Source organism: Rhinoderma darwinii, chromosome 5 (genome assembly GCF_050947455.1).
Source record: "Rhinoderma darwinii isolate aRhiDar2 chromosome 5, aRhiDar2.hap1, whole genome shotgun sequence".
Classification (NCBI taxonomy): Eukaryota; Metazoa; Chordata; class Amphibia; order Anura; family Rhinodermatidae; genus Rhinoderma; species Rhinoderma darwinii.
Window position 1 is genome coordinate 292,968,711 of NC_134691.1, and position 144,179 is coordinate 293,112,889.

Genomic DNA, 144,179 nt, shown 5'->3' on the forward strand with positions numbered 1-144,179 from the left:
CTAGTCTGGGATCTGTATTAAGGGGACAGTCTGGTTAGGGGTCTGTAATAAGGGGACCGTCTAGTCAGCGGTCTCTTTTAAGGGGATAGTCTGGTCTGGGTTCTGTATTAAGGGATATAATGATCTACGGTCTTTATTTAGGGGGGAGTCTGGCCCAGGGAGCTTATTTAGGGGGAGTCTGGTCTGCGGTCTTTATTTAAGGGGTCTGTATTTATTTCTTAGATCTCTATTTGTTTAGGGGGTTTAATCTGGTGTCTGTAATAGTAAAAGTGCAGCAGTTACACTGCCATGGCATTTGATAGCGTCGAGTGCGATTATCTGTGGACTGTCCTGCGACGGATGGGTTTCGGTCCTTACTTTGTCTCATATGTCAGGTTGTTATATGATTGGCTGTCCGCTCGGTTGCGGGCAAATGGAGACCAGTAAGACTAGTTTGCGTTGGGGAGGGATACAAGGCAAGGTTGCCCCCTGTCACCCCTTCTCTTTGTAATATTGATTGAGCCGTTGGCATGTATGTTACGATCCCTTCCTGCCTTAATTGGCATGAAGTGTGGATCCCTAGAGGAACGGCTAACCTTATATGCCGATTATATGCTCCTCTTTTTGGGGGACATGGAATAGTCTATAGATTCTGTGATGCGTAACATGCTGGAATTTGGCACCTGTTCCGGATTAACCATCAATTGGGATAAATCAGTCCTTCTACCAGTTGATCCTCTGCCTTTGTCAATCTCCCTGGCACATACACAAATACAAGAGAGTTCAAGTACTTAGGAATAGTAGTTTAAGTGAGACCACATGATTATACTAAACTTAATCTCCTATCCTTGATGAGCAGATTTGAGTCTAAGGGGAGATTCACACGAACGTTGCGTTTTTGCGCGCGCAAACAACGCAGCGTTTTGCGAGCGCAAAAACCATTTGACAGCTGCGTGTGTCATGCGTGTCTGATGCGCGGCTGCGTGATTTTCGCGCAGCCGGCATCATAGAGATGAGGCTTGTCAACGCCCGTCACTGTCCAAGGTGCTGAAAGAGCTAACTCTTTCAGCACCCTCGACAGTGAATGCCGAACACAACAGCGAAAAACCTGTAAAAAAAAAAGATAAAGTTCCTACTTACCGAGAACTTCCCGGCCGTTGCCTTGGTGACGCGTCCTTGGTGACGCGTCCTTGGTGACGCGCCTCTCTTGACATCGGGCCCCACCTCCCTGGATGACGCAGCAGTCCAAGTGACCGCTGCAGCCTGTGATTGGCTGCAGCCTGTGCTTGGCCTGTGATTGGCTGGAGCTGTCACTTGAACTGAAGTGTCATCCCGGGAGGTCGGACTGCAGGAAGGAGACAGGAGTAATCGGTAAGTTAGAACTTCGTTTTTTTTTTACAGGTTAATGTATTTTGGGATCGCAAGTCACTGTCCATGGTGCTGAAACAGTTTAACTCTTTCAGCACCATGGACAGTGACTATCTCCTGACGTCGCGTACCGATAATTTTTTTGCCGGGATCGGCCAAAACGAGTTTGGCCGAACCCGGTGAAGTTCGGTACGCTTGTCCGGCTTCGCTCATCGCAAAGACACTCCGTTTGGATGTTCGGAAACAGAAAAGCACGTGGTGCTTTTCGGTTTTCATTCATCCTTTTCACTGCTGTTGCGCGAATCACGCTCGTCCCACGGAAGTGCTTCCGTGTGGTGCGCGTGATTTTCACGCACCCATTGACTTCAATGGGTGCGTGATGCGCGAAATACGCAGAGTTATTGAACCTGTCGCGCTTTTTGCGCAGCAGACAAACGCTGCGCAAAAAGCACGGACTGTCTGTACTGCCCCATAGACTTGTATTGGTCCATGCGTGCCGCGTGAAAACCACGCGGCCCGCACGGACCGAATACACGCTCGTGTGAATCCCCCCTAAGGTTAATAATTGGTGCATGGCTATGATCAGCCGTGGTAATCTGATCAAAATGGTCCTAATGGTCCTAATGCCTCAACTTTTGTACATTTTGCATAATGCCCCAATTTGGGTTCCCATGTACTACTTTTGTAAGCTTAACAGTGTATTCAGGGCGTTAGTGTGGAAGAACCAAGATAAAAATTTCAAGCAAAGGGGTTAAGAAGATGCGGGTTGGGCCATACCGAATCCTTGGCTTTACTTTACATGTAGCAGCTGAGAAACTATAAAGTGCTGTTGCCAGACGAAGCAGTTGGGGGTAACAGGTCTAATATGTCTGAAAGTTTTGCACTTCAATTCTCCGCTGTCTATTTTGAAAACAGGGAACAATCCCAATAAACCAATATTGTCCTTGATCTACAAGGTATGAAACAGAGCTAACCAGATTCAAGTGTTGACTGGATTCTCGAGATTCACTACTATTTGGGGTAACTCGAACCTTCCTGAGATTTATAAGTTGATTGAATTCTACTGTTCGGAGGAGAAAGGGTTATATACTATTCACCAGATCCTAGGAAAGTGATGCCCTTAAACCTTTGAGCAACTGTGCTCAGAATTTGATATATCCCACAGGCTTTTCTATAAATACTTGCAGCTCCGGCACGCGTTCACTGCTCAACTTAAAACAATCAGTCTTAGCAATGGAACTAACCAGGTGGCTGAGCTGTTGGCCCGGTCAGGTGTGTCACGTGGACTCCTCTCTTCATTATAGAACTCACCCCCAAGTTATCATTGTGTGAAATTCACAGTGTTTCTCAGTTATTTCTCATTCATAGTTTATAAAACACTGAGCTTGCTGCATTAGATAGGGATTAGGGAAGACCCCGCTTGTCCGAGATGTAGGATGCCCGATGCACATCTAATGCATATGTTGTGGGAATGCTCATCTATAGGGTCGTATTGGAGGGGTGTGCTAGCCACCATTGGCAAGGTTTATAGCATCACTCTTCCAGCTGAGCCGTAAATATGCATCCTGATGGACAACGTGGATGGGTGTCACCTACATGTGGGGACTTTCTTTATCAGGCCAGGAACTATTCGCCTTTCCCTTTATCAAGCCTTCTTCTCCTACAGTATCTGAATTTGTATCTGATTTTGTAACTAAACTGAATAACATGAGGAGGTTGGAAAAGGGTGTATACTAAGAGGAATATATTAAATAAATTTGAAGGTATATGGGGCCCTTGTTGAAACTCCCTGGGACTACCCCTGGGATGTTGTTGTGGGACAGAATGAGATTGGGTGTGTGAGCTGCATAGCCCTTCTTGCTTTACATATAGGTTTATTGCTTACCTTTTAACAATGGTGTAAGACTTCAAACTGTAAATCTATCATTCCGTAACTATAAAACTATTTGCCTGTTTATACTGTTAGGCCCCATGCACACGACTGAAAATCGCCCATAATTACGGTCCATAATTCGTTTCTATGGCCGACTGACACCTTTCCGTATATTTACGAGAAGGTGTCCGTGCTGTAGAAACTTGCCCAAAAAAATAGGACATGTCCTATTATTTTATTTTTACTTTTACAGTTTCAAAACATCACTTATATTTTACTGAACTGCCACCTGTCTGATGGCTTTGTGAAATTGGAGGATGAGGTACTGAAGAAGAAGATGGTCGCTGCATATTAATGTAATTAGTGTATTAGATTAACTGAACCAGTATATTACAGATCACATGTTGTGGTCAAAGCCTAACATGTTGAATGAAAATTCAAGGTGAAATCCACTCCCATAACCTTTCAATATTCACATGGTAGGTGGGGGGCCCTTGCGTTGGGGCCCAGGAGCTTCAAGTTACTCCTCCGGCAGAGAGATATCACATACGGTAAATCAGCATGCTGTTGTAACAGTTAGAGAGTATGTGTAAAAATGGCAATCATTTTTTTTTAAATTCTTTAATAGGCTTTTCTGTAATGTATGTAACCTATATTAATAAAACCATATGTGTGTGTGTGTGTATGTATATGTATGTATATATATATATATATATATATACATACATACGTGTGTGTGTGTGTATATATATATATATGTGTCTGTTTTCCCCTCAGTAAATTTTTATGTATCTGCCCCAATTTTCAACCTTCCATTCTACTTCTTAGTTTGTGTTTATAAGTACCGTAATCCCTATCATTGGTGGTTGGCTTTAAATCAACCCAAACACTAAATATAGCGCTGCTCTGGTCTGTGGGCTGTGTCTGGTATTGCAGCTCATGCCCTTTGAAGTGAATGGGGTTGAGCTGCAATGACTCGCACCAATCACACATTGACGGCATATCCTAAGAATATGCCATCAGTGTTTAGTCCCACACAACCCCTTTAAGTCCAATAACAAGTCCAAGTGATAAATGCTTAGTTATTATGCTTTCTCATTTTTTTTACGTGTGGCCTTGCACCAAGCCTGTCTTTTTGTATATCCTTATGATACAATATGCATTTATTATTACACACACAAGGCTAAATGGCACACATTGTCAAAGTTCACACACCAAGCTTTTTATGTGGGAACAGATCCCACAGAAGGTAGGCAGATAAAATAATAGTTTGTCCTTCCCATTCACTGGGATATGTTTCTACTTTCGTAAAAGAAGGAAATAAGAAATGTAATTTAGAATAACTTGGAAAAAATAAAAATACAAAAGCTCTTTGAATCCATGCTTAAAGGGGTCGTACAGGCACGGGGCTGTTTTTCATATTAACGACAAATCCACAGGATAGGTCATCAGTATATGATCGGTGGGGGTCCGAAAACCGGACCACGGACCAATCAGCTGTTCCAGCTGCCTAGGGGCGCCGGTAGCTACAATATACATTGGTCGGTGCCAGAAGCAGAAGGCTCCGATTACAGTATTGCGGCCATGCTGCAGTATTGCAGCTCTGCTACTATTCAAGTCAATAGGAGCAGAGCTGCAGTAACCCAGCACGGCCACTATGCAATGACTGGAGCCGTCTGCTTCGGGTACCGACCACTGCATAGCTTCCAGCTCCCTGAGGCAGCCAGAGCAGCAGTTGATCAGTGCGAAGTCCGGGTGTTGGACCCCCAGGATCATATACTGATGACCTATCCACAGGATGAAAACCAGCCACCAGCCTGGACAACCCCTTTAAAGGTTATATCCACCTCCGCCACAAATTAATTAATTTATTTTAATTATCGCAATGCATCTAAAAGGAAAATGAAGCAACTTTGCAATAGGGCTTAATTAAACATTTCGTATTGTTTTGTGTCTGCAGCTCTTATGAAGATCATCTCCATGGTAACAGAGCCACAAATAAACTGTGAAGTGTGATCCTCCAATCATACTTCTTTATATTTCTCCCCTACTTTATGCTCATGTACATTTGGTAGTTATCAAGAAGTAGAAGATAGATCGAAGGGAGTATGATATATACGAAAGATTTGGTTGCAAAGGTGGAGATGACCTTTTAAGTTTCATTGTACAAAGGAATTATTTTGTTACGAAATTCCATGTTCATCAGCTATCGTTAAAGCAGATTTGTCCTGTATAAAAGCAGTTCTATTTGAAGACAGCATGCAATAGTAGCAAGGACTCTGTGCTGGTAGATCAGTGGTGATTATTGATTATTTAAAGTGTTTTAGTAAAAGCATAGTTTTAGAAGTAGATGCATTGCTGATTTATAGCACTGGACAAATGTGGCAATTGCCATGAAGTCTCTACAATTTGGGGCTTTCAATAGTTAAAACATGTAATAACACCAACCAGGGGCGTAGCTAAAGGCTCATGGGCCCCTTGAAAAAGTTCGATTTAGGCCCCCCCAACTTCTTTTCATGGCCGACGGCCAGCCCGTAACTTTTAGCTAAATCACTGGGTCTCTTACAGGGGTTTTCCCATTAGGGACTTTTATGGCATATCCACAGGATGGGCCATGCCATAAATGTCAGATAGATGCAGGTCTGCCCTCTCTGACCCGCACCTATCTCTAGAACACGGCCCCCTAAACCCTGTTCTACCTTTCTGTGTTCCGTCTGGTGCGTGTGATTTTCGACCATGAGGAAAATAAACACTGTAGCTCGCTGAGCTACGCTGTTTCCGTAAGTTCCATAGTAGTAAATGGCAGTTACGGAAGCAGAGTAGCATGCGAGCTACGCTGTTTCTGTAACTGCCATTCACTACTATGGGACTTACGGAAACAGCGGGTCATCTAGAGAAAGGTGCAGGTCCCAGAGGTGGGGCCCGCATCTATCTGACATTTATGCCATATCCTGTGGATATGTCATAAACGTCCCTTATAGTAAAACCTCTTTAAGTGACCCAAGTCGTCCCCCCCAAAAAAAAAAATATATATATATTCTATATATAAACAATCCTCGAATGCAACATCAATAAGGAAGAGTTTTGGAATTGTGGAAATCAAAGGATCGATAGACATGTTAATGATATGCAAATGATAAAAAAAATGGAAACAAATTATTCCAAACATTTTGATTTATCAAGTTTTAGAATATAAGCGCCACGCGCAGAAATACACGTACTTACACACCTTGGCATGCTATCAATGAGGATATTAATGGTTGTCTGAGGAATGTTATGCTACGCTGAATGCACTTGGGCATGTAAATCATCAAGATTGGCTGCTGGCAGCTCCCTTTGCCATTGCCGACAATGACATCCCAGATGTGCTCGATGGCAGACAAGTCCGGAGACTCTGCAGGCCACGGTAGCACATTTAGGCTACGCAGGCTACTCACAGTAGCATGAGCAAAATGCGGCCTGGCGTTATCCTGTTCAAAAACGGCTTCTGGGACACTTTGGAGAAATGGCCGTACCACTGGTTCCACTACCAAATCAATGTAACTCCAAGCTGTAAGTGTACCTGAAATGAAGACTAGAGGGGTACGCCTAGCGAACAGTTTTCCCCCCCATACCATAATCCCAGGAGTAGGGCCGGTGTGACGTTCCCTTGTGAAGGCCTTTTCATGGTGTTGCCCACCGGATCTCCAGACCAATCTCCGGCTATCATTGCATCCAAGACAAAAGCGGGACTCATTGCTGAAGAGGATAGACCTCCATTCCAGCTATCATTGCCGTCTTGCTGTGCACCATGATAGCCTTTGAGAGCGGTGGCTTGTGGCCAATGGAACACCTGTAGCTGGATGTCTGGCTCCTAACCCAATGTTGTGCAAATGCCTTCTGATTGTTTGTGTCTATACTGGTTGCCCCCCTAGGCTTGGGATGTGACGGCCAATTTCACTTGCAGTACAGAATAGATCACTAAGCGCCATTCTTCCAATCAGAAGATCCGTCCGTGCAGAGGTTTGCTTTTACGCACCTTTTGCTGTCATTGCCGTTCGCAGTTGTTCTCCAAGCCTCCGGGGCACACAATTTGAATAGTGCTGACATCTTGGGCTAGGCGCGTAGCGATCTGCCGGAGTGATAAACCTAGGTCTCACAGTTCATAGATTCTGTCACTCTCAGTTTGCGACAAGTGGCGATAACTGGCACGTCAACGAACAGGAGGCATCGCATTTTTGAGGTTTCATGTGGCTGAAAAACTTTTCCTTCAATCTGAGTTTTATGCCACAGATTGGAGCTGGGTGCTTGAAAATTTGATAATTTGCAGATCTTGGCGACACCTGATACTTCATCGATTTGCATAACCTTACGGCTTGCCCTTCTTTTTTTTTTTTTATAAATTCTCTTATTTATCAATTTTTACAAACAAACATATCACGTTAATGCCAAAAGAATATGCAACCATATATTACTTCGGCACGCAGGCCGGCATATGTGGTCATCCTGTATGGTAGATGTACAAACAGAGTATAGTCAAACAATAATTGGGGCTAATCCCCTGCATCCTGACATGCATTAAGGCCCACAGCAAAACATATCTTAGAAGGAAGTCTGAAAAAGGAAAGGAGAAAAGAGGAACGACAGAGGAGGGAAAGGAAGGGACGAGTTCCGTTGTTATATGTCATGCAGAAAGTACAAATCAAGAGGCTGCGATGTTCCTGAATTCCAAAGATGATTGAAACCTGACCCAATGATACCAAGTCTTGATGAACTTGGCGTGAGTACCTCTCATGGATGCCGTGAGATCCTCCATCCTCATGATCTCCTGTATTTTATCGAACCACATGCTGAGCGACGGCGCACAAGATTATCTCCACAGCGCTGGTGTGCAGGCCCTGGCAGCATTCACCAGATGGCGGACCACAGAGCGACGATATAAGAACAACGGGACCTCGCACAGATGGAGCAAGAAGAAGGCCGGTGTACACGGGAGTGGGAAGTCCGTGAATTTGGAGGTGATACGCCACACTTCTGACCAAAAGGCAGTCCGCTTCGGGCACTCCCAAAAGACATGTAGTATCGTTCCCACCTGGTCACCACATCTCCAACACAGCGGTGAGACCGCCAGAATCATAGCATGTAATCTGGAAGGCACCCTACACCAGCGCGTTAAAATTTTAAAACCCGCTTCCTGATACCTGCTGGCCATGGACGATTTATGTGTCATTGTGTATACCCTATCTAGTTGTTCCGCCTAGAGTGTGATTCCCAAGTCCCTTTCCCACCGTAGCAAATATGTGGGTGTGGAGAGGGTAGATGGGGAGATCAGTAGGGAGTATAGTCTGGATAGTGTGTGACGCATCGAGGCAGTGCCGGCTTGCCCTTCTTGGTGTTGCAATTTCAATGTTGAGGAGTGTATATTTATCGGAGATAGCATATCTATAGAACTACGACCCCTAAAGCTACGGCACTGGATAGGATTAGATACATTGGCTCAGCAGTCAGTATCACACATCACAAGTTTAGTTACATTGGCTCAGCAAACCGTTTCACACATGAAAGGATTAGATACACAGCTCAGCAGACCGTATCACAAATGATAAGATTAGATACAACGTCTCAGCAGGCAGTATCACACAGTGTGCTTAGGTATAGTGGTTCAGCCGACAGTATCACACATGATAGGCCTAAATACATGGCCCCAGCAGACCGTATCACACATGATAGGCTTAGATACATGGCCCAGCAGACCGTTTCACACATGATAGGCTTATATACATGGCCCCAGCAGACCGTTTCACACATGATAGGCTTAGATGCAGGGCCCCAGCAGTCAGTATCACACGTGATAGGCTTAGATGCAGGGCCTCCAGAGACAATATCACACATGATAGGTTTAGATACATGGCCATTACAGACAGCATCAGACATGAAAGAATTAGATTCAGGGCCCCAGCAGACAGCATCACATTTGATAGGTTTAGATACAGGGCCCCAGCAGTCAGTCCTCGCTCCTGAGTCGGGTCCTCTTCGGCGCAGCTCTGGATCCTGACGCCGGTCAGCGTCACAACATTATGTGCACTGTACATACAACTTTCTGATGCAGAGTGCCCAAAGAGGACCAGACTCAGGAGCAAGGAGGGTAAATATACTGTTATCAGTATATCCTGAAGAAGTCACATGACACCTAAGTGAGCAAATGTATTCTCCCCTAGAACCAATGTTATACTATGAAAAATCTGCAACTTTCCACAACTGTCATGGGCACATTCAGTATCGCAAGCAGTCCACAGTCCGTTCCTATGGGTGCAACATCACAGGACATTGCATTCTACGCAGCACCCATAGCCTAGAAAACTGATGGTCATCCAATTAAAATAAATATCTATAAACATAATCCTGTTAACTGAATTACAAGTTATTTTCTTCAGTATTGAATGTTTCTATAGTAACTAGTAACTACTATTTTTATTTATTTCCATGACAGAATAAAGTTGGTAAGAAGACATATGTTAAATATAATTTACTGCTTCACTTATTCATTCACTCATTTCCTATTTTATAACAAGCAACAAAACATGCATATTATTTTATGTACTACATAACTATATTTGTTTTTATCAGGCCCAGCTGTCAGCTACCTCACGGGACCAAGATTCCTTGTCTATGTAAGCTGTGCACTTTCAATATGGGTAAGTTCAGAATGCAATTTGGTATACCATGGAGCAACATAGTCAAAAACAGCAAGTGATTGATTATTTGCATATCTAGACCAGATCCTTTAGCCCCGTCAGCCGGATCATCAGCTCTTGAGTCATGGCAGGACACCTGTGACATCCTGCTGTGGTTTGCACCTTTTATATGTGTCACCTTTTTTGAAACCCATTGTGCTACCTGGTGCTTTTTGGAAATTGAAGCAGACTGGACCAGTAATATTCATAAACTCCTTTAGGCCAGGGTCACACACAGTTTTGATGCAGTTTTTTTTTAAAATTTTTAGCCAAACACGAGTGGACACAAAATAATGGAGATGCATCACTCTTTTTATTTTATACCTTTTTTTTCTTTCTTTTCTTTCTTTTCTTCCTTTTCTTTCCTTCCTACCCTTTTTCTTTTCCTTTCTTTCTCTCCCTCTCTCTCTCTTTCTAGCAACAGTTAGAAGATCCGTAGGACCAGGCTGGCACCAGGAAGATGTCCAGAATAGCTAAGCTTTTTCTCCTTTCCCTACAGTTCCCGTTAAAAGTTCCAAAGTGGTTTCTACAGGAATCACATTCCCATTGTTTGTTTTTTTTTTTTTTTAAACTGCTGTATGGTCAGCACTTTTTATAAAGAACCCCTTGCTTTTAGTAGAGCTGTTAGAATAGCATAACACAAAGCTACTGTAATTTTTATAAACGTAATAAAGAAATTTTAATATTAAAACATGATGTCCTATTATATAAATAAAGATTAAGCAATATGTAGGTATTTAAAGAGGACCTGTCACTAGGTCATAAAAAGTTAAACTGGTTAACTGCCCCGAATAGCACTATCTCCCTGATTCCAGTTCTGTTTTCTTTTTTTCCTGGACACCCCTGCCCATCCCAGAGATAAGACCCACTGCTGCACGGGCTCCCTATATGCTAATTTGCTGTAGTCCGTCAACAGGGCGTGAACAACCCTAAAGCTGCCTTGCCCTGATTGGTCAGCATTAGAGTCATGGAAACTAGCTCCACCCCGTTGGCTAACTAATGAAATTAACTTCCAAGGAGCCAACGCAACAGTGGTACATACAGTGAAGGAAATAAGTATTTGATCCCTTGCTGATTTTGTAAGTTTGCCCACTGTCAAAGACATGAACAGTCTAGAATTTTTAGGCTAGGTTAATTTTACCAGTGAGAGATTATATTAAAAAAAAAAAAGAAAATCACATTGTCAAAATTATATATATTTATTTGCATTTTGCACAGAGAAATAAGTATTTGATCCCTTTGGCAAACAAGACTTAATACTTGGTGGCAAAACCCTTGTTGGCAAGCACAGCAGTCAGACGTTTTTTGTAGTTGATGATTAGGTTTGCACACATGTTAGATGGAATTTTGGCCCACTCCTCTTTGCAGATCATCTGTAAATCATTAAGATATTGAGGCTGTCGCTTGGCAACTCGGTTCTTCAGCTCCCTCCATAAGTTTTCGATGGGATTAAGGTCTGGAGACTGGCTAGGCCACTCCATGACCTTAATGTGCTTCTTTTTGAGCCACTCCTTTGTTGTCTGGCTGTATGTTTCGGGTCATTGTCGTGCTGGAAGACCCAGCCACGAGCCATTTTTAATGTCCTGGTGGAGGGAAGGAGGTTGTCACCCAGGATTTGACGGTACATGGCTCCATCCATTCTCCCATTGATGCGGTGAAGTAGTCCTGTGCCCTTAGCAGAGAAACACCCCCAAAACATAATGTTTCCACCTCCATGGTTGACAGTGGGGATGGTGTTTTTTGGGTCATAGGCAGAATTTCTCTTCCTCCAAACACAGCGAGTTGAGTTAATGCCAAAGAGCTAAATTTTAGTCTCATCTGACCACAGCACCTTCTCCCAATCACTCTCAGAATCATCCAGATGTTCATTTGTAAACTTCAGACGGGCCTGTACATGTGCCTTCTTGAGCAGGGGGACCTTGCGGGCACTGCAGGATTTTAATCCATTACGGCGTAATGTGTTACCAATGGTTTTCTTGGTGACTGTGGTCCCAGCTGCCTTGAGATCATTAACAAGTTTCCCCCGTGTAGTTTTCAGCTGAGCTCTCACCTTCCTCAGGATCAAGGATACCCCACGAGGTGAGATTTTGCATGGAGCCCCAGATCGATGTCGATTGACAGTCATTTTGTATGTCTTCCATTTTCTTACTATTGCACCAACAGTTGTCTCCTTCTCACCCAGCGTCTTACTTATGGTTTTGTAGCCCATTCCAGCCTTGTGCAGGTCTATGATCTTGTCCCTGACATCCTTAGAAAGCTCTTTGGTCTTGCCCGTGTTGTAGAGGTTAGAGTCAGACTGATTAATTGAGTCTGTGGACAGGAGTCTTTTATACAGGTGACCATTTAAGACAGCTGTCTTTAATGCAGGCACCAAGTTGATTTGGAGCGTGTAACTGGTCTGGAGGAGGCCGAACTCTTAATGGTTGGTAGGGGATCAAATACTTATTTCTCTGTGCACAATACATATAAATATATATAATTTTGACTATGTGATTTTCTGTTTTTTTTTTTTTATATATAATCTATCTCTCACTGTTAAAATTAACCTAGCCTAAAAATCCTAGACTGTTCATGTCTTTGACAGTGGGCAAACTTACAAAATCAGCAAGGGATCAAATACTTATTTCCTTCAATGTATCTCAGGAATGGGGTCCAGAAAAATAAAAAACAGTGCTGGAATCAGAGTCACAGCACTATTCAGGTCTGAAACCAGTTCAACTTCGTCAACCTAGTGACAGGTCCTCTTTAAGGACAGTGTCAATAAGTATTTTAGTTAACTGCACAGTATAAATGCTATGAAAAGTTATAAAAATTACTTTTCCTAGCATTTATAGATGTTCAAATAATTCATGGTTATGTATTATACTTTAAAACCTCTCAAAATCTGAAACCTGAAATGTGACAGCAGTTAACACCAATATCCCAACTCGCCCTCCCCATGTTATACTGACATGCAGTGGCGGATTAAGTATACCATGGGCCCTGGGCTGTTACCCAAACTTGGGCCCCCCTTCCTCACCGCCGCCCTGCCGCGCCGTAACTATTTTTAACACTACCTTTTTGGGCAAGCATTAACAGTGTTACGATTTCCCTTGTCACACTGTGCAGGGACACAACCTCCTGACAAGGGGAATTGTCTATCAGTCCTGGACTGCAGAAATACTTTTTGTGAAATACAAGGATTCCTATAATAAACATGTCAGGAGAGGTGACAGATTCTCTATAAATCTAGTGACTCACAGGTGACGACGTCTCAGATTCTAGTAGTTTTTTTTCCTCTTTTCTTCTCCATCCGGTCCAGCGCTCATGACGACTTCTCCCGGCCATGACTCATTTCTGCAGAATTTGCCACTCAGACGTCTCCTCACTTTTCCAATATTTCCACACCTATAAACGAAAATAAAGTTATCATGGTGCCACATACTGTGCCCCTAAATATAATAGCACAAAAGACTGCGCGCCTGAATATAATAATACCACACACTGTAAAACACCACATACACACAGCCCCCTGTACATAGTGCCACACACAGCCCCTGTAGATATTACACACCCCCATAGATATCGCCATACACAGCCCCCTCTATATATCACACATCCCCCCCGTAGAGAGAGTTACACACAGCCCCCTATAGATAGTGCCATACAGCCCCCCCTGTAGAGAGCGCCACACAGCCCTCCCCCTCTTGTAAATAGCACCAAAAAGCCCCCCCTATAAAGAGTGCCACACACATACCACTGTGGATAGCACTACACAGCCCCCCCTTGTATATAGTGCCACACAGCGCTCCCCCTTGTATATAGTGCCACACAGCGCTCCTCCTTGTATATAGTGCCACACAGCGCTCCCCCTTGTATATAGTGCCACACAGCGCTCCCCCTTGTATATAGTGCCACACAGCGCTCCCCCTTGTATATAGTGCCACACAGCGCTCCCCCTTGTATATAGTGCCACACAGCGCTCCCCCTTGTATATAGTGCCACAGGGTTATGTACACATTTAAAAACTTTATATTATAATTATATATATATATATATATATATATATATATATATATATATATATATATTAGTATGTGTGTGTATCAGTGTGATTGATTGATTTTATTAAAAAATATTTTTACTTTTTGAGATACAGGTGCGTTGTTTCTGACAGGATCAGTGACACGCAGGATCCACCTCAAATCTATCATATCTAAGATTATAATTTAGCGCAGGGCCCGTTTCACTGATCCCGTCAGTCCTGCTGACCTGACGGATACAGGATACAAAGCAGCTGTATCTCAAAAAGTGAAAATATTTTTTAATAAAACGTAATTACAAAGTTGCACCAAACACACATTTTTATTTTAAAAAAATAAAACCGATGTGATTTTTGCGACGTTTTTTTCCGTAGACAATGCAGGTTTAGTTTTTTATCGTTTTTATACACACCTTTTTTGCAATTTTAGAATTTTTATTCATAGTTTGAAAATAATAGTAAAAAAATAAGCTTTTTTACGTTTCAGCTATTTTTGTTTGGTAATAACATAGTTTTACCCTAAAATAGACCTTTTATTTGTAATCGTCATTGTTTACCGTAAATTTTTATATATTACATGTCTATATTAGGGTAATTGGGTCAGCGCTGGCGTTACAACAATGATTGGCGGGGGGGAACGTTTTTTTTGGGGTGTATTTATTTAGTTTTTTTTTGCACTTTACTTTACAATTTTTTTATTACTGTGGTCTGATCCTCAAAGGTCAAAAAAGACCTTTGGGGAACTTCATATATATTTTATCTTTTACACCATGTTTTTCCACTGTAACAGCAGCCCCAGTTACAGGGGAAATCAGCCCTCTCATAGTGACGATTGTCACTAATAGGGCTCTGCTGGGTCTAGTTAGACAGCAACAGTCTGCCACTAACGGCACCCGCCGATCATGTGACCAGTCACATGATCACCAGGAGGAATAGAGACAGCGCCGCTGCTGCTGTCTCTATTCCTGTACACAGCGCGCATTCAGCGCTGTGTACAAGTCATCAGAGAAGACAGAAGCAGTGAAAGCTGCTTCTATCTTCTCCTCAGGGTCCCCGGCAGTCACTGACAGCCGGAGACCCGACATTCAGCTGCCCGATCGCGCGGGCAGCAAGTTAAAACCCGAGCCGTAGAAAGTCTATGGCTCGGGTTTTAACGACCCGTTCCTGACCGCTGGCCGTAAAAATACAGCCAGCGGTCGGGAACCAGTTGGGCAGGAGGTTAAGCCAACTAACCTCAGCGCCGGTGACCGCCCACCCGGCTCTTCTCTTGCTGCTTTGGAGTAACAGAACAGCCGTCCGTCGCTGTTCTGTTACTCAATGGCGGCGGCCCGCACTTGTCAGGGAGGCGTGTCCTACCCCTTTCCCGGCCAATTCCCTGCTCCTCCTCCTCATCTTCGTCAGTTAGCAGCGCTAGCGCGCTGAATATATTTATAAGATGATGTGCGGTTCGGGCTGCCATGGGCCCCCTGGAAGCCCCGGGAGGCCGCCCGAATCGCCCATATGATAATCCGCCACTGCTGACATGGGTCAAAGAAGTCAGGATATGTGGAGTTTTTGACATGTTAAATTTTTGACTCGTTAAATTTTTGACTCCTTAAAGCAGTAATTACCAACCTCATCCTCAGAGTAAGGCCCCATGCACACGACCATGTTCGGTCCGTGATATGCGGTCCGCATGTCGGCCGCATGTCCTGGACAGAGCACAGTGCAGGGGGCCGGGCTCCTAGCATCATACTTATCTGTGACGCTGGGTGTCATTGCCTGTCCACAGAACTACTGTCCCGTACTGAAAACATGATTACAGTACGAGACAGTTGTCCCGCAGCGAGGCAGTGACACCTAGCGTCATAGATAAGTATGATGGTAGGAGCCCGGCTCCCTAAACTGTGTTCGGTCCGGGACGTGCAGACCGTATATCATGGACCGAACACGGTCGTGTGCAGGGGGCCTAAGGCGTTGGTGATGTACGCTTAGCATGTACACCAATAAAGTTTCCACCGACATTATAAGCATATCCACAGGGCTTCATTAGTCCGACTGAGGTCAAAAGAGTGTTCTTATAGTCTCTGTCGGTCTGCACTAAAAAAGGTATAAAATAAAGTAGTAGACTACGCTATTCCATACAACTGTATACAGTTATAAAACCTATAATGCACGGTATAAATTTTGTTACAATGGGAGCCTATGGACAACATATCCCACTGTATGCCTATATAGTAGAATACATTGCAGCCTTCTGTCAGCGGTATACATTGAAAGCTTTTCATGGCGTATGCGTTAAACGGTGGGCCATAGCGTAATCTAAAACGGTATAACAACCCTGGATGTCTACAAAAGGCAATATCATCAGTTATTTATTAGTGTCTAAAAGACGAAAAATTTTTGGGAATCTGACAAACACGAGTGTCGCTTGGGTAGGTGAGGGGGATATTAGGGTTAAGAGCAGTCCCGTGTACATTTTGAGTTTGTTTGAGATAGAAAATAGAGAACTTATGAGGATGTAGAAAAGTTTGTTCTATTACTGAATGTGTTCTTGTACTTGTCATCTTCAACAGGGGGACCGCATGTGGCATTTTGCCATTTCTGTATTCCTCATTGAACTTTATGGGCATAACCTGCTGCTAACAGCTGTATTTGGCTTAGTAGTAGCTGGCTCTGTGCTAGTGTTCGGGGCCATAATTGGTGACTGGATTGACAGAAAACCCAGAAATAAAGGTATGTTGTATGTTTATTTGTTCACGTTCCTGTAGTCTCTTTTTCTGGCAGACACTTTGCATTAAAGAACTGACTGTATTTGACTACTCTGAAGAATATGGACACTAATAACTGTAGAATTCCTTGTACATTTACATTAAAATAAAATAGAGACTATTTCAATTGCAAAATTATGCATACGAGGCAGGTAAAATAGGCAAAAACCTCTTCCTTGACCCTCACCAAAGCGGTGACAGTATTTCTTTCATTTATATGCAATGAACAGAAAATTGTTTTATAAGTAGTACGGCGCCATCTATAGGTACATCACTTATGTATCAGGAGGAAATAAGCGGAAAAATGAAATAATAATGTATTCACTATTCAGCAATGTTGTACATATGGATTAGGGTTTCAAACAGGCTACAAAAAAAGTCTCCAATAAAGAGATCTGCAAATGTAGGGATACTTTTTTAGTGTTTCTAAACTTGTGATATCACAAGCTGGCCCTGGGGATATGTTTTTGTTTGTTTAGAAAGAGCAGGAATGGTTCGATAGAGGATCATTCCTATATTTAAAAGCAAGTACAGTTACTGCTGAAATGTGACTACTCCGAGTCATGAAGACCATATGCATCAGGACAACTGCCTGTAGATAATACATTGGATTTTGCAATTTACAGTACTGTAGAAACATTGACAAAGGCATAATTTGTTCATTGATGGTTCATGGATAAATAATGTAAGTTAAAGGGGCCATGTAGTTTAAAAGCTATGTGCACCTTTCTTTATTTTTCAATTTGCTCAAATGTATCTAAAATAAAAAATAATAATTTTGGCAAATAGTCTTTATTAACAATATGCTACCGCCGTTCTGTGTATGCAGCTCTGCACCATGGTTATAGATTCTAAACAAACCCTGTGTTTAGTCTGATTCTGAAGTCATGTATTGCTCCCCCTCCCTCTTCCCCCAGCTTCTTGCTAAACTATTCCTGAGCACTGTAGAGAAATCTGAAGTCAGTATAGAGCAGAATTATTCAGAAATAGCTCTGAGGAGATCTCAGGCCTGCGTTTTCTCACACAAATCACATGCCATGCCAGTGTGAGAGAGGAAGGAGGAGGCACTGGGACCTACAAACTAGACTATTGAGAGAATGGGGGGCATGTTGCACAGGGAATACTCACTGAGCACTGAACTTGTAGCTTCACAAGCAGTCATGTCCGTCACAATAAGTCTTGAAAAAAAAAAATAATAGAGAAACAATAGCAAAAATGTGCAACTTGATCTTTTCTAGATACACAGATACATACCTAAAAAAATTATTTTTCATATCTCACATATTGCATCAAGGTTTAAAGGGAATCTGACAGCAGTTTTTATCCCACAAAATTGCTGACCGCACCATATATAGGATGGGAAGAGCAGTGTAATCATACATGTGGTGTCCTTCATGCAAGTTGCCTGACTGAGAAATTTATGTTTTAATATTCCCGACGTCGCTATCACATGTGCCCCCTATGCTCTGAGTAGTCGCACTCAGTGGCACTTGCGACCGCGGTGCTGGTGATCGTAAAACGTAGATAGCATCACTTGGAGTTCACTAAAATATGTAGTAACTCTAATAAAATGTCAGCAAGATGCCGTTTTTTGCTCTTCTAACAAGCTATGAAGGAGCACTAGTAAATGTTCTCTCTGCATGTTTTATGTTAATAATCCATTTTTGCTTCCTTAGTTGCTCATGCATCACTATTCATTCAGAATTCATCTGTCACCGCTTGCTGTATAGTCCTGATGCTGGTATTCTCCTATAAAAATGAAATAGAACAGATTTGGCATGGCTGGCTAACAGTAAGTTTGGGTGGTGTGTGATTTCTGAACTTTAATTTACAGCCTAAAGTGAATGTCTGCCTTTTAGCATCATTTTGTTTTTAGGACCAAAATAATTTTATAATTTATCTTTATTGAGGTTGAAGCTCTGTTTTTGCGATAGAGAGCTCCAAATTGTCTGAGTGATCCTAAAGAGTTAAATTCTAAAATTCTGGTTGCCTGCAGCCATCACTAGGGGGAGCTAAGTAGCTTACCGCATACTCTTAGGCCTCATTCACACGACAGGGTCCGAGTGTCGGCCGTTTTTGGGCGATTTTCCCGGCCGGTTTGCATCCGGTTTGCATCCGTTCCGATTCCGTTCCGGGCCAAGTTGCCGTTTTTACCGGCCGATTTGGACCCGATTTGCATCCGTTTTTTTCCCTGTCCGTTTTAAAATCGGATGAATTTCATTTAAATTTGTTGCCACACACAGCCCTTTGTAGATAATGCCACAGCCCCCCTGGTAGGTAATGCCACCCAGCCCCCTGTAGGTAATGCCACCCAGCCCCATGTTGGTGATGCCACACAGCCCCTGCAGGCGATGCCACACAGCCCCCTGCAGGCGATGCCACCCAGCCCCCTGCAGGCGATGCCACTCAGCCCCCTGTAGGCGATGCCACCCTGTCCCCTGTAGGAATGCCACCCTGTCCCCTGTAGGTAATGCCACCAAGTCCCCTGTAGGTGATGTCACCAAGCCCCCTGTAGGTAATGCCACCAAGCCCCCTGTAGGTGATGCCACACAGCCACCTGTAGGCGATGCCACCCTGCCCCCTGTAGGTAATGCCACCAAGCCCCCTGTAGGTGATGCCACACAGCCACCTGTAGGCGATGCCACCCTGCCCCCTGTAGGCGATGCCACCCAGCCCCCTGTAGGCGATGCCACCCAGCCCCCTGTAGGCGATGCCACACAGCCCCCTGCAGGCGATGCCACCCTGCCCCCTGTAGGCGATGCCACCCTGCCCCCTGTAGGCGATGCCACCCTGCCCCCTGTAGGCGATGCCACCCTGCCCCCTGTAGGTGATGCCACCCTGCCCCCTGTAGGTGATGCCACCCTGCCCCCTGTAGGTGATACCACCATGCCACCCACCCTGCCCCCTGTAGGTTATGCCACCCTGCCCCCTGTAGGTGATGCCACCCTGCCCCCTATAGGTGATGCCACCCAGCCCCCTGTAGGTGATGCGACACAGCCCCCTGTAGGTTGCACACATCCCCCCCCCCCTTCCAGGAGAAGTCACTGACTTCAATGTCCATATATGGACAGTGTAGTCACTGACTTCTCCTGGAGAGGAATCCCCAGCCACAGGGTCGGGGATTCCGCTTCAGAAGTGAGTGACGTCACTGTGTCCATATATGGACAGTGTGGTCACTCACTTCTTCTGTAGCGGAATCTCCGGCCATAGGATCGGGATTCCGCTTCACAAGTGAGTGACGTCACTGTGTCCATATATGGACAGTGTAGTCACTCACTTTTCCTGTAGCGGAATCCCTGGCCACAGGTCGGGAATTCCGCTGCAGAAGTGCGTGCCTTCGCTGCGTCCATATATGGACAGTGTAGTCACGCACTTCTCCTGTAGCGGCATCCCCGGCCATAGAGTCGGGGATTCCGCTGCAGAAGTGAGTGACTTCGCTGTGTCCATATATGGACAGTGTAGTCACTCGCTTCTCCTGTAGTGGCATCCCCGGCCATAGAGTCGGGGATTCCGCTGCAGAAGTGCGTGACTTCGCTGTGTCCATATATGGACAGTGTAGTCACGCACTTCTCCTGTAGCGGAATCCCCGGCCATAGAGTCGGGGATTCCGCTGCAGAAGTGAGTGACATCGCTGTGTCCATATATGGACAGTGTAGTCACTCACTTCTCCTGTAGCGGCATCCCCGGCCATAGAGTCGGGGATTCCGCTGCAGAAGTACGTGACTTCGCTGTGTCCATATATGGACAGTGTAGTCACTCACTTCTCCTGTAGCGGCATCCCCGGCCATAGAGTCGGGGATTCCGCTGCAGAAGTGCGTGACTTCGCTGTGTCCATATATGGACAGTGTAGTCACGCACTTCTCCTGTAGCGGCATCCCCGGCCATAGAGTCGGGGATTCCGCTGCAGAAGTGCGTGACTTCGCTGTGTCCATATATGGACAGTGTAGTCACGCACTTCTCCTGTAGCGGCATCCCCGGCCATAGAGTCGGGGATTCCGCTGCAGAAGTGAGTGACTTCGCTGTGTCCATATATGGACAGTGTAGTCACTCACTGCTCCTGTAGCGGAATCCGACTCCTACAGGGAGCAAAAAAAGAACCTCCTCCTCACATGCACTCTGCACTGTGAGGAGGAGGAGAGAGAGTGCGCGAGCGACGGTAGACCCGGCCATCACTCGGGACACATTCCGGTGATGGCCGTGTATTACCCGGCCCCATAGACTTCTATGGGGGCCGGGCATCCGGCCGAAAATAGGGCATGTCCCATTTTTTGACGGCCGGTTTTCCCGGCCGTCAAAAAATCGGTTGTGTGAATAGCCCCATTAGGGGGCTATTATTCCTAATGCAGCCGGTTGTCGGCCGACTTATGAACGGCCGGCACCCGGCCGGGAAACCCTGTCGTGTGAATCCCGCCTTAGGCTACATTCAGGCGAGCGTGTCCGACTTGCGTGTGTAAAAAACTGCGTTTTTCCTACATTTCATGTCCATGTGCGTTGCCTATTGGCATCAGTGTGCTTTGCGTGTGGCATGCGTTTTTCACGTCCGTGCAAGCACTTCTTTTTTTTAAATTAATTTCTCTTCTTTTCTATGTAACTGATGCGTGAAACACAGACAGCACTTGGATGTCGTCCTTGTGCTGTCCATGGTTTTCCCGCACCCATAGACTTAATGGGCGACTAGGTGAGCAAAAACGCACCAAAATAGGACATGTAGTGAGTTTCACGCAACGCACATTCGCTGCGTAAAAACTCATGCATTTCTGAATAGCCCCATTGAAAAGAATGTGTCCATGTGCTGTTAGTTATTTCAATGCACAGCACATGGACGAGTATTACGCTCGTCTGAATGAGCCCTTATTATTTAGTTCAATGTATAAATGTATTCAGTAAGCTCCTCAGCTCCCCAAGTGATGGCTGCAGGCAACCATAATTTTAGAATTTAACTCTTTGACTAGGGTTTCAAGGCGACATTTGGTCGCCCGCCAGTTTCGCTAAAATTACAGCATTATCCAGGGCTCAAGAGTAAAAAAATTACCTAGGTGCTTTTAGGTCCTAAACGAAAAAATTTGGGAGCCAAAACAATGTTTAAGTCGCCACATTTAAAAGCACATATAACTAATGTTATAATTAAAAATAATTACTGTGTTCAAATGGTCTCATTTATCAAAACTATCAGTGAAACTATTTTTGTTGCCCATAGCAATCAATTTGCTTTGGAAAAATGAAAGCTGCACTATAATTGGTTGCTATGGACAACAAGCACAGATTTTTTTTTAAAGATAGTTGAGGTTGAACGCAAGTCTTTTAAGCCGCCTCTTCTCTCTGATAGTCTGATTGGTCCATTCATGTGACCAGAATTCTGCAGACAGATGGACAGGCCAATCTGAGAGAAGGGGCAGCGACAGTGGTAGTGATATTATTATATACGGTGCATTTAGAAAGTCTTCAGAACCTTTCACATTTTTTTATGTTGAGGTCTTGTGCTAAAATAAAAATAAATTCAAGTTTTTCCCCATCATTCTGCACCAATACCCCATAATGACAAAGTAAAACCAGAATTTTAGACATTTTTGGAAATGTATTAAAAATGAAACACTCAAATTTTGCATGGACATAAGTATTCAGACCCTTTGCTATGACACTTGAAATTTAGATCTGGGGGCCTCACATCTCTCTAGATCATCTTTGAAATGTTTCTACACCTTGATTGAAGTCCACCTGTGGTAAGTTAATTTGATTGGACATGATTTGGTAAGACACATCCCTGGGTATATAGAGTCTCACAGCTGACAATACATATCAGAGCAAAAACCAAGCCATGAGGAGGCAAGAGCTCCCAGTAGATCTCAGAGACAGGATTGTGTGGAGGCGCAGATCTGGAGAGAGGTGCAAAAAAAATTCTGCTGCGCTGAAAGCTCCCAAGAGCATAGTGGCCTCCATAATTCTTAAATGGAAGAAGTTTGTAACAACCAGGACTCTTCCTAGAGCTGGCCGCCCCACCAGATGAAGAAATCGGGGGACAAGGACCTTGGTAAGGGAGGTGACCAAGGACCCAATGGTCACTCTGGTTGAGCTTCAAAGATCCTGTGTGCAGCTGGGAGAAACTTCAAGATGGGAAACCATCACTGCAGCACTCCACCTATCTGGGCATTATGGCAGAGTGGCCAGAAAGATGCCTCTCCACAGTAAAATACACATGAATGCCCACCTGGAGTTTAAAAAAAAAGTACCTAAAGGACTCTGAGACTAAGAAACCAGATTCTGTGGTCTGATGAAACCAAGAGTGAACTTTGGTGGTGGCAGCAGCATCATGCTGTGGGGGTGTTTTTCAGCGGCTCGGACAAGGAGACTGGTCAGGGTTGAAGGGAAAGATGAATGGAGCAAAGTACAGAGATATTCTTAAAGAAAACCTGATCCAAAGTGCTCTGGACCTCAGACTGGGCCGAAGGTTCACCTTCCAACAAGACAATGACCATAAGCACACAGCCAAGACAACACAGGAATGGCTATGGGACACCTCTGTGAATGTCCTTGAGTGACCCAGCCAGAGCCCTGACTTGAACCCAATCGAACATCTCTGGAGAAACCTGAAAATGGCTGTCCACCGATGGTCCCCATCTAACCTGACAGAGCGTGAGAGGATCTGCAGAGAAGAATGGCAGAAAATCCCCAAATCCAGGTATGCAAAACTTGTGGCATCATACACAAGAAGACTGGAGGCTGTTATCACGGCCTAATGTGCTTCAACTAAGTACAGAGTAAAGGGTCTGAATACTTATGTCAATGCAAGACTTTAGTTTTTCCTTTTCAATAAATAAGCAAAGATTACTAACATTCTGTTTTCACGTTGTCTTTATGGGGTATTGAGTGCAGAAAGACAGGGAAAAACATGAGTTTTTTTTATTTTAGCGCAAGGCCTCAACATAACAAAATGTGAAAAAATGGAAAGGATCTGAAGACTTTCCGAAAGCATTGTATGCATATAGATACATATTGACCTAAAATGATGTTACTTTGGGTCAATAGACACGCGGTTGGGCCAAGACTTGCAGCCGTAATACTGCATTACTGCTGTTTGAAGGAGGCCTTAGGATGTTTATTTCAAATCAAGAAAACCTGTTAAGGAATGTGGAACTCTATTTAAACAGGAACAGATCAGTGAACCTTCTGAAATGCCAAGAAAGCCTGTCACTGGATTTCTCCTTTAATTATCAATTTACCAAAACTTTCTTCAAGGTGTCTCCAAAGTGGAACCTTCTAGTTTTACTTCTAGGTATTCACCGAGGAGCTCTCCTGACTCACAGTATGGTCGCACGCAGGGGCGTAACTAGGAAAGACTGGGCCCCATAGCAAACTTTTGACTGGGGCCCCCCCCCTCTGTTGGGTATCACACAACCCCCCCCTAGATAGTGCCTCCCTATAGATTCCACCACACAGCGCCCCCCTATAGATAGCACCATACACAGCCCCCTGTAGATAACGCCATACAGCCCCCTCTGTAGATAACGCCATACAGACCCCCTCTGTAGATAACGCCATACAGACCCCCCCCCCAAAAAAAACGGCATATAGACATGCATCCCCTATCCACAGTATAGGGGATACATGTGTGATCGCTGGCAGCGATAAGGAGAACGGGGGACCGAAAGTCCCCCGAAGTTCTCCATGACTAACCTCGGACTTCCGGCGTCTGCGCAGTTCAATAAAAATGAAAGGAGCGCTGGTCACACATGCGCACAAGCACGACCGGTGCGCAAGTCATTTCCATGGAGCTGCAGACAGACTACGGAAGTCCGAGGTTTGTCATGGAGAACTTAGGGGGGACTTTCGGTCCCCCGTTCTCCTCATCGCTGGGCGTCCCAGCGATCCCACATGTATCCCCTGTCCTGTGGATAGGGGATGCATGTCTTTTGTAGGAACAACCCCTTCAGTGGCGTCGCGCTGTAGCAGCCATAGCGGCTGCTAGCGGAGCCTGCGGCCATGGGAGGGGCCGTGCCGGCGGGTGGCCTCATGCTGCAGGCCCCGTAGAAGTCGCTACGGCTGCTATAGCGGTAGTTACGCCACTGCGTATAGGTTTGTACGGCGTAAAACTACAGCTCCCAGCATGGCCGGAACAATGATAAGGATATGCTGGGAGATGCGGTTTCACAAAAAAAAATCATACCACCATCATCTCGCTGCAGATCATACAGTGACTACAATACTGATTAGAGGCAGAATAAACATTTACATTAAGTGACTCACCGGTGACGTCTCAGATTCTAGTTCTTTTCTTCTCCCTCCGGTTCAGACATCTATGATGGATTCCATTTCTGCAGTTTAACGTTTAGATGTCTTCAGCTTCTCACTTTTAAAACATTTCTGCACCTGTAAACAAAGTTAAAATTCTCAACACATCTAAATATAACTGTCACACACACACACACACACACACACACACACACACACACACACACACACACACCGTGCCCCCTGTAGATAGTGCCCCCTGTAGATAGTGACCTACATAGAAGCCCCTGTAGATAGTGCCCACATATGGACTCCAGAGCTGCAAGGCAATAGTGCTAACCACTGAGCCACCGTGCTGCCCTACATATAGCTTCCCCTATAGTTAGTGCTCCACGTATAGCCCACCTCTGTAGATATTGTCCCACATATAGCCCACACCTGTAGACTGTGCACTACATATAGCCACCCTGTTGCTAGTGCCCCACAGGTAACCCACCCCTGTATATAGTGTCCCACACATAGCCCACCCCTATAGAAAGTACCCTAAAAAATAGCTCCCCTATAGATAGTGCTCTACATATAGCCCACCCCTGTATAGTGTCTCACATATACTGCCCCACGTATAGACCCCCCCTGTAGATAGTGGCCCACATCCCCACATACAGACCTCCCCTGTAGCTAGTGCCCCACATATAGACCCCCCCTGTATATAGTGGCCCACATATAGACCCCCCTGTATATAGTGGCCCACACCCCCACATATAGACCCCCCTGTATATAGTGGCCCACACCCCCACATATAGACACCCCTGTATATAGTGGCCCACACCCCCACATATAGACCCCCCTGTATATAGTGGCCCACACCCCCACATATAGACCCCCCTGTATATAGTGGCCCACACCCCCACATATAGACCACCCTGTAGCTACTGCCCCACATATAGACCCCCCTGTAGCTACTGCCCCACATATAGACCCCCCTGTAGCTACTGCCCCACATATAGACCCCCCTATATATAATAGCCCACATAAAGACGACCCCCCCTGTAGATAGACCCCCCCACTATAGATAATGCCATTCACATTTTTATGAGGAAAAAAAAATATAAAGTTGACATACTCACATTCTCCGATTCCCACGCTGTTCACTGGCGATGCAGACATGCTCTCTTCTGAGCATGTCTGCAGTAGCTGAATGAGCGTCCTTCAATGACGCTGATTGGCGGGGCAGAATGACTTGCCCCGCCAATCAGCACCTTCCAAGCATGGAAGCGGCGCGATGATGTCATCGCGCCGCTAGCCAATCAGTGTCATTGTAAGGCACTGGATGGTCAGGCACGGAACATGCCCGGCCATTCAGTGCTAATACATGTATTTGGCTGCCGCTAGCACCGGGGCCCCCTCCGGTGCTAGCGACACCTACAGGCATGAGAGTGCCTGTGTAAGGCTCGGTGGCGCGGGCCCCACAGTAGCGGTGCTACCCCTGTAGCAGCCATAACGGCTGCTAGCGGCACCACCGGGCATTTGGGAGGGCGTGTCGGCTGGCGGCACGGGCCCCCTCAAGCCCCGGGCCCCGTAGCAGCCGCTACTGCTGCTACCGCGGTAGTTACGCCACTGGTCGCACGCATCCTCCTCACCTAATCATGTGTCCAGCTGTTTCAATGGCTCACACTTGAGAGCCTCCAGGCTGGGGATGATGCTGCTTTCACTGTTATTGCTCACCATTTAGGGGATGAGGAACAGCAGTGAGGAGTGAGAGCAGAGCCCCGTACAGCATAGGAACATACCTTATGTGACCATGTGAGGACCTTCCCATGCTTTACTACTACGCATGCTATCGCTATGTCTGGAGGCACACAAGTCCTATAGCAGCCACGCCTCACTGATCGAGAGGCAGATTGACTGTTTAAAGGCTATGTATACCTTATAATTTTTTTATTTTTTTTTATAAAAATGTTTATCAGTGTGATTGGTGCAACTTTCAAAATAGTTTTTATTAAAAATTATTTTTACTCTTTGAGATACGGCTGCTTTGTATGCTCTATACAGAGCAGCTGTATCTAGCACTGAAACCTGTATCAGTCAGGTCTGCGGGACTGACGGGTTCAGTGTCAGCGGGTCCTGCGTGTCTCTGAAAAAAATGATTTCAAAGGTGTATATAGCCTTTGCGGAACAAAGGAGTGGGCATTGCCCAGTTTACCTGAATACTACTACTTGCTGCCCCTCACTGGCAGGCAGCGGCCGGGTCTCCTCTACGCAGAAGCCAAGTCTGCGTCATATCTTCTATTTTCAAGGAATATTTTTCGTCACAGCTATGGAAAGGGGCTTATGGCAAATGGCGATATGACTATAAATTCATTCCGCCATTTACAAATTTGAGGGTACATTGGCGATCATTTTGGTTGCTATCTGGAGCACTGATTATCGCGACTCGCTGAATGGAAGTGGTTACATGAACGTCGGTATTGCTGCAATTTTATGGCAAATTGCAGGTGACTAGGTGTCCATGGAGTCTTAGTCGATGCAGGGGATGGGAACTCTTTATCAGAAAAAATGGAGCTTCAACCGCTATAGAAATATATTAACAAATGAAATAAAAGAAAGAATTCAAGGGTGGGCATTCACTTTAAGCATCATGTGGCTTTCTGGTTGTATTTGAACTGCAGTTTACATATTATTGCACACATTCATATTTAGCCAGTCCTTTTCATATGCACTTCAGGGTGAGTGTTGCTGTGGTTTAGAATAGCAGCATGAACAATAAAAAGAAAAAAATATTTGAATTTGTGTTTTCATTTTTCTATTCACAGGTATTCTGCTATGGAGTAGTTATTATTTTAGCAGATCTGGCGAACCTTGCAAGCACGGCACTAACCATAACCATTCAGAAAGACTGGATCGTAGTTATTACAGGCGATAACAGAAGTCAACTGGCCGGTGAGTTTCGTGAATTTAAAGGAGTTATCCGGGACTGAATGGCCTATTCACCAATCAGCACAATGAGGGGGCCGTACCCTTTATAGTTTACCCAGGCATAGCGGCTCATCTAAATGGATAAATGTGCCTGGTACTTCAGCTTGTCCAATTCAAGTTAAATTCATGGGACAAGCAGTTAACAATTGGTTCAGACACCCACCAATGGCCTATCCTAAAGATAGGTCATCAGTATTTTAGCCCGAGAGAACCTCTTTAACTGTGATGCGCAATAAATGCTAAACACTTCTGGCTGATCATAAGGTGGATTAAAAGGCTCCAAAGGATATGCCATAAATCACAGTCCCCTACTCTAAAGTATTCGTGATATAAGAACAACTAGACAAAACCTATGTGCGGAGCATTAATGTGATCTACATGTTTCTAGAGAAAAAATAATAATTTATTATAGAAACAGAATTATTCATTCCTTCTGACTTTTGTTACATTGGCTTTGAAGTATTGGTCATGCTGCAGGCTGTATGAATATGGATGATTTTGTTTCCTATGAGCTTTTAGATTTAATGTCACCCTTAGGTGTGATGTTTCTTGGGCTTTTAATAATTGCCAGCTAATTGTGCGTTGTACAGAATCCAAGTATACAAAGTAATAAAATATTTACTACGTGTTTTTAAAAAAAATATTAATTCCACTATATAAGTAAAGCATTTATAATGAGAATTGTTATGATATAATACATGTCAATGGAGAGTTCCCATTAACGTGCATCTAAATGTTGTCTGCGTAATAAACACATTCTAACATCCGAACAAACTTCACACATAAATGGGGGCCACATATTTGGCTGAAATGATTCACAGACAACTTCCATAGTGGATGCCCCTAGTATTTTTCACCTCCGCCTTGGTTCCACCATCCCAGCCCAGCCACTTCCTCTCTAAGGTCAGCTTCATGTCAATGAATTTGTTGTGAAGCTACTTTGTCCGCTTTTAAACAAAATTATGTGGCTGCTGTGGCAATCTATCTTCTAAGGGCTTGTCCAGACGTAACGGACTTGCTGCGTATTTTCTGTCCGGAATTGCGGACGGAAAATACGCAGCAGAGTACAGTAGCAGCAAAGTGGGTGACAAATCTCATCCACACGGCGCATATTTTTTGTTTGGCAGCATGTCAATTCCTGCTGCGGAAAGTGGACTGAATTGCTGCTTTTTTCAGAAGAGATATCACCATCTCCCAGCATTTAGAAAAAGCAGCAAAATCCAAACCATTTTCTGCAGTAAAAAAACGCAGGACATGGTGCAGCTAGTTTCTGCGGAATTGCTGCAGAAATTTTCTGCAGCAATTCCGTTATGTGTGGACAAGCCCTAATACTCACCCTCACTGTTTTCGATTGACAGAAATCCTTCTCCCCTCTCAAGCTGCAGTTCACAGGAGACCACGGAGTTGCATGCAGCTTGTATTTCGGGATTGCAGAACTCGGGACTGCAGAACTCAATAGTTAAAATTGGAAAGTCGTTCTACAAAAAGTCCCCATTTAGCTCCAGCCCTCGGCATCACACAGGATCCATTTTAATAATCGCAGTATTAACGCTACGCAAAGGTTTCCCCATTGATAAAAAGTCGCAAGCGACATTGCGAACATCGGTAAAGATTTTTGCAATGGTTGCATGATGGCTTGTGAATTTTCTTTTCCATGGGGAGACATTAAGGTTGCAATGTGGTCAGTGTGGATAGCGCAATGTGGAGCCCTAACCTTACAATGGTATACAATGTTTTAACCATCGATAGTGCACGTTAATATTTTGCTAACCATATGTTATCAATTACAAACATCTTCATTTCTAATCTCTCTTGAATTCTAGGGATGAATGCAACTGTTAGAAGGATGGATCAAGTTATAAATATCTTTGCCCCATTATCAGTGGGTCAAGTCATGACTTGGGCTTCCAATGTGGTTGGCTGCGGTTTCATTCTTGGTTGGAATCTGGTTTCACTGCTCGTAGAATTTATCTTCCTCTCCAGAGTTTATAAAATGGTACCTCAGCTGGCTGTAAAACCACAGCAATCCATCGGAGAGCATTACATAGAGAGACAACTGGAACTCCTAAATGTGCAAGGTACAATATGTGGCAGAAACAAGTTTTGTAATAACTGGTATAGCATATTAATAATATTAAAGGCTCATGCACGCAACTGTATTCGATGGTATATGGTGGTAATGCAATCCTATGGGGCAGACCTACTGCCGTATATGGTTTTTATCTTCTTCTAGGGGAGACTATATACACATTGTTGTGTTCGTGAGGCCTGAGGTAAGGATAAGGACTTCAAAATGCTCTTATTTATTCAGTCTGTAGCAGCTTCATCGCTTGGAAGAAAGTCTCTGATTCTAGTGAATTGAAGGGGTTTATGATTTTTATTTTTGGCAGTCCATATCTTCCATGGTTAGAATAGAAGTTTTAGATGTGCAGGGGTTTTACTGTCCCTTTTGTCTGCGTATAAGTTTGTCACATTCTTCTGATGCTTTTATTAACCCCTTAAGGACGCAGCCTAGTTTTGGCCTTAAGGCTCAGAGCCCATTTTTCAAATCTGACATATTTCACTTTATGTGGTAATAACGTGGGAATGCTTAAACCTACCCAAGCGATTCTGAGATTGTTTTCTCGTGACACATTGGGCTTCATGTTCGTGGTAAAATTTGGTCGATATATTCAGTGTTTATTGGTGAAAAATTGCAAAATTTAGAGAAAATTTTGAAAAAATTGAATTTTTCAGAATTTTAATGTATCTGCTTGTAAAATAGACGGTTATACCACCCACAATAGTCACTAGTTCACATTTCCCATATGTCTACTTTAGATTGGCATCGTTTTTTGAACATTCTTTTATTTTTCTTGGACGTTACAAGGCTTAGAACATAAACAGCAATTTCTCATATTTTTAAGAAAATGTCAAATGCCTTTTATTTAAGGTACCTGTTCAGTTCTGAAGTGGCTTTGAGGGGCCTATGTATTAGAAACCCTGATAAAACACCCCATTTTAAAAACTAGACCCCTCAAAGTATTCAAAACAGCATTTAGAAAGTTTTTTAACCCTTCAGGCATTTCACAGGAATTAAAGCAAAGTGGAGGTGAACTTTGCAAATTTCATTTTTCTTGCGGAATTTCCATTTTATTCATTTTTTTTTCTGTAACACAGAAGATTTTACCAGAGAAACACTACTAAATATGTATTGTCCAGATTCTGCAGTTTTTAGAAATGTCCCACATGTGGCCCTACTGCGCTCGTGGACTAAAACACAAGCCCTAGAAGCAAAGAAGCACCTAGTGCATTTTGAGTCCTCTTTTTTATTAGAATATATTTTAGGCAGCATGCCAGGTTTGAAGAGGTGTTGAGGTGCCAAAACAGTAGGAATCCCCCAATAGTGACCCCATTTTGGAAACTACACCCCTCAAGGAATCCAATTATGGTTGTTGTTACCATTTTGACCACACGGTTTTTTCACAGCACGTATTTGAATTGGGATGTGAAATGAAAAAAAAGTCATTTTTTCCAATAAAATGTCATTTGTGATCAAAATTTCTTATTTTCACAGGGAACAAAATACCCCATTTGGTTGCCCAATTTGTCCTTAGTGCAGCAATACCCCATTTGTGGTGATAAACTGCCGTTTGGGCCCATGGGAGGGCTCAGAAGGAAAGGAGCGCTATATGTTTGTTGGAGTCCAGATTTTGCTGGATTGGTTTTCGGGTGCCATGTCGCATTTGCAGAGCCTCAGGGGTATCAAAGCAATGGAAACCCACCAAAAGTGACCCCATTTTGGAAACTACACCCCTCAAGGAATTCATTTATGGGTAATGTGACCATTTAGACCCCATAGTTTCTTCACAGAACTTATTTGAATTGGGCTGGGAATTAAATAAATATATATTTTTTCCAATAATATGTCATTTTAGCTCAAAAATTCTTATTTTCACAAGAAATAAAATACTCCATTTTGTTGCCCAATTTGTCCTGAGTGCGGCAATACCCCATTTGTGGTGATAAACTGCCGTTTGGGCCCATGGGAGGGCTCAGAAGGAAAGGAGCGCTGTGTGTTCTTTGGAGTCCAGATTTTGCTGGATTGGTTTTCGGGTGCCATGTCGCATTTGCAAAGCCCCAGAGCTATCAAAGCAATAGAAACCAATCACAAATGACCCCATTTTGGAAACTACACCCCTCAAGGAATTCATTTATGGGTAATGTGACCATTTAGACCCCATAGTTTCTTCACAGAACTTATTTGAATTGGGCTGGGAATTAAATAAATATATATATTTTCCAATAATATGTCATTTTAGCTCAAAAATTCTTATTTTCACAAGAAACAAAATACCCCATTCTGTTGCGCAATTTGTTCTGAGGGCCGCAATACCCCATTTGTTGTGATAAGCTGCCGTTTGGGCCCATGGGAGAGCTCAGAAGGAAAGGACCACCATTTGGCCTACTGGGGATTTTCTAGTGCGAAGTCATGTATGCAGAAGCACCTGAGGTACGAGTACAGTTGAAACCCGCCTGAAGTGACCCCGTTTTAAAAACTACACCCTTAAGGCATTCATCTAGAGGTGTAGTGAGCATTTTGACCGGAGACCTACACCCCATAAACTGTAATGTGGGTTCTCCCGGGTATGGCAATACCCTACATGTGGCTGTTATCAGCTGCCTGGGCACACAGCAGGGCTCAGAGGGGAAAGACGAGGGTGGATAAGCTGTGCGGAGGGCATCAGGGTAAGTAAAATTGGGGTAAATTATAAACCAAGGGATGTATGATAAATTTTAAAACACTCTTTCATACAGAGCTCTGGTTATTCGGGACACGTGTCACATTGATATATTGTGTCATCCCTTATTGCCCTCTTATAGCAGACTTTGCACCTCTTTTGACTTTTTCCCTTCTTGCCAGTTTGGGGAACTTCCCCTGGAAAGTGTTGCCGCCCTGGTACGATGCGTGTGGCCCCGCTTCCAGAAGTACTGGGTGCCCCCCCTTCTTGGTCCCTAAAGATTAGGTTCTTGATAATCACCTCTTGAAATTCAAGGAAAGTTCCCGTCTGGCCTGCACATCGACGTAGCACGTACGCATTGTACAAAGCCATCTGTATGATGTGCACGGCCAGCTTCTTATACCACACCGCATAGCGCTGTAGGGCTTCAGGGCTTGATCTTACAAGTCCATCCCTCCCATGTACCTATTGTAGTCCAGGATGCAGTCTGGTTTGGGGGTGGCCTTTCCTTCATATATCCTAAACCTGTAGGTATACCCGGATGCACTCTCGCAGCTTATACATCTTCACGCCATACCTTGCCCTCTTACCCGGCAGGTACTCGCGGAATTGAACCCTCCCTTTAAAATGTACCAGGGACTCATCAATAGAAATATACTTCTCGGGGTGTATGCTTGGGAAAACCGGGCACTGAAACTGTCTAATAGGGGTCTCCATTTATATAAACGGTCAAAACTGGGGTCATCTCGGGGTGGGCACGGCTCATTATCAGTATAATGTAAGAAATGAAGTATTGCCTCATTTATTTATTTTTTTAGGTTCCAGTTCAGTTCTGAAGTTGCTTTGAGGGGCCCATATATTAGAAACCCGTATGAAACACCCCATTTTAGAAACTAGACCCCTCAAAGTATTCACAACAGCATTTAGAAAGTTTATGAACCCTTTAGGTGTTTCACAAAAATTTAGAGCAAAGTAGAGGTGAAATTGACATTTTTTTTTTTGTCAGAAAATCCTCTTTATACCATTTTTTTTATAACACAAAAGGATTTATCAGAGAAACGCAATTTAATACGTATTGCCCAGATTCTGAAGTTTTTAGAAATATCCCACATGTGGCCCGCAGGCGGTAATGGACTGAAGCACCGGCCTCCGAAGCAAAGGAGCACCTAGTGGATTTTGAGGCATCTTTTTTATTAGGCACCATGTCCGGTTTGAAGAGGTCTTGTGGTGCCAAAACATTGGGAACCCCCCAAAAGTGACCCCAATTTGGAAACTAGACTCCTTGAGGAATCCATTGTAGTTTTCTTGGGGTGCATGCAGCTTTTTGATCAGTTTTTATTCTATTTTTAGGTGGCGTAGTGACTAAAAAACAGCAATTCTACTATTGTTTTTTTATTCTTTTTTTTTTTACAGCGTTCACCGTGCGCTATAAATGACACATTCACTTTAATCTGCGGGGCAATACGATTACGGCGATACCAGATGTTTATAGTTTTTTTTTATGTCTTATGGCGTTTGCACAATAAAATACGTTTTGTAAACAATCATTCACTTTTTGTGTTACCTTATTCTAAGAGCCATAACGTTTTTATTTTTCAATCAATAAAGCCGTGCGAGGACTTATTTTTTGCGTAACGAACTGTAGTTTCGATCAGTACCATTTTTCGGTACATGCGACTTTTTGATCTCTTTTTATTCAATTTTTTGGGAGGTGAAGTGACCAAAGAATTGTGATTGTGGTACGGTTTATTATTATTTTATTTTACGGCGTTCATCGTGCGGGATAAATAATGAAATAATTTTGTAGTTCAGGCCGTTACGGACGCGGCGATACCAATTATGTATAGTTTATTTGTTTGTTTATATATTTTTATTAATAATAAAGGACTGATAAGGGAAAAGGGGGGATTTTTACTTTTATTACTTTTAAATCTTTTATTTTCTTATTTTTACACATCTTTTTTTTACTTTATTACTTTGTCCCACTAGGGGACTTGAGGGCAGGAGGCCCTGATCGCTATTCTAATACACTGCACTACATGCGTAGTGCAGTGTATTAGAACTGTCAGCTACTCACTGACAGCAAGCATAGTGGGTCCTGACGTTGTCAGGACCCACTAGGCTTCCGTCTATGGCATAGCCGGACGCCATTGTTTGGTGTCCGGTTGCCATAGTCACCATCGCCGGCCGCTATCGCGTAGCAGGCCGGCGATGGCAGCTTAACCCCTAAAAAGCCGTGATCTCTATAGAACGCGGCTTTTAAGGGGTTAATCAGCGGGGACACAACGATCGGTCCCCGCTGTAGGAGCTGTGACAGCTGCTGAACAAGACAGCAGCGTCACAGCTCCTGTATGTGTCGGGAGGACGGCCGAAACGGCCGTTACTCCCGTGACGTACTATTACGGCATGGAGCGCGAACGATACAGCTGCCATGACGTAATAGTATGTCAAGGAGCGGGAAGGGGTTAAAGAGGTTTTTGTTGTAACCAAAATTTAGATATTGAAAATTTGATTACGAATTGCAAGGTGAGGTGTAAGGGAATGTTCAAGGTAATGTAAACACTGCGTAATTTCCTACCAGATTTTCTGTGCGGAATATCCGCAGCGTATTACAGTAGCAGCAGAGTTGATTTACCATCTCATCCACACGCTGCATATAAAACTTGCAGAGAAAGCGGTCGGAAATTGAAATTCTAGATGGAATTTAATTCTGCAGTATGTCATAAATTTTTCTGCACAGATAAAACGGTTCGAAATTCTGCAGTGTTTATGCAACGTGTGAACATGGCCTAATATTGTCGTTTCATTGCTGCTTCCCACTTCTGATGTCAGCACGATGTTGACAGACTGGCTGCTATCAGGGCCAGATTATAGGGGGGCACCAGGAACAGGTTCCCCATGGCCTCCACTACCTGGGGGGACTTAAGGGACCTTCACTAGAGGCAGAAAACCTGCCCTGCTTTTTTTATATATCCTGTTTTTGCCGCTGAATTTGTTTAGGCGTTGGGTCTGAATTCATATTGGGATGTTGTCTGCTGTCTGAATTCATCTTGAGGTCTGATCTTGGGTCTGAATTATTTTTTGGGGATGAGGTCAGAAATAATTTTGGTATCTGGTCTGGGGTCTATATTTATTCTGCTGTCTGATCTGGGTTCTATAATAATTTGGGGGTCTGGTGTCTATATCAATTTTGGGGTCTGGTCTGGGGTCTATAATAATTTTGGGGTTTGGTCTAGAGTCTATATTAATTTTAAAGTCTGGTCTGGGGTCTGTGTTATTTTTTGGTCTGGTCTGCGGTCCATATTAATTTTGGAGTCTGGTCTGGATTATTCATGTTGGATTGCAACATGCCCATTTATTTATTTTTGTTCCAGTAGGAGATAAATCACTGCCATAGGTGTTTGGCAGCCCATTATTCCCCTCTCCCCATTGAAAATACATGCACGGTCGGCCGATATGTATATGGGCGTGTCGGGAGGAATAGCAGTCAGTCGAGGGTTCATCCCACAGTTATTGTAAGTGTATGGGCATCTTTACAGTTTACATGGGGTTGTCAGGCATTGTGCCCCTATCAGCCAGTAAGTCTCCGATCACTCGTTATTATCTTATAACAATGACTAAGCACTATACTAAACTTGGAATTACATAGATCACACATTTAACTTTTTCTTACTTTCATTGTGATCATTTTTCGTAAATACAGATATATCAGAGCTGCTTTTGTCAGATGTTTAAAGTTGGGCTTGTCATTTGGCATAGCGTGATACATCACAAATTCAGCTTAGAGTAACGTGGCGTTTTTATATATGTTCTGTCTTTGGTAATTGATGTGATTATCTATCCAAATATTTTTATTTTTGTAGGTGACCTGCCAATCTGCTCCGTTATTGGTGACTTCATTAGCGCACCAGCTATTCCGGGGATATCAAATGAAGAGAAGCCCCGGACACCAGATTCTCCAGCAGAATACACTTCAGAACGTCCAGGTTGCTTCCAAAAAGTACGCCGAATGTTGCACACCTGCACAGACGGCTGGAAATCCTACTACAGACAATCTGTCTTTTTAGCAGGTTTAGGATTGGCCTTCTTGTACACCACAGTCCTGGGCTTTGATTGTATTACTACAGGTTATGCCTACACTCAGGGGATAAGTGGCTCTCTGCTCAGCATACTCATGGCTGTGTCTGCCATCTCAGGATTATTGGGCACATTTCTGTTTACCAAACTAAGAAGACATTACGGCTTAGTGGTCACAGGAATTATATCCAGCTGCCTTCATGTTAGTTGTTTAATGCTTTGCGTATTTTCAGTCTTTGCTCCAGGAAGCCCATTTGACTTGGGCATTTTCTCTGTTATTTTGGGTATGAATTCTTCTTCAAACACTGAGAAACTGCATCAGAACCAACTCCATTTTTATCCATCTCAAGGGAATATCAACCAACCTATCCTCCCAGACCGCTCCTCAATCCACTGGACTAATAATACTGTGTTGTTTGAGAGTGTCCGTGCCGGCGACCATCCAGACTCCTATATCTCAATCATACTGCTGTTTTCAGGAGTAATATTAGCGAGAGTGGGTAAGTTAATGCTGACTGGAATCTACAATTGTTCATAAATATACAATGGGGCACATTTATGAAGCAAACAAATCTTTTAACGCAAAATTTTTGGGCACAACTCACGTGTACTTTTCATCCCATCCTCACAACAGTCAATCATTGTGAATTGTTTAGCCACTCCACTTTGATGCATCTTTTTTCAAATCTATCGTACATGGGGCAAAACAATATCTTCCAACTTTTAAGTATTGTGAAGTGTGACATTTTTTTAACGTTACTCCACTCCTCTAACCCTGCCTTATCCCTGCCCATACACACCCAGTTTCCTTTATCATCCACAGTATTATGCCCCAGTAGCATACTAACAGTAAGGCTGGGTTCCTACGGGACGGATACGCTGCGTAAAAACCAGGCAGCATATCCAACCTGGAACACTAAGGACTTTCCGTCCGAAGAATCTCTATTTTTCGGATGGAAATTCCACTGCGTAATTAGGCGCACATACTTACCCCCTCCCTCCTCTGACGTCCTCTCCGGCCTCCCTGGATGACGTTTCAGGCCATGTGATGCTGCAGCCTGTGATTGGCTGCAGCGGTCACATGGGATACAACGTCATCCCAGGAGGCCGGACTGCACAAAGGAGGGCGTTTCTCTGTATGTATGTTTGGTTTGTTTTTTTCCGGCGTTGTAATTTTTGAGGCGTCAGTGAGAAGTGGTGGGGGGTTCGGGATATCCGTTCTTTGAATTGGTAGGGGTCCCAGCCGTGAACCTCCAGTGATTAGACAACCCCTTTAATAATGTTGTAATTAAGAGCTTTTAAGTAATATTAAAAATTGATTTTGCCATTTGTGACAAATTTTATCAAATGAATCATGACACCTCTGACAAATATGGCATTGACATCTTTTGATGCTAAAAAACCCCGCAAAAGTATAGGAAAAAATTGGAGGACTCCTCCAGCTCACGGTTATGTGGGTCCAGGTATGGACTGCGCTCGGATCCTGCGTTGCGGCACACGATGTGGATAAACCAGCGCTGGTTGATTTACAAGGAAATGATGTTCCAACTTTATTCATACAAATGATAAATCCGATGGAAGTAAGAGATTTTATCATTTGTACGAATAAAGTTGGAATATCGTTTCCTTTTAAATCAACCAGTGCTGGATCAAATTTCTTCTGTTCTGTTTATCTTTTGATGCTGTTAAAGTACTCTGCCCAATACCAAAAAAATCAACATTTTTATTTAATATGGCACCATGCTTCTTTCTTGACAGTCAGAAACTTTTGAAGAAGGCACAATTTTGTAATATCAGTTCCAAAAGAAGAAAAGCTTGGCCCCATGTTGTGCACTGTTCCTGCACTGTAAAATTCACACTTAAAATCTGCAGACAAATTTGTTCACAATGTTACAATATACAGAATAAACCTTGGTTGTGAAGGGATACTTTTTTTGGGTAGTGGTGACAGCCCCTGCCTTTGTTCACGTTTTTTTTTTTCTCTGCGCTTCTCTGAATCTTTTTTTTTTTTTAAATGTATAGAAACTTATTCGTGAACCACTTAAGCTCCCCATACACCATAGATAATGTTGGTCAAACAACCCGCCTCCCCCCCCCCCCCCGACTGTCCTCTGATGCAAGGTTTGGGCATGTTGGATATCAACATTCCCAATGATGTTCCCCTTGGTAATTAGCTGCCGGATGAGGCGTAAGCATGTTCACTTGGATGATCTAAGCATGCACTTCTATGGAGACCTTAGTTGCCCTACAGCTATCTCATGTATATGGCTAGCTAATACTTCTTCTTGAACTCCTATATTAGAAAGTGATAGCTTGGAGTCTAATTAAAAAAATGTATTTGTATCCTGCAATGTTAAATACTTTTGTGTCAAAAAACACAAAAGTATTGTAGGTATGATACCTTTATTGGCTAACCATAAAAATGTTATATGCAAGCTTTCAGAGCACACAGGCTCCTTCTTCAGGCATGTGTGTGTAAACTTGCCTGAAGAAGGAGCCTGTGTGCTCTGAAAGCTTGCATATATAATTTTTATGGTTAGCCAATAAAGATCTCATACCTACAATACTTTTGTCTTTTTTTACACAAAAGTATTTAACATTGCATATTGTATCTGGCTAGCATGGTACTATTTTTTACTGTCATTTGTATCCTGAAAGACCACATACCAACTAGGTTTATGATACTATTTCAGTCAATGGAGCTACCACATTGCAACCCTTTGATTGCAGAGACCAACACAGTGTCATCCATATCCGTAGAGCTGCGTCTGGTACTGCAGAGTTGTCATGTGCCCTGCGTTATGTGAGAACAGCAAAGAATGGAGGAGTGGGGGCTTTTAGTATGTAGGTTTTCATACTTTGTATTTCAGAGAATGTAAATGCTATTCCTACCCAGTTACTCTCTGGATGGAGGAAGCCAGACTCACATGATCACTCTGTGAGGCCAGCATTTACAGGGCTTGTTCCTTTGTATTACTGTACAGTATGAAAACTGTTGCTGAGCCCTTAAAGGGGTGAACCGGGACATTTATAAAAACAGGCTGCTGGCAGGGTATGTGCTAAAATAACAAAATAAGTAATACTCACCTGTTTAATCCCCCGCCGGTCTGTTTACTTTTACAGGAAGTGATGACATCCATGTGGCCGCTGCAGCCAATCACTGACCTCCGATGTGAAGCTGGCAAGAATGGCGCGTTATCGCTGAGGCCAGTAATTAACTGCAGTGGTCACACTACCTGTAAAAATAAGCTGACTGGGAGTGGATCTACCAGGTATCCCCTGCCTGCATGGAGCCTGTTTGTTTTTTTAAAATGTCCTGGACAACCCCTTTGATTCGAACTATATCTACAATATATATTTTACAGTAGTCTTATTCTACTCTTTAATGTTGATTGTAATTTTTTTTGTATTTTTCCTAAAGGTCTGTGGTCCTTTGACTTAACAGTGACTCAACTTCTCCAGGAGAACATTCCAGAATCAGAGCGTGGAGTCGTCAATGGAGTGCAAAGCTCAATGAATTACCTGATGGATCTAGTACATTTCATCATGGTCATTCTTGCTCCTCAGCCTCAACAGTTTGGGCTCCTGGTTATCATCTCGATCCTGTTTGTGATAGCTGGACACACCATGTATTTTTTTTATACGAAAAAATATAAAACGGAAGAGAGGGAATCACTAAATACTCCTGCCTGATAGTCTTGTGATTAACAATTTTTACATAGCTAGTGCTCTTTGTAGTATAATCTTCGTAGTATGAGTTTTAGCATGAAGTGTTGGATAACCATAGCAGACCTGTCCAATGTTCACCTGATCTGTTCCATTTCTTTTTATATTTTTATTTTATACATGAACCACCCTATTCCATATACAGATTCTATTAACTTCACTGGAAATAAACAAGATCCATTATTTACAACAACACAATCTATGCTTATGTCTACATTATAATTGTTCTAATCTTACGTCTGAAACATGGCCGTATGTTGAGGTGACTCATGATATAGTTAAGTCCACCACAGTAAAAATGCTGTGGTTTCGGGAAAAAAACATCTTTGATGCAATTCTACCTAACTTGCGATAACCACGCAATAAACACACAACCTGTTTGTGGAAATACGCCCTTATTGGCTAAATCCTTGGGAAGTTCAGCAGAGACCAGCAAGAAATCAGAACATTGATACCTTATATGTAGAACTCAGCCCCGATCTACAGGACATTGAGGACATTTGCAAAAAAAATTATAGTCACCGAGAAGCTCAAGCCATAGGCCACTTTTGCACGGGCGTTTTTTGTTCTGTATTCGTAAGCCAAAACCTGGGGTGTATCCAAAACACAGAGGAGGTGCAAATCTTTCTTTTAGGCTGTGTTCCCACGTAGCGTAAATGCTGAAGAAGTTCTGCAATGGAATTCAGTGCGAAAATTCCGCAGCATTTACAGTAGCAGCAAAGTGAATGAGATTTAGAAAATCTCATGCCCACGCTGCAGAAAAAAAACGCAAAAAAGTTGTGCGGAAAGTGGTCAGCGGTGCAACTTTCAATTCCTCAGCATGTCAATTTATACTGCGGGTTCTGTGCAAAGATGCTGCGTGTTTGGCCCATAGACATCAATAGGGAGCATAAATTCCGCAACAGATTTGTTTTGTTGTGGTTTTTACAGCATTTATGCAGTGGAAAAGCTGTGAAAACCGCTGGAAATTCGCAGGAGCACATATACTTTGCTATAATCAACATTTAAGACTAAGGGTATGTTCACACGATTAACAAAATACGTCTGAAAATACGGAGCTGTTTTCAAGGGAAAACAGCTCCTGATTTTCAGACGTTTTTTGAGCAACTCGTGTTTTTCGTGGCCGTTTTTAGAGCGGTTTTCAATAGTCTATGAAAAAACGTCCCAAGAAGTGTCCTACACTTCTTTTGACGAGCCGTCATTTTACGCGCCGTATTTTGACAGCGACGCGTAAAATAAAGGCTTGTGGGAACAGAACATCGTAAAACCCATTGCAGGCAATGGGCAGATGTTTGCAGGTGTAATGGAGCCGTCTTTTCAGGTGTAATTCGAGGCGTAAAACGCCTGAATTACGTCTGAAAATAGGTCTTGTGAACATACCCTAAATCTGCTCAGCTTAAACGCACTATTTGCTGTGGATTTCTGTGACAGATTTATCTGCGTTTTGTTTGCGATTCTGCTGCAGATCTTCTGTTGCAGAAAATCTGCAATGTATCCTGTGTGTGGGAACATACCCGTATACTTTTTAAGTTCCACTCCTGGTTTTGCCTTACAAATACCTATGCAAAATACTGACCTAAATACTGTCATGTAAAAGTGGCCTTAATTGCAGAAAACGAGGATCCAGAATAAAGTGGTCATCAGATTGCACAAGTCTTCAAATTCCTAACAAAAACAAACATTTCAAGTATAGTCATGTGAAAAGCACCACATGTAAAAGTTTCGTATTTTTTTTATTTACATGTGGATATATCCAAATTTCAAACCGTATATAAAGCAGCTTTCACACGAGCATGAGGGTATGTTCACACGCATAATAAAAACAGCTGTAAATTATGGAGCTGTTTTCAAGGGAACACAGCCTGATTTTCAGCCGTTTTATGCATCAAGCGTTTTTACGGCCGTTTTTGGAGCTGTTTTTCTATTGACCCAATGACAAACTGCTCCAAAAATGGCTCAAGAGGTGACATGCACTTCTCTTTTATGGGGCGTTTTTATCGGCGCAGTTTTGAAAAATAATGGGTGCGTAAAAAACGCCCCGTGGGAACGAAACGCAGTTTTTAACATTAAAATCAATGGGCAGATGTTTGGAGGCATTAAAGAGGCTCTGTCACCACATTATAAGTGGCCTATCTCCTATATAAGGAGATCGGCGCTATAATGTAGGTGACAGCAGTGCTTTTTATTTAGATAAACGATCTATTTTTACCACTTTATGAGCGATTTTTAGCTTTATGCTAATTAGTTTCTTAATGCCCAAGTGGGCGTGTTTTTACTTTAGACCAAGTGGGCGTTGTACAGAGGAGTGTATTTTCAGCCGTTTTGCAGGGGTGTGTACGGCCCAAAAAACGGTTGCAGATAGGTCGTGTGAAATTACCCTTAAACTGGTTCTTTTTTTGCACCTGCATTACAGACGCAATGTCCATACATCCCATGGTCTCCGGAGAACTAGTTAGAGCACTATAGAAGCCTATAATGCAACGCCTGTTGTCAAACTGTGGGAAATCAGGGTGTTGTGTCCGTGACAAAAAAAAAGCATCCTTACTACATGTTGTCTACACCGCATTCCAAATTATTATGCAAATGTTATTATTCTCTGATTTTCCTAAATAGTCGATGCAAATGACAGTCAGTATAATCTTCAAGCCATCAACCGTTGGAGTATAATGCGAATTTTATTGAACAAATCTCCTAATAACAGATTTTTTTTTAGAAGTAAAAAAACGCAAAATGCACTGTTTTAAATTATTATACACAACAGAGATCAAAACATTTTAAAGGTTGTAAAGAGAACTAAAATGGTAATTTGTTGAATTTGCAGCATCAGGAGGTCATATTTACAGAAATCAAAAGCTCTTTCAATCAAAAAAAACTTAGCAGGCCAAGTTACATGTTAACATAGGACCCCTTCTTTGATATCACCTTCACAATTCTTGCATCCATTGAATTTGTGAGTATTTGGACAGTTTCTGCTTGAATATCTTTGCAGGATGTCAGAATAGCCTCCCAGAGCTTCTGTTTTGATGTGAACTGCCTCCCACCCTCATAGATATTTTGCTTGAGGATGCTTCAAAGGTTCTCGATAGGGTTGAGGTCAGGGGAACATGGAGGCCACACTATGAGTTTCTCTCCTTTTATGCCAATGACACAGAGGTATTCTTTGCAGCATGAGATGTTGCATTGTCATGCATGAAGATAATTTTGCTACGGAAGGCACGGTTCTTCTTTTTGTACCACGGAAGAAAGTGGTCCGTCATAAACTCTACGTACTTTGCAGAGGTCATTTTCACACCGTCAGGGACCCTAAAGGGGCCTACCAGCTCTCTCCCCATGATTCCAGCCCAAAACATGACTCCGCCACCTCCTATCTGAATGAACCCGTCTGCTCTGAATCAACCACAAATCTTTTCACAGTACGATGATCACGCTTAAGTTTTTCAATGTTTTCATACCTTGTCCAAGGTATTGCACTATTTCACGCTTTGCGGCAGCAGAGAGATCCTTTTTCTTTCCCATATTGCTTGAAACCTGTGGCCTGCTTAATAATGTGGAACGTCCTTCTTAAGTAGTTTTCCTTTGATTGGGCACACCTGGCAAACTAATTATCACAGGTGTCTGAGATTGATTACAATGATCCAAAGAGCCCTAAGGGTATGTTCACACGGCCTATTTACGGACGTAATTCGGGCGTTTTTGCCCCGAATTACGCCCGAAAATAGCGCCTCAATAGCGCTGACAAACATCTGCCCATTGAAAGCAATGGGCAGACGTTTGTCTGTTCACACGAGGCGTATATTTACGCGCCGCTGTCAAATGACGGCGCGTAAATAGACGCCCGCGTCAAAGAAGTGACCTGTCACTTCTTTGGCCGTAATTGGAGCCGCTATTCATTGACTCCAATGAATAGCAGCGCTAATTACGGCCGTAATTGACGCGGCGTTCAAGCGCCTGCACATGCCGGTACGGCTGAAATTACGGGGATGTTTTCAGGCTGAAACATCCCCGTAATTTCAGCCGTTACGGAGCCCCGCCGTGTGAACATACCCTAAGACACAATACCTTCCGTGAGTTTAATTGAAAAACTAATGATTAAATGTTTGACACTTAAATCCAATGTACATAATAATTTGGAACACTGTGTATATCTGCGGTGAAGGCTCCAATAATTCACTGTATTTTACGATATTTTTTACTTGTGCTCCCACAAGGTATAGGAGATTATGATTCACTGAAGTGATAAATGAGTAAAACGTATAAATTTTATTTGATAACTCTCTAAAAACAGGGGTACAATCACCACTGTGAAAAAGCCCCACCGTGCTCATTAAAAACATATTAAACAAATTCTGCAATTACTGGTTCATTTGTGAACCCACATCTAACTGAGTATGCTTGAAAGATATATATAGGATCAGCATTTAAACATTGGTGTATCGGTGGATTGGACCCTAAAACACACCAGAGCCTGCAGTTACCGCTCCTAAATCACCTGGTGTTAGGGTAAACAACGATGCCGCCGTCACCTACGCTATGATCCCTACCATCAGAAGCCTGCATCATAAATGTTGCGCAAAATGGAAGAAACCATACGGCACCCATTAAACTCTGTGGCTTTCGTTGGGCACCTTTAGTGTTCATCATGTGACAAAGCTGCCTCTTCTCTTTTGTGTTCTGCTCCTATGATGGAATAGAACAAAAACCCAAAACACACTTGTGAACCTAAAAAAAAGCTGTAAACATGTTTACGGCTTTTTTTTTAGGTTTTATCGCTTTTAAAAAAGGAAAAACTATTTTTTTTAAATAAAAAATAAATTTGTTTTGCGCTACCCTATTCTGAGAGCCCTGACTTTATTTTTTCATCGATTGAGCAGTCTGAGGGTTTATTTTTTGCAGGATAAGCTGTTTTAGTATCATTTGTTGTTTTAAAATTATTCTTTTTTCACCTTGAGAGTTATTGTTATATTGTAATAATCCAGACTCCTACAGAAGCAACGATACCAATCTTGTTTATTTATTTTTTTTAGCTTACATTTTTTTGCACACTAAACGTTATTTCACACTATTAATACCTCTAGGGGATCGAAACCAGCAATCGTCCGATCACTGGTATAATACACTGCAATACTAATGTATTAAGAGGCAGAAAGGAGGACCTAGGGGGGCCTTCTTTAGACAACCTTTGGCATCCATGTTTGTGGCCGCCAGGAAGAGGCAGCCTCCTTCGACAGCTTAGAAGCCGCTGTTAATATTAACCGCAGCATCTAAATGGCCAGGATTAACACGATAACTGTTCCTGGCCATTAGTGCAGGGTGTCAACCGTAATACACAGCGGACACCCACAGCGTAGGGGGCAGGCACAGCACATGAGCCCGCTTCATACTTCAACCCCCGCCCCAGGACATGATGTTACGTCCCGGTGCATGAATGGGTTAGTCTACAAAATGCACAACTGTGTTTTGGTTTGTGAGGCAAATATCTGGATGGCATTTCTTCCCATAGGCTTCTCTATAGGACTTCAAAACCATGTATGAAATGACACCAAATGAAAAACACAACCAAAACCACATGTAACAATTTAATAACGCTAGTGTTCTTAATAAGGTTTTTTTTAAATTGCCAGAAAAAGTGTGTGAAGGAGGTCTGAGGAGGCTAGATAGAGCTGTTTATTTGGGTTTACAAGTTTTAAAAAGAGAAACGACAAGGCCTCCTTCACACACAGAAAAGGTCTTGCGTTTTAAACTGCAACAAAAAAAGCCTATGGGATAAACACCTAAAAAAAACAACACCATACCTAGAGTATGCGGCCTTTAAAGAAAAAGGCCACGGACCATAAAACTGCCTCAAAAACAGTTGTGTGTAATGCATTTGATATTTTACTTTAAAATTTAATGTAACATCTGGCTGCACTAAGAAACACTTAAAAAACACCATGAAAAATGTGGTGTGAATCCAGCGCCAAGAAATGGCTAAAAATGACCCATTGATTTCAATGGGATGCGGAGGAGTTTTTTTCCCCCTCGTGCGGAAAAATAGTCTCGCGGGAAAAGGAGGGACCTGCTGTATCTTCAGGCATTTACGCCTCTGAAATCAATGGGAGGCAGAGAAAGCGGATGTTGCAGCGGTTTTTTGTCTGTGGCGTTCAATTGGCGTGCAGGCAGAGCAAAATCTGCCTCAAAATTTCAAACAGAATTTTGAGGCAGATTTTCAGCCTGCAAAAAACTCAGTGTGAACCCAGCCTTAGTGCTAACGCTGAATACTGGGTATAAGCTGCTAAAATCTTCACCGAGCTGCCCACTGTTTCCTATGTTCCTAAATGAAGAATAAAAGCCTTGCTTTATAGGTCCCATTACAATAGACTTTAATGTAACATCTGGCCGCACTTAAAATTGCATGAAAAAAATAAGACAGGAAAACACAGCAAAATACTGGCTCTTGAGCTACTTCTGATGCATTCAAACTAAAATATAAAAAGCACACCACCATGTATTTATTTAATGTGTAAATTGATCTTTTATCACTGTTCTAATAAACCGTGAGCCAAGCTTTTACTTGTGGATAAATACACAATGTGTTCCCTCATCCAAAAAAAAATAATTAAAAAATGTGCAAGTGATTTAACCCCTTCCCGCCGCAGCCCTTTTTCAGATTTTCATTTTTGTTTTTTCCTCCCCACATTCCAGAAGCCATAGCGTCTTTATTTTTCCGTCGATATAGTACTATGCGGGCTTGATTTTTGCGGGACGAGTTGTAGTTTTTTGTAGCTACATTTATTTTGCCGTATAATGTACTAGGAAACGAGAAAAAAAAAAAAAAAAAGTTATTTGTGGGGTAGAAAATGAAAAAAAAAACAGCGATTCCTCCATGGTTTTTCACCCACGGTTTTTACGCCAATGTTCAATTAAAACAACATGTTAACTTTATTCTGCGGGTCAATACGATTATGGCGATACCAAATACGTATAGTTTTTTCTATATTTTACAAGTAAAAACCTAAGTGTAAAAAAAGAACATTTTGTGTCGCCAAATTCCGAGAGCCATAACTTTTTTATTTTTCTGTCGATTAAGCGGTATGAGGGCTTATTTTTTGCAGGATAAGCTGTAGTTTTTAATACCATTTTTGTGTAAATGCGATGGTTTGATCGCTTTTTATTTCATTTTTTTGTGGAAGATTAGGTGACCAAAAAAATAGCGATTCTGGCGTTTACAATTTATTTTTATTTTTTACGGCGTTCACCGTGCGGGTTAAATAATGATATATTGTAATAGTTCAGACTTTTACGGACGCGGCGATACCAATTATGTTTATTTATTTTTTTTTTTAATATGCTCTAGGGGGAAAATGGCAAAAGGGTTTTTTTTAAACTTTTTTTTTTGTGTAAAAAAAAATTAAGTTATTTAACTAATTTTAACTTTTTTTTATTAGTCCCCCTAGGGGACTTCCACCAGCGATCGTTAGATCGCTTGCACAATTTACTGCAATACTAATGTTTTGCAGTATATCGTGATTCTGACAGTCATCTATTAAGCCCTGCCAGAGGCAGGGCTTAATAGGTGCACAAAGATGGCGAACCTGGGGGCGTTCATTAAGCCCCCAGGCAGCCATAGCAACCATCGCCCCCCACGATTGCGTTGCGAGGGGTGCAATGAGCTGTTAGAGGGGGTCGCCCCCCTCTTTGAGGATTTAAAGGAATTTAACTAGTTACTCTGAAGTGTCGGCTGTAATATACAGCCGACACCGGCATCGTATGGAGCGGGTTCACTGCGTGAGCCCGTTCCATAGTTCTCCTACCCGACTTTGGCGTATGGATACGTCAAATGTCGGGAAGGGGTTAAAACCCACAGCCCAAACTTACATGGTTTCTAATCTAAGGACGAGAATCACTAGACTAGATATCTCCCAGCAAGAGTCTAAAAGTTGACCAAACACATTAGCTGCATGTCAGCCGAACCCACCAATATCGGCGGGACCGGCCGACCAGCTAATGTGTATGGCGGTGTCGCCACTCTCCCCCAATGGCACTATATCAGGGGAGACAAGGATCGGGTAGTTGAATTTCAACATGCCCGATCCTTCAGTTTGTAAGGAGATAAGCCGCTGTCAGGAGTTTGGCAGCAGTTTTCTCTCTATTGAAAACACATGCACGCCCGGCCCAACGTGCATGTGTCTGGAAGAGTCATTAATAATGGCTGCCGACAGAACTAGTTTAAGGCAAGCCTAGGACTGCAAGGTTTATGGTCAGAGAAGCATGCGTCTCAGTACAACTGCTCAAAGTACTGTTACATCATCATCAACTGCTCAAAGCACTGTTACATCATCAACTGCTCAAAGTAAGTTATGTTGTTAAGTTTCAAAAAGTTAAGCATTTCTTCTTTAAACTGTTGCCAACACAGGACGAGGATGCTCGTCCTGAGCAGCGGGGACTTCGCACATTAGGACGAGCATTCTCGTCCTGTGTGACAGCCGTCTCTGCGTGCGAAGGAGAGCACCGCTCTGGCAGCGGAGAGAAGAGAAACATCCTCTCTCCGCCGTTAACCCTTTGAATGCTGCGATGAAAGCTGATCGCTGCATTCAAGGAGAGGGGACTGCACTTTGATCGCATCACAGAAAATAACTAAAATTGACGCGATTAAAGCCCAGAACTTGTATGGCCAGACAGCCCAGGGTCCATTGAAGGGACCCCAGTGCTGTCTGAACAAATTTCCTGTTAGGGCATACTGAGCCCTAACAACTGCCTGTGTACAATCAGTAACAGGCTAATGTACTGGCATATAGATCTATGCCAGTACATTACAGATAAAAAAAAAAAAATCAAAATGAAAAATCCCTTTATGGGATTAAAAAAAAAAAAAAATAGTTAAAATGAATGAAAAAAAAATTAATGATAAATAGTAAAAAAAATAGACAGAACACTTTTTTTATAATAAACTTTTTAAAATATAAGTCCCAAAACATGAAATAACACATTTGGTATCGCCACGTCCGTAACAACCTGTACAACAAATGTATAACATTATTTATGATGATCGGTATAGTGTAAAAAAATATTACAACTGCTTTTTTTCTGCATTTTCGCCAAAATAAAAATTTATATAAATTAAACGATTATGTAGGTACCATTTTTTTGGTACAAACATTAAGTACAACTCGTCCAGCAAAAAACAAAGTCTCATACAACCACGTCGTACAAAAATTAAAAAAAAAAAGTTGAGCATCAGGATGCAAAGAGGGAAATATAAAAAAAAAAATTGTTCTGTCCTCAAGCCCAAAATTGGCCGTGTCCTTAAGGGGTTAAAAAGAGTTAACCTCTTCTCATACTGTGGGTTACCCAGGTGATTGACTGGATCTCATTGCTAGTAATCCCTGAAGTCAGATGACAGCGGCAGGGGAAGCACAGTGTAAACTTGGATTTGCTGCAGTGGCTTGCAGAATATTCTACATGGTGACCTTTGAAGTTAATGGGCATTCACCATTTTCAATGAACACTTGTGGTCATCCAGAGCCAAAAGCTGCCCTCTGTTTTAGCTAAAGGACATGGTACTCCATTTGGAACCATTTTACTCAGATTTGGTATAAGAAATAGGGGTTGTAAAGTCTTTAATGATTTGGGCATTTCATAAATAATATAGAAAATGTACAATCCTAAAGACAGAAAAGATTAGAGCTTGGCTATTATTTCTGCTTCATCAACACAAGAACTTTGCTCCTAATTTTCAGTACATATAGTGAGCAGGCAGACAATTCTTGTACGGTCATCAAGTTTCTTGACATCTTGTGATCACCCTAAAAAAAACAAAACAAGCCAGTGAATAGTAAGATATATCTATAGCTCTCATTAAATAAGAACATAATTGAACAATTATTTTGTTAACCCACAGATTACTACTTCTGACAAAGCTGCCTTTATCAACAATTGGGGGGGCAGGCCTTAAGAAGCACTAGACAAGTGGGCTATGAACATGCAGTATACCAAGTACCGCCATTAAAGGGAATGTGTTGCCAGCAAAACATGTTTTTTTTTTAGTTAAACAATTAGTGTGTAGGTGATTAAACATTGTTCTAATTTTTTTATATTTTTTTCACGAGTCAGGAATTATTATAAATTGGATTCAATTTATAATATTTCCCAGCACTGGTCACTAGATGGAGCAATTCCTAAAATTGCAGCATTGCATGTGGTAAAGCAACCACATTGCTTTATGCTGCAAAATTGGGAAAAAATCCCTCGCTCTAGTGAGCTCTCAGAATCCCCCCCTACTTTATCCTGGCTAGTGCCGGGAGAAACTAGGGGTTTGAACGGTCTAACCTCCTACACTGTGTGTCGCCATTTTTTGAGCTAACACACAGTGAAGAAGGTTTACATACACTAGTAAAACACACTGAAACACGAACATACATAGAAATCACTTACCTGCTCCAGTCGCCGCAGCTCCCTCCGGTCCGTCCGCTGCTCCATGTGCACAAGTCCGGAAGCCGCGACCGGAAGTAGTAATCTTACTGGCCGGCCGCGACTTCCAGTCCACAGGAAAATGGCGCCGGACGGCGCGCATTTCAAATCGGACTGTGTGGGAGCGGCGCATGCGCCGTTCCCACACACACGGCGTACATCATAGTGGATGGAACGGGCCCCGTTCGCATTCCCTATGGGACTGGAGCTGCCGTATTCCATGTCTGTATGTGTCGTTAATCGACACATACAGAAATGGAAAAAAAAATGGCAGCCCCCATAGGGAAGAAAAAGTGTAAAAATAGAAAAAAGTAACACACAAACACACAAATAAATATAAACGTTTTTAATAAAACCCTAACATAAAACTGATATAAAAAAAAAAATGTTGGTGACACTGTTCCTTTAAAGAGGATCTGTCACTTTATCAATTCCCTATCTCCTAACTAATCTAATAGGAACTTTGCTGGTGATAACTAGTGTAGTTTTTTTCAAAAACTTATTATTTGCAAAGTTATGAGCATTTTTCTCAAATGCTTATTTGCCTATACTTTCCTAATAGGAGGGGACTAGTTCTTTTCACTCTGGGCGGTGTGTCAGAGCAGCAACACAGCGTGATCATATAGTATACAGCTTCCATTCCGGACTGCGCTTTCACCGCTAGAACTACAGCGCCATATGAAAGATTAGAATCTCATCTTTCATATACCACCAGATAGGTGGTCCACAGCCCAAGATATGGCTGTTTGAAGTGATCCCCCTTCCCCCCAGTCTCTCACACTGTGTGAAGCAGCTTCATGCAGATAGGACAGCGTCAGACGCTGTGAGGTAGCTGCACCTCAGGAGAATCGCTGCTGTTACCTCCCACTTGTCTAATAAAGGCTCATTTACATATTTAGAAAAAAAAGCTCAAACTTTTTGGGACACAATTTTCACTAGAATTATCAGTGTGACAGCGCCCATCAGATTAGCTAGGAGATACGGCATTACTAAAGTAGTGACAGGTCCTCTGTAATTTGTAAATCTGACTGAGCCAGGTCCTCCTTCCTATTGTATCTGGTAAGTTATTATTCTTCTGTTCTCTGCAGTATTTTGTACTGAATTAGTAGAAATACAGCTAGGGCTCCACAGACTTCTGGTTTCAGTAAAAACATGGGTTAATGTGCTTCACTATGGGGGAAAAAGTCGCAGGTAACTGCCAACAGTCACAAAAATTTTGTGAAGGAATCCTTGCAAATGGTTGCATGACTTTTCCCTACAAGACTACACTAAAGTGGCTTTACCGTTAGCAAAAGTCACCAGGGAGCCCTAGCCTAAAATTAAAAATAGCATAGATGTAGCCTCAGATAAATCCTTTAAAGCATCAACCGGAGATTATCTCCTGTCAGGAGGAGTACAATAATAATCATCAACGGCTACATATCTATTGTAATATCATCAAAAGAGCAGCATTCATCACACAGCTGACATAATGCAGTCTTACCATTATCCTTCATGAACGACCCTTGGGCATTTTCATCCATGCTGCCAATGTTCTGCTTTTACCAGGTACAGGTCATACTTTGGCAGTGAACACCATGTACTAGAACAAACAGAATGAAATAGTTGTAGTATTCTAAACTGGCCAAATAAATGTGTGCTCCCCTCACCCCTGAACACACAGCAACTTTAAAGAACATAAAAAACAATGATGGAATCAGTGTCTCACCAATTGCATCCTGTTCACTAGTGATCTTAAAAACGTCCATAGATCAGTTTAGAAGCTTTATGTAACCTCAGGTAAATCCTTTAAGGCTTCAGTTACAGAATAATATTTCCGTTCAGGAGTACAATGCTCATCATTGGCTACATGTGCTTTGATCCGCAAGATTACATGTATACCTGTGTAGTGATAACTCACCTTTCCATGTGTGATCATCGCTTTCCATAACACCTGTTGGGGAATTTGGAAGGATATAAAAAAAAATAAAAAAAAAAAAAAAATTACAATGTGTCTAATATATTGTCATTTACCATGTGCTGCAGAAGGTGCCCACGTGCAATAATATCACATAACAACCAGGTATTACAAATATTCCAACTGCACAGTAAAAAAACCAAAAGAAAAACCAAGCAATTCTTATGGTGGTGGTGGGTTTGGGGGTTTAGGAGTTCCAGTAATGTGCATAGTCTCAGGTAAATCCTTTTTAACATCAATTATAATATAAATCAGGAGTACAGATGTCATCACCGACTATGCACACAATATTTGGAAAATTATAAGTTACAAATAAGGTTCTTCCAAAAAGGGCAGCCTACAATTTGTCACCACAGAAACATCAGTTATAGCTGACTGCTTGTTATGCCTGTCTATCGGCTTTTTATTAACCCCTTCCCTCTTTAGCCACTTTTGACCTTCCTGACCAGGGCCGCATTTTTCAAATCTGACATGTGTCACTTTATGTGGTAATAACTCCGGAATGCTTTCACCTATCCAAGCGATTCTGAGATTGTTTTCTCGTGACACATTGGACTTTAAGTTACTGGCAAAATTTGCTCGATATGTTCAGTATTTAATTGTGAAAAACACCAAAATTTCGCGAAAAATTGCAAAAATTAGCATTTTTCCCAATTTAAATGTATCTGCTTGTAAGACAGGCAGTTATACCACACAAAATTGTTGCTAATTAACATCCCCCATATGTCTACTTTAGATTGGCATCGTTTTTTGAACATCCTTTTATTTTTCTATGACCTCACAAGGCTTAGAACTTTAGCAGCAATTTCTCACATTTTCAAGAAAATTTCAAAAGGCCATTTTTACAGGGGCCAGTTCAGTTGTGAAGTGGCGTTGAGGGCCTTATATATTAGAAACCCCCAAAAAGTCACCCCATTTTAAAAACTTCACCCCTCAAAGTATTCAAAACAGCATTTAGAAAATGTCTTAACCCTTTACACATGTCACAGGAATTAAAGCAAAGTAGAGGTGAAATTTACAAATTTCATATTTTTTTGCAGAAATAAATTTTTAGTACAATTTTTTTTATAACACAGAAGGTTTTACCAGAGAAATGCAACTCAATATTTGTTGCCCAGTTTCTGCAGTTTTAGGAAATATCCAACATGTGGCCCTAGTGTGCTACTGGACTGAAGCACCGGCCTCAGAAGCAAAGGAACACCTAGTGGATTTTGGGGCCTTATTTTTGTTAGAATAAATTTTAGGCACCATGTCAGGTTTGAAGGGCTCTTGCAGTGCCAAAACAGTCAAAATCCCCCAAAAGTGACCCCATCTGGGAAACTACACCCATTAAGGAAATTATCTAGGGGTACAGTGAGCATTTTGACCGCACAGGTTTTTTACAGAAATTATTGGAAGTAGGCCGTGAAAATTAAAATCAACATTTCTTCAAAGAATATGTAGGTTTAGCGATTTTTTTTTCTCATTTCCACAAGGACTAAAGGAGAAAAAGCACCGTAAAATTTGTAAAGCAATTTCTCCCGAGTAAAACAATACCCCACATGTGGTAATAAACGGTTGTTTGGAGACACGGCAGGGCTGAGAAGGGAAAGAGCGCTATTTGGCTTTTGGAGCTCAAGTTTAGCAGGAATGGTTTGCGGAGGCCATGTCACATTTACAAAGCCCCTGAGGGGACAAAACAGTGGAAACCCCCCACAAGTGACCCCATTTTGGAAACTACACCCATTGAGGAAATTATCTAGGGGTATAGTGAGCGTTTTGACCCAACAGGTTTTTTGCATAAATTATTGGAAATAGGCCCTGAAAATGACAATCTAAATTTTTTCAAAGAAAATGTAGGTTTAGCTAATTTTTTCTCATTTCCACAAGGACTGAAGGAGAAAAAGCACCGTAAAATTTGTAAACCAATCTCTCCCGAGTAAAACAATACCCCACATGTGGTAATAAACGGTTGTTTGGCGACACGGCAGGGCTGAGAAGGGAAAGTGCGCTATTTAGCTTTTGGAGCTCAAGTTTAGCAGGAATGGTTTGCGGAGGCCATGTCACATTTACGAAGCCCCTGAGGGGAAAAAACAATGAAAACGCCCAAAAAGTGACACCATTTAGGAAACTACACCTCTTGAGGAATTCATCTAGGGGCGTAGTGAGCATTTTGACCCCACAGATGTTTCATAGAATTTATTAGAATTGGGCAGTGAAAATAAAAACAATCCTTTTTCTTCAATAAGACGTAGCTTTAGCGCAAATTTTTTCATTTTCGCAACAAATAAAGGAAAAAAAAGAACCCAACATTTGTAAAACAAATTTCTACCGAGTACGGCAATACCCCATATGTGGTCATAAACTGCTGTTTGGGCACACGGCAGGGCTCAGAAGGGAAGGACCGCCATTTGGAGTGCAGATGTTGCTGGATTGGTTTCTGGCGCCTGTGGGCCCAAAACAGTGGAAACCCCCCAGAAGTGACCCAATTTTGGAAACTACACCCCTCAATGCATTTACCTAGGGATGTAGTGAGCATGTTAACCCTGCAGGTGTTTTGTAGAAATTAGTGTGAACTCGATGTTGCAGAGTGAAAATGGGATTTTTTCCACAGATATGTGGACAATATGTGGTACCCGGCTTGTGCCACCATAACAAGACAGCTCTCTAATTATTATGCTGGGTTTCCTGGTTTTAGAAACACCCTACATGTGGCCCTAATCTCTTGCCTGGACAGTCGACCAGGCTCAGGAGTGAAAGCGTACCATGTCAAATTGAGGCCTAATTTGGCGATTTACAAAATATTGGTTCACAACTGCAGAGGCTCAGATGTGAAATAATAAAAATAAACCCCTGAGAAGTGACCCTATTATGGAAACTGCACCCCTCAAGGCATTTATTAAGGGGTGTAGTGAGCATTTTCACCCCACAGGTCTTTTCCATAAATGAATGCGCTGTGGATGGTGCAAATTAAAAATTTATATTTTTCCCTAGATATGCCATTCAGCGGCAAATATGTCGTGCCCAGCTGATGCCACTGGAGACACACACCCCAAAAATTGCTAAAAGGGTTCTCCCGGGTATGACTGTGCCATATATGTGGAAGGAAACTGCTGTTTGGGCCGCTGTAGGGTTCAGATGGGAGGAAACGCCATTTGGCTTTTGGAGAACGGATTTTGCTTGGTAGTAGTTTTGTTTGGAGTCTTACTAGTGTTTCCGTTTATAATGTGGGGGTACATGTAAGCCGGGCGGAGTATATAAGGGGCATAGTCAGGTGGTATAATAATGGGGCAAAAAAAAACAATAAAATGATCCATAGATGTGTGTTACGCTGTGAAGCAATCCTTTCTGCACAGGCCGGTGTCGCACTGATATATGGCGTCCTTTATTATCCCCCTTTTGGTCCGCACTCCGGGCCTTTGTAGTTTGGGGAATTTTTCTAGGAAGTATTGTCCTGGTATAATACGGGCACCGTCGCTTCCAGCGGATATGTTTGGGCCCTCCCTTTCCTGGTTCCCTAATTTTAGGTCCTTGATAAATCGCCTCTTCAAACAGAAGAAATGTTCCCCTCGGGCACAACTGCATATTTTTTTATTTCCTGACTTATTGGAGCCTTAACTAATTTTATTTTTCATAGACGTAGTGGTATGAGGGCTGGTTTGTTGCGGGACGAGCTGTAGTTATTGGTACCATTTTGGGGTACATGCAACTTTTTGATCACCTTTTATCCTATTTTTTGGGAGGCCAGGTAAACAAAAAAACGCAATTCTGGCACAGCTTTTTTTTTTTTTTTTTTTATACAGCGTTCACCACGCATTATAAACTACATGTTAACTTTATTCTGCGGGTGAGTACGATTCCGGCGATACCTAATTTATAGCACTTTTTTATGTTTTACAACTTTTTGCACAATAAAATTACTTTTGTAAAAAGAATGTATTTTTTCTGTCGCCAAGTTGTGAGAACCATAACTTTTTAATTTTTTTGTCGACGGAGGTGTATGAGGGCTTGTTTTTTGCGGGACGAGCTATAGTTTTTATAGGTACCATTTTTGGATACATGCGACTTTTTGATCACTTTTTATTCTAACATTTGTAGGGCAAAGTGACTAAAAAAACAGAAACTCTGGTAACATTTTTTAAGGTTTTTTTTACGCTGTTCACCGCGTGCAATAAATATTATAATATTTTGATACCTCAGGTCGTTACGGTCGCGGCGATACCAAATACATATGGTTTATTATTATTTTTCAATAATAAAGGACTTGATAAGAGTAAAAGGGGGATTGTGTTTTATTTGATTACTTGAAACTTTTATTGTTTTCAAACTTTCATTATTTGCACTTTTTTATACTTTTTTTTTACACTTTTTCTCAAGTCCCACTAGGGGACTTGAAGGTCCAACGGTCAGATTTTTTTTTTTTTCTAATACATTGCACTACCTATGTAGTGCAATGTATTAGATCTGTCAGTCATTCACTGACAGCAAGCCGATTAGGCTTCGCCTCCCAGCGGGGCCTAAATCGGCTTCCGTAATGGCAGAGCAGGAGACCATTGTGTCTCCTGTTGCCATAACAGCAGTCGCCAGTCCTGATTGCCTGTCAGGGCTGGCGATCTGCTAGTAACCGCTACGATGCAGCAATCGCTTTCGATTGCTGCATCGAAGGGGTTAATGGCAGGGATCGGAGCTAGCTCCGGTTCCTGCCGTTACAGGTGGATGTCAGCTGTACAGTACAGCTGACTTCCACCGCTGATGACGCAGGATCAGCTCCTGACCCGGCGCCATCTTGCCGGCAGCTACGGAAGCCGATCAGGCTCCGCCGCCGGGCGGATCTTGACCGGCTTCGGTGCTAGGCAGACCGGGAGGCCAGTATTAGGCCTCCGGTTGCCATTGCAGCCACCGGAACCCCGGCAATTTAATTACTGGGGTTCCGATGAGCTGCAAACACCATAAGTGCAGCGATCGCGTTTGAGCGCTGCACTTAAGGGGTTAATGGCGGGGATCGAAGCTAATTTCGGTCCCCACCGTTACAGCCGGATGTCAGCTGTAAGATACAGCTGAGATCCGGTGATGATGGGACCGGCTCAGCTTCTGAGCCGGTCCCAAACATTCGGCGTACATGTACGGCAAGATGCGGGAAGTCAATGCTTTCCATGACGTACATGTACGGCAAATGTCGGGAAGGGGTTAAGGAGCCTCACACACAAGCGTGTACAGTCCGTTATATACGGTCCGTACGTCAGACGCATTTCCCAGACCAAACACACTTCAGAGAGCCGGGCTCCTAGCATGATCGTTATCTATGACGCTAGGTGTCCCTGCCCCCCCCCCCACGGATTGTTGTGGCAGTCATTTTTTGCAAAGCTGAAAAACGTCAATATCTCAGTAGGTTTATAAAACATAACTACCAAATTTAGCCTGCTGCGGTCATGCCAAACAGGATTCTAGATTTATCACTCTTTGGGTATGTTCTCACGGCTTATTTTCAGCCGTTTTGACTTTAGCGTGTGAACATACCCATAACGTAACTTATTTAGTAGGTTTGACCTTCGTTGATTTTTTTACCTCTGCATCAGGTGCTTGGAGTAGGCAGCCACAGTATCCGTGTACCAGTCTGTAGCACTGGTAACGTGTGAGAAACAGACATCTTTGTGAAGCTGCAAAAATAATTACAGTATTACAAAACCAGAAACAGATAGATTGTATGGACAGTAGGGTGGCCCTGAGCTATAGGTAATATTCCGAAAGTTCATATTTTGCTGCTCCCACCCCCTAATCCTGTTCCAATCAACAACAAAAAAAACAACCATGGAGCCCTGTCGTCCTTTTTGGCGCTGAAGCATTAAGAAATTCTTATCCTCTTCATCATATTTTGTTACAAAATAAGTAAACGATGCACATAACATTATAAATAGGGAGGTTATAAAATAAGTTTATCTAATAATATAAGTTTATCGAAGAATAATAATAATAATAGTAGAAGTCTAATAATAATAATAATGAAAAATCACAACATAATTCACACGGCAAACATTTGGTGATTTTTCATATTAAGGCCTCCTGCACACGACCGTAGCCATGTGCATGGCCGTGATTTTCGGGTCGGCCGGCAGTGGAGTGTCACCCTCGGGCCATGCACATTATTTTCTATGAGCCTGGATAATAAGACATGTCCATTCTTTCTGCGGTCCAGGCTCCTGGGATATGCACGGACTGTGGAAACCACAGTCGTGTGCATGGGCCCATAGGAATGAATGGGGCCGCAATTCTCCTGTGGATTTTCTGGGGAATTGCGGCCGCAAAAGCATGTTCAGGTGCATGGGGCCTTACTAAGCAATAGCAAATCAAATGCCATCGGGAAAATATATATATATATATATATATATATATATCACATGCTAATTAAATAAATGAAAACTTGCATTAATTTCCATTACTAGCGCTTAAAAAATAAAACGAAAAAAAAAAAAATGTTATCTGAAAAAAATAACTTTCCGGGCAAAAATTTCAAAACTTGATGGTCGATGAGGGTCGCCGCACAGTTGTTAGATTGAGCAAATATTTTGCTGATTGGAACAAGATAGGGGGGGTGGGAGCTAAACTTTTAGAAAGTTGAAAAATAAGGGCCACCCTAATGGACAGGGCTATGAAAAGCCGGTTACTAATACAAGTAATGTCTGCAACAGGTTTTTAAAATGATGAAGGGTGTTTGACTGTTTTCCTCTAAGGGCATGACCACACATGGCGGAATTCCTCCGCAACTGTCCGCATCAATGCCGCACCTAATCCGGGTTGCGGATTACGGCTGCGGATCTGCACAAAATGTGCAGAAAATTGATGCGGACTAGCTGCTGCGGACTGCGGGAAAAGTGCTTCCCTTCTCCCTATCAGTGCAGGATAGAGAGAAGGGACAGCACTTTCCCTAGTGAAAGTAAAAGAAATTCATACTTACCGCCCGTTGTCTTTATGACGCGTCCCTCCTTCGGCATCCAGCCCGACCTCCCTGGATGACGCGCCAGTCCATGTGACCGCTGCAGCCTGTGCTTGGCCTGTGATTGGCTGCAGCCGTCACTTACACTGAAACGTCATCCTGGGAGGCCGGACTGGAGACAGAAACAGGGAGTTCTCGGTAAGTACGAACTTCATTTTTTTTTACAGATACATGTATATTGGGATCGGTAGTCACTGTCCCGGGTGCAGAAACAGTTACTGCCGATCGCTTAACTCTTTCAGCACCCTGGACAGTGACTATTTACTGACGTCTCCTAGCAACGCTCCCGTCATTACGGGAGCCCCATTGACTTCCTCAGTCTGGCTGTAGACCTAGAAATACATAGGTCCAGCCAGAATGAAGAAATGTCAAGTAAAAAAAGCAAGACGCATCCGCAGCACACATGACATGTGCATGACAGCTGCGGACTTCATTGCGGAACTTTGAATCTCCATTGAAGTCAATGGAGAAATTCCGCCATGAGTCCGCCACTGCTCCGCAACAGACAGAGCATGCTGCGGACACCAAATTCCGCTCCGCAGCCTATGCTCCGCAGCGGAATTGTACGCATCGTGTAAACGAACACTGCTAAATTAAAGTGAAAGTCAATGTAGAAACGGCTCCGCTGCGGATTAACGCTGCGGAGTGTCCGCAGCGGAATTTAAGTGCAATTCCGCCATGTGTGAACCCGCCCTAAGGGTATGTGCACACACACTAAATACGTCCGTAATTGACGGACGTATTTCGGCCGCAAGTACCGGACCGAACTCAGTGCAGGGAGCCGGGCTCCTAGCATCATACTTCTGTACGATGCTAGGAGTCCCTGCCTCTCTGCAGGACAACTGTCCCGTACTGTAATCATGTTTTCAGTACGAGACAGTTGTCCGGCAGCGAGGCAGGGACTCCTAGCATCGTACATAAGTATGATGCTAGGAGGCCGGCTCCCTGCACTGTGTTCGGTCCGGTACTTGCGGCCGAAATACGTCCGTCAATTACGAACGTAATTAGTGTGTGTGCACATACCCTAACACGATGCGCTCCGGTTTTAGTAAGAATGAGTTTTACACAACGGACACTCGCTGCGTAAAAACTCCTGCATGTGTGAACGGCCCCATTGAAGTCAATGGGTCCGTGTGCTGCGCATGATTTCCCTGCGCAGCACACGGACGTTATTCACGTTCGCCTGAATGAGCCCTAAGGGGATTCTACCATGAGGAATATTGTTTATAGAGAAATTTAGCCCAATCTAAAAAAAAAAAAATAATGCTTATATCACCACATATTTCAGGAATAATATAGGGGTAGCACCACCTGCTGTTTCTTTTTAAGAGATGCGAACAAGGCCTAAAAGCTATTGAATAGAATCAGCATGTGGCGATATTCTAATATATTTCCTGAAATATCTGGTCACATCTTGTGCATTTTGCGCGCATGCGCCGCTCCCACACAGATCAAAACGAAGCTCGTTCGTAGAGCGAAATCCGGCGCCATTTTCATGTGGACTGGAAGCTGCTGCCGGATAGTAAGATGACTACTTCCGGCCGCGGCTTACGGCCATATGTTCAACCAAGCGAAGGCGCAAGGAAGAGGAGCGTAGACCAGCGGAGGCAGGAGCAAGTAATTTATGTTCATGTGTATTATGTTCGTGTGATACGGTCTGCTGAGCCCTATATCTAATCCTCCTACACTGTGCAGTCGCTCAGAAAATGGCGGCACACAGTGTAGGAGGTTTGAAGACATTCAAACCCCTCCTTCTCCTGGCACTAGCCAGGAGGGAGGAAGAAAAAGGGGGGGGGGGGAAGAGAGATTGTGTGAGGACAGTAGAGGAGAGTGTGTCCACCCCAAATTTGCAGCATAAATCAACGAGGTTGATTTACCACAGTGACCATGCTGCAATTTTGGGAACTGCTCCCTCTAGTGGCCGGCACATGGAAATGTTATAAATTAGAATCTAATTTATAATATTTCCTGATGTATGAAAAAGTTAAAACAGTGTGTCGTCACTCAAATTCTAATTGTTTAACTGGAAAAAAATATTTTCTAGCGACACATTCCCTTTAAGGGAGATATTTAAAGAGACTCTGTCACCACATTATAAGTGCCCTATCTCCTATATAAGGAGATGGGAGCTGTAATGTAGGTGACAGTAATGCTTTTTATTTAAAAAAAACTATCTTTTTTCACAAAGTTAGGAGCGATTTAAGTTTATGCTAATGAGCTTTCTTAATGCCCAAGTGGGCGTACTTTTACTTTCGACCAAGTGGGCGTTGTACAGAGGAGTGTATGACGCTGACCAATCGGCATCATGAACTCCTCTCCATTCATTTACACTGCACTAGCGATATAGATATATCGCTATGTGCAGCCTCATACACAAACCCTAACATTACTACAGTGTCCTGATAATGAATACACATGACCATCCAACCTGGACGTCATTGTGTACTCACAATCCTGACACTTCTCAATCTTTTTTTGTGAGATTCCGGTAAGTGAAACCAAATCCCGTTTAGCTCCGAGATCTCGCAAGATTTCGTATCCGTTGCTGGAATCTCACAGAAAAGATTCAGAAGTGTCAGGATTCTGAGTACACATGACGTCCAGGCTGGATTTCATGTGTATTCATTATCAGGACACTGTAGTAATGTTAGGGTTTGTGTATGAGGATGCACATAGCGATATATCTATATCGCTAGTGCAGTGTAAATGAATGGAGAGGAGTGCATGATGCTGATTGGTCAGCGTCATGCACTCCTCTGTACAACGCCCACTTGGTCGAAAATAAAAGTACGCCCTCTTGGGCATTAAGAAAGCTCATTAGCATAATCCAAAATCGCTCCTAACTTTGTGAAAAAAGATTGTTTTTTTAAATAAAAAGCATTACTGTCACCTACATTACAGCGCCAATCTCCTTATGTAGGAGACAGGGCACTTATAATGTGGTGACAGAGCCTCTTTAAAAGGGGTTTTCTGAGGATACCACATAGTTACCATTGCAATTCCCAAAAACGTTGCTGCATAGTTACCATTGTAATCCCCCCCCCTCTGACGTCAGAGAATGGCCTCCATAAAGGACGTCACTGCAGCAGATATCACATGCCACAGCACGGGAACAGCGAGGAACTTAGATACAGGGCAAAGCTTGTTAGCTTAGTCTTTTTTAGCACTATTGACAATTCTACCCCACATAGAACAAAACACAAGGAACTATACTTTTTTTTTTTTCTCCTTTCCTTTTATTGTTAAAATTCTTGTATGGATAAACTTTAAAAAAACACAGCATAATAACGTCAGTAACTATAGCTATGTAGTAAAGATACAAAGGACAGCCGGCCACGTGACTGAGCTTCCAACATGGAGTCAACACGTGGTCACTGAGGGTGAAGTCCAGTGCAATGCAAGCCAGAAATCAGTCCACAGTAAAATAAATATATATAACTCTGCATTACAATACAAACATATAATCCGATACGTCGATAACAACGTGCAATAAAAATACATTACCGACCTCTCCATAGTCATCCCGCCAACTGAGGAAGCGTGTAACTCGCCCAACTCCCCTAGAAGGCTCGTGTAAACTATAGACCAGCCCCTGTAGAGGGGCACCGCCCAGCGTGCAGGAGCATCAGATTAATATCCGGAAAAATTTACAAATACCGCATCAGCGTCTTATTCTCAGAATCAGATAAATAACATCTTATCATGTAGAGAAACTGATATTTACGACAACTTTATAAAGTTTTTTTGTCACGTGATTAAATCATTGCTGTTCTGCTTATGTCCAGCAGATGTCCCTATAGCGTTAGTACAATTGCTGTGCTGCTACTTGAGAGAACTGCCGCGCAGAACACATCTGGTCTATTTGTATAGAGATTTTTGTGGCTTGTACTCATCAATGTCTTAGGGTTTTACCCCTCATAATAAAAGCAGATTTAGTCCAACTTTATATAATGAATGCTTTATCATATTTCATGTATTTGTCAGGATAAATCTTTGTGCTCAATACAGCTCTGGAGCTTCTGTTCCTCAAGACACTATTACATGTAACATTTTTATATGAAAGCCTAAGCGTCAGTTCACACAGTTATTTGCCGCTGATTTTGATGTGGAAACCATGTTGGAATCAGCGCCAAAAAATATCAGAAATCGCCTCCATTGATTTCAATAGGAGGCAGAGTTGTTTTTTTTTCCTGAGTGGCTTTTGGCCGCTCGCGGAAAAAAAAAGCGTCATGTTCTTTCTTGCCACGGTTTCCGCCTCCGACCTCCCATTTAAATCAGAGTTTTTCGCTGTGTTTTTTTGCCCGCGGTCCTTGCATTAGTTTCAATGACCGTGGGCGAAAAACGCAGGGAAAAAAAGCGCAGGCAATTCAAAATCTGCCTGGAGGAATTCTGAGGCAGATTTTTTCTGCCTGCAAGAAACTGTGTGATCAGGGCCCAAGGGTATGTTCACACGGGCCAGGGCCGATTCTAGTTTTTCTGCTGTCTAAGGCGAAAATTTAAATGCCCCCCCCCCCAGCCTTTTCTACATCACTAACAGCCTCACAAAAAAAAAAATCATACCACCCATCATCTCGCTGCAGATCTTACAGTGACTACATTACTGATTAGAGGCAGAATAAACATTGACATTAGGTGACTCACCGGTGACGTCTCAGATTCTAGTTTTTCTTTTTCTCTTTTCTTCTCCATCCGGTCCAGACCTCTATCATGACTTCTCCCAGCCACAGCCCATTTCAGCAGTTTTCCGCTCATCTGTCTTCTGCTTCTCACTTTTCCAAAATTTCTGCACCTAGAAACGAAGATACAATTCTTATGGTGCCACACACTACGCCCCTAAATATAATAGCGCCATACACTGTGTCCCTGATTATAATAGCACCATATACTGTGTCCCATACACACACACACACACACACACACACACACACACACATACACACACGCACACACAGTGCCCCCTGTAGATAGTGCCCCCCATAGATCCCCTGTAGATAGCCCCCTATAGATATTGCTCTACATATAGCCACCACCCCCTGTAGATAGTGCTACACAATTAGCCCCCACCCCCTGTAGGTAGTGCTGCACATATAGCCCCCACTGTAGAAAGTGTTCCTCATATAGCCCCCACATACAGCCCTACCGCCTGTAGGTAGTGCTGCACATATAGCCCCCACATATAGCCCTACCTCCTATAGATAGTGCTGCACATATAGCCCCCACATATAGCCCTACACTCCTGTAGATAGTGCTGCACATTTAACCCCCACATACTGCCCTACCCCCCTGTAGATAGTGCTACACATATAGCCCCCTACATACAGCCCAACCCCCCTATAGATAGTGCTGCACATATAGCCCCTCACACTTTTAGCAAAGTCTTCTTGCAATGCAGGTCTGCTGGGGCTGAACAACACGGCGCTGAGTGGCAGGGCAAGTCATTCTGCCCTGCCAATCAGCGCCTTTCACTGTTGCGTCGTTGAAAGGTGCTGATTGGCAGGCTGCCTTGCCCTGACATTCAACAACGCATGTCATCGCGTCACTTGCGTCGTCAAAAGGCGCGGAGTGGCAGGGCAAGTTATTCTGCCTGGCCAATCAGCACCTTTCAACGTGCCGCTTACGTCAGTGAAAGGCGCTGAATAGCGGGGCACGGAACGTGTCCTGCCATTCAACGCTTATGTATGTAATTGTATCTGAGTCCTATAGACGCAGGTGCAATTATAGTGCAGGAAGTGGTGGCGGCGGCTGGTTTCAATGGCGCCGCCGCCCCCTCAGAGAGGCAGCAAGGTGCCGCCTGTGGCGAGATGCTCATCTAGCCTCATGAATGGTGTGGCCCTGACACGGGCATATTGCAGGTGTATTTCGCGCTTCGTAATATGCCCCAAAAAACACCTAAGAACATCTCCCATAAAGCAGGCGTTTGAGGCAGATTTGCCAACAGCTTTTAAAGTGTTTTTTCAAATAGTTTTTGCGAGAGTCCATAGGAAATGATCAAAATCTGCTTAGAAAACGCTCTAAAAAGTGACATGCACTTCTTTTTTACGCCACATTTTCTGAAACAACATGTATGCACTACCCAGCTTCTAACTATTGAAAACAATGGGAAGCTGTTTGCAAGCGTTTTCAAGGAGTATTTCGGGGCTTTTTTTGCGACCGTTATGAGCTTAGATGTGATCGATAACAGCCGGATCCTGCGTGTCCGAGACGTACATGCTAAATGTGTTTATATGGCTCCATTAATCCTATGGGTCTCCATTAGGCCTCTGTTGGATTGGCATAAGTCAGTATACCTTTTTTTCGGAGGATGAAATAGCATAGAAGACTACGCATTTCGCACATTTTTTTTAACATCGGAGTAAATGGGTGATATATTCCCCTTACTTTACAGGCATACATTTAACATATACGTCGTGGCCTTTAAATAGTCTTTCATGATGTATACGTTAAGCTGATACCATTACAGTCTGTGGGCAATCTATGCCATAGGCTGAGTTCACACGGGGCTGATGCTCTGTGTAAAAGCACGCAGTGTATACGCCCTGTGCGCCGCAGGGTATACGGGCGAAAAACCGCACCAAACTGTTCGACGTTTCATCCCAGGAGACCGCTGCAGCCTGTGAGTGGCTGCAGCGGCAGTCACATGGGATGAAGCGTCGTCCCAGGATGCCGGCCTGGAGGAAGAAACACAGACTCCTGGGTAAATATAAGATTTTTTTTTCATTCTGAGTTGCGTTATTTGCAGCAGAATCGCTGCGAACCTCCTGCAAAAAAACGCAACAAATTCAATGGGAAAAACTCGCAACAAATAAGCAGCGTCTACGCATATACAATTGACATGCTGCAAAATAAAATTTCGCACTGCATGTCAATTTCTGAGCATTTTTTCCACTCAGTATTTACGCAACATGTGGATGAGATTTGTTTTATCTCATCCACTTTGCTACTACTGTATTTGCTGCGGATTTTCCGCAACAAATTCTGTTGTGGAAAATCTACACTATTTATGCAACATGTGAACTGACCCATAGACTATAATAGTAAATATTTAACATATACTTTATGATACTTTATGAACACATACCTACCAACCAGCCCAGATTCAGCGAGACGGTCCCGGGTTCCAGGCTGTGTTCTGCTGTCCGTGGCGGCCAGTGGTATGTCCCGGTGTCAACTGTATCTGCGTCCTCAGGACACAGATGTAGTTGAACCCAATGCTGAAGCAGGGAACCATCAGCTCCCTGCTTCAGAATTAGTACAAAGCAGAGGAGCAGAGGGAGCTCCTCCACTTGTTGAGGAGTCCCCAGGCACTGCGCTACTTTAAGCGCTGAGCCCAGTAAATTCTTTGCTGTCACTGTCCATATAACAGTGACGTCAGTGGCTCCTCCAGGAGCGGAATCCCCTACCAGAGAGTTGCCGACGTTCTGGCCGGGGATTCCGCTCCTAGAGGGAACCCCTGACCTCACTGCTTATGTATGGACAGTGTCGTCGGGGGCTACTCCTGAAGTGAGCGTTGCAGACGCTCTTGCCGACGATTGGGCTTCTCCAGGAGCGGAATCGTCGGGTATTATACAGTATGGGGTCAGCTAAGGGTGCATTATACTGTAAGGGGGCAGCTTTGGGGCATTATACTGTATGGGGGCAGCTAAGGGGGCATTATACTGTATGGTGTCAGCTAAGAGAGCATTATACTGTATGGGGCAGCGATGGGGGCATTATACTGTATGGGGGAAGCTATAAGGGCATTATACCTTATGGGGCAGCTATGTGGGCATTATACTGTATGGGGGGAGCTATGGGGGCATTATACTATATGGGGAAGCTGTGTAGGCATTATACTGCACTGGGGCAGCTATAAGAGCATTATACTGTATGGGACAGCTATGGGGGCATTATGCTGTATGGGGGAATTTGTTTGGGCATTATACTGCATGGGGGCATCTGTGTAGGCATTATACGGCATGGGGGCATCATACTGCATGGGGATTATACTGTATAGGGGCCTCTGTATTGACTTTATACTGTATGGGTGCATCTATGGGGGCATTATATTGTATGGTGGTAGGTATTTGGCATTATACTGTGTGAGAGGCACTACGGGAGCATGATACCGTGTGGGCTGAACCGGGTGTGTATGGGCAGAGATTGGGTGGGATTAGAGGCGTGACTTAATAGGAAAAAATATTTGTTGCGGCGCGCTATGCAGTTGTCCCTCTTTGTGATACTTGAAAGTTGGGAGGTATGGCTTATACGGTGCATGGATGTTGCGACAGAAATAGTAAATCTTCCCTATAGTAACATTTATTGTAAATATATATATATATATATATATATATATATATATATTTTTTTTTTTTCAATACATTGTTAATTACAAAATAAATGTCAGAAACCGTATTACTGTGCACTGTGGCTAGACTGGCTTCCAGCATGAAGTTTCTATCCAAAGCGCAAGGTGGCGCTCTAAAACCAGAGCACTGTCGCAGTGTACTCTCTACTGCTTGTAGCCGCAGCGCACGTGATTGTGCAGCTTCCGCTCCGGCTGCTTCCTTCCTGTTGTCGCTCGTGTCCTCTGCAGCCATGCCTGAGTTCAGCAAAGAAGCCAAACAGCGCCTGCAAAAGGTGTTCAAATGCGGACAGTACACTATCCGCTGGGGCTTCATTCCCCTCGTCCTGTATTTAGGTTAGTAGTACTGTCCACCATCGCCAGTAATGCTGATAAGCTGCCTCTCAGCACGTCTGGCTGCTGTATGGTAACGCGGTGCACTCAGCAATGTCATAGTCAGAAAACAATGTTATTGATCTCACCCTTTCAGCGGTAAATCCGTCTTGTGCCGCTATGTTCACACGGGGTCTTTTGCCGAGTTTTTTGACGCGGAAACCGCGTCGCAAAACTCGGCAGAAACGGCCCGAGAACGCCTCCCATTGATTTCAATGGGAGGCGTCGGCGTCTTTTTCCCGCGAGCAGTAAAACTGCCTCGCGGGAAAAAGAAGCGACATGCCCTATCTTCGGGCGCTTCCGCCTCCGACCTCCCATTGACTTCAATGGGAGGCAGGAGAAAGCGTGTTTTCTGCCCGCGGCGCTCAATGGCCGCGGGCGAAAAACGGCGCGATCATTGCTATTCACACGGAGTATTTTGGGGGAGGAATATCTGCCTCAAAATTCCGTTTGGAGCTTTGAGGCAGATATTCCTCCCCCAAAATACTCCGTGTGAACATAGCCTTAAGTAGTGCAGTAAAGCGAGATATATGCAGTGCTATATATATATATATATATGTATATATTTTTTTTACAATTTTTTTTCCATAGGTTCCTTATTTGTGATTGTATTCATGTGGCCGGTAATACACTGCAGGCAATTCTATTTACTTGGTTTAACCTCATTTACCAATAAACACCTATCAGAAAGGAGCAAACAGCTGATTTTCTGACATTTCTACTGCAGTGGCTGCTGCAGCGGAAATGCAAAATTACATTCAAATCAATGGCCACCATGTAGTACATGGACAGCTCGTGTCCCTCAGAATGTTCTAATGTGTAGAGGGTAAGCTGGAGTGAGAACTCCTGTCTGTTATATCTTCATGAGACAGTCCCTTTTAAATAGGGTTTCCCATCTAAGAATGTTATATATAGTGTATCACTGGGATATGCCATGACTTAGTGATCGGTGGTGGTCCGACCTCTGGGACTACTGGCCGATCCCGAGAACTAAGGAACAGTGTGGTCTGTTTGGCATTTAAAGAGGCTCTGTTACCACATTATAAGTGCCCTATGTCCTACATGAGGAGATGGGCGCTGTAATGTAGGTGACAGCAGTGCTTTTTATTTAGAAAAACGATCTATTTTTACCACTTTATTAGCGATTTTAGCTTTATGCTAATTACTTTCTTAATGCCCAAGTGGGCGTGTTTTTACTTTAGACCAAGTGGGCGTTCAGAGGAGTGTATGACGCTGACCAATCAGCGTCATGCACTTCCCTCCATTCATTTAGAGCAAAGCGTAATCTCGCTGTAACCTGTCATTTACAGAGTGATCGCTCTTGCTCTGCTGTAAGTACCACAGAAACGCTCCCGAAGTGTCGGGATTGTGAATAGACATCCCGTCCTGGCTGGAGTTGATGTCTATTCACTGTCTAAACACTTCAGTAACGTTAATGTGGCAGTATAAGACAGGACATAATGATCTAGCAGGATCCCTATGCACGGACTAAATGAATGGAGAGAAGTGTATGACGCTGATTGGTCACTGATTGGTCAGCGTCATACACTCTGTACAACGCCCACTTGGTCAAAAGTAAAAACACGCCCACTTATGTGGGCATTAAGAAAGTAATTAGCATAAAGCTAAAATCGCTCCTAAAGTAAAAATAGATTGTTTTTCTAAATAAAAATGACTGCTGTCACCTACATTATAGTGCCCATCTCATTATGTTGGAGATAGCGCACTTATAATGTGGTGACAGAGCCTCTTTAGCCTATGTAGAGAATTGAAACTGAGTTGAAGTTCCCTGAATGGGAGAAAAGGCTGCAATACCTGTGAATCGCCACTAAATGCATGTCGATGATTCACAGCGAGCAAGAAGAAAGGAAGTGGAAGCATCGCTCGTACGAATGCTGGGGCCCCTTCAAAACAGCTGATCGGTGGGGATCCTGAGGATAGGCCATACGTTTTTAGTGGCTGGAAAATCCCTTTAAGCTCTGTAGTCCCTTCATTTTGAGGATTGTTGGAGGTCCCGGCAGTTTTCAGTCCCCAACGATCAGGAAAATGATGGCATATTTTGAAAATATGCTGTCACTTCCTATAGTGGGAAAATAAAACCTCTTTATTGAGGGTGTCTCGTGAAGACAACTCCATATGTCCTATTGGGGCAGATGCAGGCTCTGAGCCAGAGTGGAGAGCTATTAATTAGAGCAACACTCCGGTAATTTTTTGCACCCGTTTGAAAAGTACACCCGGTAAAAGATAGGGCAGGTAATCCCCTTACCTGGCACTTTGTTGCTGAATTATCACCTCTGATCCCAGCCGCTGTTATGTCACGTGACCACTCGACTCCTACGAGTGTTTGCTGTAGGCGTGGACTCTTAAAGTCGTCCACTATGCATTCCATGAGACACTAAATGTGAGTCTCATAGGAATGCATAGTGAAAGTGATTTTTGGTCCACACAGCAGACACTGTAGTAATCGAGCCAGGATCGGAGAAGATAGTTCAGTAACAGAGTGCTTGGTAAGAGGATTACCTACCCTAATGTTTACCGGGTGTACTTTCTGAACGGGGGCAGAGATCAAGAAAAACTTGTGAGATTTTTTATTTTATTTTTTAGTAGTGGCTACCGCTCTGGTGGAACCGGCCCACCCATGCATCATATGGTTGGCCTGTACAGGTGAAATGTATGGATGGACGAAACTTTCCATGGTGTTGACAGCTGATCACGAAGAAGCCTCAGAGCAGGACTTGGGGCAATTATCTTGACACATGGGTGGGTGGCTATTTTTAACAGATGGGGTTGTCTTGATTAGATAATACATGTCAGCAGATAACATTGGTAGTCATGAGCTGGATGTCCGCACTTTCCCAACACATGAGATAAAATTGTGAGAATAGTTCAACTCGCGAGCCACTGCAATATTTTCGTACAAGGAAAAAAGTTGCAGGAAACTTGCTCAAGAATTCTGACCGTTTTGGAAGTTTTCACATTGTCACACAACTTTTCTCCCCGTAGTGTTGGGGTTGCCGGTGTCTTGGTACTTCTGCAGTTTCGCCAGATAAACCATTAGCAGAATAGAAGCAGTTTGTGGCCACGTATGTTCTCTATGTGCTCTGCTGTTGTGATATGCAGGCAGGCCTTGTGACAGCTCCTCTCCATGCCACCTGAATTTCTCCTCAGCTTCTCTCTCGCATTGCCATAATCGATCACCCTAGTAAAGATAGTGCTAATCGATATATGGTAGGGAATAGAAATGCTAGTCAGGTACATGTACTATATGATGGGATGTAGTTCTGCTGCGTTTTGTTGTGCTTGCTATCCTATCTATCTATCTATCTATCTATCTATCTATCTATCTATCTATCTATCTATCTATCTATCTATCTATCTATCTATCTATCTATCTATCTATCTATCTATCTCTCCATCCATATCTCCATCCATATCTCCATCCATATCTCCATCCATCCATCTATCCATATCCTATCCTATCCTCATTTCTTGCTGTGTGTGGAGAGAGCCACTGATGTATTTTTTTTCACATTTTGTATTATGATGCTTTCTTGTAGGCGCTGATGCAACTTTTTCTGGACCGAGTTTAGATTCTGTGTTTTAGATGGAAATGTTTGTGGACAACCCCATTTACATGTTTTAATAGGAAGTAGTGACCTCACTGATTCCTCAACTTCCACCTAATGGCAGGGAAACCAGATTGGCCCGGAAGCATGAAGATTGTGCTCTTTCAGACGTTTGCAAAAGATCCTATAATATAGAAGTGGTGAATGAAAAGGAGAAATAGTGGGCGAAAAAAATAAAGTAAAAAATTACCTTTTCCACCCAACCAGTATAAATATGTAGATGTGAAGAACATCCACATATAAATGCAATGCAAATGGGTTATTCTGTATGGGATTTTAACACATGAACCATCAATTTCTTACTATATGGACGCTCGCTGCGCTGGATTTCTTTTCTAACTGTTGAACTCCTTGCCCCAGCATCTCCGAGCCACGTTCACTGTCCTGATTGCCATTCCCTTGAGGCTTTCTACCCTACACGTGCCATTTGTTATAAGTGGAGCTTTGCTGGGGAGACTTTCACCTTAGCTCTTTTAAGATTTAATTTGGTTTTAATTTTATTTAAAGGGAAACTGATAGCAATTTTATGCTGCCCTATCTGAGAATAACATAAAGAAGTGACACGTTTATTTCAGCGTGCCATCACTTCTTTTGTCATGTCGAGTAGTTTAGGAGTACTTCGATTTTATGTACAGCGCGTGGCCAGCTCTGGAGGCATGAGTCCTAGTATATTCATATATGATTGACACTTTTTTTCTCTTTTAGTGTTCATAGGAAAACAGGGCCAATCAGCGGCGGGGGAGAGCGGCGCTTTAACAAAAGTCACATAACTGTCAGACATAAGTGACAGACTGAAATAAGCGGGGCTGTCACTACTTCAGAGAGGGCAGCAATAAGTTACTGACAGGTTCCCTTTAAATATACATGTGAATATATTTATTAAATAAGGAAGTAACGTCACATCTTGGCAAGTTCCTTTCTTGGCATTGCTATTTTTATTTATTTTTGTCAAAAAACTTATTTTAGAGGTTTCGATTAAAAGGCGATTCTACCGCTCTTAATGTGCCTTCCTTTCCTGGCATATGATTGTTCAATATTGTTATGTACAAACTATAAATTCACAAGAAACCCATTCACAGCTGAGATGTAAAAAATAAAGTTATATCGAGTAACTGTTTTTCCGGAAGAGGTTATAAAGCCAATATTTGGACCCTGGGACTCCAACACTGAGAGTCATTAACTCAAAATAGGGTCCAGCCTTCTTCAATCACTCCAAGGCTGCAGTGACAGCAGAAGGGATGTCACGATACCAGAATTTAGACTTCGATACCGATACTTCATTTAGTATTGCGATTTCGATACCAATTCGATACTTTGCCAATAGTAATAAAAAAAAAAAAAGTTCTTCCATTTTGTGATGTGAGGCACGTGGTGTGATGGGGTTAATTACTATTAATGTGAGGCACATGGAGGTTAAATTCATCATCACACCTTGTGCTCCACAATAAGTGATAGAAAGCGGTTTTTTATTTTTTATTTTTTACAGCGTACACATCATAAATGATGCAAAAAAATTGTGCAGGTTATTACGGCCGCGCCAATACCGAATGTGCATATTTTATTTACTGAGACTTATTTTAATATTTATTGTAAAAAAGGTGTATGTGTATTTTCTTATTTAACATTACTTTATGTTTTTACTTTATTTTTTAAACTTTAATGTACTGGTATATATCTATATTACAGTACATTAGCCTGTGTACATATAGTACACAGGCAGTTTTTAGGACATACCTAAGTATGCCCTAACAACAGGAAATATGGTAAGACAGCCCTGGGGTCCTTCAATAGACCCTGGGCTGTCTGCCCATATATGGTATGTTCCTCAATCGTGTCACAGGAATTCCCTGTGACGCGATCCAAGGGGCATCCCCCTTCTCATTTTCCCCTGAATGCTGCAGTCCGCTGTGATAGCAGCATTCACGGGAATAACGGCGGAGATGAGAGGTTTCTCTGATCTCCGCCAGCGGGGCTGCGGCTGTGTAATACAGCCATTACCCCGCTCCTGACAGGAAGTGCACGCGCGGTCAGCCTGAGGAGATGCGGCCGGCGCTGCACTAATGAGCGGCGGTTCAGGCACTAAAGACAGAACATGGGGGAGTTTTGCAGAGCGCCTGCCATATTCTGTCTTCAGTGCCGCCGCTCATTAGTGCAGCGCCGGCCGCATCACCTCATGCTGACCCCACGCACTTGTTATCAGGACTCCGGAGCGGGGCAATGACTGTATTACACAGCCGCTGCCCCGCTCTCGTACATTCATGTGTTACAATACTGAGCTGTGCGGCCGCACAGCTAAGTATCGAAATACATGAAATAACGGTATCGAACCGTTTGGGAATGCAAAGTATCGAAACAGTATTGAAGTTTCGATTCATCGTGCATCCCTAGACAGCAGTCATGTAACATCCCAAGAACTAAAGAGCTGTAAGGGGTTATCCCATGAAAAACGTTTATCCTGTGGAAAGGTGATGAATGTCTGAATATTTCAGGTCCCAAATGTCACTACAATGGCGGTCCTGAGCCCTCCCGTTCCTCCTCACTGCAGTACAGAGCTCGGCTGTTTGTCAGCCCCATAGGCACTGAATAAGTGGCCGCTCGCAAGCATGTATAACAAGACAACACACAAGTGGGTATGTTAATGGCAAGAAGACTAAATGGTTACTCTAAATACACAAAAATAAGTTAATTACAAATGAGCACACTACATAAGCATATTTAAAACAGCAAATCAGGCTGAACCATATTCATAGGGGGTTGCCATCCTGATAAGCGGCCAAATAGAAGCCCCCAAAACCACCTAAATCCCTCAGCATATAAGGCTAGTACAAAGGCATAACACATGTTGCGTCAAACTGTAAGCATGGTTGCGACATGGGTACAAGATAGCCAAGGAATGGGATTAAGGTGTCTGAATTGGGCATATCCCTGTTTTAAATGTCTTTAAATATGCTTATGTACTGTGCTCATTTGTAATAAACTTATTTTTGTTGATTTAGAGTGACTATTTATTCTTCTTGCCTTTAACATACCCACTTGTGTGTTGTCTTGTTACACTGAAGTTTTTAGGGTATGTGGCTATATATATGTGCGGTGCCCGCGGGCGATTATTATTTGGTCACAGGCATGATCAATGCTCTATTCAAACTCCTGCTCACTGCAGTTGTGTGGTGAGGAGTAATGGGGGACTCAGGACCCCCTGTTCTAGTGATTGGTGGGACCCCTAGCGATCAGACGTAAATTGAGAGATACATGAGGTAAGGTCACTGAAGAGATTTGTAACGCAGTGGGAGATTTCCAGTGTTTTGTGCTTTCAAAATGGCATTACATATTGACGTATCTTGTCATCAATGCAAGCTGGACACTTCCACATGCCGTAGAGGAAGTGACAGATGCACGTGAAACGACATGCATGACTACTTTTCCTTTAATTGAGATATTAGTTCTTTACACTATACCAATAAATGTTGACACCATCACTGTGACTAACTGAATGGAGCATACGTTCAATAGAAAATACCCATGCGTTGTGCAATACATGTGGATGTGCTCATTGGAGATCTGCTCAGATCTGGGCAAATGCTTCCTTCATATGTCTCTGCCGTGCAACAGAGACTGAGAAATATGTGAGGGAGTAGGGTTGTCACGATACCAGAATTTGAACTTCAATACCGATACTTTGTGTAGTATTGCGATACTCGATACCAAAACGATACTTTTGCCAACAACAATAATAATATAAAAAATAAAAAAATAGTTTTTCCATTTTCTGATGTGAGGCACGTGGTATTATTAATTTTGAACCTCCATGTGCCTCACATTAATAGTAATTAATCCCATCATGTTCCTCAGTTATAATGGATAACATTGGCTTAATGTGTGAGGTACATGATGGGGTTAATTACTATTAATGTGAGGCGCATGGAGGTTCAAAATTAATAATACCTTGTGCTTCACATTAATAAGTGAAAGAAAGCAATTTTTATTTTATAACCTCATAGACATAAATGACGCTATACATTTATTACGGGCGCGACGATACCGAATAGTGTGTATTTTATGTATTGAGACTTATTTGAATGTTTATTGTAAAAAAAAATTGTTTTTTTGTTATTTAACATTACTTTTAATTTTTTTAATTTTTAAACTTTAATATGCCAGTACATTAGCCTGTGTACAGATAGTACACAGGCAGTTGTTGGGACATACCTCAGTATGCCCCAACAACAGGAAATATGGTCAGACAGCCCTGGGGTCCTTCAATAGACCATGGGCTGTCTGCCCATATATGGTATGTCTCTCCATCGCGTCGCCGGGATTCCCTGTGACGGGATTCCCTGTGACGCGATCCAAAGGGTATCCCTCTTCTCATTTACCCCCTGAATACTGCGGTCAGCTTTGATCGCAGCATTCAAGGGAATAGCGGCGGAGATTAGAGGTTTCTCTGATCTCCGACGTTACAGCGGGACTGTGGCTGTGTAATACAGCCATTGCCCCGCTCCTGACAGTACGCGCACGGTCAGCAGGTGATGCGGCCGGCGCTGGCACTGAAGACAGAGAACATAGGGGTGTTTTGCAGTGTGCCCACCATGTTCTGTATTCAATGGCGCCAATCATTAGTGCAGCGCTGGTCGCATCACATCCCACTGACAGCGCGCACACTTGTCGGGACTCAGCGGGCCAATTGCTGTATTACACAGCCCTGCTCGTACATTCATGTGTTACAATACTAAGCTGTGCGGCTGCACAGGGTAGTATCAAAATACATGAAACAACAGTATCGAACCGTTTCAGGGTGCACAGTATCAAAACAGTTTCGATGCATCGTGCATCCCTATTAGGGAGAAATCTGTCTCGAGGTGAAGATCAAGATGAATGGCGCTATCTCGGAATGCTCTTCTTTGTTTTCTATCCAGTTCATTCCGCAGTATATAGTTCCACAAAATAAAATCTAAGTATAGTCCTACGGCACATCACTTTTATTTCTTATTAGCAATTTGTAGACTTTTATGCTTCTGACTTTTCAGTTATCGTCAGAAAATATTTGCCGTAATTGAGCCCAGAAGACCATGCTCGGCGCATACACAGGGGTATTCGTGTACTTTAGGCGTGAATGGTTAAAAGTTGCACTTACTGACTCTTGTTCTACTTTAAATATGAATACTGTAACCCTATTACTTATACATCTATTTAAAGTTATGACTGGTTGTATTTTTTTCTTTTAGGATTTAAAAGGGGAGCTGATCCTGGAATGCCTGAACCCAATGTACTAAGGTAACTAGATTATAGATAAATAAATAGTCACATTGCAATATTTACAAACGCAATTTCAACCATTTCCACAATGTGCTATGACCATGTATAACTCAGTTTATTAGAGTAAATACATATTGGGCATATATAAGAAAACTAAAGTTAGTAGTGATTAACCCTTTTAAAAATGGCGCCCGCTCAGAAGCCAAGCGGGCTTCATAGCCGCCGGCTCTCTGCTGTGTTACACAGCAGGAACCCAGCGGCAATGCTTACAATCAGAAACCTCTCTGATCGCAAGCATTTAACCACTCAGATGCCAGTGTCATATGTGAGCACCGGCATCTGAGGGGTTTTTACTGCCCCTATCACTACAGCACTGCTATAGGAAGATTGCTATCGATATAGCAATGCGCTGATTTTGCCATAAACTGTGATATTGCAGTCTATGACATATGTGATCTAATGATTGTAGATTCAAGCCCCCTAGGGGGGCTAAAAAATAGTAATAAAAAAAGTTTTCAAAAATTTAAATCACCCCCCTTTCCCTGAATCACTTATAAAAATAAATAAATATAAACACATTAGGTATCTGCATGTCCCAAAATGCCCAACTATACAAATATTTTTTCAATCCGGTGAACGCTGCAACGGGAAAAAAGTTGAAAATGATCGAATCACAGGTTTTTGTTTTTTTTTTGCTACTTCAACCTCCAAATTTTTTTTTTAAAAGAAAGTGATTGAAATGCCGGACATTCCCCAAAATGGTAGAAATAAAAACGACATCCTTCCACGTACAATAAGACGTCCTACACAGCACTTTACACAGAAATATATAAAAGTTACGGGGGTCACAATATAAAGTTTTTGTTTCTTTCAAACGCAATAATTTTTTTTAAAGGTGCTAAAACATAACAAAAACCGTATAAATTTGGTATCACCGTGACCGTACTGACCCGCAGAATAAAGGTAACTTGTCTTTTTCACCGTACAGTGAACACCGTAAAAACAAAACCCATAAGAAAATGGCGGAACAGCTGTTTTTTCCCAATTCCTCCCCATTCAGATTTTTTTTCCAGTTTCCCAGTAGATCACACATATTAAATAGTACCATCAGAAAGTACAATTTGTCCCGTAAAAATTAAGCCCTCATATGGCTGTGTAAAAAAGTTATGACTTTTTGAAGGCGGGGAGGAAAACATAAGCACAAAAACGAAAATTAGCCTGGTCCTGAAAGGGTTAAAGGGATATTCCCATCTCAAGCAGTTTTTGTACCCCCAACTTATCGAGCGTAAGTTCTTCTGTCTTCTGTTTGCCAATGCAAACAACTGGGAGCTTTTTGCTCCTTGAATAGAGAGGTGGCTTACCATGTGTCCCCATTAAAGTCTATGGGAGCAAACAGTGCTCTCCATTATTCATAATGGTGACAGCAGCTGCTGATGTCATTTATGAATTGGTGATCCGGAGCTCCATCTATTAAACATTTATTGCATGTTCTATTGCTCTGTTCACATCTGTCTTGGTTCTTTCATTTTTAATGGATCCGTCAAATTTCATGGAAACCGATCCGAACATGAATGCCAAACTTGGGGGCTGTTCACATCTGCTTTAGAGGCTCTGTTAAAGGCCCCACCACAGATCCAGCAGAAATTACCGTAAACAATAACGCAGCATGCTGCACTCGTTTATTTTCCGGTAAAACCACAATCGCAGGGTGCCAATGGCTTCTATGGCAGCCGGGGGCCTAATAAAGACCCCCAGGTCTGCCTGTATTGGATGCCTGCTAAGCCATGTCTGAGGCATGACCTAGCAGGTGCCTGTCAGTTTTACACTGACAGGCCATAATACGCTGCAATGGGGTGAGAGAGGGAGCACCCTCCCTCCAAAACCACTTTGATGCGGCGCTCTCCATTGAGCGCTGCATTAAAGGGTTTAAACGGGTGAGATCGATGTTGAAATTGGTCCCACCCGTCAGTTCAGGTGTCCGGCTGTCTTTGGATTACCCAACACCTGCTTTAGACCGGCACGGGTGTCCTGTGCTGGCTAATGTCAGACCGCCGTGAAAACACGGCGCTCTGACATAAGTTCCCTTAACGCCCACCGTGATAAGGCGTATTGGCGGTCGTTAAGGGGTTAAACAGAATAACTAGTTCATACATGCGAAAGACATTCCATCCATTGACTTCAATGTAAAGAATACAAAAAATGGAAAGCTCTTTTCCGTCAAGTTTACAGCATTTGGACAAAAAAAAGATCGCACCAGTCTACGCTATTGTTTTTGGCAAAAAGATGGAAACCTGACAGTACGGAGTTGAACTGAGCACAAGGGAGGGAGGCTAAAAAAAAAAATCTGATTGAAATCAATGGGTACTTTGTCGGAAAAGGTTAAAAGGTTTTCAAAATTAAAAGTAAATTCCCCACATCCAGAAATTGTCACAACCAGATGGGATTCCTTTGAAACTTTCGTCTTTAAAGGAAATGCACAGCGTGTCACATGATCTCTTCCAGCCGGTAGGCGCTGGGATAAGAGAGCTGTGACATAAGTGTCCTCTTTATTTATTTTTAATTCTGCCCAACGTGGTTTTGATCTGAGTAGTTTTAAAGATGTTTCTGAATCTTGGACGAAACCATATGTAGGAGGTTCAGACATATCCCTTTTTTTATATGACTTGTGCATTTGTTTATTAATTTGCAGAAACTTTTATTTGCATTACAAACTTCCTTAATTCCTTATCCATAACTGTCCATTGGAGGTTTCCCTCACCGCTTTTTTTGTTTTTTTGCTATTTCAACTTGTGGCTTCTAACAATAACTAACCCTGTCATAGAGGATGTTACACAATACGCTTTTTATAGCACATCCTATTCTAGATATAATGTCCCTTTTAAGTGGAAACTCGTGCATTTCACAAGATGTCAGAAAATCAGACCCTTGGTATATGGTTTATTTTAGGCCCTGTTCACACGCGCCCAAAAATGGGCGAAAGCACCTCCCATTGATTTCAATGGGATGCGGAGGCGTTTTTTTTCCCGTGAGCGGTAAAACCGTCTCGCGGGAAAAAGAAGCGACATGCCCTATCTTCGGGCGTTCATGCGCTCTATGGCCACGGGCAAAAGACGCGGCAAACGTCTTTCCATTTTGTTTACTGTGAGGGTATGCTCACACTGAGTTTTTTTGACGCGGAAAACCGCGCCGCAAAACTCGTCAAAAACGCCCCAAAAATGCCTCCCATTGATTTCAATGGGAGGCGGAGGCGTCTTTTTCCCGCAAGCGCTAAAACCGTCTCACGGGAGAAAGAAGGGACATGCCCAATCTTCGGGCGTTTACGCCTCTGACATCCCATTGACATCAATGGGAGACAGAGAAAGCAAATTTCTCTGTGTTTTATGCCCGCGGCGCTCAATGGCCGCGGGTGAAAAACGCCGCGAAAATTGGCGTGCAGGGAGAGGAAAATCTGCCTCAAACTTCCAAACTGAATTTTGAATCAGAATTTCCGCCTGCAAAATACTCTGTGTCAGCCTTTAATGTTTTTTTATTGTAGACTTGGATGTTTATTAATACAGCGCTGTGACATTCTGAGCTCAGAGGTTCTGTTCACACTGCATTTGCAGAGTTCATTCTGCGAATATGTTGGGGAATATCTCCCAGCCTATACGCTGAATGTATCAATAAACTTCTATTGATCTGATGTATGTCGAAAGTGGCTGTGTGGTATATGTCAGAAATCTTTTCAGTATGCCTTTCAATAAAAAGTCATCCTGCAAAAATGCCCTTCTGCCATAGTTTTTTATTTTTTAAATATATGTATGTGTGTGTGTGTGTGTTGGTGTGTATATATATATATATGTGTATAGATATATACATACATATACACACATCTTTACTCTATTGGTATGTAAATCAGCTCTCCTACTGAAGGATGAACTGCCTCTCTAGTGCCACCTATAGGTAGCTACCCTGTAAGTCGGTGTCCGACCCATTATAGGCCCGTAAAACATGACTAGGCATATTGGCCAAACCAGACACACCCATCAGTAGACAGCATTGTTTTGGAATATTTGCAAGTTCTTGAGCAATTGGAAACTTTTTCTTACAATGAGCACTACAATTCAGATTCCTTTTTTTAAAAGGTGACAAGAACTTCAGCGAGGAGAGAGATTTATAAAAACGGAGAATATAAGGCCTCATGCACACGACCGTAGCCGTGTGCACGGCCGTGATTTTCGGGTCGGCCGGCTGCGGACTGTCAGCGGACTGTCAGCCGCAGGCCGCCCGCACATGCACATGGCCGCGGCCATTGTTTTCAATGAGCCCGGACCGCAGAACCGGGCTGTAATAAGACATGCCCGTTCTTTCTGCGGTCCGGGCTCCCGGGCCGTGCACGGACCGCAAAAACTACGGTCGTGTGCACGGCCCCATAGAAAAGAATGGGGCCGCAATTCTCCCGTGGATTTTCAGGGGAATTGCGGCCGCAAAAACACGGTCGTGTGCATGAGGCCTTAGTTTTAACCTGATGATAGTGGCTTCTCTGCTTTTTCACAAGACTATTTTTTTTTAAGGAAATGTCTCCTATTTTGATACGTCAAGACGTTAATAATATTTAAAAATGTGAAAATTACCATATTTCACATTGACCTACCATTGAAGGGATTTTCCCACGAGGGACGTTTATAACAAAAATGTCAGATAGATCCGGGTCCCACCTCTGGGCCCCGCACCTATCTCTAGAACGCGGCCCCCTAAACCCCGTTCTAGCTTTGTCTTCTATCACTGACTCCCGGCCACATCCTGACTTTATGGCCGGGAGTTACGGAAACAACGTAGCCCGCTGAGCTACGCTGTTTCCGTAACTCCTGTAGTACTGAATAGCAGTTACGGAAGCAGCGTAGCATGCGAGCTACGCTGTTTCCTAAACAACATTTCAGTTCTATGGGGCTTACGAAAACAGCGTAGCTCAGTGAGCTACGCTGTTTTCACCTGCATGGTCGGAAATCAGCCGGCGCACAAAGAGGTAGAAGGGTTCTAGAGATACTTGCGGGTCCCAGAGGTGGGACTCTCTTCTGTCTCACATTTATGACATATCCTGTGGATATGTCCTAAATGTCCCTCGTGGGAAAACCCCTTTAACTCTTATCCGTCATTTCAGGCTGGGGAGTGTGTATCAGATTAATGAACAGAAAGTGTCCCGTGCGTAGGAAAACAACTCCCTCAATAATCACAACTTTATCTCTAACATCTTGAAGTCTGAACTTTCGTATATATTTTAGTATATCTTTTATAGCTTTGTTAAAGGGAACCTGTCAGCAGATTTTAGGTCATTGGACGGACTCCATGCTGCTGTTGCAAATACCTTTTGTAGACATACCCCTGTTGAAATCGACCGTTGTACTATGTGAGAGAAAAATAAGTTATAACTCGTCATGCGCTGTATGTAAATTCATTTCCCGTAGTCATCTAAGCGGTCCTGGAGGGATGAGAGGCCACGGTAAGCCGGCTGTTGTTACGCCCATTCTGCCTTGATTGACGTCCCGCTTGACAGAGCTGGCGTTTGACGTCTGCACTAGCTCTGCCGAGCAGAAAAAACATTAAAGCAGAATTCGTATAACAACAGCCGGTTTACCGTGAATTCTCATCCCTCCAGCACCGTCTAGAGGTCTGCTGTAAATGGATTGCATGTGACCAGTTATACCTTCTTTTTCTCACACATAGTAGAACAGGGGCATGTCTACAAAGGTACTTGCAAACACAACAGCATCATGGTGTCCGTTTAATGGCCTAACATTTTCTGACAGGTTCCCTTTAATTGTCTCTATAGAATGCCCCAAGACTAAAAAACACTCTCAGGCCCTGTTCACGTGGAGTTCTTTGCAGGCAGATAAAAATCAGCCTCAGAATTCAATCAGGTTTTTTGCCTGCGGCTATTGAAACTAATGCAAGGTCTGCGGGCAAAATAACACTCAGACGGGTGCCGCAGGCTTTTTCTGCCTCTCATTGATTTCAATGGGAGGTCAGAGGCGGAATCCAGGGTAAGAGAGAGCATGCCGCTTCCTTTTCCCGCGAGCAGGAACAAAAAACCGCCTCTGCCTCCCATCAATATCAATGGAGGGCGATTTCGGATCGTTTTTGGCGCTGATTTCGATGCAGTTTCCGCATCAAAATCGGTGCCAAAAACTGTGTGAGCTGACCCAAACCTTGAGCACGTGTATCACAGGGTATTGATAAAAAGGTTTCTGAAAAAACAGAAATCCCTTGCTTTTAGCTATGTAAGGAAGGTAGTAATCCCTTAAACCGGGTTCCTACATAGCGTAAACGCTGCGGAATTTCCGCAACGTAATTGTGTGTGGAAAATCCCTATCATTTGTAGCAGCATCAAAGAGGGTGACAAAAACCGCAGCGTAAACGTTAACAAATTGACATGCGGTGTGGAATTTAATTCCGCAGCATGTCAACTTATGCTGCGTTTTTGTTGATTTTCTGTTGCGGGTTTTCCCCAATGAATTCAATGGGGATGTAAAACCTGCAACAGAAAGCCAAGTGTTGTAACTTTTGCGGCGTAATCACAGCGATTACGCCGCATTAATCGCAACTCCGGGGGAAAAAAATCATACTTACCCAGAACACAGTTCTTCTTCCTGCAGTCTGGCTTCCTGGGATGACGTTTTATCCCATTTGACCGCTCCAGTGTTACATGGCCTGAAACTTCATCGTAGAAGGCCGGACTATGTGCAGAGAAGACACGGGGTAAGTATGAGTTCTTTCTTCCGCATCGGAAATTCCGTTTGAAAAACCGCACGACAATGTGCTGCGATTTATATATTTTTGGTCGGAATGTACTGTGAGTTCCAGGTCGGACACAATGCATGAATTCTACGCAGGATATCTGACCTGTGGGAACCCAGCCCTAGAGTATGGCCTCATGCACATTGCCGTAGCAGTAGGCACGGCCTGTGATTACGGGCATGGAGGGCCGCGGAGTGTCATCTGCGGGCTATCCGCAATCACTGACCATGTACACAAAAGATGTGCATTTATTTCATTGCTGCCGGACCGCAAAATAACTTGTCCTGAGTTTTTGCGGTCCACGATTGTGGCCTCTACACAGTCTGTGTAAACCACGGTCGTGTGTGTGGGCCCATAGAAATGAATGGGTCCGCACCATTGCGGTTGAATTGCAGACACGTTCTTGTGAATGAGGCCTATGTTCACATGGAATAGGTTTGAGACAGAAATATTCTAGACTGATTTCAAGAGAAAACATCCTCTTAATTCAGGCATTTTTTTGGACCTCATTTGTAAAGCGTTTTTGATTTTTTTGCAAGCAGTTTTGAAGCATTTTTGAGGCGTATTTTCAAGCGTTGTTTTGTTAATGGATAATCGGCTTGTAAAAAGCTCCCTTTTTTTTTTTTTTTTTTTTTTAATTCAGCAGCATAAAAAGACACCTCATATGAACTGTACAGTGTATTTCACTTTGAAATCAATGGGAATCTGGTTGCAGGAGAATGTTAACCGCTTCATCATGTTAGGGTACAATCTGGGGAATTTTAAAAGCAAGCTAAGATTTCTGCATTGAGAAGGGAACCTCCACGCATTATTTACATTTAGTCATGAGCTCATTTATAGTGAGTGGTTTTACACCATTTTTTTGCTGAGGGAATCTCATTTTCTGAAAACCCCAAAATAAACCAGAAGTGAATGGAATAACGGAATCCCTCGGTTTGCAACGTCACTGCCCAAAGAGAAGTGAAGGCAAATTTATTGTAATGTTGCTGCTGATTCCTACAATATTTACTAGACACAACAGGAGAGATTTACTAAGCAAAAAGCGAAAGAATTATGGCCCTAATTGTGCCAAATCCGGCATACACGACGTGCGCCAAATTCGTTATGGTTTTTAGACGCTACCTAAACCGCTTTGAAATGGTCATTGTGCGCATGAATATTTTGTGCATTAAAAAATGGCAAAGTACGCCAACCAAGAGGTGACGTAAGGAAAAGTCTAGTAAGATGCATCAAATTTCTCATACAGTGTGCATGTGCACCATTGTAAAAATATGGCGCAGTTTCTGCCTGTCTGGTCTAGTTTTATCCTGACTAAATCTAGGAAAGAATTAATAATTCTGCCCCAATGCACTCAACGAAAGCTGACAAACCTAGTAACATCCTCCTGCTGTATGGTGTGAACTGGGTAATCGGTCAATGATCAGTGTACTCAGTATATGGGTTTATCAGATTTTATAGCGTCTCTAAATGTTTGAATTTAAAGGAAAGATTCACGTTCGCTTGTATAGGGACGTGCGTTTACAACACTCCCTTCAGCATATTAATCTCTTTTCGCCTGTGTCATGATTTACCTGTGGAGTCACATTGTGAGTCTGTATTCTGCAGATAGAGAGGGGCTGTTGTAATGACTGTGATAACATTGCAATAACTCCTCTCCTTATTATTTACAGAATACAGGTGCTGGAAATGGCAGCCTGTATTCTACTGCTGATGTAAGGAATTTGACTGTTGGAACCAGTGTCTTGCATCTCTCCTTTCCAAAGACTTTCCAGCACACGCGATATATATGCTTAAAAACGATTTACATTTCCCTTTCTTTTAGTTTGTTATGGGGATGATGACATCACAGAGGCTTGACTACCATGTATCGGAGAGAAAAAAAGAACAGTGACCAGTATAAAACTATCTTTGTATATACCACGAAATGTGGGTCATTCTGCTAACGGATAATGTGACCTGGATCTGTGACGTCTTTTCGGATGTATTCTTGTCATGCAGTACAGCATTTCCGAAGAAGAAGCAGAAGTGTGAAGGCCTTGTTCATGTTATTTAACCATTTGTTACGCTGCAATTTTTCTGTTTTGTATAATGATGATCTGCTGTACATTTCTTTCTAGGTTTATTACTCTGCATCGTATGGAAATTCTGTCATTCAATAAAGAATACCAATGTTGCAGGAATAATCCATGTCCAAACATAGACCTATAGTTGTTAATTTTTTGGATATACATACTGCTGTGATTTGGATTCACACAATGGTGATTTGAAAACCACTGCACCTGGCAGAAATCAAGAGGACGTGTTCTCAGCATAGATAAGATATTAATACTTATGTTTTTGTTTTGTTTTTTACATTTCTCTGACGTGTATATCTTTAAATGAGGACAAATGGGGTCCTGTCTTCATGTCAAATTCCCTCTTTTTATAGATCTCCAGCAGTAAACACAATTTTTCATCACTTCACCCCCCCCCCCACACATACTTGCATATCCAGCGCTAGACTTTTATGTGTGTTGTACTCCCTTCTCTACAGTCCAGCCTCCTGTCAACTTCTGATTAGACAACATCTTGAATTCTAGATTTTTCCTGCTTAGGAAAGGTAGAGCCAGCGCCAACTCTGCCTGATGGGAGGACAGTGGGATTATCCTTCCCTTAATATTCTCTTACATAAAATTATCAGCGAAGAGGTAGAAGGCTGAACTGTGATCTTCATTACAACGGTCTAATCATCAGCAGTTCTATTAGAGGATAGGAGTTTGTGTCCCCTTACCCACCTTGGAGAGCCTGTGTGGAAAAGTCCATGTAATGTCATCATGTAGAAAGTTCTGGTGCCTGTATGAGTGACACAGGCTTATCCCCATTAACTCAAGTCGTTTTCTTCCATCAAACCCTGATTTAGACTTCCAATGTTCCAGTTTGATATTTAGTGATAGAAGCAGAAAGAAAAAGAATTAAGACTGACGGTATTTTGTATTGGTCTTTGTAAGAAAAACTATAATGGAAAGAGTTGCACCTCTTCCGTGTTTGGATCCACTCTGTTTTGACTTCCAAATATTACAGCAACATACTGCCGTGTGAGAGTGGTCTATGAGACTGACGTGTGAATCTAGCGGCAGCTGCAGAACATGTACGACTCGCCCGCAAAAAAACCCCCAAAAAAAACAAGGCTTCACATCGCTCCATCGATGGAAGGATAAAAATAAATAAATGTATGGGTCTCAGAATATGGTGACACAAATTATTATATATATATATTTTTTTTAAAGTGTTTTTCCTTTGTGAAAATTTAACTCTAAATTTGGTATCCCTGTAATTATATTGACCTGCAGAATGAAGTTAACATGTCATTTGTACCACACAGTGAATGATGTAAAAACAAGAACTTTGGTGGTATTTCAAGAAACAAGCCTGCGTACAACTATGTTGATGGAAAAATAATGGCTCACGGAATGTGGTGATGGAAAATCCAAAAATTTAAAAAATAGAAATTGGCTGTATCTCTGAGCTCCCAGTATAGCCAGAACGAGGGTAAGGATATGCTGGGAGTTGCTGTTTCACAAAAAAAAGAATGATACACCCATCATCTTGCTGCAGATCATACAGTGACTACAGTACTGATCAGTCACAGAATTAACATTTGAATTTAGTGACTCACTGGTGACGACTTCTCAGATTGGAGTTCTTTTTCTCTTTTCCATCTGGTCCAGACCTCTATGATGAAGCCTCCTGGCCACGACCCATTTCTGTAGAGTTTGCCGCTCAGATGTCTTCGGCTCCTAACTTTTCTAACATTTCCAAACCTATAAACAAAGGGAAAATTCTCATGGTGCCACACTGTATTCTCCTAAATATAACAGTATCATACACTGTGCCCTCCTAAATATAATAGTACCATACACGTGGCCCCTGAATATAATCGTACCATACACTCTGCTCCTAAATATAATAGTACCATACACTGTGCCCCTGAAAATAATAGTACATACGCTGCGCCCATAAATAAAATTGTGTTGAACACTGTAAAGTAATGTACCACACATACAGTGCCCCCTGAATATAGAGCACTCTGTAGATAGTGCTCCCCTTAGAGCCCTCTGTAGATAGGGCCCCCCTGTAGCTTTCCCTGTTTATAGGGCCCCCAGTAGCATTCCATGTAGATAGGGCCCCCTGTAGCATTCCCTGTAGATTGAGGCCCCTGTATATTCTGTAGATAGGGGCCCCTATATACAGTGGAGGAAATAAGTATTTGATCCCTTGCTGATTTTGTAAGTTTGCCCACTGTCAAAGTCATGAACAGTATAGAATTTTTAGGCTAGGTTAATTTTACCAGTGAGCGATAGATTATATAAAAAGAAAATCACATTGTCAAAATTATATATATTTATTTGCATTGTGCACAGAGAAATAAGTATTTGATCCCCTACCAACCATTAAGGCTATGTTCACACGGGGTATTTGGCCGAGTTTTTTGACGCGGAAACCGCGTCGCAAAACTCAGCAGAAACGGCCCGAGAACGCCTCCCATTGATTTCAATGGGAGGCGTCCGCGTCTTTTTCCCGCGAGCAGTAAAACTGCCTCGCGGGAAAAAGAAGCGACATGCCCTATCTTCGGGCGCTTCTGCCTCCGACCTCCCATTGACTTCAATGGGAGGCAGGAGAAAGCGTATTTCTCGCTGTTTTATGCCCGCGGCGCTCAATGGCCGCGGACGAAAAATGGCGCGATAATTGCCGTGAAAATCGGCGTGCAGGGAGAGGAATATCTGCCTCAAAGTTCCAAACGGAATTTTGAGGCAGATATTCCTCCCCCAAAATACTCCGTCTGAACATAGCCTAAGAGTTCAGCCTCCTCCAGACCAGTTACACGCTCCAAATCAACTTGGTGCCTGCATTAAAGACAGCTGTCTTACATGGTCACCTGTATAAAAGACTCCTGTCCACAGACTCAATTAATCAGTCTGACTCTAACCTCTACAACATGGGCAAGACCAAAGAGCTTTCTAAGGATGTCAGGGACAAGATAATAGACCTGCACAAGGCTGGAATGGGCTACAAAAGCATAAGTAAGACGCTGGGTGAGAAGGAGACAACTGTTGGTGCAATAGTAAGAAAATGGAAGACATACAAAATGACTGTCAATCGACATCGATCTGGGGCTCCATGCAAAATCTCACCTCGTGGGGTATCCTTGATCCTGAGGAAGGTGAGAGCTCAGCCGAAAACTACATGGGGGGAACTTGTTAATGATCTCAAGGCAGCTGGGACCACAGTCACCAAGAAAACCATTGGTAACACATTACGCCGTAATGGATTAAAATCCTGCAGTGCCCGCAAGGTCCCCCTGCTCAAGAAGGCACATGTACAGGCCCGTCTGAAGTTTGCAAATGAACATCTGGATGATTCTGAGAGTGATTGGGAGTAGGTGCTGTGGTCAGATGAGACTAAAATTGAGCTCTTTGGCATTAACTCAACTCGGCGTTTTTGGAGGAAGAGAAATGCTGCCTATGACCCAAAGAACACCGTACCCACTGTCAAGCATGGAGGTGGAAACATTATGTTTTGGGGGTGTTTCTCTGCTAAGGGCACAGGACTACTTCACCGCATCAATGGGAGAATGGATGGAGCCATGTACCGTCAAATCCTGAATGACAACCTCCTTCCCTCCACCAGGACATTAAAAATGGCTCGTGGCTGGGTCTTCCAGCACGACAATTACCCGAAACATACAGCCAAGGCATCAAAGGAGTGGCTCAAAAAGAAGCACATTAAGGTCATGGAGTGGCCTAGCCAGTCTCCAGACCTTAATCCCATCGAAACCTTATGGAGGGAGCTGAAGATCCGAGTTGCAAAGAGGAGTGGGCCAAAATTCCATCTAACGTGTGCAAACCTCATCATCAACTACTAAAAATGTCTGACTGCTGTGCGTGCCAACAAGGGTTTTGCCACCAAGTATTAAGTCTTGTTTGCCAAAGGGATCAAATACTTATTTCTCTGTGCACAATGCAAATAAATATATATAATTTTGACAATGTGGTTTTTTTTTATATAATCTATCTCTCACTGGTAAAATTAACCTAGCCTAAAAATTCTAGACTGTTCATGTCTTTGACAGTGGGCAAACTTACAAAATCAGCAAGGGATCAAATACTTATTTCCTTCACTGTAGACCCCTGTAGTTAGTGCCCCCTATATAGTCTTTCCCTGTGGTTAGTGCCCCCTATATAGTCCTCCCCTGTAGTTAGTGCCCCCTATATAGTCCTCCCCTGTAGTTTAGTGTCCCAAATAAATAAGGCCCCCAACACTGCCCACAGTAAAAGGGAAAAAAAGAAACGTATGCTTACCTGTCCTGTTCCCGCGCTGTCCTCCAGCGGAACAACGCAGTGGCGCGATGACGGCGCGCCGACTGCATCATCGCTAAAGCACCGAATGGCGAGGATTCCCTCTTCACCCCGGTTCTGCGAACCAGCTGTAACTTTAACAACCGGTTCATTTGAACCGGTCGCGTCCCACCCCTGCCTTTGTAGATAGTGCCATATATATCCCCCTATAGATAGCGCCATTGGGGCTTTCTTGAGTGGAATCCCCAGCCAAAGAGTTGCCGGCGCTTTGGCCGTGGATTCCTCTCCTGGAGGAGCCCCTGACGTCACTGTCCATATATGCGTTGGCAATGCATTCTGGTCCAGGAGGAGCCACTGACGTTACTGTCCATATATGGACAGTCAGGGTATATTCACACGGGCTATTTTCAGCCGTTTTTCGGGTCATAAACGTCCCGAAAAACTGCTGAAAAATAGGAAGGAGAACGCCTACAAACATCTGCCCATTAAAGTTCTGTTCTGACGGGACGTCTCATTTTATTGGAGCCGTTTTTCATTGACTATAGAAAAACAGCTCCAAAAACGGCCGTAAAAAACGCTAGTTTGATTAAAAACGGCTGAAAATCAGGAGCTCTTTTCCCTTGAAAACCGCTCCGTATTTTCAGCCGTATTTTGTTAACCGTGTGATCAGAGGCGTGTGATTGTTACACTTACATCAGGCCTCGTCTATCAGCAGAATAACCGATCAGTCCGTCGGCAACGCGCTGGCTGGGCATTCGGCTCCAGGAGGAGTTACTGACGTCACTGTCCATATATGGAGAGTTACGTCGGAGGCCTTATCTATCAGCAGAATCCCCGACCAGTGTGTCGGCAACGCGCTGGTGGGCATTCCGGTCCAGATGGAGTCACCATCCATATATGGACAGTTATGTCAGAGGCCTCGTCTATTAGTGGAATCCCTGACCAGAGCGCTCTGGCTGGAGAATCCACTCCTAGAGTAGCCCCAATGAAGCTATGTATAGAGAGGGGGGTGTATTGCTGTTCACAGGGTGAGGTGTTTGCGGCACTCCTTTTACTTGCTCTCTGCTTGCCTGCTGTTAGCAGGCTGCAGATGACCGCTTCAGGGGCCACATACGGGCCGTGTCTTTGAGAACTCTGGTCTAGGATCTACATCATAATTCCTAAAGTTTTATTTTTCTTTATGTGTGGGACTGCCCATAATCGTCACACTCTGGTTTCTATGAAAGGAGCAGTTGTAATTGTCTGTATGCAGTAACTACATTACTCAGCAGGCTTAGCTCAGGGTAGTTTACTTTAGGAGTTACCAGTGATGATCACTTAATGCTGTTCATACATTTAATTCAGTATTGCCAATCTGTGGCTTTAAAGCTGTTGTGACGGTCCCAGCAATCCTGGGCAGTCGCTTGTTTCACAACAGTTGTGAAGTCACAGATTACAGGCCAAGGATGGATGTGTATAAGGCATATTCTCTTACATTGCCACACATTTTGGGCTTGTTCACAGCACTGAAAATGAGACGTCAGTCTTTCTTCTCTATTTATTGTAAGGGATTATATTATATGCAAACTGCAGACCGAACATTATTCTGGACTCTGCACAAGAGAAAGTTCACTGACGCAGAGGATTACAGTTCCAGGTACCAATCCTGGGTTGCAATGTCCTCTTCTCTACCCTTATCTTTAAATGGTAATGCATTGATTACAATTAATAAGTGGACCCCCTTCTGTGTCATTGGGAGCATACATCTATGCAATCTCCATTAACAAACATTAGTAATAGAATGGGTTGTACTGAAGAGCTCAGTGATTTTCAGCATGGCACTGTAATTGGATTCATCCTTTCCAAAAACTGTTTGCCAAATTCCAAACTTCCCATTGAAGCAATACCAGGACAGTAAATATTTTCCAGGAGTCTTTCACATTACATTTCTTTGGTTGAGCAACTGCCTAAAAAAAACCTTTGATGATCTTGTGTAATGCCAAGTATCTGGTCATCCAGTATGTAGTAGAAATATGTTCTCTGCCGTGATGAACTGCATATCACCATACAGCAGTCTGAATTTGTTCCTATTTGATGGAGGATAATAATGGTCTGATGGCCCCGTGAGGCGTACTGAAGAGACATCTCAATACCACAGCATACAATCTTATTATACAGACTTGTAAGCTAACCGCTTTGTCGCAATGGTTTGAAGCATGTCCATTTCCCGTTTCAGCATGATAATTTGCCTGATCAGAAAGTGCCTTTAAAAAAAATAAAACATTTGGGGAGGAAGAATGTCTGGCCTGCTCACAGTCCTGACCTCTACCATTGGGATGAATTGTGATGTTGGCTGCACTACAGGCCTTAACTAATATAAAGCCAACCTAAGTCCATCATCTCATGAGCATATGGCTCAGTGTAGAAGCTGTTTTTTAAGTGCCATGGACAGGATCGGATCTCATTCTGTGAGATCAGGAAAGTCTTTCCTAGGGAAGAGCTGACCCTGTCCTTGGCTCTAAATATATGGCTTCTGCACGCAGTTGTAGTACGCTTATGTGAAACTGGCCTTATGGTGTATTGGCTGATAGGGTGCCATTGCAAGTGATGGCATATCTCTAAAACTTGCCATCATAGGATCACTAGGATATCCTATAATTTACTGATCCGACCAATGAGACCCCCACTGATTACTAGAACCAAGGGGCTTCAGCACCAGTCCCAGACGGATGTGATGTACGGATGTTCACATACTATCATCTATCGATTAGCACCCATTAGATGTGCATAAGTAATACATTGTGCGTTGTTTCAGTTCATAGGGTAGCCTTATTACATTTACTGTACTTGAAAGCACGCATACTTTAAAGACGATGTACTAACTATGTGCTAAATTTAAGGGGAACCTGAAAGCTGTGTCTTTAATACTACTGAAAGGGAATGCATCATTGTAGAGGTGTTGCTACATTTACAACATGTTTAATTTTATAATAAAAAGTTATTTAAAGAATAGATCTGATAAAAGTTTTTTTAATTAAAAATAATTTATTTGACAAAAATTAAATAAAGACAAGAATAAATAACACAAAAATATAAACTTATTAAATTACTAGCCTGCAACCAATACAATTGCACAATACTGATGTTATTTTCATTGAAAATACTTTTTGTGTGATGTCACACTACAGTACTACATGGTACTAAGGCTCTTGTTCACACTGTGTTTCCAGTGTAAAATCGGTGTACATACCGGGAAACGTAGGCCTAACATATGACTTGGATGTATGCAACTGTATCCCATATGTCGCCCATTGACTCCTATTTTAAATAAAATATACCACAGTCTATATGTTTTGTTGTGGCTATGTTCGGCATCTATGGATACGTTCAGCGTTTACATTGAGCACATTTTCCAGATATATGCCGAACGTGCACTGCAAAAGCAATGTGGACATAGCCGTAGTAGTATATTGCACATACTAGAGACATAACCTGATCAGGTAAAACGTGTGGACACTCTAGGAAATGAATAAAAACTGGCGCTAAGGCAAAGCCCATGGCAACCAATCAGATTCCACCTCTAATTTTTTAAAGGCCCTTTTGAAAATGAAAACCGCAACCTGAATGATTGCCATGGGCAACTACTCCACTTCTCCTTTGCACCAGTTTTGATAACTCTCCCCTAATAACTTTACAGGTTGAAAAATATATTGTATAAGATAACAAACAACTTATAATGTAAAATAAATTAAATATTTCAACATAATTATTAACATTACATAAAAATAAATATTTAAATAAAAGAATTTATAAAAAAAATATTCAATAAAATAATTTACATTTAGTAACATAGATCACACTGGATGCCGTGATCATAGGACAGCAAATCTTCACTACACAGTAGTAATGCGGAATAAGTGTATTCAATTAGAGACCTTTACACTGTTACGTAATGCTCGAGCTGTCTTCTCTAAATACTCCTTGATGGATTGCAGAATAATATAGCTTGTAAGATTCTGGTTCCAGGGATCTTTAGACCTCATATCAGCCACTGTAATGCCAGTAGTGGTGTCTTCTTTGTCTTCACTAGGATTTTCTTGATGCTAGAATACATAATGAGGTGACAAATTCATAAGTTTGTTTTTAGTCATGGGGTTGAGATACAATACAAGACTTAACCCAAAGACGAAAGGCGATGTTTCTGGACAAAAAGCAGACCCTTTTGCTAATCTTAAAGTAACCCTTTCATGACAAGATCTTACTTTGGCTGAAACTAGAAATGCTCTATGTAACAGCAAAAGGAAAGTATTGGTGCTACTCTTAGCATCCAATAAGATCACTGCTCTCACTGACCTGTTCTAGAAAAATGAGGACCTAAATAGTTGCAATGGCCAATAGTTGCAATGGCCAATACCTCTACCGTTTAGGGTATGTTCACACGGCCGTAAACGCCCCAAAAAATGGCTGAAAATATGGGGGCTGAACGCCTCCAAACATCTACCCATTGATTTCAATGGGAAAAACTGCGTTTCGTTCCCACGGGGCGTTTTTTACACGCTGTTTGTAAAAGCGCTGCGTAAAAAAACTCTCCGTAAAAAAAAAAAGTGCATGTCACTTCTAGAGCCGTTTTTGGAGCAGTTTTTCATTGTCTCAATAGAAAAACAGCTTCAAAAACGCATCAAAAAACGCCTGATGTATAAAAAACGGCTGAAAATCAGAGGCTGTTTTCCCTTGAAAACAGCTCCGTATTTTACAGCCGTCTTTTGTTAAGCATGTGAACATACCCTTAAAGTGAAGCTCATTCTTTGTAGTCTGCTCATTCAAAGCAATTATTAGGAATTTAAAATAGTCTCCGACGGTGGCGGAACAAGGTGTAGGCAACTGCCTAGGGCACCATTGGAAGGAAGGGCCTGAAATGTATTAAATTAAAAATAATTGTGCTGACCAATTGAACATATTGTGAGAGCTGCAGATAATGCTGTAGGTGCTGAGGTCCGATGCACGCTTAATTTGAGTATATTGGTGAGGAATTGGCCCACTGGTATATGGTAGGGTGACCAGTTGGCTCGCATTGAGAAATGCATATTTGCAAAGGAGTAGAGTATGTTTTATAGAACACTAGGAATGGGTATTGAATGGTGAGTGGTGAGAGCAACTTAACTAAGGGTGTAGGGGGAGCCCATCCTGACTTGCCCGCCTTGGGCACAGAAAGAACTTGCTCCATTATTCGCAGTATATTAGTGAATAGCTAACAATTGCAGTGCCGTAGTAAAATCCCAAACATGGTACCTGTAAAGTATTGTACATTATTACTCGAACGAAACGTAACAATTTCCAATTTTACGCTCCGCTGCATATTACAGAGAAATAGAGTATCTTTTAGTCCTCTATCTTACTAAGTGAAACTATTACTTACATAAGGGATATCACATTTTACAGTAATTACAGTACAATATCTTTTATATAGCAGGAAAGTACAGTACTCACAAGATGAATGTAGAGTTAATTATACTGAATGGGCAGTAACTACAGATTGTCAAGAAAAGGAAAGGTGAATTCTGCTTACTGACGTAGTTTCGTTCCTTCACTAGACTTAGGTAACTAGGCTTTCCTTTACTCAGGGTAAAGGAGAATTTCACTACCCTAGCCCCGTATCTAAATCCCCTGGCCGAGGTAGAGTATATTGTTGGGCGTCCCCCCTGGCACCCAGCACCCGGAGCGCCTGCCCTGCCAGTCCTCCCAGCTATGCCTCTGCCTCCACTGTTTTACTTCATTATTTGACACTAGAAAACACTTTATAAGTCCTTACACATTATTTTCAGTATATATGTTCTATGGACGGGTATGTAAACAAATTCTGCACACTAGTGCTGAGGGAAATGCACACATTTGATAAAAATGTTGAACAATTTGAACATTTCAAAGAACAAATGAAACTTACATGTTTTACAGTGTTTGCCAAAGAGATTGTCTTGACCTGCATAAACTCAATGATGTTTTTATTTTTTGGCATAGATTCCTTTAAAAAGTCCAAATATGGCTGGAGCTTCAGAAGATCACGGCGTATTTTGGGCAGACATTTTTCCTAAAGAGAAATTAATATGTTACAGATTATAATTGGGCATATTTATAGCAATATTCAGTATTGTTCCCCTTAGGCATTAGATGGCAATCTGAGACCCACCCGCCCGGTATGTTGTCAGCTGAAGCATACATTAGACAACTTTTTTGCTATTTGATATTTTTGTAAAGATTAAATAACATCCATATTCGGAATTTTCCTTTCTAATTGTCGCTCTTATATGGGTTGACTGGGATTATTTTTTTTTTACTTTAGACATTTAAATTTAAAGTATTTAAAAAAAGTGCCTCTATAGTACTTCTCAATATAGGATGTCCTATTCCAATTGGCCACAACCTCTTTGATAATGGGGGGGTGAGAACCTGTCCAGGCATTATAAATGAGGGAGTAGAGAAGCACCCAAGTGTCATGGAAAGGGGGTTGGAGTCAAACAACCACCAAGTGTTCATGTCCCTTGTATGGCATGACCCAGTGCCAGAAAAGGGTCTCCATTTTGTTTTTTGCTATGGGGCCTTCCTCTTCTGACGCTCAGGAAACAATAAGATCCTTTTACAATAAGTGTTTTGGAATGACTGCTTTATTTGTTAGTCATTTTGAGAAAATTAGATCCCCAGGTGAGTTATTAAGACTTTACTTAAGCTTGTATTATATTATACTACACATTACATCATGATTTGTGTACCTTATTGAATTTTGTACTCAGACATCCAGACTCAATATCATTAATTTCTGGGAGTTTCAGGTCCATTCTCAACAAATGTTCAACACTGCTACTGCACAGGTTGGGAGTTTTGCAGATCTACAAGAAAAACACAAATTATATTTAATATTTAAATGTTTTAGGATCAAGTAATTTCACTATAATTATATATTTAGTTTCAATTATTAAAATACATCCACTCACATTAGTAAGCGAAACTGGGAAATCAGCTGCAGTTTCCTATTCAGGAATCTTATTATCCCCATATAAAAAATTGGGGTTGTATTATAAATCGTAATTATAACCTCTATAAGGCTGGGTTCACACGTGGCGGAATTTCACTTAAATTCCGCTGCGGACACTCCGCAGCGTTAATCCGCAGCGGAGCCGTTTCTGCATTGACTTCCACTTCTATTTAGAAGTGTTCGTTTAGACGATGCGTAACATTCCGCTGCGGAGCATAGGCTGCGGAGCGGAATTTGGTGTCCGCAGCATGCTCTGTCTGTTGCGGAGCAGTGGCGGACTCATGGCGGAATTTCTCCATTGACTTCAATGGAGATTCTAAGTTCCGCAATGAAGTCCGCAGCTGTCATGCACATGTTATGTGTGCTGCGGATGCGTCTTGCTTTTTTGCCATGACATTTCTTCATTCTGGCTGGACCTATGTATTTCGAGGTCTACAGCCAGACTGAGGAAGTCAATGGGGCTCCCGTAATGACGGGAGCGTTGCTAGGAGACGTCTGTAAATAGTCACTGTCCAGGGTGCTGAAAGAGTTAAGCGATCGGCAGTAACTGTTTCTGCACCCTGGACAGTGACTACCGATCACAATATACAGCAACCTGTAAAAAAATATAAGTTCATACTTACCGAGAACTCCCTGCTTCTGTCTCCAGTCCGGCCTCCCAGGATGACGTTTCAGTCTAAGTGACGGCTGCAGCCAATCACAGGCCAAGCACAGGCTGCAGCGGTCACATGGACTGGCGCGTCATCCAGGGAGGTCGGGCTGGATGCCGAAAGAGGGACGCGTCACCAAGACAACGGCCGGTAAGTATGAAATTCGTTTACTTTCACTAGGGAAAGTGCTGTCCCTTCTCTCTATCCTGCACTGATAGGGAGAAGGGAAGCACTTTTCCCGCAGTCCGCAGCAGCTAGTCCGCATCAATTTACTGCACATTTTGTGCAGATCCGCAGCAGAATCTGCAACGCAGATTCTGTGCGGCATTGATGCGGACAGTTGCGGACGAAATCCGCCACGTGTGGTCATGCCCTAAGAAGGAACCTGGAGTACCCAGAGTAAAACCCACAGAAGTAAGCGAAGTTCAAACTCCATGCAGATGTTGCCTTTGTTGGACTTAAACTCAAGACTAGTGATAAAGAGTGCTAACCACGAGACAACATTTTATATATTTAATTTACTCTACCTAGAAATGTGCCAGAAATTGGGATGGAGAAAACACAGGTCTATATTCCAGAATTTCAGCCTCAATTAATTTATATGAGGCAAATAGAGCTCCATAATAATAAATCACCTGTTGGTAAAATATTGGCATGGCAAATATTCCCTGATTCATTCACCTGTATTTAATTCTGTGTGTGTCTATATATTTCCATTAGCGAGCACATTTTAGGACGAACCCGTGAAAAAAAAGACTTGATGACATCACTGAAGATCAAAGGTAACAATACTAGGCCTCATTAATCAAAACTGTCTAAAAAAAACTGACTTTGTTGCCCAAAGCAACCAATCACAGCATAGCTTTTTATTTTTCTAGAGCAGTTTAGGACATGAAAGATGAACTCTAATTGGTTTATCTGTTAGTTTTGATAAATGGGGCCCACTATATCTATATAAATGGCCCAATTCAGTACTATAGAGTTCAATCTGAAGGCCATAAAAGACAATCTGTCATTTAACTTCATTTTCTAATAAGAAGTTCACTTGTCATTTTATAGAAAATTATATTCTCATAAACCTTAAATTTTATTTATACAGTATAAAAAAAAAACAACAATTTTCGAAGAGAAATGTACAACAGGGACATATAAAGCACATGAGTACAAGACAGAAAAATGTGCTGGAACGTGTGTTTCGGGGGAATGTGTCTGAATGCATCATAATGAGCAGAAATGACACAATTGTAGAGCATTCGGCATACAGTGATACAGGAGATGTGCTTAGCTGCCTGAATACCCCAGAGACCATGACAACTAAGGCCTAGACACATTTGAATACTCAGTTTACTGGCAAAGATGTTCTGGGAAAACCAGAGAAATTATACAGGGACGAGTATCATTAGTCAAAATAATCAGAATGAAGGAAAGTTTTTAACCGAGCAGTCAGTCTCACTCCCACTTTCACTACATTTCATCTGCAATGCAACCGGAATATATAAACCAGGAAAACAGAAACGCTGCGGATTTGTGGCATTTTTTTGGGCCAAAAACGCTAAGGCCAGATGTTAGCTGAAAGTCTCTAGTGAAATATAAAATGCACTACAAACAATGCTTTTTTGTTTGTGCGATTTATCTGGCCTTTTGGTGTGTTTTCTGGCTAAGGGTATGTGGCACGTACAAAAAGTGGATGAAAATTACGAGGCTGTTTTCAAGGGAAAATTACGCATGTTTTCATTTGTATCTAATTTTGAGGTTTTGGGTGTTTTTAGCCAGTTTTTAGGTGTTTTTTGTAGTGTCAATGGGAAATCAGCCACAAAAATGCCTCAAGAAGTGACATCCTACTTCTTTTTACGAGGATTTTTTTTACAAGGCGTTTTTGTTTATTCAGCAGTGTAAAAATATACCTCATGTGAACAGCATAATGTATTTCCCATTAAAATCAATTGGAAACTGTTTGCAGGACTTTTTTGTATTTTGGAGCATAAAATGAGGCTTTTAGGGTATGTTCACACACAGTAGCAAAATACGTCTGAAATTACGTTTTTCAGACGTTTTTTAACAACTCGCGTTTTTCGCGGCGTATTTTATGGACATTATTGGAGCTGTTTTTCAATAGTCAATGAAAAGCGGCTCCAAAAACGTCCCAAGTAGTGACATGCACTTTTTTTACGCGATCGCAATGCGTAAAATTACACTTTGTGGGAACAGAACATCGTAAAACACATTGAAAGCAATGGGCAGATGTTTGTAGGCGTAATGGAGCCTTTTTTCATGCGTAATTCGAGGTGTAAAACGCACAAATTATGTCTGAAAATAGGCCGTGTGAACATACCCTTACGCTCCAAAATCAGCCTGAAAATAAACCGTGTGAACATGTCCTAAGTGTCGTTTTTTTTTGTGTTTTTTAAATGAAGCATGCTCTAGGTAACACATTAAAAATTTAATGAATAGAAAAAACACCAACAACAATTAGTGTTTTTTTTTACAAGTGAAAAAAAAAAAGTGTGTGTGAAGGAGGCTTTAAAGGTAAACGTCCAGCAAACCCTAAAGTTTATTTTATATAGATTTGCTGAACAGCTGAATTCAATATTGTACCCTTTTTCCAGTAATTTCAGGCTGGGGGGGTTACTGACAGGAAATCCAGAAAAATATCTGCCTCATCATCAATACTTTATCTCACATATCTCCAGTGCTAAGAAACATTTAGATACATATCAGTGATTGATATGAGAAGCTCTTCATATTATAAGCTATACTTTCATAAACTTCTAAACAGTAGTGCTCTTTAAGGGCTTATACGCATGGCCAGGGGCTTAACTAGAATTCATAGGGCCCCATAGTAAATTGAGGTGGTCCCCCACCACCGAATGACAGGAAAATTAAACAGCAGCAAAAGTAGCAATAATTTATGGTGGGGATAATAGCGCCATATATCAGGGAATCCGCATAGTAGTGCTAGATAGTAGAAAGCCACCAACTCCACCATAAAAAGGAACAATGTTCTTGCACCTGAATAGGCCCCCTCAAGCTCTGGGCCCTATAGCTACGGCTATAGTTACACCACCGTGTTATGGCTCTGTTTTGTATATGTATCACCCTAGGCCTCCAGTTTTATACAGATAAATATAAATATAAAATAAAATGGATATCAAACTGTGATAACAGTATGTGTCGTTTTCTAGCAGCAGAGATATATACTTTGGGGATACTCACCTCAGTGCATAGCTTGCCTGCCTCCGTTACTAAGACATTTGCCACATTCTCGAGACCTCCTTTAGTTTGACTCAAGGGATAGTTAGGGGATGTCGGCGCTGACCACACAATTGGTAATATTGCAGTTATTGCCAAACAAAACAGGAGCCGTGCAGATGATGTAGAGCCTATAATAGGAAATGATGTCAAAGTAAGTAATGTAACACTGCTTAGTAGTAGATGCCTTGTCACTGACAAGGCCTTCATACACCTGATAGGTTTACACATCCTGAGCAGAATTCAATGTACACTATGGTTCCTGGTCTATGTGACATGAGGAAATATTACACGAATGAAAGCTAGAAGATGCATAAAACATTGCCTTTGTTTCCCAAACTGTAGAAGAAGTTAATATGAGTTTTAGCTGCTGGTTTAATAGAAACCATAACAATAACTTGGCGCTCCAGTTCACCAGAACAAGAAATCGAATTTACCAACACGCCATAGCCAAGATTAGTACCTAAGTACCTAACACTAAACAATTCAGGAATTTTTGTACAGTATATAGATATATATATATATAGATATATTTAACTTAATGTTATATGTGTGCCAAGTTGCTAAATTACCCATTTCACTTTAAAATGGTCGATGATGCTATCTTAGTTTATCTATCTATCTATCTATCTATCTATCTATCTATCTATCTATCTATCTATCTATCTATCTATCTATCTGTCTGTCTGTCTGTCTGTCTGTCTGTCTGTCTGTCTGTCTGTCTGTCTGTCTGTCTGTCTGTCTATCTATCTATCTATCTATCTATCTATCTATCTATATATCTATATATATATATATGTCTAGATATATCTATATATATCTATATATATATATATATATATATATATATATATAAAAATATATATGTATATATATATATATATATATATATATATACACATATGTAGCTGATAGCAGTTTATCTTTTGGGTACTCATCGTGAGCATAAGAAACAATTAGCAAATTCTGCACTGCTACATCTACTTTAGCAACATTTGTTCATAAAAAAGGGACTGAATGATAGTTTATAGATATATTACATTTAGTGCAATTTACAATTATGTCATGTTAAAGCAAGCAATTACTACGGAGAATATTGCATGGTCATGTTAAATAGTCTGAACATACAGGGTTAATTCTGAGCAGTGCCTATTATGTAATGGACTATGTAGAAGCAGCGGAGCTCCCTGCAATAGTTCTCATATAGTCTCAGGATGTCCAACAAGTTTCACTTACTTGTACAATCCATTTCTCGTGTTGATTTCTTTTCCTTCTAATCCACACTTCAGTGAATGAGCCCCAGAGAGAGTTGCTTCTGAATGAATGACCTCCATGGTCTCTCTTCTTGTATTTATTCATAATTGGGGAAAATCCATGTGAGGGGGTGTAGCCTCTTGTATTGTGTAATAAAGCTTAATAAGCATATATTAAAAAAAGGCATAGTTTCTTATAAGAATTTTCCCATCTAAAATAATTCCAATTACATGTAATATATATATATATATAGAGAGAGAGTAAAAAGAGAGAGAGAGAGAGAGAGAGAGAGAGAGAAAAAGAAAGAAAGAAAGAAAGAAAGAAAGAAAGAAAGAAAGAAAGAAAGAAAGAAAGAAAGAAAGAAAGAAAGAAAGAAAGAAAGAAAGAAAGAAAGAAAGAAAGAAAGAAAGAAAGAAAGAAAGAAAGAAAGAAAGAAAATGAATCTTAAATTTAGTGACCTGGGTATTTTGGTATTTTGTTCATTTATTTCTTTGTTCACTATAACAGTGATGTCTTAATGGAATTTCAGTGATCACTGTTTGTATCCCAAATAGATTAATAGGATCAATCAAAAGAAGGAAAATGCTAGTGTACACCACCGGCCTTACATTATTTTAGATAAGAGTGTAGAAAGAATTGTTTTTATTTTATTTATGCTGCTTAAGTAGCGGCAACATATTCTGCAGTACTGTACAGACATTGTCATCACTCATATCAGTCCCTGTCCCCAATTACCTGTATTTAAATTATCTGTATGCTAATTTTATAAGAAGTCAATTAACATACCAATATGATTTTTTGGGCTGTGGGAGGAAACCGGAATACCCAGAGGAATCCTAGCCAAACACAGGGAGAATATACAAACTCCATACAGATGATGCCCTTTGTACCATTTAAATCTGGGAGCCCCAACGCTGCAAGGCAACTGAGCCACCATGCTACTTAATGCTGTGTTATCTATCTATCTATCTATCTATCTATCTATCTATCTATCTATCTATCTATCTATCTATCTATCTATCTATCTATCTATCTATCTATCTATCTATCTATCTATCTATCTATCTATCTATCTATCTATCTTTGTATCTATCTATCTATCTATCTATCTATCTATCTATCTATCTATCTATCTATCTATCTATCTATCTATCTATCTATCTATCTATCTATCTATCTATCTATCTATCTATCTTTGTATCTATTATCTATCTACCCATCTTAAATCTATCTATCTATCTATCTATCTATCTATCTATCTATCTATCTATCTATCTATCTATCTATCTATCTATCTATCTATCTATCTATCTTTGTATCTATTATCTATCTACCCATCTTAAATCTATCTATCTATCTATCTATCTATCTATCTATCTATCTATCTATCTATCTATCTATCTATCTATCTATCTATCTATCTATCTATCTATCTATCTATCTATCTATCTACCCATCTTAAATCTATCTATCTATCTATCTATCTATCTATCTATCTATCTATCTATCTATCTATCTATCTATCTATCTATCTATCTATCTGTCTACCCATCTTAAATCTATCTGTCTATCTATCTATCTATCTATCTATCTATCTATCTATCTATCTATCTATCTATCTATCTATCTATCTATCTATCTATCTATCTATCTATCTATCTATCTATCATCTATCTACCCATCTTAAATCTATCTATCTATCTATCTATCTATCTATCTATCTATCTATCTATCTATCTATCTATCTATCTATCTATCTATCTATCTATCTATCTATCTATCTATCTATCTATCTATCTGTCTATCTATCTATCTATCTATCTATCTTTGTATCTATTATCTATCTACCCATCTTAAATCTATCTATCTATCTATCTATCTATCTATCTATCTATCTATCTATCTATCTATCTATCTATCTATCTATCTATCTATCTATCTATCTATCTATCTATCTATCTATCATCTGTCTACCCATCTTAAATCTATCTATCTATCTATCTATCTATCTATCTATCTATCTATCTATCTATCTATCTATCTATCTATCTATCTATCTATCTATCATCTATCTATCTATCTATCTATCTATCTATCTATCTATCTATCTATCTATCTATCTATCTATCTATCTATCTATCTATCTATTATCTATCTACCCATCTTAAATCTATCTATCTATCTATCTATCTATCTATCTATCTATCTATCTATCTATCTATCTATCTATCTATCTATCTATCTATCTATCTATCTATCTATCTATCTATCTATCTATCTATCTATCTATCTATCTATCTATCTATCTATCTCTATATATAAAATATATTTCTAGAGAGCTGGCAGATGACGATGTTGAACAATTCTGCCTCCACACGTCATCTGTTGTAATATCTAATCCGGTTTGATATATTACACTTATTCTACATAAATTGCTTAAACTTCGGTATGAACTATTTCAGTAAATGCTCTCCCACATAGGGTAACATAATAAAACAAGATAAGAATGTGAAAATTGTATCCAGCCTGTGAATGAGGATACAGTTAGTCAGCATTGAGCAAAAGGGAAACACATCCACTAAGCCCCCCAGCAGCATCATGGCTTAGGACAGAAACATTTAAAAACATAAAAAAAACACATTGTTTTCTTTTTCGTTTTTTTTTTTCTTAATGTTCTATTTTTTATGTGTTATTTTAGGGGAGGTTTAGATGATTTAAATTAGTAAAAAAAAAAAACAAAGATTGCCTTACCAGATGAGGAATCTGTTTACTACCTTAAATCGCATTGCGTATAATGGTGTTTCCTAACCAGTGACTCGGGTGGCATAAGTAGCTCTTGGGTCCCTTGCATGTAGCTCCCTAGCTGTTGTATACTAGTGGCACCACGGTCTATAAACATTTAGAGACCATTGAAGACAAACTGAAATACAACAAATGTACAATACATACATACTGTGCCTCTCATAAATAAAAAAAAGAACTACGATCAATCATGGCATTAACAAAATACGTTTTACAAATAGTACTTTGAGCTCATCCAAGAGTGCCTAGATTTTAAAACACGATTATGTGCTGTGATGTAATGGGAAAGTAGAGTTTCGTGATGACAATTATTATTATTATTCACCCTTCTAATAATATCTGACAGGGAGGGAGAGACGGGAGATTTCCAGGATTTGGCAATGGCCATTCTAGTATCTATAAGAATGTGATTGATCAATGCTATAAATAAAGAAGGAGCTCCTCCAAACCTATGTCTAAAATGGCCATTTCTGGTTTAGCTTGAATAGGAATACCAGTAAGATTCGAAATCATTTGGAAGACCTCCTTCCAAAGAATTGCTACAGTCGGGCAGGACCACCACATATGTAAGGCAGATCCAGTAAGTCCACAACCTCTCCAGCAGAAGTTAGAATTACCAGCATGAAAATGAGAAAATCTTGGCAGTGTCAAGTGCCATCTAAGGTGAATCTTACGCATAAGTTCTATGTGATTTACACATTTAGAGTGTTGTAGAATACAATTGGAAGCCTAAGGCCCTGTTCACATGGAGTTTTTTGCAGGTGGAAAATTGTACATCACACCAGCACAGCACCACCCATGCCCGGAGACGCCGTTAGCAGCTGATATGGCTGTTACAGTGGTGCCCACACTACATTGAATAGTATCTGCGTCCTTGGACGCAGATACTATTGAACAGTATGGCATTACAGGGAGGAATCTCCTTGCTCTGCCATAGGCTGGAGGCCATGTTTGTAATGCATTCTTTATCATGCGCAGAGACAGGATCCCTGCGCAGGCTGGCATGATGACGTCACTGCATCACGCCGGTCTATGCAAGGATCCCGTTGATTTTGTGGGTCAGCTCATTTCATCGCCTATGTGAGTATAACTTTTTTTTGTTTTATTTGGGGGTGTGGCTATATAGCGCTATCTACAGTGGTGCTGTATGGTGCTATCTACAAGGGAGAGGTGGGGGCGCTATCTACAAATGGGTTGTGACACTATCTACAGGGGGAGCTGTTATGGCTGTTTGATGGCGGCGAATGAAAAACAAAAATGTAACTAATAAACTCAAAAGGGCCTAATCCATTTTGATGTTTCTTTACAGTTATCCTGAGAAGTTTAGGGATTTCTGAAGAATGACTGTCAGCGCCTTTGATTGACTGGATGGGATCCTGGCAAGCCATCTGATGCATCAGGACACCACCATGGGGAGGGCGATCAGTCCTACGGAGAGGCTGCTAATCATGTTGCAGTGAGTTTTTTTTTACATGCCTTTTGGGTGTGTTTTGCCTTCTTGATCATCTGCTAAATTTCTATGATAAATATTAGTGGGTATGGTCAAGATAGTCATGTATATATGTGATTGCTCCTTGTACTAATTTTTAGTTTTTTCTCTATCTCTTTCAGATTTTTGGCAACTGGGGAGAGTTAAGCGTCTCTGCATCTCCAATTCCGGGTTGGTAAATCTACCATCTCCGGAATTGTGAGGAGTACATGCCACATTTCGATGCCCAGTCCGACCCAGGAGACTTAGTTGCAGACAGCAGCAGGCTTTCAGTCTGTGGCCAATTTCCCAAACTGCATAGGCGCCGTCGACGGGAAGCACATACGTGTGCAGCAGCTACCGCACTCAGGATCACATTACTTCAATTACAAGAAGTACTTTTCTGTGGTCCTGATGGCGGTGACTGATGCCTCGTATAAGTTTGTTGCTATCGAAGTCGGCACCTATGGCAATACTGGGGACTCCCGTGCGCTACTGACATCAACATTCGGCCAGCAAGTGCTGGTAGATCAGGTGACTCTGCCCCCTCCAAGACCTCTTCCGGGTAGCATGCATCCATTCCCTTTCGTCATGGTGGGGGATGAGGTTTTTCCGCTGATGATCCACCTGCTGCGCCCATACCCACGGAGGGGCACGACGCTTTGTGGAGTGCACCTTTGGGATCATGAGTAGTAAGTGGAGGGTCTTCACCTGTACAATGCAGTTGGATCCAGGCACAGTTGACATGGTCATTAAAGCTGCCTGTGTGCTCCACAACTATGTTCGCGACTATGACAGTTTGGACATGGGTGTGGAGCAACAGGCAGCTTTTAGTGACCTACCTGGCAATTGGTTTTTTGGCCGTGGATCCAACTGTGCTGTACAGGTGAGAGATGCCTTTGCGGACTACTTCATGATTCCCAAAGGTGCCGTGCTTCGGCAATTTGCATGCCTCAGTGAAGAGATGGTTAGACATTGTTCTAATTTTTTACATTTTTTCACAAGTCAGGAAATATTATAAATTAGATTCTAATTTATAATATTTCCATGTGCTGGTCACTAGAGGGAGCAATTCCCAAAATTGCAGCATTGGCATGTGGTAAAGCAACCTCATTGCTTTATGCTGCAAAATTGGAGAAGACACACTCGCTCTAGTGTGCTCAATTAATCCCCCTCCTTTCTCCTGGCTAGTGCCAGGAGAAAGGAGGGGGTTGAATCTTCAAACCTCCTACACTGTGTGCGCCGCCATTTTTTGAGCGAATGCACAGTGTAGTAGGCTTACATACAGTGGTAATCACACAGTAAAACACGAACATACACAAACATAACTTACCTGCTCCTGCCGCCGCCGCTCCCTCCGCTCCGTCCGCTCCCTCTGCTCCTAGTCCTTGCTTCTGAACACATGTCCAGAAGCCGCGACCGGAAGTAGTCATCTTACTGTCCGGCCGCGGCTTTCCGGTCCACAAGAAAATTGGCGCCGGATGTCGCTCGGCCGAAGACCTTCCTTTTGGACTGTGTGGGAGCGGCGCATGCGCCGTTCCCACACAGACGGTGTACACCATAGTGAATGGAACGGCTCCCGTTCGCATTCTCTATGGGGATGTATGTGCCGTATTCCGTCTCTGTATGTGTTGTTAATCGACACATACAGAGATGAAAAAAAAAATGGCAGCCCCCATAGTGAAGTAAAAGTTAGAAAAAATAAAAAAGTAAAACACAAACACACAAATAAATAAAATTTATTTTAATAACATACTAAAAGCAAATTGATATTAATTTTTTTTTTTTCGTGGCACCTGTCCTTTAAAGATGTAGTTTGTTTTTTGGGCTTTACTTTGGAAGACATTCTATGCTTTAAAATTATATTTCTGTTGCAATATATGTGTTGTGTTTTTTTCTAGTTTGAATGTGTAAGGGCTTGTCCACACGTAACAGAATTTGTTCAGCAATTCTGTTGAAAGTAGCAGACTTTCCGTGGCTGATCTCAGCAGTCCCCCACCAATCCAAACTTTAGAAATGAGACTATGACATGTCATAAGTTTATTAAATGTTTAGCTTCACTTTAATTTTTAATTTGTAATCTGAGATGTTATGAACAAATAGTCACTTAGCTGTTCACTACAGATTACAAATTAAACTAGGGATTAGTCCTTCTTTAAACGGGTCCATTACTGCAGCCATATAAAGTATAGTGTCATGGTCAAGCCAAGTCTTTTCCGTACAATTCTGACCACAGATATGTGGTTGCGGAAATGTACCTAAATAGAGTGGATTTACGCTAATGGGCTATGTATCCCTTTAAGGCTTTGTTCACATCTGCGCCAGGGCTCAGTTTTGATGCAGTCCGTCAAAACAGAGCCCTGACTGAAACAAACACAAACCAGAGGTTTCCGTTTCCATCACCATTGATTTCAGTGTTGACGGATCCGGTGCCCATGGTTTCCGTTTGTTTCTGTTGTGATCCTTCTGAGCCCTGATGTGGGTCCAAACAGTAGTTTATGACCACATATGGGGTATTTCCGTAATCGGGAGAAGATGCTTTACAAATATTGAGGTGCATTTTCTTCTTTATTCCTTTTAAATATTACAAATTGCAGTTTTTTCAGAAAAAAAGTAGATTTTCATTTTCACAGACTAAGGCCGGATTCACACGAGCGTGTGCGTTTTGCACGCGTAAAAAACGCTGCGTTTTGCGCACGCAAAAGCTCCATAAAAGCTTTGTGTGTCATCAGCATATGATGCATGGCTGCGTGACTTTCGCGCAGCCGCCATCATTATGACACTCTGTTTTTATGTTTGTAAACAGAAAAGCATGTGGTGCTTTTCTGTTTTCATTCATAGTTTTTACTGCTGTTGCGCGAATCACGTGCGTCACATGGAAGTGCTTCCGTGTGCTGCGTGTGATTTTCACGCACCCTTTGACTTCAATGGGTGCGTGATGCTCGAAAAACGCACAAATATAGGACATGTCGTGAGTTTTACGCAGCGGACACACGCTGCGTGAAAATCACAGACTGTCTGAACGGCCCCATTGACTAACATAGGTCCGTGCGAGGCGCGTGAAAATCACGCGCGTTGCACGGACGTATTATACATTCGTCTGAACATACTCTTACTCCAATAAATATAGCAAAATACCTGTGGTGTCAAAATGCTAACTATACCCCTAGATAAATTCCTTGAGGGGTGTAGTTTCAAAAATGCGGTCACTTTTGGGGAGTTTCCACTGTCTTGGCACCACAAGACCTCTTCAAACCTGACATGGTGCCTAAAATATAATCTAAAAAAAGCAGACCCCAAAATCCACTAGGTTCTCATTTGCTTCTGAGGCCGGTGTTTCGGTCCATTAGGGCACTAGGGCCACATGTGGGATATTTCTAAAAACTGCAGAACCTGGGCAATAAATATTCAGTTGTGTTTCTCTGGTAAAACCTTCTGTGTTACAGATTTTTTTTTATTACAAATGAATTTCGTGAAAAAAAAAAGAAATGTTTAAATTTCCCCTCTACTTTGCTTTATTTCCTGTGAAACGCCTAAAGGGTTAAGAAACTTTCTGAATGCTGTTTTGAATACTTTGAGGGGTGTAGTTTTTAAAATGGGGTGATTTATTGGGGGTATTCTAATATATAAGGCTCTCAAAACCACTTCAGAACTGAACTGGTCCCTGTAAAAATAGCCTTTTGAAATTTTCTTGAAAATGTGAGAAATTGCTGCTCAAGTTTAAGCCTTGTAAGGTCCTAGAAAAATAAAAGGACGTTCAAAAAAACGATGCAAACATAAAGTACATATATGGGAAATGGTAACTAGTGTCTATTTTGTGTGGTATTTCTATCTGTTTTATAAGCAGATACATTTAAACTTAGAAAAAGGCAAATTTTTGCAAATTTTCTCAAAATTTTGGTGTTTTTCACTAATAAATATTGAATTTATCGACCAAATTTTTCCACTATTATAAAGTACAATATGTCACGAGAAAACAATCCCGGAATCGCTTGGATAGGTAAAAGCATTCCCAAGTTATTACCACATAAAGTAACACGTCAGATTTGAAAAAATCGGCTGTGCCACAAGGCCAAAACAGGCTGCGTCCTGAAGGGGTTAACTACATAGTAAAACTCATTTTGAAAATTCAAACATAGGCATCAATACTAACGGCCGTTGTCCCCTGCTAGGTAAGATGAACAGCAGCTCGTCATGGTGAGGGACCTTGCCTCTTTTAGACGGAGAGCCCCCACTCCTCTCGGCCTTCCGCACTGCCTTCATGAAGCGCTCCCGCACGCTCTTCCACATTTTTTTCACATCTTCCTCTGAAAATACAAAACTTAAGTTAGTTTTTAAAATCTTTTAAAAACAAAAGAAACCTGTCGATAAAGAGTTAAAATTAAAATAAAAAAAAACATACTCACCATTACGCCTTTGTTCTGAGGCATAGAGCCGATTCCAGGCCGGGTACAGGGCCTTGCATATTTGCAACCAGCTGTTTTCACGACCACTAGGGTCACTGTACCCGGATGCGCCTTTGTCCCATAGATTGGGATTGTCTGGACCTGTAATAAATTGCATTTGAAAGGTCAGTTTATTACTCAACTAACATTGTCCTGCACACACAATTTATGATCCACCACTAGATATGTTCAGATGTAACGTATTTCATAGTGGAAAATCTGCAGCGTACAGTAGAAGCAGAGTGGATGAGATTTAAACAAATCTCATCCACACACTGCATAAAATCCACAAAAAACGTATGTTCACACAGGACACATACGCTGCGGATAAGGGCCGGATAAGGTGACGGTAACCTAGTTAAAAATGGTTTCCGTCTGTCACCGTTGTGATAGGGTTCCGCCGTCTTTGACGGAATTAATAGCGCAGTTGACTGTGCTATTGATTCCGTTAAAATGACGGAACCCTTCCACAACGTTGACAGATGGAAAGCTAGGTTTCCGTCATCATTGAGTTCAATGGTGAGGAAAACTGAAGCGGAGGTTGCCTTTCCGTTGAGTGGTTAACCCGACAGAAACCTACGTTGGAACCCCTTAACGGAAGGTCAACGGTAGTTTGGACACAGTGTATCCAGCCTGCATGCTACAGGGAATTCCGACAAAAACCACACCAAATAGTGGTGCAGTTTTTCAAACAGAATGCCTCCTGGTAAGATTTTTTTTAAATAAAAAAAACGAAAAGAAAAAAAACCATCTGACATCCTGCAGCCAGGCCTTCTTGTATGACATTACTGCTGAAATTCCCTGTGTATGCCTGGGCAGATACGCTGTGTACATTATACTAGGTGTATCCGCCCTGTGTGAACATGGTCTAACCAGAATCAAATTAAAAAAAGTAAAGCAATGCAAATAAAAAAGCATACATTAGGATTAGTTCACATCTCAGTGAGGGCTCCATTCATGAACAAAGCACCCATAAACAGAGTCCAAACGGAAACCATTGTTTTCTGTTTGCATCACCATTGATTTCAATGGTGATGGATCCGTTGCCAAGGGGATTCCGTCAACTACGGTATTGCTTCCGTCAAAATGACGGAACCCTTGCACCAGGGGCGTAGCTAAAGGCTCATGGGCCCCGATGCAAAAATTCTTACTGGGCCCCCCCCCCCCCCCCGCGCAAACTTCTCATGGCCGACGGTCCGCAGCTTTCAGCTGCATCGCTGGGTCTCCTAAGTGACCCAACAATGCAGCACTAGCAGCCGGGGGCGTCACTAAGGCTGGGTTCACACACCCTATTTACGGACGTAATTCGGGCGTTTTAGCATTGAATTACGTCCGAAAATGCGGCTCAAAAGCGTTGGCAAACATCTGCCCATTCATTTGAATGGGTCTTACGATGTTCTGTGCCGACGTTCATTTTTTTTACGCGCCGCTGTCAAAAGGCGGCGCGTAAAAAAGATGCCCGCGTCAAAGAAGTGCCTGACACTTCTTCAGACGTAAATGGAGCCATTTTCCATGGACTCCATAGAAAAACAGCTCCAATTACGTCCGTAATGGACGCAGCGAAAGACGCCTGCACATGCCATTACGGCTGAAATTACGGTGCTGTTTTCTCCTGTAAACAGCACCGTAATTTCAGCCGTAACAGACGCTGCCGTGTGAACATACCCTCAGGGCTTAAAATGTCAGGGAAATAGCCCCAATACATATGTGTCCGCCCAAAAAAAAGTGTGTATGTGAGACAGCATAGCATATCTATAGCACTACGACCCTATAAACTATGGATAGGATTAGATACAGTGGCTCAGCAGACAGTATCACACATGATAGGATTAGATACAGCGGATCAGCAGACAGTATCACACATGATAGGATTAGATACAGTTGCTGAGCAGACAGTATCACACATGATAGGATTAGATACAGTGGCTCAGCAGACAGTATCACACATGATAGGATTAGATACAGTGGCCCAGCAGACAGTATCACACATGATAGGATTAGATACAGTGGCTCAGCAGACAGTACCACACATGATAGGATTAGATACAATGACTCAGCAGACAGTATCACACATGATAGGATTAGATACAGCGGCTCAGCAGACAGTATCACACATGACAGGATTAGATACAGTGGCTCAGCAGACAGTACCACACATGATCGGATTAGATATAGGGCCCAGCAGACAGTATCACACAAGATACGATTAGATACAGTGGCCCAGCAGACAGTATCACACATGATTTGATTAGATACACAGCTCAGCAGACAGTATCACACATGATTGGATTAGATACAGGGCTCAGCAGACAGTATCACACATGATAGGATTAAATACAGTGGCCCAGCAGACAGTATCACACATGATTGGATTAGATACATGGCCCAGCTCGCTGACATTGCGTCTCCAGCGCTGGACCCAGGATAGGTAAGAATAATAATTTTGCTTCTTTATGTGTTACTGATTATTTTTGTGTGTTTGTGTTTTTTTACAGGTTCGGTTGTTGGACTTCGGATACGAGGACTTCAATGACGGCGTTTTTTTTATTCTCAATAAAATGGTTAATGAGGGTTGTGTTTTTTTATTTCAATAAAACATTTTTTCTATGTGCTTGTATCTTTTTAAACTTTATTATCACCGCCTTAGTAATGGCCGCCGGCTGATTGACAACCTCCATTACGAAGGCGGGGCTTAATGTTAGCCGGTGCAAAGGCCAACACTAACCCCCATTATTACCCAGGTACCCACCGCCACCAGGAGTACTGGGAAGAGCCGGGTACGATCCAGTACCTGACCATCTGTAGTGACGGTCGGCCACTGGGGTGGTGGCAGGCTGGTATTATCAGGAGGGGAAAGGCCAAAAACAGTGGCCCTTCCTACACTGGTGATGCTAGGCTGCTCCTGCTTTATTGTATCTGGCTGGTTATGAAAAATGGGGGGGACCCCACATCGTTCTTTCCAATTTTTTTTTTTTTTAAATGACGTGGGGTCCCCCCCATTTTTCATAACCAGCCAGATACAATAAAGCAACAGCAGCCTAGCGTCACCAGGGTAGGAAGGGCCACTGTTTTTGGCCTTTCCCTTCCTGATAATACCAGCCTGCGGCCGCCCTAGTGCCCAACCATCACTACAGATGGTCAGGTACTGGATCGTACCCGGCTCTTCACAGCACCCCTGGTGGCGGTGGGTACCGGGGTAATAAAGGGGGTTAGTGTTCGCCTCTGCACCGGCTAACACTATGCCCCGCCTTAGCAATGGACGCTGTCAATCAGCCGGCGGCCATTACTAAGGCGGTAGTAATATAGTTTAAAAAAAAAACACAAAGACATAGAATAAATATTTTATTGAAATAAAAAAAAACCCACACAGCCCTCATTAACCATTTTATTAATAAAAAAAAAGCCGTCGTCCGAAGTAGTCCTGGAATCCGACGTAGTCCAACGACCGAACCTGTAAGAAAACACACAAAAAATGATTAGTAACACATGTATTAGGCTTAGATACAGGGCCCATGTGTGATACTGTCTGTGGGACCCTGTATCTAAGCCTACCACAACGTAGGCTTAGATACAGGGTCCAGCAGACAGTAATCTTATACAGTATAAGATTACTGTGTGCTGGGGCCCTGTATCTAAACCTACAGTGTGGTAGGCTTAGATACAGGGCCCAGCAGACAGGATCACACATGGGCCATGTATCTAAGCCTACCATGTGATTGGCTTATATACAGGGCCCATCAGACAGGATCACACATGGGCCATGTATCTAAGCCTACCATGTGATTGGCTTAGATACAGGGCCCAGCAGACAGGATCACGCATGGGCCATGTATCTAAACCTACCATGTGATTGGCTTAGATACAGGGCCCAGCAGACAGGATCACGCATGGGCCATGTATCTAAGCCTACCATGTGATTGGCTTAGATACAGGACCCAGCAGACAGGATCACGCATGGGCCATGTATCTAAGCCTACCATGTGATTGGCTTAGATACAGGACCCAGCAGACAGGATCACGCATGGGCCATGTATCTAAGCCTACCATGTGATTGGCTTAGATTCAGGGCCCAGCAGACAGGATCACACAATCTGTGATCCTGTCTCATGGGCCCCCTAAGCCTGCTACATCGTAGGCTTAGGGGTTGTGCAGTCCCTAAACATTGATGGCCTATCCTCAGGATAGGCCATCAATAGCTGATGTGTCTCCCGGGACCCGCAAATCAGCTGTTTTGAAGGGGCCGCAGCACTCGTACGAGAGCTGCTTCCCCTTCATTTCACTACTCGCTCACACTGTGAATCGCCGACACGGATTCACAGTGTGACCGGAATGAAGTGACAGGAATGAAGGGGAGCAGCTCTCGTACGAGTGCTGCGGCCCTTTCAAAACAGCTGATTGGCGGGTCCCGGGAGTCGGACCCCGCCAGTCAGGGCTAACCTTACCTTCCTCTTCGGCCGCGGCGGGAGTTCTGTCGTCTCGATGCTGTGCGCGGCGCATAGCGTGGTGACGTCATGCGCTGCGCACAGCGCTTGACGTCAGGACCTCCGCTGCGATCCGGAACCAGGAAGGTAAGTAAAGTATGTTACTATAGTAACAGGGGCCCGCGGCCCGAGTTACTATAGTAACTTTTTATTGATGTTGTGTGGGGGGCCGTGGGCCCCCTGGCTTCGGGGCCCGGTCGCAATTGCGACCGCTGCGACCCCTATAGCTACGCCAGTGCCTTGCACAACGGAGACAAACGGAAACCATTAGCAAAGGATCTGTCAACATTGAAATCAATGGTGATGCAAACGGAATTTACTTTACATTTTTCTTTCCGTTGAGGGGTTCCCCTGACTGAACCCCTCAGCGGAAACCACGCTGATGTGAACAGGCCCACATAAAAAAATCATTGTATACTCACTTTTTGAATTAATTTTCCAACATCTATGTCCATTCGGTGGTACGCCTCTTCTGATGGCATTTCTGTAGCTGAAATGTAAAAAAAAAAAAATTACATACATGAACTACAGAAAAAACGAAAAAAAAAAAACATTTGCACATCTACCTACATGTATGGCAGATATGAGCAATTGCAGTTACTTTTTTTTTAATTTGGATGGAGTACTTCTGTTTTCTCACTATCCCTCATGGGAGTTGTTTCAGGTCCACGTTCTTCTCTGCTAATGACAGCCTCCAGCTAAGCACAGGGAATGCCAGACCCTTTTTGGGCTGTGCTTAGAAAGAGGGAAAAAAACAAAAACGCGTCAAAACACGCGTCAAAAAACACCGCACTAGTTTTTTTCCGTCTCCCATTGATTTCAATGGGGTTTTGAAGGGGGAAACCGCCTCAAGATAGGTCATGTCGCTTCTTTCTGCCGCGAAGCGGTTTTTCCGCTCGCAGGATAAAAACGCCTCCGCCTCCCGTTGAAATCAATGGAAGGCATTTTCGGACCTTTTTTGGACCGTTTTCCAACGCAATTTCCCTGTCAAAAAACGTGTAAAAAAACTCAGTGTGAACAGGGCCTTAGACCATTGAACTATGGAAAATGTTTCCCCCATCTCCCACTCCCACTTCAGCATGTGAGTTGGCTTTCCAGAAGTGCTTTTATTCAAAATAAGATCATAACTGCATGGAAGTCCCTTTGGAAAATCTTGACAGTTCAAAAAATATTTGTGAAAGGGCGATAGAATACTCGGCTTTGAGGGAAAGTCATAAACTGTAATAGATGCCTAAGTTGGAGATATTGGAAGAAAGAAGCACGAGGAAGATCACATGTGCTAGCTAAACCTTCAAAGGACTGTACTGTGTCATTTGTGTAAAAATCAGAGAGGACCTTTAGACCCGCAGCTTTCCAAGAAACCACAGGGATATGTGGTACGAAAGACTGAAAAGCCCCTATCGGGATCTGGTCTAGGGACATATAAACCCACTTATATTTACAAGCATATAACTTCCAAATTTTCAGGGAGTCAGCCATGGAATGCATGGGTACATTTGGTAATCTTGCTCCCAGGTATGAAGAGGCTAAGAGGAGCTTTAAAGAAAAATTAGGAATCATCTCATTCTCCAACTGAGACCATAAATTAGAAGACGGAGAATTCGAGAAAAAATAAAGTTGATCTATGATAGCTGCTATATTATATGCCGCCACATCTGGAACTCCCAGTAAGTTAAGGGTGTATTTGTATTTCAATGGGAGAGGGGAATGAGCCGATGGTAGAGGCTTATCTTCCACTGGGAACAAAGGATCGGGCAAAATTAAAATCTATCTCTTTTGAGATCCCTCTTTCCCTTGATATCTATTGTCGGCAACACTCTGGAGGCCCCAATGCAGATGAGATCTTCGGCCAATCCAAAAGTTTCTATATGTTCTGTTTATTTTTCCTAAAACAATAAGGAAAGAAACCCAATTATGACCACCCATAGTGTTTGTATATCATAGGGGTAGAGGAGTTGTATAGTGCGGGCTCACGGGCTGAACCTGATCCATATGCTGCAGGTGTCAGCTATATATTACAGCTGACACCCTGCTCTAACTACTAGGATTGGAGACAACTCAGATTACAGCTGTTTAACCACTTAGTGACCAATTAGGTCAATAGTGACAGCGGCATCCCCATTAAAACCCCCCAACGACGCAAACGGGGGGTGCCAATGGTTTGTTATCGCAGCTTGGGTGCTTAAAGGGGTTGTCCATTTACAGTAAATTAAAGTGGTTGCCTGGGCATGGGGCGGTTTGTCATACTGATGACCCATCCACAGGATAGGTCATCAGCATATGATCAGTAGGAGTCCGACACCCGGACTCCGCACCGATCAGCTGTACTGGCTGCCTCCGGCACCAGTATTTATTCAGTGATCGTTGACTGAGGCAGATGGCTCCGGCGGCCGTGCTATATAGTTTAAAATTAAAAAATAAATTTTTCCTGTTTTTTCCCAATAGGAATGTAAAAAAAACAAACAAAAACATAATTGGTATTGCTGCATCTGAACTATTACAATATAACATTATTTACCCACACAATAAACGGCAATAAAATAAAAATACCAGAATCGCTGTTTTTGGTCACCTTTTTCCACCAAACAAATTGAATAAAAAGTGATAAGATGGTCATATGTACCTAAAAATGTTATCAATAAAAACTACAGCTTGCCCTTCAAAAAACAAGCCCTCATTGTAATGATGGGGGTAGGGAAACAGACAAGTGAGCCCTAATCTACCCGCCACTCAGTCCCTGCCTACTTGCAACGACCCGCCCTAGGCGACGGGGTACAACTGGGCGACGGTCCCTACGCTCAGTAAGTGCACGACAGACAAACAGACAAGGGTACACAAAGCTAAGGGAAATGGGGCAGTTTCCCAGGTCAACACCGTGAGCAACAAGGGTGGTGAACGAGCAGAGTCAAACCAGGAGTGTACGAGGTACCAAACGCTGAGCAGGAGAGTAGTGAACAAGCCGAGTCAAACCAGGAGTGTACGAGGTACCAAACGCAGAGCAGGAGAGTAGTCAGTAAGCCAGGGTCAGTATGAAGCAGGGTCAAATAGTTCAGAAGCTGCAGCAGTGCCAGGAAACCACACGAGAAGAATCACAAGCAAAGAGGAACAGGAAAGGCAGGTATAAATAGACAGAGGGCGGGAGCTAGCTCCTTCTGGCCAGGCTGTGATAGGCTCTCCCACTCCTAAGCCTGCCATCCTGAGTGGTGGAAGATGGAGTCAGTCTCACAGACATATAAGCAGGTGCAGACTGATTACCTATGGGCGTATACACAGAAGCTGTGCCTGGGAGATCCTTTACAGTGTCCTTGGGTTAAAATAAATAGATTTGTCTGCAGATTGATCAATAACTTTATTTCTCAAAGATACAATTGTTTTTGGGTGAACAATGAAAAATACCACAAATATTTCACAATAAGCAACTATGGCACTGCCTGCCGAGGAGAGGAACATCCCCCCAATGATTGTTAATGACCATCAGATACTTGAAAAGATAGCTTCAAAATTTTCAGTTTGAATGGCCCTAAACAGTGCAAAACATTGAACCACTGTGCCACATTCTGACACGTGAGTTTCAGAACTGGACCATGGAGCAATGGAGGAAGGTGGCCTGGTCTAAAGAATCACGTTTTCTTTGACATCATGTGGACGTCTGGGTGCGTGTTACCTGGGGAAAAGATGGCACCAGGATGCACTATGAGAAGAATACAAGCCACTGGAGGCAGTGTGATGCTCTGAGCAATGTTCTGCTGGGAAACCTTGAGTCCTGGCATTCATGTGAATGTTACTTTGACACGTATCGCCTATCTAAACATTGTTGCAGACCAAGTGGGCCCCAACAGTATTACCTAATGGCAGTGTCCTCTTTCAGCAGGATAATGCAACCAGCCACCAGAAATGGTCTGAGGAACATGACAAAGACTAAGATGTTGACTTGACCTCCAAAGTTCCCAGATCTCAATCCGATCGAGCATCTATGGGATGTGCTAGAAGAACAAGTACAATCCAAAGAGGTCTAGTAAAGTACATACCTCAATGGGTCAGAAATGTTTTAGCGGTACAAGGGAGACCTACAGAATATTAGGCAGGTGGTCTTAATGTTATGGCTGGTCGGTGTATATGACGTCTTATATGAATAAAATAAAAATATAAACTGTACATAATTGGTATGCCCGCGTCCGTAACGGCCTGAACTACAAAAGTATTTAATTATTTAATCCACGCAGTGAACGCCGTAAAAGAAAATAATAATAAACCATACCTCCCAATAAATGGAATAATGAAGATCAAAAAGTCGCATGTACCCAAAAATGGCACTGATAGAAACTACAGTTCGTTGCACAGACCCTCACACAGCTTTCTTGATCGAAAAATAAAAAAGTTATGGCCCTTAGAATATGGCAAAATTTATTTTATTGTGCAAACATCATAAGACATAAAAAAACTATAAACATATGGTATCGCCGATATACTATCGCCCCGCAGAATATGTCATTTATAGCGCACGGTGAAGACTGTAAAAAAAAACGGAAAAAAAAACAATAGTAGAAATGCTGTTTTAGTTACCACGCCTCTTAAAAAAATAGAATAGAAACTGATCAAAAAGTCACATGCACCCCATAAAAACTACAATGAATTCCTCAAGGGGTCTAGTTTCCAAAATGGGGTCACTTTTAAGGGTTCTCCCCTGTAGTGGTACCTCAGAAGCTCTGCAAATGCTACATGGTGCCCAGAAACCAATCCAGCTAAATCTACTTGCCAAATAGCGCTCCTGCCTTTCTGAGTCCTGCAGTTTGTCCAACCAGCAGTTTATGCCACATATGGGGTATTCAGTGGCGTAACTACCGCCGTAGCAGCAGTAGCGGCTGCTACGGGGCCCGCGGCATGAGGGGGCCCGTGTCGCCCGCCGGCACGGGCCCCCACCATGGCCGCAGGCTCCGCTAGCAGCCGCTATGGCCGCTACAGCGGGACGCTACTGAACAGTACGGCAGAGCAGGGAGGAATCTCCCCGCTCTGCCATTAAACAAAAGACATGTATCCCCTATCCACAGGACAGGGGATACATGAGTGATCGCTGCCAGCGATAGGGAGAACGGGGGACTGAAAGTCCCCTGAAGTTCTCCATCACAAACCTCGGACTTCCGGGGTCTGTGTCGGCAGCTCCGGAGAAATGAATGGAGCGCCGGTCCCGCTTGTGCGCATGCGTGACCAGCGCTCCTTTCATTTTCCGACACAGACGCCGGAAGTCAGAGGTTAGTCATGGAGAACTTCAGGGGACTTTCAGTCCCCCATTCTCCCTATCGCTGCAAGCGATCACACATGTATCCCCTATCCTGTGGATAGGGGATACATGTCTTTTATTAGGACACACTGTAGGTCGCATTTTTTTGGGAGGGGGGACGCTGTATGGCGTTCCCTACAAGGGGGGCTGTATGGCGTTCCCTACAGGGGGGGGGCTGTATGGCGTTCCCTACAGACCCCCCTGTAGATAACGCCAGACAGCCCCCTCTGTAGGGAACGCTATACAGCCCCCCCCATAGATAACGCCATACAGTACCCCCTCTAGATAATGCCATACTGTCCCCTCTGTAGATAACGCCATACAGCCCCCCCTGTAGATAGCGCCATACAGTCCCCTGTAGATAACGCCATACAGCCCCCTGTAGATAGCACCATACAGCCCCCCTGTAGATAGCACCATACAGCCCCCCTGTAGATAGCGCCATACAGCCCCCCTGTAGATAGTGCCATACAGCCCCCCCTGTAGGGAACCCCATACAGTCCCCCCCTGTAGGGAACGCTATACAGTCCCCCCCTGTAGGGAACCCCATACAGTTCCCCCTGTAGGGAACGCTATACAGTCCCCCCCGTAGATAACGCCATGCAGCCCCCTGTGTAGATAACGCCATACAGCCCCCCGTAGATAACGCCATACAGCCCTTCCGTAGATAACGCCATACAGCCCCCTCTGTAGATAACGCCATACAGCCCCCTCTGTAGATAATGCCATACAGCCCCCTCTGTAGATAGCGCCATACAGCCCCCTCTGTAGATATCTACAAAGGGGGCTGTATGGCGTTATCTACAGGGGGGCTGTATGGCGTTATCAAAAGGGGGGTTTGTAAAAAAGGCACTATCTACAAGGGGGGGGGGGGGGTTGTGTGACACCCAGGGGAGGGGGGGCCCCAGTCAAAAGTTTGCTATGGGGCCCAGTCTTTCCTAGTTACGCCCCTGGGGGTATTGCCATAATTCAAATATAGTGGTGATTTTTCTCTTTTATTCATGGTAAAAATTTCAAATTTGTACCTTTTATCTGAAAAATATGTGATTTTCAATTTCACAGCCTAATTCCACAAAATGCAGCAAAAAACCTGTGTGGTCTAAATGCTCACTATACCACTCAATAAATTCCTTGAGGATTGTAGTTTGCCAAATGGGGTCACTTTTGGGTGGTTTCCACTATTTTGGCACCACAAGAGCACTTCAAACATGACATGGTGCCTAAAATATAATCTAATAAAAGGAGACCCCAAAATCCACTAGGTGCTCCTTTGCTTCCATATCCTGTGTTTCAGTTCATTACCACACTAGGGCTACATGTAGGATATTTCTAAAAACTGCAGAATCTGAGCAATGCATATTGAGTTGCGTTTCTCTGGTAAAACCTTCTGTTTTACATAAAAAAAATTGAATGAAAAGGATTTTCTGCAAAACAAATAAAAATTGTCAATTTCACCTCGACTTTGCTTCAAATTCCTGTGAAACGCCTAAAGGGTTAAGAAACTTTCTAAATGCTGTTTTGAATACTTTGAGGGGTCTAGTTTTTAAAATGGGGTGTTTTATGGGGGTTTCTAATATATGGGGCCCTCAAAGTAACTTCAGATTTGAACTGGTACCTAAAAAAAAAGGTTTTTTACATTTTCTTCAAAATACGAAAAATTTATGCTTATGTTCTAAGCCTTTTAACGTTCTAGAAAAATAAAAGAATGTTCAAAAAATGATGCCAACATATAGTACACATATGGGAAATGTGAACTAGTCATTATTTTGTGTGGTATTACTATCTGTATTACAAGAAGATACATTTAAATTTAGAAATTTTTTACCACTAACATAAAGTCCAATGTGTCACGAGAAAACAATCCCAGAATCGCTTGGAAAGGTGTAAGCATTCCAGCGATATTACCACATAAAGTGACACAGTGATTTTAAAAATGGGCTCTGAGCCTTAAAGTGTAACTAAACGTTTAACAAACTTCTGATATGCCATAGTGACTTGTCAGAAGTTTTGATTGGGTCTGAGCACTGAGACCCTCACCAATCGCTAAAACGAAGCAGCTGAAGCTCTCGTGTGAGCGCTCAACCGCTTCGTGTCTGATCGTCTTTTTCCGGAAATCATTGTATCGGAGGACGGACTCAATAGAAAGTCTATGAGTCCGTACTCCGATACACCGGCTTTCCGGAAAAAGCCCAACAGAAATTAAGCAGCTGAGCGCTCACATGAGCGCTTCAGCTGCTTCGTTTTAGCGATTGGTGGAGGTCTCAGTGCTTGGACCCCCATCAATCAAAACTTCTGACAAGTCACTATGACATGTCAGAAGTTTGCTAAACGTTTAGCTACACTTTAAGGCCCAAACTGGGCTGCATCATTAAGGGGTTAAAACATAAAGAATACTAGCATGAGAAAAAATATCCAGCATGACATTACATTTGTTTCAGATAGTCTTTTTTTTAATAGTTATAAGGCAAAGATAATTGAACATGCCATTGAAGAGCTCTCTAGTTTCAAGTGGTAACTTATTTACTTTCACACAATTTGATAAAGTGTGTCCATTACAAAAAAAATAATTATGCAACACATTTGCATTACAGAGAATCCCTTCTGTCATGTGTCATTTTGCTTACTCAGACTGGTTGCTGTTGAACTGATGTAGAAGTTGCTAATAGTAGACTGGAAAACATCTGAAAGAAAGTGGGGTTTTACAAACAATTGGGAAATTGCATAATCTCTATACATTTTTCTAAATAAAAAAAAAGAAAGTACTTTTTTTGTTGAACGTTCTTAGGCCTCATTAACACGAGCGTAATATACGCGCGTGCGACGCGCGTGCTTTTCACGCGTGTCGTACGCACCTATATTACTCTATGTGGGCATGCAGACAGTCCGTGAGTTTTGCTCAGCGTGAGTGCGCTGAAAAAAACTCACGACATGTTCTATAAATCTGCGTTTTTCGCGCATCACGCACCCATTGAAGTCAATGGGTGCGTGAAAACCACGAAGGTCGCACGGAAGCACTTCCGTGCGAACTGCGTGATTCGCGCAAGAGCTGTCGAACTGAATGTAAACAGAAAAGCACCACGTGCTTTTCTGTTTACAAACATCCGAACGGAGTGTCTTACAGATGACCGAACCGAAGTTTACCGGGTTCGGCCGAACTTGTTTTGACCAAACCCGGCAGGAGACAGTCACTGTGCAGGGTGCTGAAAGAGTTAAACTGGTTCAGCACCCTGGACAGTGACTTCCGATTCCAATATACGTGAACGTGTAAAAAAAAACAAAGTTCTGACTTACCGATAACTCCCGGCTTCTTCCTCCAGTCTGACCTCCCGGGATGACAATTCAGTCCAAGTGACAGCTGCAGCCAATCACAAGCCAAGCACAGGCTGCAGCGGTCACATGGACTGCCGCGTCATCAGGGGAGGTGGGGCCAGATGTCAAGAGAGGCGCGTCACCAAGGACGCGTCACCAAGGACGCGTCACCAAGGCAACGACCGGGAAGTTCTCGGTAAGTACGAACCTCTTTTTTTTTAAACAGGTTACTCGATATGGTGATCGGAATGCACTGTCGAGGGTGCTGAAAGAGTTACTGCCGATCAGTTAACTCTTTCAGCACCATGGACAGTGACTGACGTCGGCTAGCCTCATCTCTATGATGGCGGCTGCGCGAAAATCACGCAGCCGCGCATCATACACGGATGACACACGGAGCTGTCAAGTGCCTTTTGCGCACGCAAAATGCTGCGTTTTTTACGCGCGCAAAACGCACACGCTCGTGTAAATCAGGCCTTAAAGAAACACTCAATACAGTCAAAAATGAAAAAAATAGCCATTACATTGTGTTTATATGTGTTCCTTGCCTAAACATTGCAAAGTCTTTTTGTAACTGGCGTTGCCTGCTTCTATTCGTCAACACTTCTACCCATTATAATAAAATGTAGTTGAGTTGTAAATTATTATAATAATAAGCCAATCGCCAATGACTGAAGGGACTAAATATTATATGAATTCCAAAATAGTTTATTTATCCCATGTATGCTGCTGCCTCTATTAGACCCAGCAATCACGTGATCACCGGGTGACCCCTGGGATGGCAGAGCTGCTGGGTCTTAGCAGATCCAGATCAGCTCTGCCAGTAACTGATGTCTCAACTGGGGGCTGTTTTGCCCTTTAACTGGGGCTACTATGAATACCCCAGTTACAGTGGAAAGCTGCAAAATAAAAATTGTGAATATCCCCCAGAGGTATTTTATGTCCTATGGTGGGTAATATTATGTAACCAAAATATATACATACATAAGTAAAAAAAAGTACAAAATAAAATACAAATAAAGGGAAAAAATGTCATAACCTAAACCATTGCCATAGCAAAGTGAAATAGGGATCCTATTTTATACTTTATTTTAGTGTCAATTTGCAAATTTACAGACTAAAGAACTGTAAACTATATATTTCTCTAAAACAGGTATTTAATAACATCCCTATGAGTCACAAAAAAATGGGACAATAACTATTTTGGTAGCCCAGCAAATAAAAAAATCAGGGCTGTTAAACAATCGCATCTGCAAAATTATTTAAAAATGTCTGGTCATTTAAGACTGAAACACTCTGATCATTAAGGGTTAAAGCAAAATTTTGGTTTACTTGGAATTCAGTTTTGCATAATAAAGTTTGAAGGGGCAACTTTCAGGTTTTTTTCCCCCATGTCTGTATGTAATTGCTGGTCTAGCAGGAAGTCCTCGTCATTCAGAGTCTTGAGATAATTCCCTTTATATCATGATTATGATTGTCAAAAGTCCCAATGCATCTGATGGGTTTATTCATTTTTTCCTTTAAAAGCTTTTTCACTTAAAAGTGAACTCTGTCCTGCCTTTATGGCTCTTTATCAAGCGTTTTTTTTAACGTTTATGATCTTGAAGGTTTACACCTGATGTGCCTGATATTATAGAAAGCTGTGACGTCTAGGCTGAGTATACAGGTGTCGGGTGAAACAGAAATCCCTTCTAGCTTTAATTTGGACTAGGGACACAACTTTGTAACTGGGACTGTAAAAACAATCTCACTTTCTTTTAAAAGGGTTGTCCAGTTTATAAAACATATATCCCATTAGGGAATTCTGAGTTAAGATAGGGGAGGCCGTTGTTCAGGATCCTCATCTCTTGGCTAAAGTGGGGAGTAGTTACAAAGATCGTCTCTCGCTCTGTAGGACTTGTTTCATCATTGGCGTAGCTACAGGGGTCGCAGTTGACGGTGACAGGGCCACTAGTTGCATTAAGATGACAAACTTCATTACTTTCCCGCTCTGCTGCCTGACAAAGCGCGTAGGTAGCCTGGCTCCTCCTCTGTCTCCTCCTCTCAGATTATGTGCTCTGAGGCATCGGTGAGCGGGAGACAGGGGAGGAGGAGTCTGGCTACCTAATTTGCCACACGCTGCACTGTGTCAAGAAGCAGAGCGGTAAAGTAATGAAGTTTGTCCTCTTGTTTAACTGGTAAAATCAGTGTACAGCACTGCTGCAAATTTTTGTACAATGGATGGGTACTATGACTTTGTGCACAAAAGGGGCACTAGTACTGTATGGGACACAAAGTGAGAACTATGACTGTGTAGGGGGCACTGACAAGGGCATTAAGGCTAGCAGCAGGATGGGGAGTTTGTGTCATGGCTTATCTATATAGGTAGAGATAAGCAGCACTATGCGACAGATTCCAACACGGTAATGGGTGTAAGCAGGTAATCCAGATCAGTGGATTATAAGACATAAACGAAAGAAATCTCACAGCACTCCGATGGTTCCAAAAAGTATGTGATTTATTCAGTCAACAGCTGCAACGTTTCGGTCCTGCTATAGGACCTTTTTCAAGCATATATATATGTAGCGCCATTATATTCCGCAGCACTTTACAATTCAGAGGGAACATACACAGACAATATCAGACAGTACATAGTGACATAACTAATGAACAATCCAAACACGCGGAGCCAGGGCCCTGCTTGCAAGAGATTACAATCTATGATTAAAAAGGGGTGACATAAAATGTAAAAAGTGCTTGTTTAGTACAATGGTCCAGACATTTTTTAAATAAATATAGGGTAGTACACATAAAGCTGTATAAGCCATTCACCAGCCAGTATCTATGTATGACAGACAAGAAGTGCATTAGGGTGCAAGGGGTGCGGGGAATACTGCATATAAGGTGTGCGATAAGCAGGGCCGTATTTAGAGTTAATGCTGCCCTAGGCACTTTAATGCTCACGCCCCCTTTTATTGAGTGATACAGAGGGCATGGTCCCACACACGGCTACCACATGCGGCTGAAACTCTGCCCACAGGCAGCGGCCACACAATTTTGCCGATATACCGGTAAAATCGTGCAGCCATTGTTCCCTTCTTGTGGTTGGTGTTTTGGCTGCGTGCGGATGTCGTATTGTGAGACGGCACCCTAAAGCTGCCTATACACTTATGATAGTTGTCTACCAAACGCTCATTACGCTGACGGCGGTCTTTCCCGGCCGAGCATGAATACAACCTGAAGCAATTGACCTACACTATTTAAGGGAAGGACCTCCAAAGTAGTATTCTCAGGAATACTGCCTGTGCCATGCGCATCACAGGAAAGACAGCGGGAGCTCAGGGAGTTAAATGCATGGCTGAAGTCTTGGTGTAGAGGTGAAAGATTTGGGTTCCTAGAGCACTGGGCTGACTTTTCATTGGGGTACAAACTGTATTCTGCAGATGATTTGCACCTAAATGGAAGGGGGTCCGCTGTGCTGGGGGAGAGAATTCTAGCTGGGGTGGCGGAGTATTTAAACTAGGGCTGAGGAGGGAGGTCAATGTAGAAAAAAAAGGGGTAGCCAGGTTAGAGAGGGGTCAGACTATATTGGTGGGGGGAGAAACAGAATGTGGGGAGAGGACTAGACAACAAGATAAGGAGATCCTTTTGTTACAAAACATCAGTGTAAATAAAAAGGCCCGATTAATGTCAAATCACATTTCTGATAATAAAAGTGAAAAACTGACAGGCAAGTTAAAGTGTATGTTCACAAATGCCAGAAGTCTAGCAAGCAAAATGGGGGAGCTGGAGGTCTTGATACTGGAAGAAAATATAGATATAGTTGGTGTTGCTGAAACATGGCTGGACTCTTCACATGACTGGGCTGTAAATCTACAGGGTTTTACACTTTTTCGGAAAGACAGGACAAATAGGAAAGGTGGTGGTGTATGTCTGTATGTGAGAAATGATATGAAGGCGAGTGTGAAAGAGACAATAGTGGGTGAAGACTGTGAGGAGGTTGAAACCTTGTGGGTGGAACTAGAAAGGGAGGTAAACACTGAAAAAATTACTTTTGGTGTAATCTATAGACCCCCCAATATAACTGAGGAGATAGAAGGTCAAATATATAAACAGATGGAGCGGGCTGCACAGGCGGGTACTGTAGTGATAATGGGAGATTTTAATTTCCGGGATATTAATTGGTGTCATGGTTCAGCTTCAACTGCAAAGGGGAGACATTTCCTCAACCTGTTGCAGGAAAATTTTATGGGCCAGTTTGTGGAAGACCCGACTAGAGGTGAAGCTCTGTTGGATCTGGTCATTTCTAATAATGCAGATCTTGTTGGGAATGTCAATGTTCGTGAAAACCTAACAGTGATCATAATATAGTTACATTTTACCTATACTGTAAAAAACAAACGCAGGCTGGGAGGGCAAAAACATTTAATTTTAAGAAAGCCAATTTCCCCAGGATGAGGGCTGCAATTCAGGATATGGACTGGGAAGAACTAATGTCAAATAATGGAACAAATGATAAATGGGAGATTTTCAAATCTACTTTGAGTTATTATAGTGCAAAATTTATTCCTATAGGTAACAAGTATAAACGACTCAAATTAAACCCCACATGGCTTACACCTTCTGTGAAAGGGGCAATACAAAAAAAGGGCATTTAAAAAATACAAATCTGAGGGTACAGCTGTAGCCTTTGTAAAATATAAAGAGCTTAATAAAATCTGTAAAAATGTAATAAAATTAGCAAAAATACAAAATGAAAGGCAGGTGGCCAAGGATAGTAAAACAAATCCCCAAAAATTCTTCAAGTATATAAATGCTAAAAAGCCAAGGTCTGAACATGTAGGACCCCTAGATAATGGTAATGGGGAGTTGGTCACAGGGGATCAAGAGAAGGCAGAGTTACTAAATGGGTTCTTTAGCTCTGTATATACAACTGAAGAAAGAGCAGCTGATGTAGCCGCTGCCAGTGCTGTTAATATATCAGTTGATATACTGAATTGGATGAATGTAGAGATGGTCCAAGCTAAATAAAATAAAATAAATGTGCACAAGGCCCCGGGACCAGATGGGTTACACCCTAGAATTCTTAAAGAGCTTAGTTCAGTTATTTCTGTCCCCCTTTTCATAATATTCAGAGAATCTCTAGTGACTGGTATAGTGCCAAGGGACTGGCGCAGCGCAAATGTGGTGCCTATTTTCAAAAAGGGCTCTAGGTTTTCCCCGGGTAATTATAGACCAGTAAGCTTAACATCCATCGTGGGGAAAATGTTTGAGGGGCTATTGAGGGACTATATACAGGATTATGTGACAATAAATAGCATTATAAGTGACAGCCAGCACGGTTTTACTAAGGACAGAAGTTGTCAAACTAACCTAATCTGTTTTTATGAAGAGGTGAGCAGAAGTCTAGACAGAGGGGCCGCTGTGGATTTAGTGTTTTTGGACTTTGCAAAGGCATTTGACACTGTCCCCCATAGACGCCTAATGGGTAAATTAAGGACTATAGGTTTAGAAAATATAGTTTGTAATTGGATTGAGAATTGGCTCAAGGACCGTATCCAGAGAGTTGTGGTCAATGATTCCTTCTCTGAATGGTCACCGGTTATAAGTGGTGTACCCCAGGGTTCAGTGCTGGGACCACTATTATTCAACTTATTTATTAATGATATAGAGGATGGGATTAATAGCACTATTTCTATTTTTGCAGATGACACCAAGCTATGTAATATAGTTCAGTCTATGGAAGATGTTCATGAATTGCAGGCAGATTTAAACAAACTAAGTGTTTGGGCGTCCACTTGGCAGATGAAGTTTAATGTAGATAAATGTAAAGTTATGCATCTGGGTACCAACAACCTGCATGCATCATATGTCCTAGGGGGAGCTACACTGGCGGATTCACTTGTTGAGAAGGATCTGGGTGTACTTGTAAATCATAAACTCAATAACAGCATGCAGTGTCAATCAGCTGCTTCAAAGGCCAGCAGAATATTGTCGTGTATTAAAAGAGGCATGGACTCGCGGGACAGGGATGTAATATTACCACTTTACAAAGCATTAGTGAGGCCTCATCTAGAATATGCAGTTCAGTTCTGGGCTCCAGTTCATAGAAAGGATGCCCTGGAGTTGGAAAAAATACAAAGAAGAGCAACAAAGCTAATTAGGGGATGGAGAATTTAAGTTATGAGGAAAGATTGAAAGAATTAAACCTATTTAGCCTTGAAAAAACACGACTAAGGGGGGACATGATTAACTTATATAAATATATTAATGGCACATACAAAAAATATGGTGAAATCCTGTTCCTTGTAAAACCCCCTCAAAAAACAAGGGGGCACTCCCTCCGTCTGGAGAAAAAAAGGTTCAAGCTGCAGAGGCGACAAGGCTTCTTTACCGTGAGAACTGTGAATCTATGGAATAGCCTACCGCAGGAGCTGGTCACAGCAGGGACAGTAGATGGCTTTAAAAAAGGGTTAGATAATTTCCTAGAACAAAAAAATATTAGCTCCTATGTGTAGAAATTTTTCCTTCCCTTTTCCCTTCCCTTGGTTGAACTTGATGGACATGTGTCTTTTTTCAGCCGTACTAACTATGTATTTATGATCACACCTATATCACAGTTAATGAATCTTAAATAAAATCTCATCCAGCCCCTCATTGAGGTCTCGGTCATAAACGGAAAGCACGACGCAGATATGAACAGAGCTTACTATATATATAATGTAACTATACACATTTACAATGTGAGCCACATGATGGACTGGCACTATCTGGATCATAGGTCGTCATCACTTATTTATCATGGGATTTAGACAGTTTTTACGCATCATCAGATAGTTTTGAAAAGGGGGCAGGGCTAAGCAAAGTCGCAAAAATGCACCTGCTTTGTGAAATTATTGGTGTAAAATAAGCCAGTCAAGAGGTGGCTAAAGGAAAAGTCCCTAACATGTCTACCAATATATCACACAATGCTCTACTGTGATAAATTGGTCTCGTTGTACGCAAGTTTCAGTTCCATTCACAGAAAAAGAAAAAAATTCTGGCTTTCCGAATATGGCAACACAAAACAAATGTTTTTTTAACAAATAATTTTTTAGTTGTTAAAGTAGGATGACATAAAAAATACAATATAAATTTGGTATCGCTGTCATCGTACTGACCCCCAGAATAAAGTTAATATGGTGTTTTTACCGCACAGGGAATCCTGTAAAAACTAAACCCAAAAAACGAAGGAGGAATCTCGATTTTTTTTTAACATTCTACCCGCAAAGATGTTTTTTTTTGCTTTCCAGTACAATATAAAGGCATAGTATCCTAAGTCCTGAATGGTTAAAATGGTTGTATGTACACAGAAACTTTCTTCCAGAAACAGCATTACTCTTGTCCATAGGCAGTCTCTGGTATTTCAGCTCAGCCCCAAGTGAATGCAATACCAAAGACTGCCCATAGACTGGAGTGGTGCTGTTTTATAATCTCATACAACTACATTAATGGTATTTTATTACATTTATTACCAAACTCCAAATCAATATGTGAGGAAAAGTGTTATTAACCCCTTAACGACCCAGACAATTTTCATTTTTACGTTTTAGTTTTTCACTACCCACCTTCCAGTAGCCATACTTTTTTTTATTTTTCCATCAATAGAGTGGTTTGAGGGCTTTTTTTTTTTTGCGAGAGAAGTTGTAGATTCTATTGGCACCATTTAAAGTACTATATAATGTACTGGGAAACGGAAAAAATATTCTTTGTGGGGTGGAATTGGAAAAAAAACTAAATTCCCCCATTGTTTTTGGGGTTTTATTAGACGGCTTTCCTCATGTGGTAAAAATGACAAATTAACTTTATTCTGCGGCTCAGTACGATGACAGGGATACCAAATTTTTATCGTTTTTTTTTTATATTTTGCTACTTTCACAAAAAAACTTTTTGTTAAAAAAACCAATACTTGCAGCGTATATAGAGAGGGCTCAGCGTGTAAGCTCGCTCCAAACATCACCACTACCGTATCATACCGGGATGTCATGGGTCGGTAAGGGGTAAACGAAAGAAAAGTGGGAGGAGGGTGTGGCACGGATATGGATGACAATCATTAGAGCTGGAAGAATCACATAAATATATTGTAAGTAATGTGGAAATAAAAAGCTGAACCATAAATAGCGCTGCTAAAGATGCCAGGATGATAATAAATATGACAGCTTTATTGTAATATAATATTGGCTGGGCGTTTCTTCACTGAACCAGTGTCTTCCTCAGGCAATAAGATATACAGGAAAAAAACACACCTTAAATACCCAACAGCATTATGTGGACAGGTTCAAAAAGAACCGCCAGGATGGTAACTGTTGTATGACGTCACAGAACAATTGCTAAGAAAGAGAATTAAATCCAGTGTAATATATCTATAGTGCGCAATATACATATGAGAAGAACATAAACCATATATTGATCACATTGACACGATAATAGAAATTTAAGATGTGCTCTTTTTTCCTGTATATCTTATTGCCTGAGGAAGACACTGGTTCAGTGTTGAAATACGTAGCCAATATAATATTATAATAAAGCTCCCAGGTAGTGCCACACAGACCCTCCCAGGTAGAGACAAAAAGCCCCCCTCCCAGGTAGTACCACACAGCCCCCCTCCCAGGTAGTGCCACACAGCCCCCTCCCTGCCACACAAAGAGCTTCCCTCAAAGGCGATACCTACAGGGAGGGGGGCTCACAGTGTGGCGCTACCTATGGAGAGGGGGGCTTAATGTTAGCAGGTGCAGAGGCTAACACAAACCCCCATTATTACCCTAGTACCCACCGCCACCAGGGGTACTGGGAAGAGCCGGGTATGAACCAGTACCCGTCCATCTGTAGTGACGGGTAGGCACCAGGGTGGCCGCAGGCTGGTAGTATTAGGCTGGGGAAGGCCAAAAACAGTGGCACCTACCACCCTGGTAATGCTGCCTGCTGCTGCTGTGTTGTATCTGGCTGGTTATGAAAATTGGGGGGGGACCCGACATCGTTCTGTCCAATAATTTTTAATTACATTTTTTTTAAATGACGTGTGGTCCCCCCCATTTTTCATAACCAGCCAGATACAATAAAGCAGCAGCAGCCTAGCATTACCAGGGTGGGAAGGACCACTGTTTTTGGCCTTTCCCCTCCTGATAATACCAGCCTGCGGCCGACCATCACTACAGATGGTCAAGTACTGGATGGTACCCAGCTCTTCCCAGCACCCCTGGTGGCGTTGGGTACCGGGGTAATAAAGGGGGTTAGTGTTAGCCTCTGCACCGGCTAGCACTAAGCCCCGCCTTAGCAATGGATGCTGTCAATCAGCCGGCGGCCATTACTAAGGCGGTAGTAATATAGTTTAAAAAAAACCACAAAGACATAGAAAAAATATTTTATTGAAATAAAAAAAAACCCACACAAACCTTATTAACCATTTTATTGATAATAAAAAAAAAGCCATCATCGAAGTAGTCCTGGAATCCGACGTAGTCCAACGACCGAACCTGTAAGAAAACACACAAAAAAAACCTGATTAGTAACACATGTGTTAGGCTTAGATACAGGGCCCATGTGTGATACTGTCTGTGGGACCCTGTATCTAAGCCTACCACAAGGTAGGCTTAGATACAGGGTCCAGCAGACAGTAATCTTATACAGTATAAGATTACTCTGTGCTGGGGCCCTGTATCTAAGCCTACAGTGTGGTAGACTTATATACAGGGCCCATCAGACAGGATCACACATGGGCCATGTATCTAAGCCTACCATGTGATTGGCTTAGATACAGGGCCCAGCAGACAGGATCACACAATCTGTGATCCTGTCTAATGGGCCCTCTAAGCCTGCTACATCGTAGGCTTAAAGGGGTTGTGCAGTCCCTAAACATTGATGGCCTATCCTCAGGATAGGCCATCAATAGCTGATGTGTCGGGGTCCGTCTCCCGTCCGTCTCCCGTCTCCCGCCAATCAGTTGTTTTGAAGGGGCCGCAGCACTCGTATGAGAGCTGCTTCCCCTTCATTTCACTACTCGCTCACACTTTGAATCGCCGACACCGATTCACAGTGTGACCGGAATGAAGGAGAAGCAGCTCTCGTACGAGTGCTGCGGCCCCTTCAAAACAGCTGATTGGCGGGTCCAGGGAGTCGGACCCCGCCAGTCAGCTTTAGCAGTCAGGGCAACTAATCTTACCTTCCACTTCAGCCGCGGAGGAAGTTCTGTCCTCTCGATGTTGTGCGCGGCGCATAGCGCTGTGACGTCATGCGCTTCGCACAGCGCTTGATGTCAGGACCTCCGCTGCGATCCGGAACCAGGAAGGTAAGTACAGTCTGTTACTATAGTAACAGAGGCCCGCGGCCCGAGTTACCATAGTAACTTTTTATTGATGTGGTGCGGGGGGCTGTGGGCCCCCTGGCTTTGGGGCCCAGTCGCAATTGCGACCGCTGCGACCCCTATAGCTACGCCAGTGGCTGCAGTAGTCGAGACAAGAGTGATTGAGAATGACAATGATAGTTTTGGATGTTTCCACAGTAAGAAAAGGGTGGATTCTGGAGATGTTTTTGAGACAAGGGTGACAGGAGCATGCAAGTGATTGAATATAAGGAGTTGGCCCCATGCACACGAACGTAAAAACGCCCATAATTACGGGCCGTAATTACGGCACGTTTTTACGGGCCAATGGACTTCTATTGGCCACGGGTACCTCCCCGTATGCTTATGGGAAAGTGCCCGTGCCGTTGAAAAATATAGAACATGTCCTATTTTAGGCCGTAATTACGTCACGGGCAGGCCCATAGAAGTCTATGGGGCTTCCGTAATTACGGGTGACTACGTGTGTGCACCCGTAATTACGGGAGCGTTACTAGGCGACGTCAGTAAATAGTCACTGTCCAGGGTGCTGAAAGAGTTAAACTATCGGCAGTAACTGTTTCAGCACCCTGGACAGTAACTTCCGGTCACAATATAGATCAACCTGTAAAAAAAAAAGACGTTCATACTTACCCAGAACTCCCTGCTTCTTCCTCCAGTCCGGCTTCCTGGGATGACGTTTCAGCCCATGTGACCGCTGCAGCCAATCACAGGCCAATCACAGGCTGCAGCGGTCACATGGACTGCCGCATCATCCAGGGAGGTCGGACTGGATGTCAAGAGAGGGATGCGTCACCAAGACAACGGCCGGGTAAGTATGAATTTCTTTTACTTTTTCTGCGGAAAGGGCTATCCCTTCTCTCTATCCTGCACTGATAGAGAGAAGGGCTGCCGATTACTGCAGTATAATTTTGCAGCGAAAACGTCCGTAAATACTGGTGCAATACGGGTCGAATACGTGTGACCAAGGACCCGTATTTACGCCAGTATTTACGGGAGGGCAAAAATACGTTCGTGTGCATGAGGCCTAAGGCTTAAGGAAAGATCTGAGTCAAAAATAACAAAATAATAAAACAAATTAACAAACTAAATAAATACAGCAGACTTGCTGCCTAGGAGTTATAATAGTACCACAGACTAAGGCCCTGTTCAAACTGAGTTTTTTGCAGGCAGAAAATTCTGGCTCAAAATTCCGTCTTGAATTTTGAGGCGGATTTTGTTCTGCCTGCACGCCGTTTGCCGCGTTTTTCGCGTTTTTCGGGCTGTGTAGAGAGAAAAGAGGAGCAGACCTAGGAATGTACCTTGAGGGACCCCCACAGCAAGGGGAAGAGGAAAAGAAGTAAAGCTATCAAATGATACACTGAACGAGCGGTCAGAGAAATAGGAAGAAAACCAAGAGAGAACAGTATTCCTAAGAACAGTAGAGCAGAGCATACTGAGTAGGAGTTGGTGGTCTACAGTGTCATAGGCTACATAGAGATACAGAAGAATCAGTAGAGAGTAATTACCATTAGACTTAGCCATCATGAGATCATTTGAGACTTTAGTAAGGGCAGTTTCTGTACAGTGCAGAAACCAGATTGTAAGGAGTCAAGAAGAGAGAAAGTAGAGAGTAGACCAAGCGTTCTAGGAGTTTAGAGAGAAAGGGTAGATTAGAGATAAGTTGGTAGTTAGCAGTGCAGGGCGGGTCAAGTGATGTTTTTTCAGTAATGGCGTTATAATGGCATGTTTAAAAGAGGAGGGAAAGATCCCAAAAGAAAGGTTAAATATTTTAGTTAGGTGTCTAGTGACAGCTGGGGAGAGGGACTGGACAAGGTGTGAGGGGATAGGGTCACTAATGCAGGTAGTAGGACAAGAAGAAATTCTTCTGTTATTGGGTAAGAAGAGGATCATTACTACTTTGGTATTGGAGGAAATCTGCTGACATATGCAATTTTCTCCATAGATGTTCGGGGAACCCCACATCATTCTTTCCAATTATTTATTTATTCTTTTAAATAATTTCATGGGATCCCCCCCCCCCCATTTTTCATAAACAGCCAGATACAACATAGCAGCAGCAGGCTAGCATTACCAGGGTGGGAAGGCCCACTGTGTTTGGCTTTTCCCAGCCTGATAATACCAGCCTGCGGCCGCCCCAGTGCCTGGCCATCAATACAGATGGTCGGGTAATGGATCGTACCGGTAACCCTGGTGGCGGTGGGTACCGGGGTAATAATGGGGGTTAGTACTTGCCTCTGCACCGGCTAACACTAAGCCCCGCCTTAGTAATGGACGCTGTCAATCAGCCAGCAGCAATTACTAAGATGGTAGTAATAAAGTTTAAAAAATATACAGACATAGAAAAAATATTTTATTGAAATAAAAAACCCCCACACAACCCTGGCTAACCATTTTATTGATAATAAAAAAAAGCCATCATCGAAGTAGTCCTCGAGTCCAATGACCGAACCTGTAAAAAAACAAAACAAAAAAAAACCCATTAGTAACACATGTGGTAGGCTTAAATACAGGGCCCATGTGCATGTGTGATACTGTCTGTTAGATACAGCGTCCAGCAGACAGTAATCTTATACAGTATAAGATTACTGTCTACTGGTGCCCTGTATCTAAGCCTACCATGTGGTAGGCTTAGATACAGGGCCCATCAGACAGGATTACACATGGGCTGTGTATCTAAGCCTACCATGTGGTCATGGTAAGATGCTTAGATACAGGGCCTCAGCAGAAAGTAATTTTATACAGTATAAGCCGTGTGGTAGGCTTAGATACAGGGCCCATCAGACAAGATCATACATGGGCCATGTATCTAAGCCTACCATGTGGTTGGCTTAGATACAGGGCCAAGCAGACAGGATCACACATGGGCCATGTATCTAAGCCTACCATATGGTTGGTTTACATACAGGGCCCAGCAGACAGGATCACACAATGTGTGATCCAGTCCCATGGGCCCTGTATCTAAGCCTACTAAATGGTAGGCTTAAAGGGGTTGTCCAGTTTCTAAACATTGATCGCCTATCCTCAAATAGAATATACAGACAGCAACTGTCTCAATAAAAACAATTAAAATACATAAAAACTGAGATGTGGTCAAGGATCAAAATATAAATGGTCATAGGTTACATGGGTCCAAAAATACATATGCTGAGTAAAAATTACCAGGACAATACAGCCAAAAAACCTTTGGTGAGTGAATATATAAATACAGGCTCAGCCCAAAGTGAGGCACAAGAAACCCTAGTTCATGTATAAATGACAATATAAACAATACATAGGTTAACAGTACTATTAATTAAGCATATATATCCTAAAGATACTTAAGTAGGCACATAGTGTTGGCCAATACAACTACTGGCCCATAATAGGACACGTTCCAAAAAACACCTCTAGAGACCACCACCTCAGGACCCCAAGTTTTTCCCTTATTCAACCTGCCTACATGTTTCAACGCAGAATGGTGGAGCTGAACGGAAGGAGTTTATAATGTTATTTATCGGAAAATCAATTCAACAGTTTAGACAAAGGTATTACAACATGCAAATGCCATTGCTACAAAAAAAAAAAAAAAAAAGACAGCATTGACTAAACGTATGAAATTTGTACAAAACATCGACCAGAAAGAACTTACATTTTGGGGGATTCGACATTGAAAACTAGATCCCCAAAGAAGTGATGTGGATAACCATAAGCATTAAAAATGCAGGCCGCATGGAAATAGAAACTTTATTCTTTAAACCCTAAGTATTCAATTAACAATTTACATTGGCAGATTTCATTTAGAATTTGGCATTTAAGAGTTTATGTACTCAAAAATGATGATTATTGTGTGAGATTATACTAATTTTAAGAACTATGACCCGGCAATTTAAAGAATGGCGTCATCTAATCTCCATAAAAAAAACTAGTGTAAATGAATGATATAAAAATTATCAACTATCTTAGGTCCTAACTTTTAATGGCTGGAATTGAAATCTTAATAATACCATAATTTACAGTGTTAACCCCTTAGTGACCAGCCCATTTTAGGCCTTAATGACCAAGCTATTTTATTTGTTTTTCTATAGTCGCATTCAAAGATCTATAACGTTTTTATTTTTTCGTCTACATAGCTGTATGAGGACTTGTTTTTTGCGGGATTAGTTGTGCTTTTTAATGGCACCATTTTTGGGTACATATAATTTTTATATTAACTTTTATTAACCTTTTTGGGGGGGATTATAAAAAAAACTGAAATTCCGCCATTGTTCTATGCATTTTTAAATTGACGCCGTTCACTGTGCGACGTAATTAACATGTTACCTTTATTCTATGGGTCGGTACGATCACGGCGATACCACATATGTGGAGGTTTTTTTATGTTTTACGACTTTTGCACAATAAAAACACTTTTGAACTAAAATTATTTGTTTTTGCATCGTCGCTTTCCAAGAGCCGTAATTTTTTTATTTTTCCATCAATGTAGTGATTTTTTGGGCTTGTTTTCTGTGGGACGAGACGTAGTTTTGAATGGTACTGTTTTGGGGTACATGGGACTTATTGATTCATTTTTATTATGACTTTTTTGGGGGGCAATGGAAAAAAATTGCAATTTCGCCATAGTTTTTGGCGTTTTTTTTTTACGGTGTTCACTTTGCGGTTTAAATTACATATTAACTTTATTAATGGAGTCATTACGGTCACGGCGATACCACATATGTGTACTTTTTTTTTTTTTTACACTTTTACTAAATAAAACCACTTTTTATGGAAAAAAATGGTTTTATTTATTTTTTTACTGTACTTTTTATTAATAATCTTTATTTCACTTTGATGACTGATTTTATTAGTCCCACTAGGGGACTTTACTGTGCGATGTTCCGATCGCTGCTATAATGCTCTGGTATACTTCGTATACCAGAGCATTATTGCCTGTCAGTGTAAATCTGACAGGCAATCTGTTAGGACGTGCCTCCGGCGCGTCCTAACAGGCATATGTCCAGGGCAGACCTGGGGGCTTTTATCAGTCCCCCGGCTGCCATGACACCCCATCGGAGACCCGCGATTGCATTCGCGGGCCGCCGATGGGTGACAGAGGGAGCTCACTCCCTCTGTAAACAAAGTTAAATGCCGCGGTCGCTATTGACGGCGGCATTTAACGGGTTAAACGGCCGCGATCGAAGTAAACTTCGATCGCGGGCGTTGGAGCAGGAGCTCAGCTGTCATCAGACAGCAGAGCCCCGGCTCCTGCCTGCACGGGAGACCCGTGCAGTACTTAGACTAGGCTGACGTGAAAAGGCGTCAGCCTAGCCTAAAGCCCAGTAGTGAATCACGTTAAAAGGCGTATTAGTGGTCACTAAGGGGTTAAATAACCTATTTTGGGATTTATATAATACTAGCATAATCAGGCCCCATGCACACGTCCATAAAACCACAGACCGTACTACGGTCTGCAGTTTTACGGACCCATTCAGTTCTATTGGCCATGGACACCTTTCCGGATCGCTACGGATGGGTGTCCGTGCCTTAGAACTGTGCCGGGAATTTTGGAGCATGTCCTATTTTTTGTACTTTACGGGCCGTGTGCATGGGGCCTTTCTATTTGTTTGTTGTTTGTGTGTGTGGTTAAAAACGTAGTGTTCTATTGATATAAAGTCCAAGTGCAGGGTTCCTTTTTGGAGGCATGTCTGTTCTGAAAGGGGTTCAGTATAGGTACAGTGTAGTCTAGGTACAGTCCGTTCACAGCGAGTGAAGAAAGATGGCTGGATAGATATGGATATACATATGGACATGGATATGGACAATTTGATTTTCTTTTTTTTAAAATATATAATCTATCTCTCACTGGTAAAATTAACCTAGTCTAAAAATTCTAGACTGTTCATGTCTTTGACAGTGGGCAAACTTACAAAATCAGCAAGGGATCAAATACTTATTTTCTTCACTGTATATATACAAAGATATACTTCCCATAGTAATAAAAATTATGGTATATAGTAGTTAATAACCCCCGGTCTAATAATGTTTAAAAATCGAAGTGTGTGCATTGCGATGGGCTTATTATAACATTGCTAATAATTTACAGCTGAACTAAGTTTTATTGTGATGGGTGAAAGTGTTAATAAATAGGATGAAATGATACAATGTAATAAGAAAAGGAGGAAGAGATGGCTTGCATCGTGTTGCCAAGTAATGTCTGTAGGGCGGGTAACGATATTGCACCATTGGACCCAGGGGCGTAACTAGGAAAGACTGGGCCCCATACCAAATTCTTGACTGGGGTCCCCCCAGATGCCACAAGCAGCCCCCCTTATAGATAGTGCCCCCTGTAGAATGTCTCAAACAGCACCCCTGTAGACAGTGCAATACAGCCCCGCCTATAAACAGTGTCACACCCCACTTGTAGATAGTGACCCCCACCTCCCCCTTGTAGATAGTGCCATATAGCCCCCCTGTAGATATCGCCATAAAGCCCCCCTGTATATAGCGCTATACAGCTCCCTCTGTATATAGGGCCACACAGCCCCCCTCCCTTGCATATAGTGCTGCACAGCCCCCCCTTAGTACACAGACCCCTGTAGATTGCGCCACACACAGCCCACTGAAGATTGCACCACAGCCCTCCACCTTGTAAATAGTGCCATACAGTTCCCCCATGTGTATAGTGCCACACAGCCCCCCTTAGTAGTGCCACACGGCCCCTTGTATATATTGCCACACAGCTCCCCCATGTGTACAGTGCCACACAGCTCCCCTTGTATATAGTGCCACACAGCCCCCCTTGTGTATAGTGCCACACAGCCCCCTTTGTGTATAGTGCCACACAGCCCCCCTTGTGTATAGTGCCACACAGCTCCCCCTTGTGTATAGTACCACACAGTCCCCCTTTTTGTATAGTGCCACACAGTCCCCCCTTGTGTATAGTGCCACACAGCCCCCCCTTGTGTATAGTGCCACAAGGCAATGTCGCATCCGAGAAAGTTGTATCAGCCAGGGAGATGTCAATCAAACATAGAAAAGAGGGTTTGGAGGCAGAACTATGTGACTCTTCAGGATAGTGGCACCGCCCCATGACCCTCTAATGAATAATTAGCATACAGCGAGCGCCGGTTTAAAAGTGGATTTTAAAAATTTTGCTGCATCTGAGAAAAAATATACAAGGGAATATTGTCAGGTCATGTATTACCGCATGGTGGCGGTTCAAGGGGTTAAAACTACCAGACAGATTCCCATTAAATATACAATGTATTGAGAACAACTCCATCTGCCCTGCAATTTTGCTATTATAAATATATCCTATATAACTACAGCTCCAGAACCAAGCTCTGATATATATACAAAACCACAACCGAGCTCATATATCTATAAATATCTATACATATATATATATATATATATATATATATATATATATATACACACACACACACACAGTACCAGAAACAAGCTCATAAATATATATATATATATATATATATACACATACAGTACTACAACCAAGCTCATATATATATATACAGTACCACAACCAATCTCATATATATGAATGGGAAGAAGGAAAAAACGGCTGGCACTGCTGAACCAGAATCACTTATATAAACGGAATATATAAAAAATGGTTTTCTTATCTTTGCTGATTGTAGCAGCCAAGTTGCCCGGAGGTGCTCATCGATCAGTACAGCACAATGTAGCTTGAATGAGAATGAGTGGAATTAGCCTACGGCCGTTTCACGTGCGTACACGCTTCCTCAAGGCCTTGGCGTCACTTCCTCTACCTGCCTTTTTATCCACATGTCAGTACAAAATGTTATGCAACAAAATACTAAAAGACAGGGAAATACACAATATATAATATGGTGAAATAGTATATCATATTTGTATCAAGATAAAATAGCAATGTGTTACTATTTATTCATTACGTTTACAAACAACAAGGTTCTTTTATGTTATAAAGGCACTGAGGTCGTTTCGGTCATTAAGGCCGAGAGGTCCTAGTGCCCCTGTCTGTGAGATGATTTCTGCCTCCTTTTGCAATAGAACTCGATGCCTGTCTCCTCCAGACACTAACGGTTTAATGTGAACTATGCCCACAAAACGCATGCATCTAGCATTACCTTTATGTTCTTCCTGCATGTGCTGTATCAATCTAGGACAACCCTCACTTGTGACTAGTGATCTAATATGTTCACGAAATCTAATATACATAGGTCGGATAGTTTTGCCTACATAAAATCTGCCACAGTTACAGACAATAGCATATACAACATATTGAGTTCTGCATGTTATCAGCTCATTAATTTCAAACGCACAGCCCCCTAAATTAAGGTTCCTAGTGTGAATGATGGAGTTGCAATAGTTGCATTGTCCACATTTATGATTACCTTTCGGTCCTATGGCTGATAACCAATTCTCATTCCCCTTCTCTTTTTGGGAACAACGACCTCTAACTAATATATCCTTAAAATTTTTGCATCTACGGAAAGATATTATTGGTTTCCTAACTGCGACCTCCATTAATAGAGGATCATTTTCCACAAGATGCCAATTTTTTCTAATGCTCTACCCCTCTTCTGACTCCCTTGACCAGGTTATGGCCCTAGCAGTACGACTTGACCGACGTCTCAGGGAACGTCAGCTTGAACGTTTCAATGTGCTCCCCTCTGACTTTTCTGCGATCCCCCCCGAGGTCCCGTCCCCTCGCCCCTCCACGGAGGACTCGGAGGTACCTATGCAACTCAGGGCCTCCATGTCCCCTCGACAACGTAGGGAGTTTCGCAGAATGAATGGTCTTTGCTTCTACTGTGGGGACGACAAGCATCTACTGAACACCTGTCCCAGGCGCAGGAATAAAAAGCCGGAAAATTTCCGCGCCTAAGTGATCATCGGGGAGGTCACTTGGGCGCACAGGTATTTCCCGTTAATGTGAAACGCAATAAAATTTTGCTTCCCTTTCAGGTCTCATTTGCTGGCCGGTCTGCCACGGGCAGTGCTTTCGTGGATTCTGGCTCATCTGCTAATATCATGTCTGTGGAATTTGCTATGTCTCTAAAAATGCCTTTTATTGATTTTCCTTATCCTGTCCCGGTAGTGGGTATCGACTCCACTCCTCTTGCTAATGGTTATTTTACTCAGCATACTCTTGTTTTTGAACTCCTTGTTGGCTCCATGCATTTGGAGCAGTGCTCTGTACTGGTGATGCAGGGATTATCGTCTGATCTGGTATTAGGTCTTCCCTGGTTGCAGTTGCATAATCCCACGTTTGATTGGAATACTGGGGAGCTTACCAAATGGGGTAATGAATGTCTTATGTCATGTCTTTCTGTTAACTCTATTTCTCCCCGGGAGGAGGTAAACACGCTTCCTGAGTTTGTTCAGGACTTCGCCGATGTGTTTTCTAAGG

General features: G+C 42.5%; 3 protein-coding genes and 1 long non-coding RNA gene across 4 annotated transcripts; 2 read left to right on the forward strand and 2 right to left on the reverse strand.

Annotated features, from left to right (window-relative positions):
• Positions 1–288: 288 nt before the first annotated feature.
• Positions 289–40,595, forward strand: LOC142652603 (ferroportin-like). Its single transcript, XM_075828261.1, has 10 exons — positions 289–422; positions 2,513–2,619; positions 5,030–5,056; positions 9,827–9,894; positions 16,510–16,669; positions 18,381–18,496; positions 27,744–27,870; positions 29,730–29,984; positions 36,491–37,204; positions 40,126–40,595. Exons 1-10 carry the CDS (start codon positions 289–291, stop codon positions 40,395–40,397), a joined length of 1,980 nt encoding a protein of 659 aa, XP_075684376.1. The 3' UTR covers positions 40,398–40,595.
• Positions 40,596–49,995: 9,400 nt separating this feature from the next.
• Positions 49,996–63,531, reverse strand: LOC142652959 (uncharacterized). The gene is made up of 5 exons (XR_012847993.1): positions 63,312–63,531; positions 58,378–58,469; positions 52,777–52,809; positions 52,360–52,458; positions 49,996–50,212 (listed from the first exon to the last, which is right to left on the reverse strand). It is a non-coding gene; the product is annotated as an uncharacterized LOC142652959 (long non-coding RNA).
• A 4,788-nt stretch (positions 63,532–68,319) lies between these two features.
• Positions 68,320–86,368, forward strand: TOMM7 (translocase of outer mitochondrial membrane 7). The gene is made up of 3 exons (XM_075827296.1): positions 68,320–68,480; positions 77,365–77,413; positions 85,992–86,368. Exons 1-3 carry the CDS (start codon positions 68,378–68,380, stop codon positions 86,005–86,007), a joined length of 168 nt encoding a protein of 55 aa, XP_075683411.1. The 5' UTR covers positions 68,320–68,377; the 3' UTR covers positions 86,008–86,368.
• An 8,038-nt stretch (positions 86,369–94,406) lies between these two features.
• Positions 94,407–102,658, reverse strand: IL6 (interleukin 6). The gene is made up of 5 exons (XM_075828262.1): positions 102,646–102,658; positions 101,374–101,540; positions 97,248–97,364; positions 96,425–96,568; positions 94,407–94,586 (listed from the first exon to the last, which is right to left on the reverse strand). The coding sequence occupies exons 1-5, from the start codon at positions 102,656–102,658 to the stop codon at positions 94,407–94,409; spliced, it is 621 nt and encodes a 206-aa protein (XP_075684377.1).
• Between the last annotated feature and the right edge of the window lie 41,521 nt (positions 102,659–144,179).

Bases quoted from the DNA above. Each gene is read 5' to 3' on its own strand.
- LOC142652603 (XM_075828261.1), top strand. From the start codon at position 289: ATGGCATTTGATAGCGTCGAGTGCGATTATCTGTGGACTGTCCTGCGA. The intron at 16,670-18,380 runs GTATGTTGTATG...TTGCTTCCTTAG, and splicing joins CAGAAAACCCAGAAATAAAG to TTGCTCATGCATCACTATTC. The intron at 29,985-36,490 runs GTACAATATGTG...TTATTTTTGTAG, and splicing joins GGAACTCCTAAATGTGCAAG to GTGACCTGCCAATCTGCTCC.
- TOMM7 (XM_075827296.1), top strand. From the start codon at position 68,378: ATGCCTGAGTTCAGCAAAGAAGCCAAACAGCGCCTGCAAAAGGTGTTC. The intron at 68,481-77,364 runs GTTAGTAGTACT...TTTTTCTTTTAG, and splicing joins TCCCCTCGTCCTGTATTTAG to GATTTAAAAGGGGAGCTGAT.
- IL6 (XM_075828262.1), bottom strand. The intron at 97,365-101,373 runs GTGAGTATCCCC...TTTTTCTTGTAG, and splicing joins CAGGCAAGCTATGCACTGAG to ATCTGCAAAACTCCCAACCT. The intron at 94,587-96,424 runs GTAAGTTTCATT...TATGTATTCTAG, and splicing joins TGGCAAACACTGTAAAACAT to CATCAAGAAAATCCTAGTGA.